The following is a 144,179-nucleotide window of genomic DNA, read 5'->3' on the forward strand; positions in this document are numbered from 1 at the left end:
CCTCTTCATGCCCGTCGAATAGTTGTTGGCAAGCACGTGCAAACTTCTATTCTCATGCTTAAGCAGTTTGATCTCCTGCTTAAGACTTTCCACCTCTGCCATCAATGATTCCACCTGACGGGAGTGGGCAAGCAGGCGTTGGCCCATGTTGGACACAGAACTCGCACACTGAACACTAAGTGCGAGGGACTCTTGAACGGCCAACTCATCGGACCGTCCTGACAGCAGCCTACTATCTTTTGGAGTGAGGAGGTTCCTAGCTACTATTGTAGCTGTTGTGGCGTCCTGCATCACGGAGTCTTCACCTGTGAGAGGACCGTTAGAAGATAAGAAAGAAGGGCGCCATACGTTACCTTGACGCGGCGCGGCCGTATCACTGCTGAGACTCAATTCTAAGCTAAGGTTCGATGGGTTTGCCATTTTTCAAAAGTGTTCAAAGAGATGGGGTGGATGGAGTTAATTCTCAAAGGGCCGGAGTCGATTTTCAAGAATGGGAATTCTTCAGAGTGTGTTTGTTGTGGTGATCGATAGCTCTATAAGAAGCCAAGGCGACGCGTCCACCAATTCGAAAAGCCGGAATTTCCGGCGTAATTTAGGCGACGCGTTCTCGGCTTTTCAGAAGACGCGTTCAACTTTGTCAAAAGCTTTCTGACAAAGCTAAAAACACGTGGAGGCCATCATCGCAACTACACATCTTTAGCCGACAAGCGCAAAGTTCGGCGACGCTTTCTCTGCTTTTCAGAAGACGTGTGCAGCTTTGTCAAAAGGAGCCGCATCTGCACTACCACGTGTCGTTCAGAAAGCGAAGGGGCGCCTGCTCAGAAATCGAAGAGGCGTATTCAAAGATCGAAGAGGCGCCACTATTTCAAAAAGCCGGATTTGCGGGATCAAAACGTTTGTCGACAAGGGTAAAAAGTACCACCACTTGATATTATCTCTATATATGTCGACCTTCGTCTTTTATGGCAGGGCAAACCTGAAGAAAATGCCCAACTCTCCCTCACCTCTGAGGGCGCACTCCCAGCAAAGCTTTTCGAAATACTCAATTCTTTCTTCTTCCCCAAAGATGATACCAGATGCCTGGAGTACATATGACCCAGGAGAAAACGGCGGATTGAAGCATGTGCTGATTCATTCACCGCTTCTTCAAAGCAAAGGTATCTCATATCATCAAGGTCAAAAGCAAAAATATCTCATATCATGCTCTTTCCCTGTCTTTTTCTTTGTTCTTGTTCTTACTTGCATGGCAAAGTAAAAGAAGCAATCAGCCGGCACTTGGAGTCAGTCTACCGATCTGGAGCCAACTGCCTTGAATCTATTCCTGATTGCTTACCTTGCGTTGCTCTCGAGTAGTCATCTTCAACGGTTGATACACTTCCAGAGAAGGGACCACTCCTGCAAAGATTGAACAAAGAAACAGATAGCAGGAGGAAGCTCAGACCTTCGGGGGAGACACTAAAGGGAATCCTGCTGCCCAGTTCAAGAGTAGCACAAAGGAAAATCAATGATGGGCGGAAACCAGTTCAAGAGTAAGCCTGTGGAATCACCAAGATCATGCCTCAATACAATCACCAAGGAGAAGAGGGAATTTACACTCCATAGCCAGATTTGCGTCCCTAAACTCTTCTCTTTGTTAATTACATTCTGCCATGTTTAGTATGTTTAGTTGCTTTTTGTGTGTTTACTTATGTTTTGTGTGAACCATATGCTTAAAACATTGAGGACAATGTTTGATTTAAGTATGGGGGGGGTAACTAAGTATATTTAATGCAAATTCGTGGGATTTTATCACCCATAACTTCAAATGTTGTTCCTTGCTGTTTTAAGGTGTTTTTAAGTTGTTTTAGAGTGTTTTAGTGTGTTTTGTTTTATAATTCGAAAATCCCATAAAAATTTGAAAAATTGTTTTGAAAAACCCAAAAAGAGTTGTTTTAAGAGTCGTTTTTGTGTGTTCGTGTCTTAGGGTACCTTCCAACACAATGATAAGGATTTGGTTTATAATTGCATGACGGTTAGAAAGAGTTATAAACATAGAGAAAAGTTTGATTTACTCTTGGTATATGCTTGGTTATGGTTATAATGTATGACTTCACATGCAATCATAAAAGAAAAAAATTCGTTTTTGTAACATGCTTGAAGGAAGGAACTCAAACAAACGCTACAACCCTGAGAGACTTAAGCCTATAACGTTCTTTGGAGAGTATAATCTGTGATTTCTTGTTTTCTAAAGTCGTTGCATGATCTCATTATTCTTTGCTTGGTTACTACTTAGAAGGCGTTTCATCATATAGTTCCAAATGCTAGAACTCATGCCCATTTCATTCAAAGCATGTTATTGATTTGCATAACACATATTCAAGAAGAAGTTGTGTAGTGACCACCACCATAGCCAAATAGCCTTACTTCCCATACTTCGTATATGTTGTAAGTTTTAACCCCGTTGAGCCTCGTTTTGCCTTTATTCCTTGTTTACCCACATCACCCCTTACCTAGCTTAGAGTAGGACTTTCCTATACCCTTGTTCTTAAAGTTTAGTAAGCATGACTTAAATGAATTCCTTTTGAGTTACATTATGCAAGAAAATGAGTGTGGGGGAGTAAAAGTTTGTTCTTACGTTTATATGTATGTTTTGAGATTCAAAAGAAAAAGAAGAAGAAAAGAAAAAAAAAAAAAAAAAAAAAAAAAAAAAAGGAGTGAAAATAAGTAAGAATGAACTCACGAGCGTTGATGGTTGAAGAAAGGGTCCAAAAAGTTGAATATGGCCCTAAATTTTGTGTGATTTTCCCTTGGGTGTTCAAAGTTGACTTCTGCGTTCTTAAGGGAATTCTAAGTGCCTAATTCAATACTTTGCTCACTATTGCTTTAAGAATGTTTGTTTATCCTTCACCTTTCATTGTTAGCCAATACCCTAGCCCCGTTACTACCCTTTGACTTCTATATTGAGTGTTATGTATTTCAATTGTGGAGTTTGAACTTGGTATGAGCTTATGGTGTCACTGGTTCTCGCGTCTAAGTAGTAGCATTCCATTCATGAGATCATATCTAAACATGCTTATTAACTCCAGAAAATGCTTTCCTTATTATAACATATGTGAGTGTTCGTCTACATGTTTACATCAATCTTCTCACATATACCTAGTGTAGGGTGTGTAGTCAGAAAATCTGTGTGAAAAACGAGAGTACATCTAGTAAGAAATTGAGGGAATTCTCTAAAGGCATGTTACTACATTTGAAATGTGTTTTAATTGCTTAATTGTGAACTAATATGTGGTGACTATGATTAAGAATGTACTTAAGTGTAAAGATGGCTCAAATCTGTGAGAATAATGATTTTTAACTTGTCATGTGCATTGGAAGTCCCTGATACGATTGTTGGAAGGTGTAGGTTGTGTTTTGTTCTTTTTGTTTTGTTTTTCTGTTTTGCTCGAGGACTAGCAAAAGCTAAGTGTGGGGGTATTTGATAGGAGCATATTTATGCGACTTAAATGGCTTGTTCTCGTACATTTACGTTATGTTTCTTTAGTTATTTTAGGACTTTAAGCTATTTTCGTGTGTTTGTAGGTCCAAAGGGCTAAAGGAGCAAAAAGATGCATTTTGGAGACTTTTGGAGCACTTTTGGGCTAAGGACGGATAGCTTATGCTTGAAGCCAAAATGTTGGACGAAATTGAAGACCTAATTGGAGCCAAAGTGTTGGAACCTTGTTCTCTTTAGTTTTAGGACATTTAAACCTTTCCTAATCCCAATCATGCCATGCATAACACACATCCATTCTAACACATTGTCATTGCACATGCATTTCCTTCATTAGTTAACCCACATGCACTTATCACTTATCATCACCACATATCATATCACTTAATCACTTATCACTTATCATCACCACTTAACCACTTATCATATCATAACCACATATCATATCACTTATCACTTATCACTTAACATATCATCCACCTACTTCACCTACAACATCCACCTACTTCACCTACAAATGACATAGCCATATGTTCCCTCCACTACTCCTATAAATACCCTTGCATTCATTCATTCATGGACATCTCATTTCATACACAACACACCACAAACACATTCTCCCTTCTCTTTGCCGTGAGTTCCCTTGTAATCCAAACACCATTTTTCCATTTCCCTATTAATCCAAACACCACTCCCCAAACCATTCACACCATCAAACTATCCTTAGACCTTGTGCTACAACAACGAGGAAGAGAAGAGTGCCTAAACGTTCATACAATTCAAGTTTGAGTTGTTGGAATGTTTAGGTGTTTCTTTGATTTCAATGTTTAAATTCAAGTCTCTTTGTTTGTACGTATGAGGAATGGAAGAGAAGAGTGCCTAAACGTTCATACAATTCAAGTTTGAGTTGTTGGAATGTTTAGGTATTTCTTTGATTTCAAAGTTATAATAAACTAAACCCCCTTTAGCTAGGGGGTGATTCGAAATATATGTTTATGCTTGCATTTTGATTTGATTAATTCTAATTGCGTTTCATAAGTTGTGGTTCAATTTGTTTAACCGTTTGATTGATAACTTATTTATGAATGTTTATTAAGAATGCGCGCTTAATTTTCATGCATCAATATGACGCTAGAATATAAGTGAGTTTCACCTAATAGTTACGAACTTATATTCACAAGTAGTGGAGGTTGCTTATAAACAATCGCGTTAAATAAATTCTTGGCATAAGTTTCATGCGTAGTCCATAGTAACGAATGCCTCGTCAACACTTAAAGTTTTCATGATGCTTAATGATCTTTGATTGTATCTTTATTGTGCTTTTCACGTAAAGGACTTTTGGAGAATGTTGTGAATTGCGTTGCGCTAACCCATCCAATTCATTAACTTAAGGAAAACTTGACGGTTAATTTAAGCGGACCTAATTGACCCGGGGCGTTGAGAATTAATGATTTGTTGAAATGCAATTGGAAATCGTTTTATTATGCAAGTATAACATATGTGGAGATGAACCCCGTAGCTAACTTTCCATCCATTTGTTCTTTCTTTTCTTGTTTCTGTTTTCATGTTTAATTTAACTTGTTATTCAATTATGTTAAACATGTGAAACTAATTTCTTTTTAGTTAGAGGCGAATTTGAAGCCATGGACATATGTTGGTTATGATTTGATTTACTCCAGTTATGAATTCATGAACTTTAGATGTGGGTTACTTTTCTGTTTTGATTAAGAACTTGTTTATGTATGTGGGTTGAGGGTCGACACTTAATTTGCATGCCTAAGACTTGATGCTAGGATATAAGGGAATTTCACCTAATCGTTATGAACTTATATTCATGAGTAGTAAAAATCGCTAGTCACGATTGTGTTTAGTAAACCCTAGGCTGGATTAACATGCGTATTCCATAGTTATGAATGCCTAGTCAATGTTTATGATTTCCGTTGAACTTAATGATCTTTGTTGAATGTCTCTATCATGCGTATTCCATGTGAGAGACTTTGATTAGGAATAATTTGGTTGTAATGCGTATCCCATTCAATCCAATGAATCTAGGGAAATCTGAAGGTTAATTTAAGCGGACCTAATTAACTTGGAGCATTGTCATTCATCGTTTGTTGAAGTCATAACTGGGAGTCAAATTTTATGCTTATGTTCATGTGTAGATAAGGAACCCTCTAACTAGTTTTTCTTCATTCTATTCCATCAATTTCGTTTGTACAATCTGTTTTGTTTCCAAGTTTCTATTTTAGTTTAATTTCGTCCAAAACCAATCCCCCATTTATTTTAAAGTGTTAGATTAGTTAGAAATACATTTATTTTGTGTTTTTACGTTTTTTTGAGTCAAATCCAAGTGATTAACAATCCCTCCTAATCCCCGGTCCAGAATGATCCCTACTTATACATATACTACAATTTGACGAAAAGAGGGTTTAATTTGTGTGCGTATAAATCACGCATCAATAAGTGATTTTCACCTAATCGTTATGAACTTATATTCACAAGTAGTGGAGGTTGCTTATAAACAATCGCGTTAAATGAATTCTTGGCACGAGTTTCATGCTCATCATAGTAACGAATGCCTCGTCAACACTTATAGTTTTCATAATGCTTAATGATCTTTGATTGTATCTTTATTGTGCTGTTCACGTAAAGGACTTTTGGAGAATGTTGTGAATTGCGTTGCGCTAACCCATCCAATTCATTAACTTAAGGAAAACTTGACGGTTAATTTAAGCGGACCTAATTAACCCGGGGTGATGAGTTTCATAATTTATTGAAATGTAATTGGAAATCTTTTTATTATGCAAGTGTAACATATGTGGAGATGACCCCCTTAGCTAGCATTCATCCATTCTATTTCATCAATTTCATATTTACATTCTGTTTTAATTTGTTCATTTAATTTAATTTTGTATAAACTTAAATCCCCCTTTACTATAATGTCAATTTAGTTAGAAATCATTTTAGTTTGTGTTTTTAAAAGCATTTTGAGTCTTTGGTTTGTCTTAGTGTTTTAAAGTTTAGTTTTACATTCTTTGAGTCTAGTTTAGTGTTTATTATTACGTTTTTACGTTTTTGAGTCAAATCCAAGTGATTAACAATCCCTCCTAATCCCCGGTCCAGAACGATCCCTACTTATACATATACTACAATTTGACGAAAAGAGGGTTTAATTTGTGTGCGTATAAATTCTCGCATCATTAAGTAAATTCCTAGCATGAGTATCATGATGTCATAGTTACAAGTGCTTTGTCAATGCTTATGATTTTCATAGAACGTAATGATCTTTGATTGTATCTCTATTATGATGTCATGTAGGGAACTTTTGAAGAATGCTTTGGGTTGTCGTATGATGTCATCCAATCCAATAACTAAAGGAAAATCTGAGGGTTAATTAGTGATGTCACGGTTAATCTGAGGTGTTAAGGTTCATGGTTTATCGAAAAGCAACTGGAAATCAATTTGTATGCAACTGTGTCATGTGTGGAGAAGGACCCTCTAGCTAGCTAATCACCCATCCATATACCCAAATTCGTTCATAACTTTGTCTAGTTTAGTTTCTGTTTTGTTTTAATTCAAATTCGTCAAAACCAAAACCCCCCTTTGTTTTAAGTGTCTATTAGGTTAGAATCTGAGCTATTGTGTGTTTTTGAGTATTTTGAGTCAAAACCAAACCTATTTTCGTCCAAAGTAAGTCCTAGAGTCTAGTTTGAGTCTTTTTCATTGTTTTGTGTTGTTTTGACTCTTTTGAGTTTGTTTTGAGTCATATAAGTTTAGTTAAGAGTCTTTGAGTTTATTTAAGTGTTTTTAAGCATATTTTTGTATCTTTGAGTCAGTTTTCATTAGATTAGCAATCCCTCCTAATCCCCGGCCTAGAACGATCGCTACTTATATCTATACTACAATTGTCAAAAAGAGGGTTTAATTTGTGTGCTATTATATATCACATCAAATTTTTGGCGCCGTTGCCGGGGATTAGCAACTTTGCTAATCCCCCGTTGTTTCCCTTTGTTTCTGTTTATGTATTTTAGTTTTAAGTTTCTGATTTGTGTTTTGTTTTCTTTTGTTGATTTTAGCTACTAGAGAAGCAAGACATGGCACTTACTAATATTCAAGCTCAAATAACGAATCTTACTTCTCTTTTGTCACAAATGCAAAGAGTTGGTACATTTGATCGTAATCAATCAAGGAACGACGTGTTTTCCAATACTTACAATTCGGATTGGAGTGATCATTCAAACTCTATGTGGTGGGAACCTCAAAATGTTCAACAAGAAGGATATTGGCAGCCATATGAGGAGTTCTATTCAAGCCCGATGCAGCCACCACAACCTGCCCAAACAAATTCAGGTACATCTTTTTATAATGATATGCTTATTAAGTTACTCACTGATGCGAAAATAGTTAAACACACAAATTAAACCCTATGGATGACAATTGTAGTAAATGAGCAAATAGGGATCGTTCTAGACCGGGGATTAACTAGGGATGCTAATCAATGTGAAATTGACTCAAAAACGTAAGAACACAATATAAAACACTTACTTGACTCAAAGAATGCAAAACTAAACTTTAAAACACTAAAACAAACCAAAAGACTCAAACATCACCCAAAACACTCAAAACTGCCTTAAAAACACTTTCTGGGCAGTTTTGGACACTTTGGTGAATTTGGACGAATTTGTGTAACAAATTGAATCAAAACACTTAAAAGCACAAACTAAGACACTTTCTAACTAAGTTGGACACTAAAGTAAAGGGGGATTAAGGTTTTGACGAAATTAAATTAAATAAAACAAGTTAACAAACTAGGCAGATTGTATAAACGGATTTGAGAAACAAGATGATGGATGGATTAGTTAGAGGTCCATTCTCCACACATGACACATTTATATATGAATCGATTCTCCAATTGCTTTTCATTATCTATGATGCTCAACACCCCAAGTTAACCGTGATGCACTAATTAACTCTCAAATTTTCCTTATGTTATTGAATTGGATGATGCATGCGACAATTCAAATCATTCTCCAATGGTTCTCAACATGAATGCATAGAAGAGATACAATGAGAGATCATTATGCTCTATGAGAATTATAAGTGTTGACGAGGCAATTGTAACTATGAATGCATGATACTCTTGCCAAGAATTCAATTAACGCGGTTGTGACTAACAACCTTCACTACTCATGTTTATAAACTTGTGACGATTAGGTGAAACTCGTTTATAAACTAGCATCGAGTTTATGCATGAAGACTAAGTATGCATCCCTAATCAACATACAAAAACAAGTTTTTAATAAACATGATAATTGAATTGCAATCATAACGTAACAAATCACAATTGGAAGAAATCAATTCATATTTCAAACATGTTCATGGCTTCAAATTTTCCCCTAACTAATTAGGGGTTTAGCCACTCATGATTACAACAAACTTAGATAGTAATAACAAGGTAAACATTGAAAACAAGAACGAAGAACACCTAAAAATCCCAACAACTCAATCTTGAATTGTATGAACGTTTAGGCCTCTTCTCCTTTAGTTGCTGCAGCACAAGGGGTTTTGGTGAGTTTTGGGGGTTATGGATGATGTAGAATGATGTGTTTAGGGTAGGGATGGATGTAGGGGAAGGCAAGGAGTGTTTTTGGGCAGAAAATATGAAGAATGGTGAAGTATGGCTGTGTTAGAGAGAGAGCATGAATTTCTGGCGTGAATGGATGTGTATATGAGATGGTTTTCTGAATATGGAAGAGTGAATGAGAATGAATGCAATGGATGCTTATTTATAGGTGAAATGGGGGGAACATGACAGCTAGGAACTTGGTGGAAATCTGAAATGGTGATGGGAGATGCATGTGGCTGATTTGTGCATGTGATTAAAGGGTGGGAGTGCATGTGCTTTGACAGAAATGAAAGGGTGCATGTGGGTGAATGTGTGGCTGATTTGTGGTGCAATGATGAAGTGAATGTGATTGTGGAAATGCATGTGGAGTGTGCTGAAATATGTTGATGTGCAATGATGAATTGGGATGGCTGAAAATCTGGAGTGGGAATTGCATGTGGCTGCAATGGATTAAAGAAAGGGGGAAGTGCATGTGCTGAAATGATGGTGTGGAATGGTGGAAAGCCACGGCAAGGGATGTATTTTCTGAATGAATGAAGGCAAGTTGTGTGGAAGGGTGATTAGGAATGCATGTGGGTGTTTTGGTGACTGAAATGATGAAGTGGGATGGATATGTGGCTGCAATGATGAATTGGGAGAGCATGTGGGTGGAAATGCATGTGGGTGAATGTGTGGCTGCATGGTTGAATGATTAAAGGTGCATGTGGGTTGGAAATGCATGTGGAGTGGCTGGAATGAAGTGTGTATAAAAGGCTAGAATCTGATTCAAAGAGAATGGCATTTGTTTTGAACTTTGTTTCCTCATTTTCCACCTCCAAATCAGGTTTTCATTACTTTAAAATATGGCTGAGAGGATGACAAACAAGGTAAGTATTTAAGGTAAGTTAAATGGCTCAAATCTGATGTAAATGGTATTTCCACATATGGCATGTGTTTTGAGCGTTTTTTTTCTTGTTTTCACAGCTTGCAAATCAGGTCACAAAGCCCTTCCTTTTGCTCCAAACATAAGCTATCCATTCCAAGTCCAATTTTGCTCCAAAATGCTCCAAAATGCATCTTTTTGCTTCCTTAGCCATATGAACCTAAAAACACACGAAAATGGCTTAAACAACTAAAACAACTATGAATTAACAATATAAATGCACGAAAACAAGCTAAGTAAGTCGCCTAAATATGCTCCTATCACTCACCAATTTGTCTCAGGAGCAAGAAAATCAAGACAAAAGGTTGGACCACTTGGAAAAGCAAATTGGGCAGATCGCGGAGTTCGTAGGACAGTTTCAAGACCAAGGCAAACTCCCTAGTTCAACCATTGCAAATCCGAATGTAAGATTTGAAACTGCCAAGGAAATCATCTTGAGAAGTGGCAAGGAGGTTGGAACGGACCTGCAACCATCAAAATCAAATCACAAGGAAGATGAAAGATTGCAAATTGAGGAAGAGGAATACACCCAACCCACGGCAAGGGTGGAAACACCTTTGCCGCAGGCACCTATTGCTCCTACGCCATCCAATTTAAGTAAGGTTGTTCCAAATTTGATTATTTCTAACCCCATTCCACCCAATGTCCCTATTTCTTGCAGGTTCATGAATTCCAAGGAAGAAGAAAGTGAAAAAGACATCTTGGAAGGCCTTCCAAAAGTGCAAAGTAGGGAATATCAAAAATTCATCAAGGAGGATGTTCTTGAGACAAACAACCCCAAAGAAGTTGAATTTTATGACACAGGACAAGGAACAATCCTCACACCAAATCTGTCCAAGTGCAAAGTTCCTGAAACGTTCAAAGAAGATGTGTTTATCCTTGAGTTTTTGTTGGAGGACATAGGTAAGCCACCTCCTCCAATTTCAATTTCGTTTTATACTAACAGGTTGTTGATGATTCAGGCACCCAATCTTGAATTTAAACCATTACCGGATCATTTCAAGTATCACCTTCCATTCAAAGATCAATTCCATGCCGTGGGTTCCAATTGAGCCTAAGAAGAGAGTTCGTCCGGCTACAAGACGTTAAAGCAAGCACTTCTTGGGAGGCAACCCATGCATTCAAATAAAGAAGACCTAGGAATCTCCGGCTCCATAACCAGATTTGCGTTCCTAAACCCTACTCTTTATTGCTTTTATTTCGTCATGTTAGTTAGTTTATGTTGTTTGTTTGAATGTGAGTCTTTGTTTGAAACATTGAGGACAATGTTTGATTTAAGTGTGGGGGGGTAAACAAGTTGTTTTTGCATGATTTTCGTGGGATTTTATCACCTATCACTTCTAATGTTGTTTCTCACTGTTTGTAAATGTTTTTAGTGTGTTTTGAAGTGTCTTTATGTGTTTGGATCAGAAAATCCGAAAATTTACAAAAAAAAAATTGTAAAACAGTTTTGAAAAACCCAAAAAGAGTTGTTTTAAAGTTGTTTTTGTGTGTTTGTTTGTGTCTTAGGTCACCTTCCAACACAATGATGAGGATTTGGTTTTAAATTGCATGACTATTAAAGAATGTTGTAAACATGGCTGGAAGTTGATTTATGCTTTGGTTTATGCTTGGTTATGGTTATAGCTTATGAATTCACATGTAATTACAAAGAGAAAATCAGTTTTTGTAACATGCTTGAAGGAAGGAACTCAAACTAAAGCTACATCCTTGAGAGACTTGAGCCTAAAACGTTCTTTGGAGAGTATAATCTGTGATTTCTTGTTTTCTAAAGTCGTTGCATGGTCTCATCATTCTTTGCTTGGTTGCTACTTAGAATGCATTTCATCATTAAAGTTCCAAATACTAGAACTCATGCCCATTTCATTCAAAGCATGGTATTGATTGCATAACATACAATAAGATGAAGTTGTTTAGTTAAGCCAAAGCCACAAAGCCTAACCCTTTTGCATATGTATTGTAGGAACAACCCTTTTGAGCCTATTTAGCCTATTTTCTTTGTTAGCCACATTATCCTTACCTAGCCTAGATTAGGACTTTCCATACCTTTGTTCTTAAAAGATAGTGAAGCATGACTTAGATTGAACTCCTATGGATTAAATTATGATTTTCACAGAACGTTATGATCTTTAATTGTATCTCTATTATGACGTCATGTAGGGAACTTTTGAAGAATGCTTTGGTTTGTCGAATGATGTCATCCAATCCAATAACTAAAGGAAAATCTGAGGGTTAATTAGTGATGTCACGGTTAATCTGGGGTGTTGAGGTTCATGGTTTATTGGAAAAGCAACTGGAAATCAATTTGTATGCAAGTGTGTCATGTGTGGAGAAGGACCCTCTAGCTAGCTTATCACCCATAATTTTCGCCAAATTCGTCCAAACTTTGTTTAAGTCTTTAAGTTACTTGTTTTACTTTAAATTCGTCCAAAAACCCAATGCCCTTTACTTTGTTGTGCCTAAATAGCTAGAAACTGTCCAATTTGTGTTTTTAAGTGCTTTGAGTCAAAACCAATTTTATTTTCGTCCAATTAAGTCCTAGGGTCTAGATTGAGTCTAGTTGATCGTTTTGTGTTGTTTTGAGTCTTTTGAGTTTGTTTTGAGTCATATAAGTTTAGTTAAGAGTCTTTGAGTCTATTTAAGTGTTTTCAAGCCTAGTTTTGTATTCTTGAGTCAGTTTTTATTAGATTAGCAAGCCCTCCTAATCCCCGGCCTAGAATGATCCCTCCTTACATCTTTACTACAATTGTCAATAAGAGGGTTTAATTTGAGTGCTATTATTTATCACATCAGCTTAAAATAGTACAAATACACCCCCAAATACAAAAATTGCTCACTTTTGACCCCAAAGAAGCATTCGGCTTTTTTGAGAACTCATTATTAATGTCTTAGTAACGTATTATATGTGTTTATTTGCTTAAGTTTCAAAGCGCGTCAAACGCATGCTCGTTTTTTCCCATGAATGCGTAAAAAATGCAAATACACTCCAAATACAAAAATAGTGCAATTTTGATCCAAAATAAGCATTTGCCCTTTTGACCACTCATTACTTATGTCTAAGTAGCATATTATGTGTGTTTATTTGCTTAAGTTTCAAAGCTCGTCAAACGCACGCTCATTTGTTCCCACGAATGCTTAAAACAGTGCAAATACACTCCAAATGCAAAACTAGTGCACTTTTGACACCCAATAAGCATTTGTCATTTTGAGAACTCATTATGAATGTCTTAGTAGCGTATTATGTGTTTATTTGCTTAAGTTTCAAAGCGCATCAAACGCGCGCTCGTTTGTTCCCACGAATGCTTAAAACAGTGCAAATACACTCCATAGGCAAAACTAGTGCACTTTTGACAGCAAATAGGCATTTGGCATTCTGAGTACTCATTATTAATGTCTTAGTAGCGGATTATATGGGTTTATTTGTTTAAGTTTTGATGCGAAAATAGTTAAGCACACAAATTAACCCTCTTGTTGTCAAATTGTAGTAAGGATGCAAGTAGGGATCGTTCTGGACTGGGGATTAGGAGGGCTTGCTAAAACCTCTAAACTGACTTAAAAACATAAAAACAAAGTTAAAAACGTTCACAAAGACTCAAAGGACTCGAAACAAGTTCAAAAGACTCAAAACTGCCTAAAAACACTAACTAGGCAGTTTCTGACCTTAAACACAATTTTGGACGAATTTAAGATTATGGTTTGATTCAAAACACTTTAAAAGACGAACCAAACAGATTCTAAACACTATAGAACAAGAAAGTAAAGGGGTTTTTGATTTCACGAAAATTGAAATAACAAAACAAGTTATAAAACTAGGCAGATTGTAAAACGAATTTTTGGAAACAAGATAATGGATGGATTAGTTAGAGGTCCATTCTCCACACATGACACATTTGTATATGAATCGATTTTCCAATTGCTTTTCACTAACTATGATGCTCAACACCCCAAGTTAACCGTGATGCACTAATTAACCCTCAGATTTCCTTATGTCATTGAATTGGATGATGCATGCGACAATTCAAATTATTCTCCAACGGTCCTCAACATGAATGCATAGAAGAGATACAGTGAGAGATCATTATGCTCTATGAGAACCATAAGTGTTGACGAGGCAATTGTAACTATGAATGCATGATACTCTTGCCAAGAATTCAATTAACGTGGTTGTGACTAGCTCACTACTCATGTTTATAAACTTGTGATGATTAGGTGAAACTCGTTTATAAACTAGCATCGAGTTCATGCATGAAAACTAAGTATGCATCCTTAATCAACATACAAGAACAAGTTTTGAATAAAACAGATAATTGAATTGCAATCACAACTTAACAAATCACAATTGGAAGAAATCAATTCATATCTCAAACATGTTCATGGCTTCAAACTTTCCCCTAACTAATTAGGGGTTTAGCCACTCATGATTACAGAAAACTCAGAAAGTAATAACAAAGTAAACATTGAAAACAAGAACGAAGTACACCTAAGAACGCCCCAATCTGCAAGCATGAAACGTTCAAAGGCCTCCTTCCTCTCCTAATTGCTGTGGCACAAGAGGTTATTGTGAGTTTAGGGGGTTATGGATGATGTAGATTGATGGATTTAGGGTTGGGATAGATGTAGGGGAAAGCAAAGAGTTGGTTTTGGGCAGAAAATATGGAGAATGGTGAAGTATTGATGTGTTAGAGGGATGGGATGATTTTCTCGCGTGAATGGTGAATGAATCAATAATTTGTGGCTGCAACAAGAATGTTTCTTTATAGGATTTCAGGAATTAAAACCCTAGGTTATTTAGGTAAACAGAAATTAAGTCAAAAGCTTCTAGAAATAGGAAATCAAATCAGAAAATTAAAGGAAAGTGGTTAATAGGTGCGGCAATGGCATAAAACACAATAGGAATGTGTTTTAATGCAAGGAAATAGGAAAGAACTATCTCCCTTGCACGGCAAGGCTTGCATAGGAAATAAGTAAGTGTTTAATTCCCCAAATCCATTCTAAGAATCAGGAATTAAGGAGAAGGGCTAAGTCTTGCGGCAAAGGGAGGAAAAGAAGGGGAAAGTGCAATTAAACTTGCAGATTTTGAGTGAAAGGGAATGTATAGGTGCGGCTAAGAATTTTAAGAAAGGGATTGTGACATAATGATAGGAGCATATTCATGCGACTTAAATGGCTTGTTCTCGTGCATTTACGTTATGTTTCTTTAGTTATTTTAGTCCTTTAAGCTATTTTCGTGTGTTTGTAGGTCCAAAGGGCTAAAGGAGCAAAAAGATGCATTTTGGAGACTTTTGGAGCACTTTTGGGCTAAGGATGGATAGCCTATGCTTGGAGTCAAAGTGTTGGACGAAATTGAAGACCTAATTGAAAACCAAAGTGTTGGAACCTTGTTCCCTTTAGTTTTAGGACATTTAAACCTTTCCTTTATCCTTAGCCGTGCATAACATCCCAACATTCCACTCATTCATTTCAGCCACACTCCCACTTATCATTATCACATATCACTTATCACACACCACATATCACTTATCACATATCATTCACCACTTCACATTCACCCACATGCACATTCAATCATTCACACATGCACCCTTTATTCTTTCATCATTCCATCCACTCATTCATCAAACCACTCCCATCCATTTCATCATTGCAAACATTCAAACATACACTCCCATCCACCACTCATTGCCGTGCATATTCCATCAGAAAATCCACTTCATTCACATGCATTCATCAACATATCTAGCTGTCATTCACATGCATTTCATTCATCATTTCCACCCCCACATGTCCCTTTAATCATTCAAACATGCACCAGTCAAACATACACCCAAACACCACCAGAAATCATCATTGCCGTGGGTACCTATCCCATTTCAGATTGTCATTCCACTTCATTGCACATGCATCTTCATAATTCAACACATGCATTCATTATTTATTTACTTTGCATCCTTTAATTTAATCACATGCACATTCAAACAAACACAATCATTTCAGCCAACACATGCACTTTAATCATCCACCACATATTCCCTTACACACTCCACCTAGCCGTGCACATTCATACACTTCCATTTTCCATATTTTCCCCCATCTTGGCAGATTTCACATGCACACACATGCAATCCCAACTTTCACATGCATCTTGGCAGATTTCACATGCACACACTTGCATTTTCAGCACCAACAACACTCATTGCCATGCACATTCACTCACCATCCCATTCCAGCATTAGCACATGCAACCTAGCTGTCATGTTCCCCCCATTTCACCTATAAATACTCATTCATTCACACTCATTCATACACAATTCATTTCACAACAGAAATTGGTCCCTTGGGGCCGTGCCCTTCACGAAGTCCATCCATTCCATTCAAACACTCATCCATTGCAAAAATGTAGACATCAAACCACCCTTGTGCCGTGCCTTCCCCTACAAATCCAAACACCATCCTTCCATCTCCACCACTACCCAAACCATTCACACCATCAAACTATCCTTAGACCTTGTGCTACAACGAAGAGGAAGATAAGAGTGCCTAAACGTTCATACAATTCAAGTTTGAGTTGTTGGAATGTTTAGGTGTTTCTTTGATTTCTATGTTTAATTTCAATACTCTATGTTTTGTACGAATGAGGCATGGAAGAGAAGAGTGCCTAAACGTTCATACAATTCAAGTTTGAGTTGTTGGAATGTTTAGGTGTTTCTTTGATTCTCTTTGTTTTGTATCATAAGGAACTAAACCCCCCTTGGTTAGGGGGTGATTCGAATATATGCTTATGCTTGCATTTTGATTTGAATACTTCTAATTGCGTTTCATAAGTTGTGGATTCAATTTGTTTAACCGTTTGATTGATAACTTATTTATGTATGTTTATTGAGAATGCGCGCTTAATTTTCATGCATGAATATGACGCTAGAATATAAGTAAGTTTCACCTAATCGTTATGAACTTATATTCACAAGTAGTGGAGGTTGCTTATAAACAATCGCGTTAAACAAATTCTTGGCATAAGTTTCATGCAATCCATAGTAACGAATGCCTCGTCAACACTTATAATTTTCATAGAGCGTAATGATTCTTGCTTGTATCTCTTCTATGCATTCATGTTGAGGACTTGTGGGGAATGTTTTGAATTGTTGTATGCGCTAACCCATCCAATTCAATAACGTTAGGAAGATTTGAAGGTTAATTAGTGCATCACGGTTAACCCGGGGTGTTGAGTTTCATGGTTTATTGAAATGCAATTGGAAATCATTTTATTATGCAAGTATAACATGTATGGAGATGAATCCCTTAGCCATTCTATCATCCATTCATTCCATTCCATCAAATTCGTTTTACAATCTGTTTAGTTTATTAACTTGTTTTGTTATTTCAATTCTCGTCAATTGAAAACCCCCCTTTACTTTCTTGTTCTTTAGTGTTTAGAATTTGTTTAGTTTATGTTTTAAAGTGTTTTGATTCATTTTATTTCCCAATTTCGTCCAAATTCACCAAAGTGCTCAAAACTGCCCAGAAAGTGATTTTAAGGCAGTTTTGAGTGTTTTGGGTGATGTTTGAGTCTTTTGGTTTGTTTTAATGTTTTAAGTGTTTAGTTTTACATTTTTTGAGTTAGTTTAGTCTTTTATATTGTGTTTTTACTTTCTTGAGTCAAGTTATTACTTAATTTCGTCCAAATTTGTGTTTGTGCTCAAATCTGCCCAGAAAGTGGTTTTTAGGCAGATTTGAGTGTGTTTGTGTTGTTTTGAGTCTTTTGGTTTGTCTTAGTGTTTTAAAGTTTAGTTTTGCATTCTTTGAGTCTAGTATAGTGTTTCATATTGTTATTTTACGTTTTTGAGTCAAATCCAAGTGGTTAACAATCCCTCCTAATCCCCGGTCCAGAACGATCCCTACTTGCACCTATACTACAAATGATAAAAAGAGGGTTAATTTGTGTGCGTATAAATTTCGCATCACATAATCCTGCAGATTTTGGGAGAGAATGATAGGAGCATATTCATGCGACTTAAATGGCTTGTTCTCGTGCATTTACGTTATGTTTCTTTAGTTATTTTAGTACTTTAAGCTATTTTCGTGTGTTTGTAGGTCCAAAGGGCTAAAGGAGCAAAAAGATGCATTTTGGAGACTTTTGGAGCACTTTTGGGCTAAGGATGGATAGCTTATGCTTGGAGCCAAAGTGTTGGACGAAATTGAAGACCTAATTGAAGACCAAAGTGTTGGAACCTTGTTCTCTTTAGTTCTAGGACATTTAAACCTTTTCTTTATCCATTGCACATGCATCTCCATAAACCATCAACACATTTTCACCAACAATCTGCCCAAAAGCCGTGCATCACACATGCATTTCCAGCTCCCCCCTCTTGCATTCCCATCACATTCCACATGCACTTCCACCTTTCCTCCACCATTCATACACTTTCCAGCCATCTTCCACACCCTTTAATCATTCAAACATACACCCATTCACCACCAGAAATCATCCTTGCCGTGCACATGCATACACACTTCATTTCAGCCACATGCAACCATTAAACATTCAATCGTTTCACTCCACTTAATGCCGTGAGTTCCCATCAGATTTCCAACCTAATTCACATGCATTCCATCCTTTAATTCACCCACATGCACTCATAATCATTCACACCTTGCATTCACATGCATTTCCAACCTAATCACTCACCCACACAATCTGCAATCATTCAAACAAACACCATCATTGCCGTGCATCCCATTCCATCTCCCATTTCAGATTGCATTCCATTCATTCCAGCCAAACCACATGCACTCCCTTTAATTAATTCATCCTAGCTGTCAAAGCACATGCACATTCACCCTAATCATTCACATACACAACCTGCACATTCTCCTTGCATTTCAGCCATTCCACATGCATTCATCATCATCACTCTAGCTTTAATTCACATGCACATTCAACATTCCAGAAATCCTCTCAAAACCGTGCATTATCCCTTTCATTTCTGTCAAAGCACATGCACTCCCACCCTTTAATCACATGCATAAATCAGCCACATGCATCTCCCCTCACCATTTCAGATTTCCACCCACCTCCTAGCTGTCATGTTCCCTCTTATTTACCTATAAATAAGCATGCATTTCAGCCACAATTCATTCACACTCTTCCATATTCGAAAACACCACAGAAATTGGTCCCTTGGGGCCGTGCCCATCACACCATAATTCCATCCATTCCATCCATATTTCAGCCATCAATCCATTGCATCCATAATCCCCAAAACTCACCTTAGACCTTGTACTACAACAACGAGGAAGAGAAGAGTGCCTAAACGTTCATACAATTGAAGTTTGAGTTGTTGGAATGTTTAGGTGTTTCTTTGATTTCAATGTTTAAATTCAATTCTCTTTGTTTTGTACGTATGAGGAATGGAAGAGAAGAGTGCCTAAACGTTCATACAATTCAAGTTTGAGTTGTTGGAATGTTTAGGTGTTTCTTTGATTTCAAAGTTATGAGGAACTAAACCCCCCCCTTGGCTAGGGGGGGATTCGAAATATATGTTTATGCTTGCATTTTGATTTGAATACTTCTAATTACGTTTCATAAGTTGTGGATTCAATTTGTTTAACCGTTTGATTGATAACTTATTTATGTATGTTTATTGAGAATGCGCGCTTAATTTTCATGCATGAATATGACGCTAGAATATAAGTGAGTTTCACCTAATAGTTACGAACTTATATTCGCAAGTAGTGGAGGTTGCTTATAAACAATCGCGTTAAACGAATTCTTGGCATAAGTTTCATGCGTATTCCATAGTAACGAATGCCTCGTCAACACTTATAATTTTCATAGAGCGTAATGATTCTTGCTTGTATCTCTATTATGCAATCATGTAGGGGACTTGTGGGGAATGTTTTGGGTTGTCGTATGCAATCATCCAATTCAATAACGTTAGGAAGATTTGAAAGTTAATTTAAGCGGACCTAATTAACTTGGAGCGTTGAGAATTAATGGTTTATTGAAATTCAATTGGAAATCATTTTATTATGCAAGTGTAACATGTATGGAGATGAACCCCTTAGCTATTCTATCATCCATTCATTCCATTTCATCAATTTCATATTTACATTCTGTTTTAATTGCAATTTGTTCATTTAATTTAATTTCGTGTAAACCTAAATCCCCCTTTACTTTAATGTCAAATTAGTTAGAAAGTGTCTTAGTTTATGTTTCTAAGTGTTTTGATTCAATTTATTACATAATTTCGTCCAAATTCACCAAGGTGCTCAAAACTGCCCAGAAAGTGTTTTTAAGGCAGTTTTGAGTGTTTTGGGTGATGTTTGAGTCTTTTGGTTTGTTTTAGTGTTTTAAAGTTTAGTTTTGCATTCTTTGAGTCTAGTATAAAACACGTTTTTGAGTCAAATCCAAGTGATTAACAATCCCTCCTAATCCCCGGTCCAGAACGATCCCTACTTATATACTTATACTACAATTGACAAAAAGAGGGTTTAATTTGTGTGCGTATAAATCTCGCATCAGAGAAAAGGAAGGTAAGGTGCCGCACAATTTATGACATGTCTAGGGCTTCTAGAACATGTGATTTAGGCAACCAACATTATTTGGAAACTTCAAAAATGGACACCTTCACAAATGGAAACTCCCAATAATGGAAACTGGTTTCCAATTCTTGATTCCTCCTTCTTCCTTCGATTCTAGGCTCACTTGGTCTTCAATTTCGTCCAACACTTTGGCTCCAAGCATAAGCTATCCATCTTTAGCCCAAAAGTGCTCCAAAAGACTCCAAAATGCACTTCTTTGCTGCTTTAGCCCTTAGAACCTGAAAACATACGAAAATGGCTTAAAAGACTTAAAGAACTAAGAAAACACAACGTAAATGCATGAGAACAAGCCAATTAAGTCGCATAAATATGCTCCTATTGATAGGAGCATATTCATGCGACTTAAATGGCTTGTTCTCGTGCATTTACGTTATGTTTCTTTAGTTATTTTAGTACTTTAAGCTATTTTCGTGTGTTTGTAGGTCCAAAGGGCTAAAGGAGCAAAAAGATGCATTTTGGAGACTTTTGGAGCACTTTTGGGCTAAGGATGGATAGCTTATGCTTGGAGCCAAAGTGTTGGACGAAATTGAAGACCAAAGTGTTGGAACCTTGTTCCCTTTAGTTTTAGGACATTTAAACCTTTCCTAATCTCATTCATCCACCACACATTCCAGCCCATTCCTACACATGTGCCATACATCTCCACAATCCCATTCATCAACACATGCATTTACATGCTTTCACATGCATTTTTCACATGCATTCCCTTGCACACTCCAACCATTGTCGTCCACATTCACATCAACACATGCACCACAGAAAACTCCTTTTGTGCCGTGCCTAATTCCATGCATTCCATCCATATTTCAGCCATGCACATTTAATCATTTCACTCCACTTAATGCCGTGAGTTTCCATCAGATTTTCAACCTAATTCACATGCATTCCATCCTTTAATTCACCCACATGCACTCATAATCATTCACACCTTGCATTCACATGCATTTCCAACCTAATCACTCACCCACACAATCTGAAATCATTCAAACAATCACCATCATTGCCGTGCATTCCATTACCTTTCTCCACTTCATCTTTGCAGAAATCCACATGCATCTCAATTAAATAAACCCCATGCTTGCACATTTCCCTTTTGCCATGCACCCATTATTCCAGAAAACCATTCATCGCATCATTCCATGTGATTCCAGCTCCTCTTTGTCTATGCCGTGCACTTTGATACCCTTTCCAGGTTGTCATTTCAGCCTTTGCAGCCAATACACATGCATGATTCAACCAAAATAGCCAAATGCATGCATACTTCCCTAGTGCCGTGAGTCCACTACCTCAGAAACCCATCAATTCCAGCTCATTTATGCACTTCCATCTCACATGTGCAGATCCAAGATCCAATCTGAATGTTGGCAGCCACATTCCTTCCTATAAAACTAGGCACACTTCACACATCAAGATACACAATTCATTTCACAACAGAAATTGGTCCCTTGGGGCCGTGCCCTTCACAAAGTCCATCCATTCCATTCATACACTTCATCCATTGCAGAAATGTAGACCATAAACCCTCCTTTGTGCCGTGACTCTCCCTTACAATCCAAACATCATCCTTCCATTTCCATAATTCCCCAATCCATTCAACACACCAACAACATCCCTTAGACCTTGTGTTACGACGAAGAGGAAGATAAGAGGGCCTAAACGTTCATACAATTCAAGTTTGAGTTGTTGGAATGTTTAGGTGTTTCTTTGATTCTACATCAGTTTTGCTTCAAGGGTTCTTTCTTCTTATTAATTCTATGTTCATTCATGTTTTATATTTTTATGTTAAATCCTTTGCAAACATGAATTGTAACTAATCCTCCTCTAGGGATTCGATGTAGCCTTGCAAAGTTTGCCATGTAGTTAATTCGGAATTCTCATTTAATCTATCTATTTCTTGCTTCATTCTCCGATTTAATTGTGACTTAGTGTGTTGATTTTAATGCTTGATCATCATTTGAATTAACCACAGGTTGTTTAGCCAAGATTAAAGCACACATCATGCATAATCTTGGTAGATATGTGAATGAATGAAGGGAATGTTTTGCAAACATCCTGCCGAGTGTTCCCTTTGGTTTTGTGAAAGTTTCTTGTGCACTACATAGTCTTGATTAGGAACCAAAGTTGCACATCACAATTAGGCTCATAACTAGAGACATTTGATCAAATCCACACATCATATGGCTGATCATATCTAAGTGAAACAAACCCAAGAAATAAGTAGAGGGATGAGTATAATCTGACTTAACAAGCATGGACTTGGCTTAGCAATGGTGAAATCGAATCTCTAGCTTCATCTTCATTGGTACTATCTTATTTTATTAGTTGTTGATTCATTCATCTTGTGTTTACTTCATTTCCTTATGCTTTAATTTACAATCTGTTTGTTTCCAAGTTTCTGTTTTTATTTCAAGTTTCATTCAAAACCAATCCCCCATTTCTTTTAAAGTGTTAGATTAGTTAGAAATACATTTAGTTTGTGTTTGTAAGTGTTTTGATTCATTTTGTTTCCCAAATTCGTCCAAAGTACTCAAGGTGCTCAAAACTGCCCAGAAAGTGATTTTAAGGCAGTTTTGAGTGTTTTGGTGCTGTTTTGAGTTTTTTTGGTTTGTTTTAGTGTTTTAAAGTTTAGTTTTGCATTCCTTGAGTCTAGTATAGTGTTTCATATTGTTATTTTACGTTTTTGAGTCAAATCCAAGTGGTTAACAATCCCTCCTAATCCCCGGTCTAGAACGATCCCTACTTATACATATACTACAATTTGACGAAAAGAGGGTTTAATTTGTGTGCGTATAAATCACGCATCACCTATCAAGTTTCAAAGTGCGGCAAACGCATGCTCGTTTGTTCTCACGATTGCTTAAAACAGTGCAAATGCACTCCAAATGCAAAACTAGTGCACTTTTGACACCAAATAAGCATTTGGCATTTTGACAACTCATTATTAATGTCTTAGTAGCCTATTATATGGGTTTATTTGCTTAAGTTTCAAAGCGTGTCAAACGCATGCTCGTTTGTTCCCACGAATGCTTAGAACAGTGCAAATGCACCCCCAAATACAAAACTTGTGCACTTTTCACCCCAAATAAGCATTTGGCATTTTGAGAACTCATTATTAATGTATTAGTAGCATATTATATGTGTTTATTTGCTTAAGTTTCAAAGTGCGTCAAACGCATGCTCGTTTTTTTCCCACGAATGCATAAAAAATCCAAATACACTCTGATAGAAGCATATTTATGCTACTTAGTTATGTTGTTTCCTTACATTTAGTTAGGTAAGTACTACTTATTATAGTGTTTGAAGCCATTTTCGTGTGTTTGTAGGTCCTAATGACAAAGTTGGCAAGAAAAGGCAATTTTGAGCCTTTTAGAGCAGTTTTGGGCTTATTATGGATAGCTTGTATATGGAGCAAGGTTGATGGACGAATTTGGAGTCAAAACAGGCTAGGAACATGCTACAAATCAGAAAAGGAAAGTTCAAGACAAAGAAGATAAGGAAAGAGCAAGAAATATGGCAACTTATCCTAACAACCTTATCTTATCCAAACCTTATCCTATCTTATCCTAGCCTAATCTTGTTCCACCTTAATCCTAGCTGCAAGTGGACCTAAAAACCTAATTTCTAGAAGCCTTATTTGACCATAAAAGGGTGCCGCACCCTTCCCCCTTTTATTTCTTCTAGAAAACCCAAAATCAGCCACAAAACACCTATTTTCTAGAAGGCCCAATTTTAGACGAATTTCTCTAACCTTTTTCCTATTGGATTCTAATTTAAGTTGGCCCTTTTCCACTTGGATTTGGATTGCATAAGTCCATATCAGAAATTAATTGGAAGGTGGCTGGAAGGGTGGAGATGGCTGCGGCAATGGTCGGAAAGGTGTGGAAGATGGCTGGAATGAAGGGGGAAGGCTGCGAATTGAATGGTTTTTGGGTGATGGTGGCTGCGGCAAAAGGGAAAAAAATGGGATGGTGGCTGAATGAGAGAATGAGAAGTGAATGGAGTTGCGGCTTAGGAATTAGGTTTTTGATGATGAGTGAATGGCTGAATGAATAAGGCTCTAGGGTGAATTAAATTGTACGGCTAAGATGGATTTTGTGGCTGCGGCTAAGGGAATGTGTGTGGCTGAAAAATGTGAAGAATGCATAGAATAGGGTGCGGCTAGGTTGTAAGACCTAGGGTTTTCTGAAATTTAAAACCTAATTTATTTTTATTAACTAAAATTCACCTAAAGGCTGCTAGAATTTAGGAAATAAAATCAAAAATTAAGGAGGGAATAATTAAAGGGTGTGGCTAGGGTTAGGTTAGGAGAGGGAAATAGGGTTTAATTGCACAACATTGGACAAAAGTGCCCCCCCTTGCACGGCAAGGGAAGGGAATTAGGGTTAAGGCACGGCAAGGTTGTGTAATTGGGCTAGGGCCTTGGTTTTGTGTCCTAAAGTGCCTACAAGGCCTTCAAGGCCTTCAAAGTGGCTAGAAAATACGGACGTTTAAGTTTAGGAAAGGTTACCAAAACGGGAAACCTAGGGTTAACTTTCCTACTTCAAGTAGGAAACCTTGTTTGAGTAGGAATCCTCATTTTGGTAGGAATTCATCGTTGGAGTAGGAATTCATCGTTTCTTCAAGTCTTCAACTCATTCATTCCTCTTTTGCTCCAAAAGGCTCCAATTTGCATCTTCTTGCACACTTTGGCCTTATAATCTGAAAATACACAAAAGTGGCCTTAAACACTAAAATAACTACGTAAACACAACATAAATGCACGAGAACAAGCTAATTAAGTCGCATGAATATGCTCCTATCAGATGCCATTAAGCAAGTGCCCAGGTATGCAAAGTTTTTAAAGGAGTTATGCACAACTAGGAAAAGAATTTCAAACAAAGAAGTTGTGAAAGTAAGTGAAAATGTATCCGCGGTTTTGCAACGAAAGTTACCTCCAAAATGTAAGGATCCAGGGAGCTTTACTATCCCATGCATAATTGGAAACACTAGATTTGAACAATGCATGTTAGATTTAGGTGCTTCTATTAATGTCATGCCATATTCCATTTATGCATCTATGAACCTTGGTGAGTTAAAGCAAGATGGCGTTATAATTCAATTGGCCGATCGTTCTAATGTTTATCCCAAGGGAGTCCTTGAGGATGTTTTAGTGCAGGTCAATCATCTCATCTTTCCTGCAGATTTTTATGTCTTAGAAATGGAGGATTCGAGTCATGCTCCATCATTGCCAATCTTGCTAGGCCATCCGTTCATGAAAACAGCCCAAACAAAGATTGATGTGGCCAAGGGAGCACTAACAATGGAGTTTGGTGGTGATATAATTAAATTCAATGTTTATGACTCTTTTAAGAATCCTAACGATAGTCATTCTTGTTTTGTCATAGATGTGCATAAGGACATAGGGCCGAAAGGATCCACACTTATCACGAAGGATGTATCAAGAACAACCATTGGAGAAGAACTTGGAGTGATTGCCCTACAACCACCCAATATGGCTGAAAGTAGCCATGGTGACATTGTTGATAGGGCTGCCGATCTTGAGCCTTCACTACAATATGTTTGTAAGTCGTCAAGCCCAATTTCAATTCCCATTTCAAATAATAGGTTGTTACCTTCTATGGTGCAGGTGACCAACCGATTTGAAGGTGGTGGGAGCATGTACATGGACTTTCGGAACCAAAACACCACCATCAGGGAGGATCACTATCCCCTCCCATTCATTGAGCCATATCATGAAAGTGTTGAAGGGCATGTTGTGGAGGAGATCCCATTACATGTCGTGGGCTCCAATGGGGAATGAGCATACCATTGATGCGAAAATAGTTAAACACACAAATTAAACCCTATGGATGACAATTGTAGTAAATGAGCAAATAGGGATCGTTCTAGACCGGGGATTAACTAGGGATGCTAATCAATGTGAAATTGACTCAAAAACGTAAGAACACAATATAAAACACTTACTAGACTCAAAGAATGCAAAACTAAACTTTAAAACACTAAAACAAACCAAAAGACTCAAACATCACCCAAAACACTCAAAACTGCCTTAAAAACACTTTCTGGGCAGTTTTGGACACTTTGGTGAATTTGGACGAATTTGTGTAACAAATTGAATCAAAACACTTAAAAACACAAACTAAGACACTTTCTAACTAAGTTGGACACTAAAGTAAGGGGGATTAAGGTTTTGACGAAATTAAATTAAATAAAACAAGTTTATAAACTAGGCAGATTGTATAAACGGATTTGAGAAACAAGATGATGGATGGATTAGTTAGAGGTCCATTCTCCACACATGACACATTTATATATGAATCGATTCTCCAATTGCTTTTCATTATCTATGATGCTCAACACCCCAAGTTAACCGTGATGCACTAATTAACTCTCAAATTTTCCTTATGTTATTGAATTGGATGATGCATGCGACAATTCAAATCATTCTCCAATGGTTCTCAACATGAATGCATAGAAGAGATACAATGAGAGATCATTATGCTCTATGAGAATTATAAGTGTTGACGAGGCAATTGTAACTATGAATGCATGATACTCTTGCCAAGAATTCAATTAACGCGGTTGTGACTAACAACCTTCACTACTCATGTTTATAAACTTGTGACGATTAGGTGAAACTCGTTTATAAACTAGCATCGAGTTTATGCATGAAGACTAAGTATGCATCCCTAATCAACATACAAAAACAAGTTTTTAATAAACATGATAATTGAATTGCAATCATAACGTAACAAATCACAATTGGAAGAAATCAATTCATATTTCAAACATGTTCATGGCTTCAAATTTTCCCCTAACTAATTAGGGGTTTAGCCACTCATGATTACAACAAACTTAGATAGTAATAACAAGGTAAACATTGAAAACAAGAACGAAGAACACCTAAAAATCCCAACAACTCAATCTTGAATTGTATGAACGTTTAGGCCTCTTCTCCTTTAGTTGCTGCAGCACAAGGGGTTTTGGTGAGTTTTGGGGGTTATGGATGATGTAGAATGATGTGTTTAGGGTAGGGATGGATGTAGGGGAAGGCAAGGAGTGTTTTTGGGCAGAAAATATGAAGAATGGTGAAGTATGGCTGTGTTAGAGAGAGAGCATGAATTTCTGGCGTGAATGGATGTGTATATGAGATGGTTTTCTGAATATGGAAGAGTGAATGAGAATGAATGCAATGGATGCTTATTTATAGGTGAAATGGGGGGAACATGACAGCTAGGAACTTGGTGGAAATCTGAAATGGTGATGGGAGATGCATGTGGCTGATTTGTGCATGTGATTAAAGGGTGGGAGTGCATGTGCTTTGACAGAAATGAAAGGGTGCATGTGGGTGAATGTGTGGCTGATTTGTGGTGCAATGATGAAGTGAATGTGATTGTGGAAATGCATGTGGAGTGTGCTGAAATATGTTGATGTGCAATGATGAATTGGGATGGCTGAAAATCTGGAGTGGGAATTGCATGTGGCTGCAATGGATTAAAGAAAGGGGGAAGTGCATGTGCTGAAATGATGGTGTGGAATGGTGGAAAGCCACGGCAAGGGATGTATTTTCTGAATGAATGAAGGCAAGTTGTGTGGAAGGGTGATTAGGAATGCATGTGGGTGTTTTGGTGACTGAAATGATTAAGTGGGATGGATATGTGGCTGCAATGATGAATTGGGAGAGCATGTGGGTGGAAATGCATGTGGGTGAATGTGTGGCTGCATGGTTGAATGATTAAAGGTGCATGTGGGTTGGAAATGCATGTGGAGTGGCTGGAATGAAGTGTGTATAAAAGGCTAGAATCTGATTCAAAGAGAATGGCATTTGTTTTGAACTTTGTTTCCTCATTTTCCACCTCCAAATCAGGTTTTCATTACTTTAAAATATGGCTGAGAGGATGACAAACAAGTAAGTATTTAAGGTAAGTTAAATGGCTCAAATCTGATGTAAATGGTATTTCCACATATGGCATGTGTTTTGAGCGTTTTTTTCTTGTTTTCACAGCTTGCAAATCAGGTCACAAAGCCCTTCCTTTTGCTCCAAACATAAGCTATCCATTCCAAGTCCAATTTTGCTCCAAAATGCATCTTTTTGCTTCCTTAGCCATATGAACCTAAAAACACACGAAAATGGCTTAAACAACTAAAACAACTATGAATTAACAATATAAATGCACGAAAACAAGCTAAGTAAGTCGCCTAAATATGCTCCTATCAACCATCACTAGGAATATGTGAATATGTAAATATGCACTCTAGTTTCACACAGATTTTCTAACTTCACACCCTACACTAGGAATATGTGAGAAGATTGATGTAAATATGAATTCTAACACTCACATATGTTATATCAAAGAAAGCATTTTCTGGATTTACGACAATGACATGAATATGATCTCATGAATGGAATGCTACTACTTAGAACGAGAACCAGTGATTACATATGCTCATACCAAATTCAAACTCCACATATTGAATACATAACATCAAGATAGAAGTTGAGGGTTGTAACGGGGCTAAGGGTAATGGCTAACAAGGAAAAGCAAAGGACAAACAAAGGTTCTTAAAGCAATAGGAAGCAAAGTAATGAGATTGACACTTAAACTCACTTTTAATGGCAGAAATCAACTTTTAAACACAAGGGAAGATTCATGCACAATTAGGGTCAAATTCACTCTTTTGGACCCTTCCTTCAATAACCAACACTTGTGAGATCATTCTTACTTCTTTTTCAATTCTTTTTCTTTCTTTTCACCATTTTTTTTTTCTTTTATTTTCTTCTTTGCCGTGCCCTATTATCTTCCCCCACACTCATTTTCTGCAATATATTGATCAAAAGGAGTTCATTCTAAGTCATGCTTCACTATCCTTTAAGAACAAGGGTATGGAAAGTCCTAATCTAAGCTAGGTGAGGATAATGTGGTTTAACAAAGAAAATAAGCTTGAAAAGGCTCAAAAGGGGTAATCCTACAATACATGTGAAAAGGGATAGGCTTTTTGGCTAACAACTTCATCTTATTGTATGTTATGCAATCAATATCCTGCTTTGAATGAATTGGGCATGAGTTCTAGTATTTGGAACTATAATGAAATGCATTCCAAGTAGCAACCAAGCAAAGAATGATGAGATCATGCAACGACTTTAGAAAACAAGAAATCACAGATTTATACTCTCCAAAGAACGTTATAGGCTCAAGTCTCACAAGGATGTAGCTTTAGTTTAAGTTCCTTCGTTCAAGCATGTTACAAAAAAAAAAAAAAACAGATTTTCTCTTTGTAATTACATGTGAATTCATAAGCTATAACCATAACCAAGCATAAACCAAAGCATAAATCATCTTCCAGCCATGTTTACAACATTCTATAATAGTCATGTAATTTAAAACCAAATCCTCATCATTGTGTTGGAAGGTACCCTAAAACACAAACACACAAAAATGACTCAAAACACTCTTTTTAGGCTTTTTAAAACATGTTTTTCAAATTTTTATGTGATTTTCGGAGTTATAAAAACAAAACATACTAAAACACTCTAAAACAACTTAAAAACACCTTAAAACAGCAAGGAACAACATTTTAAGTAATGGGTGATAAAATCCCACGAATTTGCATTAAATAAACTTAGTTACCTGATAGGAGCATATTCATGCGACTTAAATAGCTTGTTCTCGTACATTTACGTTATGTTTCTTTAGTTATTTTAGTACTTTAAGCTATTTTCGTGTGTTTGTAGGTCCAAAGGGCTAAAGGAGCAAAAAGATGCATTTTGGAGACTTTTGGAGCACTTTTGGGCTAAGGACGGATAGCTTATGCTTGAAGCCAAAGTGTTGGACGAAATTGAAGACCTAATTGGAGCCAAAGTGTTGGAACCTTGTTCTCTTTAGTTTTAGGACATTTAAACCTTTCCTAATCCCAATCATGCCATGCATAACACACATCCATTCTAACACATTGTCATTGAACATGCATTTCCTTCATTAGTTAACCCACATGCACTTATCACTTATCATCACCACATATCATATCACTTAATCACTTATCACTTATCATCACCACTTAACCACTTATCATATCATAACCACATATCATATCACTTATCACTTATCACTTAACATAACATCCACCTACTTCACCTACAACATCCACTTCACCTACAACATCCACCTACTTCACCTACAACATCCACCCACTTCACCTACAACATCCACCCACTTCACCTACAACATCCACCTACTTCACCTACAACATCCACCTACTTCACCTACAACATCCACCTACTTCACCTACAAATGACATAGCCATATGTTCCCTCCACTACTCCTATAAATACCCTTGCATTCATTCATTCATGGACATCTCATTTTCATACACAACACACCACAAACACATCCATTCTTCCTTTGTGCCGTGAGCTCCCATTCCCTTATAATCCAAACACCACTCCTCATCCATTTCCATAATCCCCCAAACCTCACCTTAGACCTTGTGCTACAACAACGAGGAAGATAAGAGGGCCTAAACGTTCATACAATTCAAGTGTGAGTTGTTGGAATGTTTAGGTGTTTCTTTGATTTCAAAGTTTAAATTCAATTCTCTTTGTTTTGTATGAGGAACTAAACCCCCCTTTAGCTAGGGGGTGATTCGAAATATATGTTTATGCTTGCATTTTGATTTGATTACTTCTAATTACGTTTCATAAGTTGTGAATTCAATTTGTTTAACTGTTTTATTGATAACCTATTTATGTATGTTTATTGAGAGTGCACACTTAATTTTCATGCATGAATTTGACGCTAGAATATAAGTGAATTTCACCTAATCGTTATGAACTTATATTCACAAGTAGTGGAGGTTGCTTATAAACAATCGCGTTAAACGAATTCTTGGCATAAGTTTCATGCAATCATAGTAACGAATGCCTCGTCAACACTTATAGTTTTCAAAGAACTTAATGATTCTTGCTTGTATATCTATTATGCAATTCATGTAGGGAACTTGTGAGGAATGTTTTGGGTTGTCGTATGCAATCATCCAATTCATTAACTTAAGGAAAACTTGACGGTTAATTTAAGCGGACCTAATTAACTTGGAGTGTTGAGAATTAATGATTTATTGAAATGCAATTGGAAATCGTTTTATTATGCAAGTATAACATGTATGGAGATGAACCCCTTAGCTAGCATTCATCCATAAATTTCATATTTACATTCTGTCTAGTTTATTAACTTGTTTCGTTATTTCAATTTTCGTAAAACCTCAATCCCCCTTTTGCTTTAATGTTCATTTTAGTTAGAATTCAATTTAGTTTGTGTTTTTAAAGCATTTTGAGTTTTTGGTTTGTCTTAGTGTTTTAAACTTTAATTTTGCATTCTTTGAGTCTAGTTTAGTGTTTTAAACTTTATTTTACGTTTTTGAGTCAGTTTCCAAGAGATTTGCAATCCCTCCTAATCCCCGGTCCAGAACGATCCCTACTTATACATATACTACAATTTGACGAAAAGAGGGTTTAATTTGTGTGCGTATAAATCTTGCATCAAATTTTGGCGCCGTTGCCGGGGATTAGAAAATTTGCTAATCCCTTGGATTGTTTGTTTCTGTATTGTCTTTTAGATTTAGTTTTTATTTGTGTTTTGTTTGTTAAGAACAACATGGCACTTGATAACGCTTCTCTTTTGTCACAGCTCATGGAAAGGTCCCAAATGCAAAGAGTTGATATATCTAATCTTCAATCAAGGAATAACGTGTTTTCCAATACTTACAATTCGGATTGGAGTGATCATTCAAACTCTATGTGGTGGGAACCTCAAAATGCTCAACAAGGAGGATATTGGCAGCCACCACAACCTCATATTCAATATGCCCAACCAAATTTAAGTTCGTCAATAGATTATAATCAAAAGCTTAACGAATTAATTTGTTTGGTGCAGGGCTCACAAAATCAAGACAATGAGGCTCGACAAGAAGACAAAAGGTTGGATCACTTGGAAAAGCAAATTGGGCAGATAGCGGAGTTCGTAGGACAATTTTGCGACCAAGGCAAACTCCCTAGTTCAACCATTGTAAATCCGAAGGGAGGATTTGAAGCACCTTTGCCGGAAGCACTTATTGCTCCTACGCCATCTAATTCAAGTAAGGTTGTTCCAATTAGTTCTAACCCCATTCCACCTAATATCCCTATTCCTTGCAGGTTCATGAATTCCAAGGAAGAAGAAAGTGAAAAAGACATCTTGGAAGACCTTCCAAAGGTGCAAAGTAGGGAATTTCATGAATTCATCAAAGGGGATATACTTGAGACAACAATGCCCAAAGAAGTTGAATTTGATGACATTGGACAAGTCATAACCATCACATGCAATCTGGCCAAGTCCAATATCCCTGAAACTTTCAAAGGAGTGGTGTTTGTCATTGAGTTCTTGTCAGACAAAACAAGTAAGTCATTTTTTTCAAATTCCATTACATTTTATACTAACTTGTTGTTTTTTATGAATCAGGCACCTACATTAGAATTCAAACCAATGCCGGTTCACTTCAAGTATCACCTTCCATTCAAGGACCAATTCCATGCCGTTTGATTTTATTTATGTTAAAAAAAAAAAATAAAAAAAAAAATAATAATAATAATAAAAGTGGCGAGGCTTCACAAAGGTTGTTTACTTAAAGACCCACTACGTGGCAAAACTCTTGAAGCGGAAGGCATCGAGACGGAAGGCATCGGGGCAGAAGACATAGGAGCGGAAGGCATCGGAGATAGAGGCATCGAAGATAGAGCATTCGAGGCCTCAATACTTGGCCAAACGCTGGATGATCCAGGAAAAAGGTGCCTCTGGAGGAAAGACGAAAACCTTTGACGGTCACTTTGAATCCGACCTTCAGACTCTTGCAGTTCATCAAGCTTCCTCTTCATGCCCGTCGAATAGTTGTTGGCAAGCACGTGCAAACTTCTATTCTCATGCTTAAGCAGTTTGATCTCCTGTTTAAGACTTTCCACCTCTGCCATCAATGATTCCACCTGACGGGAGCGGGCAAGCAGGCGTTGGCCCATGTTGGACACAGAACTCGCACACTGAACACTAAGTGCGAGGGACTCTTGAACGGCCAACTCATCGGACCGTCCTGACAGCAGCCTACTATCTTTTGGAGTGAGGAGGTTCCTAGCTACTATTGTAGCTGTTGTGGCGTCCTGCATCACGGAGTCTTCACCTGTGAGAGGACCGTTAGAAGATAAGAAAGAAGGGCGCCATACGTTACCTTGACGCGGCGCGGCCGTATCACTGCTGAGACTCAATTCTAAGCTAAGGTTCGATGGGTTTGCCATTTTTCAAAAGTGTTCAAAGAGATAGGGTGGATGGAGTTAATTCTCAAAGGGCCGGAGTCGATTTTCAAGAATGGGAATTCTTCAGAGTGTGTTTGTTGTGGTGATCGATAGCTCTATAAGAAGCCAAGGCGACGCGTCCACCAATTCGAAAAGCCGGAATTTCCGGCGTAATTTAGGCGACGCGTTCTCTGCTTTTCAGAAGACGCGTTCAACTTTGTCAAAAGATTTCTGACAAAGCTGAAAACACGTGGAGGCCATCATCGCAACTACACATCTTTAGCCGACAAAGCGCAAAGTTCGGCGACGCTTTCTCTGCTTTTCAGAAGACGTGTGCAGCTTTGTCAAAAGGAGCCGCATCTGCACTACCACGTGTCGTTTAGAAAGCGAAGGGGCGTCGTTCAGAAATCGAAGGGGCGCCTGCTCAGAAATCGAAGAGGCGTATTCAAAGATCGAAGAGGCGCCACTATTTCAAAAAGCCGGATTTGCGGGATCAAAACGTTTGTCGACAAGGGTAAAAGGTACCACCACTTGATATTATCTCTATATATGTCGACCTTCGTCTTTTATGGCAGGGCAAACCTGAAGAAAATGCCCAACTCTCTCTCACCTCTGAGGGCGCACTCCCAGCAAAGCCTTTCGAAATACTCAATTCTTTCTTCTTCCCCAAAGATGATACCAGATGCCTGGAGTACATATGACCCAGGAGGAAACGGCGGATTGAAGCATGTGCTGATTCATTCACCGCTTCTTCAAAGCAAAGGTATCTCATATCATCAAGGTCAAAAGCAAAAATATCTCATATCATGCTCTTTCCCTGTCTTTTTCTTTGTCCTTGTTCTTACTTGCATGGCAAAGTAAAAGAAGCAATCACCCGGCACTTGGAGTCAGTCTACCGATCTGGAGCCAACTGCCTGGAATCTATTCCTGATTGCTTACCTAGCGTTGCTCTCGAGTAGTCATCTACAACGGTTGTTACACTTCCAGAGAAGGGACCACTCCTGCAAAGATTGAACAAAGAAACAGATAACAGGAGGAAGCTCAGACCTTCGGGGGAAACCAAAAGAACCATCCTGCTGCCCAGTTCAAGAAGTAGCACAAAGGAAAATCAACGATGGGCAGAAACCAGTTCAAGAGTAAGCCTGTGGAATCACAAAGATCAAAGCCTCAATGCAATCACCAAGGAGAAGAGGGAATTTACACTCCATAACCAGATTTGCGTCCCTAAACTCTTCTCTTTGTTAATTACATTATGCCATGTTTAGTATGTTTAGTTGCTTTTTGTGTGTTTACTTATGTTTTGTGTGAATCTATGCTTAAAACATTGAGGACAATGTTTGATTTAAGTGTGGGGGGGTAACTAAAGTGTTTTGATGCAAATTCGTAGGGTTTTATCCACCATAACTTCTAATGTTGTTCCTTGCTATTTTAAGGTGTTTTTAAGTTGTTTTAGAGTGTTTTAGTGTGTTTTGTTTTATAATTCGAAAATCCCATAAAAATTTGAAAAATTGTTTTGAAAAACCCAAAAAGAGTTGTTTTAAAGTTGTTTTTGTGTGTGTGTTTGTGTCTTAGGGTACCTTCCAACACAACGATAAGGATTTGGTTTATAATTGCATGACGGTTAGAAAGAGTTATAAACATAGAGAAAAGTTTGATTTACTCTTGGTATATGCTTGGTTATGGTTATAATGTATGACTTCACATGCAATCATAAAAGAAAAAAAAATTCGTTTTTGTAACATGCTTGAAGGAAGAAACTCAAACAAACGCTACATCCATGTGAGACTCGAGCCATTACTTTCTTTGGAGAGTTATTTTCTGTGATTCTTTATTTTCTAAAGTTGTTGCATGATCTCATTATTCCTTGCTTGGTTGCTACTTAGAATGCAATTGTATCATGATAGAACTAAATGCTAGAACTCATGCCCATTTCATTCAAAGCATGTTATTGATTTGCATAACACATATTCAAGAAGAAGTTGTGTAGTGACCACCACCATAGCCAAATAGCCTTACTTCCCATACTTCATATATGTTGTAAGTTTTAACCCCGTTGAGCCTTGTTTAGCCTTTATTCTTTGTTTACCCACATTTTCCTCACCTAGCCTAGTTTGGGACAATCCCCACCCTTGTTCTTAAAAGATAGTGAGCATGACTTAATTGAATTCCTTTTGAGTTACATTATGAAAGAAAATAAGTGTGGGGGAGAGAATGTTTAAGTGTTGATGTTTTGAGATTCAAAAGAAAAGAAAAAAAAAAAGAGAAAAGAAAGAAAGAAAGAAAAAAAAAAAAAGAGCTTGAAAAAAAAAAAAAAAAAAAAAAAAAAAAAAAATGAAAGAATAAGTGATTGAAGAAAGGTTCCAAAACACCAATTCTGGGCGTAAATTGTCTAAATTCTCCCTTTTTGTTCAAAAGTTGAGTTTTCATTCAAAAGTGAATTCTAAGTTGATTCAAATGCTTTGCTCACTATTTCTTTAAAAACCTTTGTTTTCCATATCCCTTCTTTGTTATCCACATACCCCAAGCCCCGTTACAACCCTTGACTTCTATCTTCAGTGTTGTGTATTTCAATTTGTGGAGTTTGAACTTGGTATGAGCATATGGTATCACTGGTTCTCGCGTCTAAGTAGTAGCATTCCATTCATGAGATCATATCTAAACATGCTTATTAACTCCAGAAATTGCTTCCTTTGAAATACATATATGTGAGTGTTCGTTTTTATGATTACATCAATCTTCTCACATATAACTAGTTTAGGGTGTGTAGTCAGAAAATCTGTGTGAAAAACGAGAGCATATCTTGTAAGGAATTGAGCAAATTCTCTAAGGCATGTTACTACATTCAAAATATAGTTTTAAATGCTTAATTGTGAATTAGTATGTGGTGACTATGATTAAGAATGTACTTAAGTGTCAAGATGGCTAAAATCTGTGGGAATAATGATTTTTAACTTGTCTTGTGCATTGGAAATCCGTGAGACGATTGTTGGAAGGTGTAGGTTGTGTTTTGTTCGTTTTGTCTAGTTTCGTGTTCTTTTGTTTTGTTTTGCTCGAGGACTAGCAAAAGATAAGTGTGGGGGTATTTGATAGGAGCATATTCATGCGACTTAAATAGCTTGTTCTCGTACATTTACGTTATGTTTCTTTAGTTATTTTAGTACTTTAAGCTATTTTCGTGTGTTTGTAGGTCCAAAGGGCTAAAGGAGCAAAAAGATGCATTTTGGAGACTTTTGGAGCACTTTTGGGCTAAGGACGGATAGCTTATGCTTGAAGCCAAAGTGTTGGACGAAATTGAAGACCTAATTGGAGCCAAAGTGTTGGAACCTTGTTCTCTTTAGTTTTAGGACATTTAAACCTTTCCTAATCCCAATCATGCCATGCATAACACACATCCATTCTAACACATTGTCATTGAACATGCATTTCCTTCATTAGTTAACCCACATGCACTTATCACTTATCATCACCACATATCATATCACTTAATCACTTATCACTTATCATCACCACTTAACCACTTATCATATCATAACCACATATCATATCACTTATCACTTATCACTTAACATAACATCCACCTACTTCACCTACAACATCCACTTCACCTACAACATCCACCTACTTCACCTACAACATCCACCCACTTCACCTACAACATCCACCTACTTCACCTACAACATCCACCCACTTCACCTACAACATCCACCTACTTCACCTACAACATCCACCTACTTCACCTACAAATGACATAGCCATATGTTCCCTCCACTACTCCTATAAATACCCTTGCATTCATTCATTCATGGACATCTCATTTTCATACACAACACACCACAAACACATCCATTCTTCCTTTGTGCCGTGAGCTCCCATTCCCTTATAATCCAAACACCACTCCTCATCCATTTCCACTTCACCTACAACATCCACCCACTTCACCTACAACATCCACCTACTTCACCTACAACATCCACCTACTTCACCTACAAATGACATAGCCATATGTTCCCTCCACTACTCCTATAAATACCCTTGCATTCATTCATTCATGGACATCTCATTTTCATACACAACACACCACAAACACATCCATTCTTCCTTTGTGCCGTGAGCTCCCATTCCCTTATAATCCAAACACCACTCCTCATCCATTTCCATAATCCCCCAAACCTCACCTTAGACCTTGTGCTACAACAACGAGGAAGATAAGAGGGCCTAAACGTTCATACAATTCAAGTGTGAGTTGTTGGAATGTTTAGGTGTTTCTTTGATTTCAAAGTTTAAATTCAATTCTCTTTGTTTTGTATGAGGAACTAAACCCCCCTTTAGCTAGGGGGTGATTCGAAATATATGTTTATGCTTGCATTTTGATTTGATTACTTCTAATTACGTTTCATAAGTTGTGAATTCAATTTGTTTAACTGTTTTATTGATAACCTATTTATGTATGTTTATTGAGAGTGCACACTTAATTTTCATGCATGAATTTGACGCTAGAATATAAGTGAATTTCACCTAATCGTTATGAACTTATATTCACAAGTAGTGGAGGTTGCTTATAAACAATCGCGTTAAACGAATTCTTGGCATAAGTTTCATGCAATCATAGTAACGAATGCCTCGTCAACACTTATAGTTTTCAAAGAACTTAATGATTCTTGCTTGTATATCTATTATGCAATTCATGTAGGGAACTTGTGAGGAATGTTTTGGGTTGTCGTATGCAATCATCCAATTCATTAACTTAAGGAAAACTTGACGGTTAATTTAAGCGGACCTAATTAACTTGGAGTGTTGAGAATTAATGATTTATTGAAATGCAATTGGAAATCGTTTTATTATGCAAGTATAACATGTATGGAGATGAACCCCTTAGCTAGCATTCATCCATAAATTTCATATTTACATTCTGTCTAGTTTATTAACTTGTTTCGTTATTTCAATTTTCGTAAAACCTCAATCCCCCTTTTGCTTTAATGTTCATTTTAGTTAGAATTCAATTTAGTTTGTGTTTTTAAAGCATTTTGAGTTTTTGGTTTGTCTTAGTGTTTTAAACTTTAATTTTGCATTCTTTGAGTCTAGTTTAGTGTTTTAAACTTTATTTTACGTTTTTGAGTCAGTTTCCAAGAGATTTGCAATCCCTCCTAATCCCCGGTCCAGAACGATCCCTACTTATACATATACTACAATTTGACGAAAAGAGGGTTTAATTTGTGTGCGTATAAATCTTGCATCATTACCCCCCCACACTTAAATCAAACATTGTCCTCAATGTTTTAAGCTTAGATTCACACAAATCATAAGTAAACACACAAAAAGCAACTAAACAACCTAACATGGCAGAAACGAAATAGCAATAAAGAGAAGAGTTTAGGAACGCAAATCTGGAATTGGAGTGCATTCTAGGTCTTCTTTTGTTAAATGCATGGGTTGCCTCCCAAGTAGCGCTTGCTTTAACGTCGTACAGCCGGACGAAGAACCCAAATTACTCTAGATTGGAGCCCACGGCACCCAAGGGAAGTTCTTCCACAACATGCTCCACAAAGTTCTCATAGTATGGCTTCAATCTATGTCCGTTCACCTTGAACTCGTGGCCACTTTTTAAGCTTTGGACTTGGACTGCACCATGAGGAAAAACATTAGTAACAACAAGAGGTCCAATCCATTTGGAACGTAACTTACCAGGGAATAACCGAAGTCTTGAATCAAAAAGCAACACTTTCTGCCCCTTGGAGAACGTTTTGGTACAAAGCATCTTATCATGATAAGCCTTCGTTTTGTCCTTGTAGATGCGAGCATTCTCGTAAGCCTCGTTCCTAATCTCCTCAAGTTCATCTAATTGGAGCTTCCTATGAACTCCAGCAGCGTCTATGTCCAAATTGAAGGTTTTCACAGCCCAATGTGCCTTGTGCTCTAACTCAACGGGCAAATGACATGGCTTACCATATATAAGCCGAAAAGGTGACATGCCAAGGGGAGTTTTGTAAGCCGTACGATAGGCCCACAATGCATCGTCCAAGCGCAAACTCCAATCTCTTCTTGAGGGTCCCACGGTTTTCTCTAGGACTTGTTTGATCTCCCTATTTGAAACCTCCGCTTGCCCATTAGTTTGAGGGTGATAAGGTGTGGAAACCTTATGAGTAACGTTGTACTTCTTGAGCAAAGCTTCAATGGTGCGGTTACGAAAGTGAGAACCCCCATCACTTATTAAAACTCGTGGCATCCCAAACCTAGCAAAAATATTAGATTTCACAAAATCTGCAACAACCTTAGAATCGTTAGTACGGGTGGCTTTGGCTTCCACCCATTTGGAAACATAATCGACAGCTAGCAAGATATAAGTGAAACCAAAAGATGGAGGGAAGGGGCCCATGAAATCAATACCCCAAACATCAAAAATTTCCACAAAGGAGAGAGATTGTTGCGGCATTTGGTCCTTAGGCCCTATGTTACCTGTTCTTTGACACTTATCGCATGTTAAACAAAACATTTTAGCGTCTTTAAAGAGATTAGGCCAATAAAATCCAGATTGTAACACCTTTAGGGCTGTCCTTTGGGTGCCAAAATGTCCCCCACATGCATAAGTATGGCAGAATGTAAGAATGGAATTAAATTCAGATTCGGGCACACATCTACGCACAATCTGATCTGGGCAGAATTTCCATAAATATGGATCATCCCAAACATAAAAACGTGCATCATGAACAAGTTTATCACGTTGGAACTTGTTTAGGGTACTAGGAACTTGCTTAGACACCAAGAAATTTACCAAATCGGCATACCAAGGGGTTCTTACCTCAATGGACAAAAGTTGCTCATCCGGGAACGTTTCTAAAATGGGGGTGGACTCTTCCTCACGCACCATTCTACTTAGGTGGTCAGCCACCACGTTTTCACACCCTTTCTTGTCTCGGATTTCAAGATCGAACTCTTGAAGTAGGAGCATCCAACGAATGAGTCTTGGCTTAGCCTCCTTTTTGGTGAGAAGATACTTCAAGGCTGCATGGTCAGTGAAAACAATTACTTTAGTACCAAGAAGATATGATCTAAACTTATCTAATGCAAATACAATAGCCAAGAGTTCTTTTTCGATTGTGGAATAATTAAGTTGAGCATCATTCAACGTCCGTGAGGCGTAGTAGATGACATGCGGCCTCTTGTCCTTTCTTTGTCCTACAACTGCTCCTAAAGCATAGTCGGACGCATCACACATAAGCTCGAACGGGAGGCTCCAATCCGGGGGAACAATAATGGGTGCCGTGGTCAACAACTCCTTGAGTTGGTTGAATGATGCCGTGCACTCCTTAGTGAATTCAAACGCCACTTCTTTTTGTAGGAGACGGCATAGTGGTTGTGCAATCTTAGAAAAATCCTTGATAAATCGCCTATAGAATCCTGCATGACCAAGAAAAGAACGGACCTCTCTAACCAAAGTAGGAGAGGGTAAGTGACGTACAAGATCTATTTTAGACTTATCAACTTCAATTCCTTTTTCAGAGATGATATGACCCAAAACTATACCTTGTTTAACCATAAAATGACATTTTTCCCAATTCAAAACAAGGTTAGTTTCCATGCATCTTTTCAAGATTAAAGTGAGATTATGCAAACAAGCATCAAATGAGTCTCCAAACACACTAAAATCGTCCATAAATACTTCAATTATCTTTTCAACATAATCAGAGAAGATACTTACCATGCATCGTTGGAAAGTGGCCGGTGCATTGCATAAACCAAATGGCATACGACGATATGCAAAAGTACCAAATGGACAAGTAAAGGTGGTCTTTTCTTGATCATCCGGCGCTATGACAATTTGATTATATCCCGAATAACCATCAAGAAAGCAATAAAAAGAATGACCGGCTAACCTTTCAAGCATTTGATCGATGAATGGCAAAGGGAAGTGATCTTTCCTTGTTGCCGCATTTAGCTTCCTATAGTCAATGCACACCCTCCAACCGGTTTGAATGCGTGTAGGCACAAGTTCATTTTCTTCATTTTTCACCACCGTGACTCCGGACTTCTTGGGAACCACTTGGACCGGTGAAACCCAACAACTATCCGAGATGGGATAGATGACGCCACAATCAAGCAATTTGATGATTTCCTTCTTCACTACTTCCATCATTCGTGGGTTGAGTCGACGTTGGGCTTCCCTTGATGGTTTGGCGCCTTCTTCCATGAGAATTCGATGCATGCACGTGGTAGGACTTATACCCTTGATGTCGGCCAAAGTCCACCCTATTGCCGTCTTGTGCTCTTTGAGAACCCTCACCAACTTCTCCTCCTCTTGTGCCGTGAGTGATGAAGCTATAATGACGGGCAATGTGTCTTGCTCGCCCAAAAACACATACTTCAAGTGATTTGGCAACGGTTTGAGCTCGAGTGTAGGTGGTTGGTCTATAGAAGGAAGCAACTTATCAGTCGAAATTGGGATTGAAATTGAACTAGGGAACTTACCTTGGAGCCGTGGCAATGACTCTAGGGCTGCCACGGTCTCAATTACATCTTCATCAAAGGCCACGGCATGGGTGTTCAATTGTGTGTCGTGGTTTGTTATGGTGACATCCATGTGATCCTTCATTTCGATGCCATTTGTAATGACTGTTTCAAGTGCATCGCCATGTAATTGATCAAGGTGTGCCTGCGCCAAAAAATCAAGAATATCAATAGAGAAACATGAGTGATCATCATTAGGAAATCTCATAGTTTTAGAAATATTAAAATCAATCACTTCCCCATCGAATTCCATTGTTAAAGTGCCTTTAAACACGTCTATCTTAGTTCGGGCCGTCTTCATGAATGGCCTCCCAAGAAGAATTGGCAAGGATGGAGCATGGGTGGTTTCCTCCATTTCAAGGACATAGAAATCCGCCGGGAAGATCAAATCATTCACCTGCACTAAGACATCTTCCAATACGCCCTTTGGATAATGATGCGGGATTTATACGCGCACAAATTAAACCCTCTTTTTGACAATTGTAGTATAAGTATAAGTAGGGATCGTTCTGGACCGGGGATTAGGAGGGATTGTTAATCACTTGGATTTGACTCAAAAACGTAAAAATGCAATATAAAACACTAAATTAGACTCAAAGAATGTAAAACTAAACTTTAAAACTCTAAAACAAACCAAAAACTCAAAATGCTTTTAAAAACACAAACTAAAATGATTTCTAACTAAATTGACATTAAAGTAAAGGGGGATTTAAGTTTATACGAAATTAAATTAAATGAACAAATTAAAACAGAATGTAAATATGAAATTGATGAAATGGAATGAATGGATGATAGAATAGCTAAGGGGGTCATCTCCACATATGTTACACTTGCATAATAAAAAGATTTCCAATTACATTTCAATAAATTATTAAACTCATCACCCCGGGTTAATTAGGTCCGCTTAAATTAACCGTCAAGTTTTCCTTAAGTTAATGAATTGGATGGGTTAGCGCAACGCAATTCACAACATTCTCCAAAAGTCCTTTACGTGAACAGCACAATAAAGATACAATCAAAGATCATTAAGCATTATGAAAACTATAAGTGTTGACGAGGCATTCGTTACTATGATTGCATGAAACTTATGCCAAGAATTCGTTTAACGCGATTGTTTATAAGCAACCTCCACTACTTGTGAATATAAGTTCATAACGATTAGGTGAAATTCACTTATATTCTAGCGTCAAATTCATGCATGAAAATTAAGTGTGCACTCTCAATAAACATACATAAATAGGTTATCAATAAAACAATTAAACAAATTGAATTCACAACTTATGAAACGTAATTAGAAGTAATCAAATCAAAATGCAAGCATAAACATATATTTCGAATCACCCCCTAGCTAAAGGGGGGTTTAGTTCCTCATACAAAACAAAGAGAATTGAAATTAAACATTGAAATCAAAGAAACGCCTAAACATTCCAACAACTCAAACTTGAATTGTATGAACGTTTAGGCTCTCTTCTCTTCCTCTTTATTGTAGCATAAGGTCTAGGGATAATTGGTTTGGGGGATGGAAGTGTGGAATGGAAAAGGAGTGATGGAAATGGAAAGATGGTTTGGATTCTAAGGGGAAGATGGGAAGCTCACGGCTAGGGAATAATGGAAGTGTTTGAGGGGTGTTGTGTTGTGAATGAGATGTCCTTGAATGAATGAATGCAAGGGTATTTATAGGAGTAGTGGAGGGAACATATGGCTATGTCATTTGTAGGTGAAGTAAGTGTGTGAGGTTGGTGAAGTAAGTGGAGGTTGTAGGTGAAGTAGGTGGATGTTGTAGGTGAAGTGGATGTTGTAGGTGAAGTAGGTGGATGATATGTTAAGTGATAAGTGATAAGTGATATGATATGTGGTTATGATATGATAAGTGGTTAAGTGGTGATGATAAGTGATAAGTGATTAAGTGATATGATATGTGGTGATGATAAGTGATAAGTGCATGTGGGTTAACTAATGAAGGAAATGCATGTGCAATGACAATGTGTTAGAATGGATGTGTGTTATGCATGGCATGATTGGGATTAGGAAAGGTTTAAATGTCCTAAAACTAAAGAGAACAAGGTTCCAACACTTTGGCTCCAATTAGGTCTTCAATTTCGTCCAACACTTTGGCTTCAAGCATAAGCTATCCGTCCTTAGCCCAAAAGTGCTCCAAAAGTCTCCAAAATGCATCTTTTTGCTCCTTTAGCCCTTTGGACCTACAAACACACGAAAATAGCTTAAAGTACTAAAATAACTAAAGAAACATAACGTAAATGTACGAGAACAAGCCATTTAAGTCGCATAAATATGCTCCTATCAAATACCCCCACACTTAGCTTTTGCTAGTCCTCGAGCAAAACAGAAAAACAAAACAAAAAGAACAAAACACAACCTACACCTTCCAACAATCGTATCAGGGACTTCCAATGCACATGACAAGTTAAAAATCATTATTCTCACAGATTTGAGCCATCTTTACACTTAAGTACATTCTTAATCATAGTCACCACATACTAGTTCACAATTAAGCATTTAAAACCATGTTTTGAATGTAGTAACATGCCTTAGAGAATTCCCTCAATTTCTTACTAGATGTACTCTCGTTTTTCACACAGATTTTCTGACTACACACCCTACACTAGGTATATGTGAGAAGATTGATGTAAACATGTAGACGAACACTCACATATGTTATAATAAGGAAAGCATTTTCTGGAGTTAATAAGCATGTTTAGATATGATCTCATGAATGGAATGCTACTACTTAGACGCGAGAACCAGTGACACCATAAGCTCATACCAAGTTCAAACTCCACAATTGAAATACATAACACTCAATATAGAAGTCAAGGGTTGTAACGGGGCTTGGGGTAATTGGCTAAAAATGAAAGGTAAGGATAACAAACGTTCTTCAAGCAATAGTGAGCAAAGTATTGAATTAGGCACTTAGAATTTCCTTTAGAATGCAGAAGTCAACTTTGATCACTCAAGGGGGAATTACACAGAACTTAGGGCCATATTCATCTTTTTTTGGACCCTTTCTTCAACCATCAACGCTCGTGAGTTCATTTTCACTTATTTTCATTTTTTTTTTAAGCTCTTTTTTCTTTCTTTCTTTCTTTTTTCTTTTCTATTTTTTTTTTCTTTTCTTTTTCTTTTCTTTTGAATCTCAAAACATAAACACTTAAACATTCTCTCCCCCACACTTATTTTCTTTCATAATGTAACTCAAAAGGAATTCAATTAAGTCATGCTCACTATCTTTTAAGAACAAGGGTGGGGATTGTCCTAAACTAGGCTAGGTGAGGAAAATGTGGGTAAACAAAGAATAAAGGCTAAACAAGGCTCAACGGGGTTAAAACTTACAACATATACGAAGTATGGGAAGTAAGGCTATTTGGCTATGGTGGTGGTCACTACACAACTTCTTCTTGAATATGTGTTATGCAAATCAATAACATGCTTTGAATGAAATGGGCATGAGTTCTAGCATTTAGTTCTATCATGATACAATTGCATTCTAAGTAGCAACCAAGCAAGGAATAATGAGATCATGCAACAACTTTAGAAAATAAAGAATCACAGAAAATAACTCTCCAAAGAAAGTAATGGCTCGAGTCTCACAGGGATGTAGCGTTTGTTTGAGTTTCTTCCTTCAAGCATGTTACAAAAACGAATTTTTCTTTTATGATTGCATGCGAAGTCATACATTATAACCATAACCAAGCATATACCAAGAGTAAATCAAACTTTTCTCTATGTTTATAACTCTTTCTAACCGTCATGCAATTATAAACCAAATCCTTATCATTGTGTTGGAAGGTACCCTAAGACACAAACACACAAAAACGACTTTTAAAACAACTCTTTTTGGGTTTTTCAAAACAATTTTTCAAATTTTTATGGGATTTTCGAATTATAAAACAAAACACACTAAAACACTCTAAAACAACTTAAAAACACCTTAAAACAGCAAGGAACAACATTAGAAGTTATGGTGGATAAAACCCTACGAATTTGCATCAAAACACTTTAGTTACCCCCCCACACTTAAATCAAACATTGTCCTCAATGTTTTAAGCATAGATTCACACAAAACATAAGTAAACACACAAAAAGCAACTAAACATTTTAAACATGGCATAATGTAATTAACAAAAAGAAGAGTTTAGGGACGCAAATCTGGTTATGGAGTGTAAATTCCCTCTTCTCCTTGGTGATTGCAGGCTTTGATCTTTGTGATTCCACAGGCTTACTCTTGAACTGGTTTCTGCCCATCGTTGATTTTCCTTTGTGCTACTTCTTGAACTGGGCAGCAGGATGGTTCTTTTGGTTTCCCCCGAAGGTCTGAGCTTCCTCCTGTTATCTGTTTCTTTGTTCAATCTTTGCAGGAGTGGTCCCTTCTCTGGAAGTGTATCAACCGTTGAAGATGACTACTCGAGAGCAACGCTAGGTAAGCAATCAGGAATAGATTCCAGGCAGTTGGCTCCAGATCGGAAGACTGACTCCAAGTGCCGGCTGATTGCTTCTTTTACTTTGCCATGCAAGTAAGAACAAGGACAAAGAAAAAGACAGGGAAAGAGCATGATATGAGATACTTTTGCTTTTGACCTTGATGATATGAGATACCTTTGCTTTGAAGAAGCGGTGAATGAATCAACACATGCTTCAATCCGCCGTTTCCTCCTGGGTCATATGTACTCCAGGCATCTGGTATCATCTTTGGGGAAGAAGAAAGAATTGAGTATTTTGAAAGGCTTTGCTGGGAGTGCGCCCTCAGAGGTGAGGGAGAGTTGGGCATTTTCTTCAGGTTTGCCCTGCCATAAAAGACGAAGGTCGACATATATAGAGATAATATCAAGTGGTGGTACTTTTTACCCTTGTCGACAAACGTTTTGATCCCGCAAATCCGGTTCTTTGAAATAGTGGCGCCTCTTCGATCTTTGAATACGCCTCTTCGATTTCTGAGCAGGCGCCCCTTCGATTTCTGAACGACGCCCCTTCGCTTTCTGAACGACACGTGGTAGTGCAGATGCGGCTCCTTTTGACAAAGCTGCATGCGTCTTCTGAAAAGCAGAGAAAGCGTCGCCGAACTTTGCGCTTGTCGGCTAAAGATGTGTAGATGCGATGATGGCCTCCACGTGTTTTCAGCTTTGTCAGAAATCTTTTGACAAAGTTGAACGCGTTTTCTGAAAAGCCGAGGGAGCGTCGCCTAAATTACGCCGGAAAATCCGGCTCTTTGAATCGGTGGACGCGTCGTCTTGGCTTTTTATAGAGCTATCAATCACCCCAACACACACACTCTGAAGATTTCCCATTCCTGAAACTCGACTCCGGCCCTTTGTGAAATTTTAACTCCATCCACCCCTTCTCTTTGAACACTTTTGAAAAAAATGGCAAACTCATCGAACCTTAGCTTAGATTTGAGTCTCAGCAGCGATCCGGTTGCGCCCCGTCAAGGTAATGTATGGCGCCCTTCTTTTTTATCTTCTAACGGTCCTCTTTCAGGTGAAGACTCTGTGATGCAGGACGCCACAACAGCTACAATAGTAGCTAAAAACCTCCTCACTCCAAAAGATAGTAGGCTGCTGTCAGGACGGTCCGATGAGTTGGCCGTTCAAGAGTCCCTCGCACTTAGTGTTCAGTGTGCGAGTTCTGTGTCCAACATGGGCCAACGCCTGCTTGCTCGGTCCCGCCAAGTGGAATCGTTGATGGCAGAGGTGGAAAGACTTAAGCAAGAGATCCAGCAGCTTAAGTACGAGAATAGAAGTTTGCATGTGCTTGCAAATAACTATTCGTCGGGGATGAAGAGGAAGCTTGATGAGCTGCAAGAATCTGAGGGTCGAATTCACAGTGACCGTCAAAGGCTTGCGTCTTATCTCCAGAGGCACCTTTTTCCTGGGTCATCCAGCGCTTGGCCAAGTATTGAGGCCTGGAATGCTCTAGCTCCGATGCCTCCCGCTCCGATGGCTTCTGCTCCGATGCCTCCCGCTTCTATGCCTCCCGCTTCTATGCCTTCCGCTTCTGCGCCTCGTAGTGGGGCTTCACGCAAACAACCTTTGTGAAGCTCCACCTTTCTCCATGTTTAGTATCTTTCTTTTTTTCTTTTTTTTTCTTTTTTTTTTTTTTTTTTATTTTATTTTTTTTTATTAACATAAATAAAATCAAACGGCATGGAATTGGTCCTTGAATGGAAGGTGATACTTGAAGTGAACCGGCAATGGTTTGAATTCTAGTGTAGGTGCCTGATTCATAAAAAACAGCAAGTTAGTATAAAATGTAAAGGAATTTGAAAAAAACTTACTTGTTTTGTCCGACAAGAACTCAATGACAAACACCACTCCTTTGAAAGTTTCAGGGATATTGGACTTGGCCAGATTGCAAGTGATGGTTATGACTTGTCCAATGTCATCAAATTTAACTTCTTTGGATTTTGTGGTTTCAAGAACGTCCTCTTTGATGAATTCATGACATTCCCTACTTGTCACCTTTGAAAGGGCTTCCAAGATGTCTTTTTCACCTTCTTCTTCCTTGGAAGTCATGAATCTGCAAGGAATAGGGATACTTGTTGGAACGGGGTTAAAAATAATGAAATTTGGAACAACCATACCTGTATTAGATGGCATAGGAGCAATAGGTGCCTCCGGTAAAGGTGTTTCCACCCTTTCCGTGGGTTGGGTGTATTCCTCTTCCTTGTGATTTGATTTTGATGGTTGAGGGTCCGTTCCAACCTCCTTGTCATTTCTCAACATGATAGCATTGGTGGTTTCAAATTCTCCCTTCTGATTTGCAATGGTTGAACTAGGGAGTTCGCCTTGGTCGCAAAATTGTCCTTCGAACTCCGCTATCTGCCCAATTTGCTTTTCCAGAGTAGTAAGTAATTGAAAAATCGTATCATTATCATTTGAATTACCTACATTACTTTGGGCAGGTTGTGGAGGCTGCATAGGCGTTGAATAGAACTCCTCATACGGCTGCCAATATCCTTCTTGTTGAACCTCATTGTCTTGATTTTGTGAGCCCTGCACCAAACAAATTAATTCATTAAGCTTTTGATTATAATCTATTGACGAACTTAAATTTGGTTGGGCATATTGAATATGAGGTTGTGGTGGCTGCCAATATCCTTCTTGTTGAACATGTTGAGGTTCCCACCACATAGAGTTTGAATGATCACTCCAATCCGAATTGTAAGTATTGGAAAACACGTTATTCCTTGATTGAAGATCAAATATATCAATGCTTTGCATTTGGGACCTTTCCATGAGCTGTGACAAAAGAGAAGCATTATCAAGTGCCATGTTGTTCTTCTCTAGTACTTGAATTCAACAAACAAAACAAAATTCAAAAACTAAAACTAAAATACATAATAGAAACAAACAATCCAAGAGATTAGCAAATTTGCTAATCCCCGGCAACGGCGCCAAAATTTGATGCGGGATTTATACGCGCACAAATTAAACCCTCTTTTTGACAATTGTAGTATAAGTATAAGTAGGGATCGTTCTGGACCGGGGATTAGGAGGGATTGTTAATCACTTGGATTTGACTCAAAAACGTAAAAATGCAATATAAAACACTAAATTAGACTCAAAGAATGTAAAACTAAACTTTAAAACTCTAAAACAAACCAAAAACTCAAAATGCTTTTAAAAACACAAACTAAAATGATTTCTAACTAAATTGACATTAAAGTAAAGGGGGATTTAAGTTTATACGAAATTAAATTAAATGAACAAATTAAAACAGAATGTAAATATGAAATTGATGAAATGGAATGAATGGATGATAGAATAGCTAAGGGGGTCATCTCCACATATGTTACACTTGCATAATAAAAAGATTTCCAATTACATTTCAATAAATTATTAAACTCATCACCCCGGGTTAATTAGGTCCGCTTAAATTAACCGTCAAGTTTTCCTTAAGTTAATGAATTGGATGGGTTAGCGCAACGCAATTCACAACATTCTCCAAAAGTCCTTTACGTGAACAGCACAATAAAGATACAATCAAAGATCATTAAGCATTATGAAAACTATAAGTGTTGACGAGGCATTCGTTACTATGATTGCATGAAACTTATGCCAAGAATTCGTTTAACGCGATTGTTTATAAGCAACCTCCACTACTTGTGAATATAAGTTCATAACGATTAGGTGAAATTCACTTATATTCTAGCGTCAAATTCATGCATGAAAATTAAGTGTGCACTCTCAATAAACATACATAAATAGGTTATCAATAAAACAATTAAACAAATTGAATTCACAACTTATGAAACGTAATTAGAAGTAATCAAATCAAAATGCAAGCATAAACATATATTTCGAATCACCCCCTAGCTAAAGGGGGGTTTAGTTCCTCATACAAAACAAAGAGAATTGAAATTAAACATTGAAATCAAAGAAACGCCTAAACATTCCAACAACTCAAACTTGAATTGTATGAACGTTTAGGCTCTCTTCTCTTCCTCTTTATTGTAGCATAAGGTCTAGGGATAATTGGTTTGGGGGATGGAAGTGTGGAATGGAAAAGGAGTGATGGAAATGGAAAGATGGTTTGGATTCTAAGGGGAAGATGGGAAGCTCACGGCTAGGGAATAATGGAAGTGTTTGAGGGGTGTTGTGTTGTGAATGAGATGTCCTTGAATGAATGAATGCAAGGGTATTTATAGGAGTAGTGGAGGGAACATATGGCTATGTCATTTGTAGGTGAAGTAAGTGTGTGAGGTTGGTGAAGTAAGTGGAGGTTGTAGGTGAAGTAGGTGGATGTTGTAGGTGAAGTGGATGTTGTAGGTGAAGTAGGTGGATGATATGTTAAGTGATAAGTGATAAGTGATATGATATGTGGTTATGATATGATAAGTGGTTAAGTGGTGATGATAAGTGATAAGTGATTAAGTGATATGATATGTGGTGATGATAAGTGATAAGTGCATGTGGGTTAACTAATGAAGGAAATGCATGTGCAATGACAATGTGTTAGAATGGATGTGTGTTATGCATGGCATGATTGGGATTAGGAAAGGTTTAAATGTCCTAAAACTAAAGAGAACAAGGTTCCAACACTTTGGCTCCAATTAGGTCTTCAATTTCGTCCAACACTTTGGCTTCAAGCATAAGCTATCCGTCCTTAGCCCAAAAGTGCTCCAAAAGTCTCCAAAATGCATCTTTTTGCTCCTTTAGCCCTTTGGACCTACAAACACACGAAAATAGCTTAAAGTACTAAAATAACTAAAGAAACATAACGTAAATGTATGAGAACAAGCCATTTAAGTCGCATAAATATGCTCCTATCAGATAAGCATTAGATCTATCGGCCAACTGAATCAAAATTTGATGCGAGAATTATACGCACACAAATTAAACCCTCTTTTTATCAATTGTAGTGAAGAATGTAAGTAGGGATCTTCATTCTTCTAGGAATCCTAATTCAACTAGGAAACCCATTTTAACTAGGAATCCTAATTCAACTAGGAAACCCATTTTAACTAGGAATCCTAATTCAACTAGGAAACCCATCTTCCATTTAGGGACTTTCCTACTTCAACTAGGAAACCTTGCTCAAGTAGGAATCATCATCTTCAAGTCTTCAATTTCGTCCATCCTCTTGGCTCCAAGCATATGATGTTGATTCCAAGCTCTAATTTGCTCCAAAAGGCTCCAAAATGCATCCTTTTGCATACTTTGCCCTTAAAACCTGAAAACACATAGAACTAGCTTAAAAGACTACTTTACTAAGGAAAAACACTATAAATGCACAAAAACAAGCTAAACTAAGGTGCGTAAATATGCTCCTATCAAATTCCCCCACACTTAGCTTTTGCTAGTCCTCGAGCAAAACAAAATGAAACAAAGTAAATAAACGAAGTAAACCGAGTAAAACACAACCTACTGATAGGAGCATATTTATGCGACTTAAATGGCTTGTTCTCGTACATTTACGTTATGTTTCTTTAGTTATTTTAGTACTTTAAGCTATTTTCGTGTGTTTGTAGGTCCAAAGGGCTAAAGGAGCAAAAAGATGCATTTTGGAGACTTTTGGAGCACTTTTGGGCTAAGGACGGATAGCTTATGCTTGAAGCCAAAGTGTTGGACGAAATTGAAGACCTAATTGGAGCCAAAGTGTTGGAACCTTGTTCTCTTTAGTTTTAGGACATTTAAACCTTTCCTAATCCCAATCATGCCATGCATAACACACATCCATTCTAACACATTGTCATTGCACATGCATTTCCTTCATTAGTTAACCCACATGCACTTATCACTTATCATCACCACATATCATATCACTTAATCACTTATCACTTATCATCACCACTTAACCACTTATCATATCATAACCACATATCATATCACTTATCACTTAACATATCATCCACCTACTTCACCTACAACATCCACCTACTTCACCTACAACATCCACTTCACCTACAACATCCACCTACTTCACCTACAACATCCACCTACTTCACCTACAACCTCCACTTACTTCACCAACCTCACACACTTACTTCACCTACAAATGACATAGCCATATGTTCCCTCCACTACTCCTATAAATACCCTTGCATTCATTCATTCATGGACATCTCATTTCATACACAACACACCACAAACACATTCTCCCTTCCCTAGCCGTGAGCTTCCCATCTCTCCCCTTATAATCCAAACACCATTTTTCCATTCCCCTTCCACTTCTCCACCACTCCTCTTCCATTCCACACTTCCATCCCCCAAACCAATTATCCCTAGACCTTATGCTACAATAAAGAGGAAGAGAAGAGAGCCTAAACGTTCATACAATTCAAGTTTGAGTTGTTGGAATGTTTAGGCGTTTCTTTGATTTCAATGTTTAATTTCAATTCTCTTTGTTTTGTATGAGGAACTAAACCCCCCTTTAGCTAGGGGGTGATTCGAAATATATGTTTATGCTTGCATTTTGATTTGATTACTTCTAATTACGTTTCATAAGTTGTGAATTCAATTTGTTTAACTGTTTTATTGATAACCTATTTATGTATGTTTATTGAGAGTGCACACTTAATTTTCATGCATGAATTTGACGCTAGAATATAAGTGAATTTCACCTAATCGTTATGAACTTATATTCACAAGTAGTGGAGGTTGCTTATAAACAATCGCGTTAAACGAATTCTTGGCATAAGTTTCATGCAATCATAGTAACGAATGCCTCGTCAACACTTATAGTTTTCAAAGAACTTAATGATTCTTGCTTGTATCTCTATTATGCAATTCATGTAGGGAACTTGTGAGGAATGCTTTGGGTTGTCGTATGCAATCATCCAATTCATTAACTTAAGGAAAACTTGACGGTTAATTTAAGCGGACCTAATTAACTTGGAGTGTTGAGAATTAATGATTTATTGAAATGCAATTGGAAATCGTTTTATTATGCAAGTATAACATGTATGGAGATGAACCCCTTAGCTAGCATTCATCCATTCAATTCCATCACATTCATATTTACATTCTGTCTAGTTTATTAACTTGTTTCGTTATTTCAATTTTCGTAAAACCTAAACCCCCCTTTACTTTCTTGTTCTTTAATGCTTAGAATCTGTTTAGTTTATGTTTTAAAGTATTTTTGAATTCTTTGAGTCTAGTTTAGTGTTTTATATTGTGTTTTTATGTTTTTGAGTCAAATCCAAGTGATTAACAATCCCTCCTAATCCCCAGTCCAGAACGATCCCTACTTGCACATATACTACAATTTGACGAAAAGAGGGTTTAATTTGTGTGCATATTAGGAGGGATTGTTAATCACTTGGATTTGACTCAAAAACATAAAAACACAATATAAAACACTAAACTAGACTCAAAGAATTCAAAAATACTTTAAAACATAAACTAAACAGATTCTAAGCATTAAAGAACAAGAAAGTAAAGGGGGGTTTAGGTTTTACGAAAATTGAAATAACGAAACAAGTTAATAAACTAGACAGAATGTAAATATGAATGTGATGGAATTGAATGGATGAATGCTAGCTAAGGGGGTCATCTCCACATATGTTACACTTGCATAATAAAAAGATTTCCAATTACATTTCAATAAATTATGAAACTCATCACCCCGGGTTAATTAGGTCCGCTTAAATTAACCGTCAAGTTTTCCTTAAGTTAATGAATTGGATGGGTTAGCGCAACGCAATTCACAACATTCTCCAAAAGTCCTTTACGTGAACAGCACAATAAAGATACAATCAAAGATCATTAAGCATTATGAAAACTATAAGTGTTGACGAGGCATTCGTTACTATGATGAGCATGAAACTCGTGCCAAGAATTCATTTAACGCGATTGTTTATAAGCAACCTCCACTACTTGTGAATATAAGTTCATAACGATTAGGTGAAAATCACTTATATTCTAGCGTCATATTCATGCATGAAAATTAAGCGCGCATTCTTAATAAACATACATAAATAAGTTATCAATCAAATGGTTAAACAAATTGAATCAACAACTTATGAAATGCAATTAGAAGTAATCAAATCAAAATGCAAGCATAAACATATATTTCGAATCACCCCCTAGCTAAGGGGGGTTTAGTTCCTCATACAAAACAAAGAGAATTAAAATTAAACATTGAAATCAAAGAAACACCTAAACATTCCAACAACTCAAACTTGAATTGTATGAACGTTTAGGCCCTCTTCTCTTCCTCTTTATTGTAGCATAAGGTCTAAGGATAGTTGGTTTGGGGAATGGAAGTGTGGAATGGAGTGAGGAGTGATGGAAATGGAAAGATGGTTTTTGGATTCTAAGGGAGACTCACGGCTAAGAGAGAAAGGGATGTGTTTGTGGTGTGTTGTGTATGAAATGAGATGTCCATGAATGAATGAATGCAAGGGTATTTATAGGAGTAGTGGAGGGAACATATGGCTATGTCATTTGTAGGTGAAGTAAGTGTGTGAGGTTGGTGAAGTAAGTGGAGGTTGTAGGTGAAGTAGGTGGATGTTGTAGGTGAAGTAGGTGGATGTTGTAGGTGAAGTGGATGTTGTAGGTGAAGTAGGTGGATGTTGTAGGTGAAGTAGGTGGATGATATGTTAAGTGATAAGTGATAAGTGATATGATATGTGGTTATGATATGATAAGTGGTTAAGTGGTGATGATAAGTGATAAGTGATTAAGTGATATGATATGTGGTGATGATAAGTGATAAGTGCATGTGGGTTAACTAATGAAGGAAATGCATGTGCAATGACAATGTGTTAGAATGGATGTGTGTTATGCATGGCATGATTGGGATTAGGAAAGGTTTAAATGTCCTAAAACTAAAGAGAACAAGGTTCCAACACTTTGGCTCCAATTAGGTCTTCAATTTCGTCCAACACTTTGGCTTCAAGCATAAGCTATCCGTCCTTAGCCCAAAAGTGCTCCAAAAGTCTCCAAAATGCATCTTTTTGCTCCTTTAGCCCTTTGGACCTACAAACACACGAAAATAGCTTAAAGTACTAAAATAACTAAAGAAACATAACGTAAATGTACGAGAACAAGCCATTTAAGTCGCATAAATATGCTCCTATCACCTACACCTTCCAACAATCGCCTCAGGGATTTCCAATGCACATGACATGTTAAAAATCATCATTCCCACAGATTTTAGCCATCTTTACACTTAAGCCTTTACTTAATCATAGTCACTACTCATTAGTTCACAAATAACCACATAAAACATGATTTTGAATGTAGTAACATGCCTTAGAGAATTTCCTCAATTCCTTACTAGATATGCACTCAATTTTCACACAGATTTTCTAACTCCACACCCTACACTAATTATATGTGAGAAGATTGATGTAAATATAAAAACGAATGCTCACATATATGTATAACAAAGAACGCAATTTCCGAAGTTAATAACATGTTTAGATATGATCTCATGAATGGAACGTTACTACTTAGATGCGAGAACCAGTGACACCATATTCTCGTACCAATTTTAGACTCCACAAATTGAGACACATAACACTCAAGATTAAAGTCAAGGGTTGTAACGGGGCTAGGGGTATTGGCTAACAAAGAAAGGTAAAGGATAAAACAAACGTTCTTAAAACAATAGTAAGCAAAGCAATGAACTTGATACTTAGAATTCACTTTAGAGTGCAGAAAATAACTTTAAACACAAAGGGGAATACACGTGCATACATAGGGTCAAATGCAACGTTTTGGACCCTTTCTTCAATAACCAACACTTAGAGCTCATTTTATGCTCTTTCAACTCCTTTTCATACTTTTCACAACTTTTTCTTTTTTTCTTTTTATTTTGCACGAATTTTCTTTTTCTTTTCTTTCTCTCTCTTTTCCTTGCCGTGCCTCATTCAAGACTTTGGCACACCCATATATCAAGAATCCTTCCCCCACACTTGTTTTCTGCAATGCAATGATCAAAAGGAATTCATCTTTGAGTTATGCTTCAAGAACAAAGGTATGGGTGGTCCTACTCTAGGCTAGGTGAGGATAATTGTGGGTTAACAAAGAAAGTAGGCTACACAAGGCTCAATGGGGTTAAATCCTACAAACAAATGAAATAGGGAAATATGGCAATTTGGCTATGGTGGTCACTACTAACTTCATCTTGAATATGTGTTATGCAATTCAATAACATGTTTTGAATGAAATTGGCATGAGTTCTAGTATTTGGAACTAAATGATGAAACGCCTTCTAAGTAGTAACCAAGCAAAGAATAATGAGATCATGCAACGACTTTAGAAAACAAGAATGCACAGATTTTAACTCTCCAAATAAACGTTTAGGCTCAAGTCTCACAAGGTTGTAGCATTTGTTTGAGTTCCTTCCTTCAAGCATGTTACAAAAACTGATTTTTTTCTTTCTTTTTGATTACATGTGAAGTCATAAGTTATAACCACAACCAAGCATAAATAAAGAGTAAATCAAACTTTCATCCACGTTAATCATTCTCTTTAACAGTCATGCAATTACAAACCGAATCCTCATCATTGTGTTGGAAGGTACCCTAAGACACAAACAAACACACAAAAACAACTTAAAAACAACTCTTTTTGGGTTTTCAAAACAATTTTTTTTTCAATTTTTTCTAGGATTTTCGGATTTTTAGAACAACAAACTCTAAAACACTCTAAAACGGCTTAAAAACACTTAAAAACAGCAAGAAACAACATTTGAAATTATGGGTGACAAAACCCTACGAATTTGCATCAAAACACTTTGGTTACCCCCCCCCCCCCCACACTTAAATCAAACATTGTCCTCAATGTTTCAAGCATAGACTCACACAAATAACAAACAAATAAACAAAACAACATCTAACAACCTAACATGGCAGAAACAAAATCAACAACAAAGAGAAGAGTTTAGGAATGCAAATCTGGAATTGGAGTGCTTTCTCGGTCTTCCTTTGTTGAATGCATGGGTTGCCTCCCAAGTAGCGCTTGCTTTAACGTCGTACAGCCGGACGAGCATGCTTCTTATCCTCTCTTGGAGCCCACGGCATGGAGTGGGATGTCCTCCACAACTTGCCCTTCAACACTTTCGTAATATGGCTCTATGAATGGGAGGGGATAGTGATCCTCCCTAATGGTGGTATTTGGGTTCCTATAGTCCATGTAGACGCTCCCACCACCTTGAAATTGATTTGGAACCTGCATCAAAGAAGGTAACAACCTATTAGTTGAAATGGGAATTGGAATTGGGATTGGAGACTTACTCGGATGTTGTGGCAATGCCCCTAGGGCAGCCACCATCTCGCCAATTTTATCCTTAGGTACGGCCAGATTGGGTGTTTTTAGGGTAGTGGCGTGCTCCTTGTGCTTTCTTCCAATTCCTTCCTCGATGGTGGTTCTAGACGCATCCTTCTTGATTGGTGTTGAACATTCCTGCCCTATATTTTTAGTTGTACCAATGGCAAAACAAGAACGAACATCATTTGTATTCTCAATGGATTCAGAAACTTTAAAGTTAATCGTATCACCACCAAACTCCATTGTTAAGGCTCCCCTGGCCACGTCAATCTTGGTGTGGGCTGTTTTCATGAAAGGTCGTCCAAGTAAGAGTGGCGATAGTGGAAAGTGGGTTGAATCCTCCATGTCAAGCACATAGAAATCTGCAGGAAAAATCAAGTGGTCTACCTGCACCAAAACATCTTCCAAAACTCCTCTCGGGTATGCATTAGATCGATCAGCTAATTGAATAATAACACCATCATTTTTAAGCTCTCCTAGATTCATAGATGCATAAACAGAGTATGGCATGACATTAATTGATGAACCTAAATCTAGCATAGCATGTTCGAACCTTGTATTTCCAATTACACAAGGGATAGTGAAACTACCTGGATCTTTGCATTTAGGTGGCAGCTTTCTTTGCAACATTGCAGAGACATTCTCACTTACATGTACCACCTCTTTCTCCCGAATCCGTTTCCTTGTTGTACAAATCTTCCTCAAAAACTTAGCGTACTTCGGAATTTGCTTTATTGCATCAAGGAGCGGGATATTGACATGCACCTTCCTAAACGTCTCCAGGATGTCTTTTTCATCCTCCTCTGTCTTAGATTGCATAAACCTGCTAGGAAAGGGCACATTCAAAGGAAAAGCATTAGTAGGAACTGAACTTGACACGTTTCTACCTTTATTGGGTGAATTGGACGACTTGGGATCACTTGGAACTTGCGGCACACTTGGTTCCACCTTGGCCGTGAGTGGCCTTTGCTCCTCCTCTTCAATTCTCAACTCGTCCTCCTCGTTGGAACGTGATTTGGATGGGTTGAGGTCAGATCCAACTTGCTTTCCACTTCTTAAATGCATAGCTTTTGCAGATTCGAATCCACCTTTTGGATTGACCACCGTTGATAGAAGCATATTTATGCTACTTAGTTGTGTTGTTTCCTTACACTTAGTGAGTTAATTACTATGTATTTCAGTCTTTTAAAGTATTTTCGTGTGTTTTTAGGTCCTAATGGCAAAAGGAGCAAGAAAGTGCATTTTGAGGCTATTTGGAGCATTTTTGGGAATGGATTGGATAGCTTACTCATGTAGCAATGAGGATGGACGAAATTGAAGACTAGAAGAGCTAGGAAAGGCTACAAATCTGGTGGAAGAAGTTCTATTCCAATGAAGATAAGGAAGAAGCAAGAAACAAGGGATCTTATCCAAACCTTATCTTATCCAAACCTTATCCTATCCTAGAAACCCTATCCTATCCTATCTCTAACATTATCCTATTCTATCCTATCCAAATCAGATTGGGACCTAAACCTAGCTACTTAGGGAGAATCAATTACACATTTAAACACCTATTTCAGTTTCTAGAAGACTCATCCATACCATTGCCGCAAATCACCATTCCTTGTAGGTTTAGGAATCACAATCCTTTTCCTACTCCTATATCACATGTCCTAGGCCCTTTAGGATTAGGAAATCTGCCTTAAACACAGTTTCTAGAACACCTAATCCTATCCCTACATGTGTGCCGCACCTAGCCTTCTAGAACTCCCTAATTCCTAGCCGAAATTCCTATTCCCATTCCCACTTGATTTCTGCCTTGAGTTAACCTTTTTACAATGGGATTAGGCAATCCTTTTCCTTCACTAAGTGTGCCAAAATAGCCTATATAAACAGCCTTGCCGTGCCATTTAATCACCACCATCCCTTCACACAACATTCATACATCCCTTCAGAAATCAACCCTTGCCGTGACCTTGCAACCACCCATCCATCATTCCCCTACTTCCATACATCCATCCCAACCTCCATACACCACCATAACCCCTTGCCGCACCACCATATATACCTAAAACCATCCAAAATCCAGAAAATTGTCCACAAACTCACCATAGACCCTTGTGCCGTGACCTAGCAAGGAGGAGGAGAAGGAAGACCAAGCCTTGGGCGTTTGTACATTCAAGTTGGAGTGTTGGACGTGTCTAGGTGTAATCTATCTTTTATTTTCAATGTTTAAATCTATATTGCTTTGTTTTGTCATGAACATGAGAGGCTAAACTCGTTTTTGCCTAGGGATGCTTTGAAACCATGATTACAATTATAATATGATTTGATAAATTCCAGTTGTGATTTCATAAATTGTGAATGCAATTTACTTAACCGTTTGATGGATAACTTATTCTTGTATGTTTATTAGGGAGGCCTACTTAATTTGCATGCTTGAATTTGGGGCTAGAATATAAGGGTGTTTCACATAATCGTCACAAACTTATATTCACAAGTAGTTAAGGTTGTTTTCACAATCATGTTAAGTAAATTCCTAGCATGCGTATCATGATGTCATAGTTACAAGTGCTTTGTCAATACTTATGGTTTCCATTGAACGTAATGATCTTTAACCGTATCTCTATTATGATGTCATGTAGGGGACTTTTTGAAGAATGCTTTGGGTTGTCGTATGATGTCATCCAATCCACTAACTTAAGGGAAATCTGAGGGTTAATTAGTGATGTCACGGTTAATCTGGGGTGTTGAGGTTCATGGTTTATCGGAAAAGCAACTGGAAATCAATTTATGTTAGAAAGTATCATGTGTGGAGAAGTATCCCTTGGCTATCCCATCATCCATTAGTTTTTCTTATTTTCGTCCAAAATCTGTTTTAAAGTTTTAAGTCACTTGTTTTCTTTTAAATTCGTCCAAAATCAAAACCCCCTTTCTTATTTGTTCCAAATCTGTCCAAAAGAGTCTTTTTGAGTCTTTAGAGTCAAAACCAAGTGTATTTTCGTCCAAATTAAGTCATAGAGTCTAAATTGAGTCTTTTTGGTTGTTTTTGGTTGTTTTGAGTCTTTAAAGTTTGTTTTGAGTCATATAAGTTAGTAAGAGTCTTGTGAGTCTATTTAAAGTGTTTTAAAACATATTTTCACATCTTTGAGTCAATTTTCATTAGATTAGCAATCCCTCCTAATCCCCGGCCTAGAACGATCCCTACTTATATCTATACTACAATTGTCGAAAAGAGGGTTTAATTTGTGTGCTTATATATTTCGCATCAAATTTTTGGCGCCGTTGCCGGGGATTAGCAATTTTGCTAATCCCCGTTGTTTCTTTTTGTTTCTTTGTATTTTCTTTTTGTTTTAGCTAACTGACCTAATTTCTTTTCTTGTTTATAGGTACTAGTATATGACTCGTAGTTCTCAACCCCTTAGTGCAAACATCTTGGATTTCGACGACGATTTTGAGCGCACTTTGAGGAAGAAGAAGAAGAACCCAGAATCTAGTACGGCTCCCAACCTTGAGGAGGAGGAAGAGCCAACGCCAAGAGAGGAAGAAGAACCCACGGTACAAGAGGAAGAAACCATGGCAGTGGACAACCGTACAATCAAGGAGCTTTCGGCTTCGGGAATGGCCAATGCTGCACCCTTGTGCATCCAATACCCAAGGGCGGCTCAAGACAAGACCGACGAATTTGAATTGAAGTCAAGCTTGTTGCACCACATTCCAAAATTCCATGGATTATCCATGGAAGATCCCAACAAGCATTTGAAGGAGTTCGAGGTAGTGTGTTCAAGCATGACTCCAGTTAACGTTGATGGTAGCATTTTGAAGATGAAGGCTTTCCCGTTCTCACTTTTGGAGAAGGCCAAAGATTGGTTATACGAGCTAGCACCCGGAACGATCACCTCTTGGGAGAGCATGAAGAGGGCGTTTCTTGAAAAGTTCTTTCCTACTTCAAGAGTCATTCTCTTGAGAAAGAAGATTAGTGGAATTCAACAAAGTCAAGGGGAGTCTTTTCCAACATACTATGAGCGTTTTAAAACCCTTGTTGCATCATGTCCTCAACATCAAATGAAAGAGGAGCTTCTACTTCAATACTTCTATGAAGGTCTTCTTCCCATCGAAAGACAAATGCTTGATGCTTCGGCGGGAGGAGCGTTGGTGGATAAAACCCCTATGGCAGCCAAGAACCTTATTGCAAACCGGGCTCTCAATGCACAACAATACGAAGGAATTGGGCAAAGGGACCCCTCACGGCAACAAGTGAATGAGGTAAGTTCTCAATCCGACATTCAAACTCAATTAGCTAATCTTACTTCTCTTGTGTCTCAGATGGCCGAAGGAATGAAGATCCAAAGTCCAATTGTATGTGGCGTATGTTCTATTCAAGGTCATCCTTCGGAAAAGTGCCCTCAATTGATTGAGAATGGGGGATGGGAGAGTGCAAACGCCATTGGATTTCCAAGCCAAAATCAGCCAAGGAATGATCCATATTCCAATACATACAATCCGGGTTGGAGAGACCATCCAAATTTCAAGTGGAGGGAGCCTCAACAACCTTACCAACAAGGAGGCTTTAGGCAGCAACCCCCGGGGTTTTACACCAAACCCCACGGCCAAGACCAAAACCAACCCCAATCCGCCCAAAACCATCAAGGTACGTCTTTAGATAATGCTACAATTCTTAAGTTACTTACTAGTTTGTCTCAGGGGCAAGAAAATCAAAACAAGGCAATGCAAAACCAAGACAAAAGGGTGGACCACTTAGAAAAGCAAATAGGGCAGATTGCGGAGTTTGTGGGACAATTCCGAGACCAAGGCAAGCTTCCAAGTTCAACCATTGTCAATCCAAAGGGAGGGTTCGAATCTGCCAAAGCAATTACTTTGAGGAGTGGAAAAGAAGTTGGCACTACATCCACACCACCCAAAACAAGTCCTAATGAAGATGAGACGTTGCAACATGAAGAGAAGGCTCCAAACATGCCCACGGCAAGGACACAACATCTATTGCCGCAAGCATCTAAGGACACTACTTCATCCAATACATCCCATTCGGCCACCAAAGGTAAGTTAGGTTCAAATTTGATTAATTCTAACCCCGTTCCACCCAATGTTCCTTTTCCTCACAGATTTTTGCAAACAAATGATGCGAAAATTAACTTAACACACAAATTAACCCTCTTTTGACAATTGTAGCATATAAATAAGTAGGGATCGTTCTTACACCGGGGATTAGGAGGGCTTGCTAAACACTCTAAACTGACTCAAATAAATAAAACTAACCTTTAAAACACTTAAACTCACTTAAAAAGACTCAAACATGTTCACAAAACTCAAAATAGGCTAAAAACACTCAAAACTGCCTTAAAAACACAATCTGGGCAGTTTTGAGCCTAAACACAATTTTGGACGAAAATTGGTTCTAACTTGACTCAAAACTCTTAAAAACACAATCTAAAACATATTCTAACTAATTAGACACTCTAAGACACTTGGGGATTTGGTTTTTTGACGAAAATCAAACAAACAAAACAAATATGTAAAATAGGCAGATTCTGACGAAATTGGTGGAATTAAATGGATGGTGAGATGGCTAGGAGGTTTTCTCCACACATGGCATACTTGCATACAAAATAATCTCCAGTTGCTTATTCGATGAATTTATGAACCTCAACACCCCAAGTTAATTAGGTACGCTTAAATTAACTCTCAGATTTCCCTTAGGTCATTGAATTGAATGGAATTAGCGCATTGCAATCAAATTATTCCTTAAAAGTTTTCTATATGAAAGCGCATAATAGAAAGACAATCAAAGATCATTAGGTTCTATGGAAATCATAGGTGTTGACGAGGCATTCGTAACTATGAAAGCGCATGATACTTATGCCAAGAATTTACTTAACATAATTGCGACCAACAATCTTAACTCCTCACGGATGTGAGTTCCCAACGATTAGGTGAAGTTCCCTCATATCCTAGCATCATGTTTATGCATGCAAATCAAGCGTGCACTCTCAATTCATATACATAAGCAAGTTTTAATTAAAATAGATAAGTAAATTGAATTCATCATTCATGAAATCACAACTGAAAGTAATCAAATCATCATGCAAATATAACCATGGTTTCGAAATTCCCCCCTAGCCAAAGGGGGGATTAGTTCCTCATGCTTGCACAACAAAAAGTATTGAATTTAAACATTGAAATCATAAGAAAGAATACACCTAAATGCTCAGCAATCCAAGATGAATTCGATGCACAGATTGGCTCCTCTTCCTCCTCCTTGTTGCGGCACAAAGTGTGGGTGATGGAATTGGTGGTTTTGGATGGTGTTTCCTTGTTTAGAGGGATGGAGGATGGTTGATTATGGTGGGGAAAGGTGCAGCAAAGATGTATGGATGTGGAGGGAGGTCTATGGAGGCTTAGAATGGAGAATGGAGGTGCGGCACAAGGGTTTCTGAATAGCATAAGGGGGTGGTACGAATTTGTGGCTGAAAATATGTTTATATAGTCCTAGGGTTTATTAGATTAGGGTTTACTTAGCAGATTTGGTGGATTAGGGCCCTAGAATTCGGCCATGGGTTGTCAAATCCACCTAGGAAGAGGTTTTTGGCCCACATAGTTTTATAAAACGAATTGTATACCCAAATCCACAAGGATTAGGCCTTGGAAATCAAAATCCTAAAGGGATTGGGCCTAGGGAGGTGCGGCTAACTTAGGGGAGAGGGTTGCTTGGCTTGCAAGGCAAGCCAAAGCCTTCTAGAATGGATTGGGGCGCCACTTTTCTAGGGCTTATAGAAAGAATAGGTTTTGTGGCAGATTTGGGCCTTCTAGAATAGGATGCTTCTAGAAATAGGTTCTAGAATTATCCATTTAGGTCCCCATGCAATTAGGATTAAGACATGATAAGGTTTGGATAAGATAAGATGAGATAAGGTTTGGATAATGTTTTGGATAATTGGATAATGTTGGATAAGGTTGGATAATGTTTAGATAATGTTTTGGATAAGGTTTCCTCTTTTGAGCTCCTTCCTTATCCACTTTGTCCTTAGCTTAGTTCCTTCCTCTTCTTATCACATTTCCAACTTCTTGAAGTCCAAATTCGTCCATCCATGTTAGCCCACATGCAAGCTCACCACCTAGTGTCCAAAATAGCTCCAAAATGCACCAAAATGCACTTTCTTGATACTTTAACCCATAGGACCTACAAACACACGAAATTGAGTTGTAATACGACATTAACTAAGAAATAATAGCACAAATGCACAAGAATAAGCTAGTTAAGTCGCCTAAATATGCTCCTATCAAATTCCCCCACACTTATCTTTTGCTAGTCCTCGAGCAAAACAAATAAACAAAAGAAACAAAACATAACTCTAAACCTTCCAACGTTGCCTCAGGGATTTCCAATGAAACATAACATGTTAAAGATCACTACCCACATAGATTTAAGCAATCCTTACCCTCGAGCATACTTAATCATAGTCACCATTCACTAGCTCGCATTTAATCAATTAAAACAACATTTTGAATGTAGTAACATGCCTTAGAGAATTCCCTCAATTCCTTACTGGATATACTCTCTGTTTTCACTCAGATTTTCTGACTACACTCCCTACAGTAGGTATATGTGAGAAGATTGATGTAAACATGTAGACGAACACTCACATATGTTAGAACAAGAAAAGCATTTTCTGGAATTATTAACATGTATGTATATGATCTCATGAATGGAATGCTACTACCTAGACACGAGAACCAGGGATACCATATGCTCAAACCAATTCTAAACTCCACATATTGAAATACATAACAATTCTAAACTCCACATATGCTCTAAGGGTTGTAACGGGGCTAAGGTATTGGTTAACAAGGAAAGGTAGAGGAAACAAACATTCTTAAAGCAATAGTGAGCAAAGTAATGAATTAGGCACTTAGAATTCCCTTTAGAATGCAGAGGTCAACTTTGAATACCCAAGGGGAAGTCACACAAAATTTAGGGCCATATTCAAACTTTTTGGACCCTTTCTTCAACAATCAACACTTGTGAGTTCTTTCTCACTTCTTTTCTTTATTTTCTTCTTTTTCACGATTTCTTTCTTTCTTTTTCTTTCGTTCTTTTTTTTTTCTTTTTTCTTTCTTTTTCCCGTGCCCCTTTTAAGACTTTGGCACACACACACTCACAAAATCCTTTCCCCCACACTTGTTTTCTGCAAGAATGTCACTCAAAAGGAATTCCTTCTAAGTTATGCTCCACTATACTTCAAGAACAAGGGTATGGAAAGTCCTATTCTAGGCTAGGTAAGGGTGATGTGGTTAACAAGAAAATAGGCTAACTAAGGCTCAAAGGGGTTTAGACCTACAATACAAATGACAAGGGTGGATTCGGCTATTTGGCTATGGTGGTGACTACTACACAACTTCATCTTGTTATTTGTTATGCTAATCAATTTCATGCTTTGAATAAAATGGGTATGAGTTCTAGTATTTGGAACTATAGTGATGAAACGCATTCTAAGTAGCAACCAAGCAAAGAATAATGAGATCATGCAACGACTTTTAGAAAACAAGAATGCACAGATTAATAACTCTCCAAATAAACGTTTAGGCTCAAATCTCTCAGGGATGTAGCGTTTGTTTGAATTCCTTCCTTCAAGCATGTTACAAAAACTGATTTTATCCTTTGTGATTACATGTGAATTCGTAAACTATAACTACAACCAAGCATAAACCAAAGAGCAAATCAAACTTCCATCATTGTTTGTAACTCTCTTTAACAGTCATGCATTAAAAACCAAATCCTCATCATTGTGTTGGAAGCTACCCTAAGACACAAACAAACACACAAAAACAACTCTTTTTGGCTTTTTCAAAACACTTTTTTCGATTTTTTTTCAAATTTTCGGATTTTTACTTCAACACACACCAAAACAGCTTAAAATGCACTAAAAACACTCAAAAACAGTGAGAAACAACATTAGAAGTGATAGGTGATAGAATCCCACGAATTTTGCCTAAAAACACTTGTTTACCCCCCCACACTTAAATCAAACATTGTCCTCAATGTTTCACACAAAGACTCACATAAAAGCAAACAAATAATAAACAACTAAGCACGATAAAATAAACAGAAAGGAGAAGGGTTTAGAAACGCAAATCTGGGTTTGGAGTGGAAGTTCCATCTTCTCCTTGTTGAATGCATGGGTTGCCTCCCAAGAAGCGCTTGCTTTAACGTCTTCCAGCCGGACGAATACGCCATGCTAAGCTTCACTAGTAGTACCCACGGCATGGAATTGATCCTTGAATGGAAGGTGATACTTGAAGTGAACCGGCATTGGTTTGAATTCTAGTGTAGGTGCCTGATTCATCAAAATCAGCAAGTTAGTATAAAATGTAATGGAATTTGGAGAAGATGACTTACTTGTTTTGTCCGACAAGAACTCAATGACCAACACCACTCCTTTGAAAGTTTCAGAGATATTGGACTTGGCCAGATTGCATGTGATGGTTATGACTTGTCCAATGTCATCAAATTCAACTTCTTTGGGTTTTGTGGTTTCAAATATGTCCTTTTTGATGCCTTCTACATCTTCTCCAGCCACTACCTTCTCTTGAATCATTCTTCTTGGTGTACAAAGTCCTTTGAAGAATTCAACACCATCTAAAACTTGCTGTGTTGCACCACGAATTGGAATAGCATTTTGCATCTTTGGGAAGGCTTCCATGATGTCTTTTTTACTCTCTTCTTGGTTGGGAATCAAAAACCTGCTAGGAAAAGGGACATTGGGTGGAATAACATCAGAATAACATGGAATTGGGACGTCCTTACTTGTGGTGGGTGGTTTAGAGGGCTTAGGTGGCTGCGGCAAGGGTTGTTCTACCCTTGCCGTGTGCATGTCTTCTTCCTCCTCCTCAATTAGCAGCTCCTCATCCACTTCTAGGCTATGTTTGGACATTTTTAGGTCAGCTCCAACCTCCATAGCACTTCCCAAAGTGATAGCATTATGGATTTCAAAATCTTCCTTCGAGTTTTCAATAGTTGAGTTGGAGAGTTCACTTTGCTCTTGAATTTGTTTCATGAACTCCATAATCTGCCCAAATTGCTCGTCCAATTTACCCAACTTCTTGTCTTGATTTTGTTCGTCCTGCGTCAAAGAGGTTAGTAATTGAAAATTTTTATCATTATCCATGGACATACTTGAACTTGATTGGAATTGTCGTGGGGGAGGTTGTGGTGGCTGCATAGGTGTTGTATAGAACTCCTCATATGGTTGCCAATATGCTTCTTGTTGAGCCTCCTTGACTTGATTTTGTGACCCCTGCACCAAAGAATTTAATTCATTAAGAATTTGATTATAATCTATTGACGAACTTGAATTTAATTGAGCATATTGCATATGAAGTTGTGGTGGCTGCATAGGTCTTGAATAGAACTCCTCATATGGCTGCCAATATGCTTCACGTTGAACTTGTTGAGCTTCCCACCACATAGAGTTTGAATGATCCCTCCAATCTCTTTGTGGAAATTGATTGGCTTGAAATCCTTGCCTATATGAAGCACCAAATGTAGGGACACTCTGCATTGTGGTCCTTTCGGCATACGGTGACAATTGAGAAGTAAGATTTGCCAATTGAGCTTGAATGCTAGCAAAATCCATATCTTACTTCTCTAGTACCTAAAATCAAAGAAAGAGAACTCAATCAAATATCAAAAGTAACAACAAACAAAGAAAACAACACTAAGTTAGAAACTAAAACGAAAACAACTAAACCAAAAAGAAAAGAACCAAGGGATTAGCAAAGTTGCTAATCCCCGGCAACGGCGCCAAAATTCGATGCACAGATTGGCTCCTCTTCCTCCTCCTTGTTGCGGCACAAAGTGTGGGTGATGGAATTGGTGGTTTTGGATGGTGTTTCCTTGTTTAGAGGGATGGAGGATGGTTGATTATGGTGGGGAAAGGTGCGGTAGAGATGTATGGATGTGGAGGGAGGTCTATGGAGGCTTAGAATGGAGAATGGAGGTGCGGCACAAGGGTTTCTGAATAGCATAAGGGGGTGGTACGAATTTGTGGCTGAAAATATGTTTATATAGTCCTAGGGTTTATTAGATTAGGGTTTACTTAGCAGATTTGGTGGATTAGGGCCCTAGAATTCGGCCATGGGTTGTCAAATCCACCTAGGAAGAGGTTTTTGGCCCACATAGTTTTATAAAACGAATTGTATACCCAAATCCACAAGGATTAGGCCTTGGAAATCAGAATCCTAAAGGGATTGGGCCTAGGGAGGTGCGGCTAACTTAGGGGAGAGGGTTGCTTGGCTTGCAAGGCAAGCCAAAGCCTTCTAGAATGGATTGGGGCGCCACTTTTCTAGGGCTTATAGAAAGAATAGGTTTTGTGGCAGATTTGGGCCTTCTAGAATAGGATGCTTCTAGAAATAGGTTCTAGAATTATCCATTTAGGTCCCCATGCAATTAGGATTAAGACATGATAAGGTTTGGATAAGATAAGATGAGATAAGGTTTGGATAATGTTTTGGATAATTGGATAATGTTGGATAAGGTTGGATAATGTTTAGATAATGTTTTGGATAAGGTTTCCTCTTTTGAGCTCCTTCCTTATCCACTTTGTCCTTAGCTTAGTTCCTTCCTCTTCTTATCACATTTCCAACTTCTTGAAGTCCAAATTCGTCCATCCATGTTAGCCCACATGCAAGCTCACCACCTAGTGTCCAAAATAGCTCCAAAATGCACCAAAATGCACTTTCTTGATACTTTAACCCATAGGACCTACAAACACACGAAATTGAGTTGTAATACGACATTAACTAAGAAATAATAGCACAAATGCACAAGAATAAGCTAGTTAAGTCGCCTAAATATGCTCCTATCAACAAAGAAGGAGCAGCATGAGAAGGACATTCTTGAGACATTTAGGAAAGTTCAAGTCAATATCCCACTCCTAGATGCCATAAAGCAAGTGCCCAAATACGCTAAGTTCTTGAAAGAATTGTGCACTACAAGGAAGAGGCCATCACATAAAGAGGTAGTAAGGGTAAGTGAGAATGTTTCCGCTGTTTTACAAAGAAAATTACCACCAAAGTGCAAAGATCCAGGTAGCTTTACAATCCCTTGTATTATTGGTCAAACTAAGTTCGAACATGCTATGTTAGACTTAGGAGCTTCAATTAACGTCATGCCATACTCTATTTATGCTTCAATGAACCTTGGTGAATTGAAAAATGATGGTGTGATTATTCAATTAGCCGATAGATCTAATGCCTATCCAAAGGGAGTATTGGAAGATGTCTTAGTGCAGGTGAATAATTTGATCTTCCCGGCGGATTTCTATGTCCTTGAAATGGAGGAAACTACCCATGCTCCATCCTTGCCGATTCTTCTTGGGAGGCCATTCATGAAGACAACACGAACTAAGATAGACGTGTTTAAAGGCACTTTAACAATGGAATTCGATGGGGAAGTGATTGATTTTAATATTTCTGAAACTATGAGATTTCCTAATGATGATCACTCATGTTTCTCTATTGATATTCTTGATTCATTGGCGCAGGCACACCTTGATCAATTACATGGCGATGCACTTGAAACGGTCATTACAAATGGCATAGAATTGAAGGATCACATGGCTGCCACCATAGCAACCCACGACACACAATCGAACACCCATGCCGTGGCCTTTGAGGAAGATGTAATTGAGACCGTGGCAGCCCTAGAGTCATTGCCACGGCTCCAAGGTAAGCCCCCTAGTCCAATTTCAATTCCAATTACGACTAATAAGTTGCTTCCTTCTATAGAACAACCACCTACACTTGAGCTCAAACCGTTGCCAAATCACTTGAAGTATGTGTTTTTGGGCGAGCAAGACACATTGCCCGTCATTATAGCTTCATCACTCACGGCACAAGAGGAGAAGAAATTGGTGAGGGTTCTCAAAGAGCACAAGACGGCCATTGGGTGGACTTTGGCCGATATCAAGGGTATAAGTCCTACCACATGCATGCATCGAATTCTCATGGAAGAAGGCGCCAAACCATCAAGGGAAGCCCAACGTCGACTCAACCCACCAATGATGGAAGTAGTGAAGAAGGAAATCATCAAATTGCTTGATTGTGGCGTCATCTATCCCATCTCGGATAGTTGTTGGGTTTCACCGGTCCAAGTGGTTCCCAAGAAGTCCGGAGTCACGGTGGTGAAGAATGAAGAAGATGAACTTGTGCCTACACGTATTCAAACCGGTTGGAGGGTGTGCATTGACTATAGGAAGCTAAATGCCGCAACAAGGAAAGATCACTTCCCTTTACCATTCATTGATCAAATGCTTGAAAGGTTAGCGGGTCATTCTTTTTATTGCTTTCTTGATGGTTACTCGGGATATAATCAAATTGTCATAGCACCGGATGATCAAGAAAAGACCACCTTTACTTGTCCATTTGGTACTTTTGCATATCGTCGTATGCCATTTGGTTTATGCAATGCACCCGCCACTTTCCAACGATGCATGGTAAGTATCTTCTCCGATTATGTTGAAAAGATAATTGAAGTATTTATGGACGATTTTAGTGTCTTTGGGGACTCATTTGATGATTGCTTGCATAATCTTACTTTAATCTTGCAAAGATGTACGGAAACTAACCTTGTTTTGAATTGGGAAAAATGTCATTTTATGGTTAAACAAGGCATAGTTTTGGGCCATATCATCTCTGAAAAAGGAATTGAAGTCGATAAGTCTAAAATAGATCTTGTACGCTACTTACCCTCTCCTACTACGGTTAGAGAGGTTCGTTCTTTTCTTGGCCATGCAGGATTCTATAGGCGATTTATCAAGGATTTCTCCAAGATTGCACAACCCCTATGCCGTCTCCTACAAAAAGAAGTGGCGTTCGAGTTCAACGAGGACAAGCTTACCACGGCACCTATCATCCTTCCACCTGATTGGACGTTGCCTTTTGAGCTCATATGTGATGCATCCGATTATGCAATAGGGGCTGTTTTGGGTCAAAGGAAGAACAAGCATTCCCACGCCATCTACTATGCTTCTAGGACCTTGAACGATGCTCAATTAAACTATTCTACCACTGAAAAAGAACTTCTTGCCGTTGTATTTGCTTTAGATAAGTTTCGTTCATATTTACTTGGCACTAAAGTGATTGTATTTTCTGACCATGCAGCTCTTAGGTACTTATTCACTAAAAAGGAGGCTAAACCACGGCTCATTAGATGGATGCTTCTTCTCCAAGAGTTTGATATTGAAATTCGAGACAAGAAAGGGAGTGAGAACGTAGTTGCTGACCATTTAAGTCGTTTGGTGTGCAATGAGGACTCCTTACCCATCCAAGAGACTTTCCCCGATGAACAATTGCTGTCCATTAAGGTATGTGAACCTTGGTATGCCGATTTGGTCAATTTTTTGGTGTCAAAACGTGTTCCAAGTACCCTAGCAAGGCACCAACGTGATAAGTTAAAGAAAGAGGCACGGTTTTATGTATGGGATGACCCATATTTGTGGAAGTTTTGTGCAGATCAGATTGTGCGTCGTTGTGTGCATGATTGTGAGTTTAATTCGATTCTAACATTTTGTCATACTTATGCTTGTGGTGGACACTTTGGCACACAACGCACTGCCCTTAAAGTATTAGAATGTGGTTTTTATTGGCCAACAATCTTTAAAGATGCTAGAACATTTTGTTTAACTTGTGATCGTTGCCAACGAATGGGAAATATTGGTGCAAGCGACCAAATGCCGCAAACACCTATCTTTAACGTTGAAATTTTTGATGTTTGGGGCATTGATTTCATGGGTCCTTTCCCATCTTCGTTTGGCTTTACTTATATTTTGCTTGCGGTGGATTATGTCTCAAAATGGGTGGAAGCCAAAGCCACCCGTACTAATGATTCTAGAGTTGTTGCAGATTTTATAAAGACTAACATTTTTGCTAGATTTGGGATGCCTCGAGTGCTTATTAGTGATGGAGGCTCTCACTTTTGTAATCGTACCATTGAAGCACTACTCAAGAAGTATCAAGTCACACATAAGGTTTCAACACCTTACCATCCCCAAACCAATGGCCAAGCCGAGGTGTCCAATAGAGAAATCAAGCAAATCTTGGAGAAGACCGTTGGACCAACAAGAAAAGATTGGAGTGTGCGTTTGGAGGATGCTTTATGGGCCTATAGGACGGCATACAAGACACCAATAGGCATGTCCCCTTTTCGGCTAGTGTATGGCAAGCCATGTCATCTCCCCGTGGAATTAGAGCACAAGGCTCATTGGGCGATCAAGACATTCAATATGGACATTGATGCGGCTGGAATGCATAGGAAGTTGCAATTGAATGAACTTGAGGAACTTAGGCGTGAAGCATATGAGAATGCGTGCATTTACAAGAAAAAGACCAAAGCTTTTCATGACAAGATGATCCGAAGCAAAACATTCTCCATAGGGCAAAAAGTTTTACTTTTTAATTCCCGCCTTCGTTTATTCCCTGGTAAGTTACGTTCTAAATGGATTGGACCTTTTGTTGTTACTAATGTTTTTTCACATGGCGCAGTTCAAATCCAAAGCTTGAGGAATGGCCAAGAATTCAAGGTGAACGGGCATCGTTTGAAGCCATATTATGCAAATGTTGAAGGGCAAGTTGTGGAGGATATCACACTCCATGCCGTGGGCTCCAAATGAGGATAAGAAGAAGGTTCGTCCGGCTGCATGACGTTAAAGCAAGCGCTTCTTGGGAGGCAACCCATGCATTCAACGAGAGAGGATGTGGGCAATTAACCAATTCAAGCTACAAAATCAGATTTGCGTTCCTCAATCCCTATCTCTTTATTATTTTTATTTTGTCATGTTAGTTCGTTTATATTGTTTGTTTGGATGTGAGTCTTTGTGTGAAACATTGAGGACAATGTTTGATTTAAGTGTGGGGGGGTAAACAAAGTGTTTTTCATGCAAATTCGTGGGATTTTATCACCCATCATTTCTAAAGTTGTTTCACACTGTTTTTAAGTGTTTTTAGAGTGTTTTGAAGTGCTTTTATGTCTTTTGGTCAGAAAATCCGAAAATTTACAAAAAAATTACAAAATAGTTTTGAAAAACCCAAAAAGAGTTGTTTTTAAGTTGTTTTTTGTGTGTTTGTTTGTGTCTTAGGTCACCTTCCAACACAATGATGAGGATTTTGGTTTTTAATTGCATGACTATTAAAGAATGTTGTAAACATGGCTGGAAGTTGATTTATGCTTTGGTTTATGCTTGGTTATGGTTATAATTCATGAATTCACATGTAATTACAAAGATAAAATCAGTTTTTGTAACATGCTTGAAGGAAGAAACTCAAACTAACGCTACATCCTTGAGAGACTTGAGCCTATAACGTTCTTTGGAGAGTATAATCTATGATTTCTTGTTTTCTAAAGTCGTTGCATGATCTCATCATTCTTTGCTTGGTTGCTATTTAGAATGCATTTCATTATAGTTTCAAATACTAGAACTCATGCCCATTTCATTCAAAGCATGATATTGATTGCATAACATACAATAAGATGAAGTTGTTAGTCAAGCCAGAGCCAAAAAGCCTATCCCTTTTCATATGTATTGTAGGATTAACCCTCTTGAGCCTTTTCAAAACCTATTTTCGTTGTTAGCCACATTATCCTCACCTAGCCTAGAATAGGACTTTCCATACCTTGGTTCTTAAAGGATAGTGAAGCACGACTTAGAGTGAACTCCTTTGGTCAATATATGGTGGAAAACGAGTGTGGGGGAAGATGATAGGGCACGAAAAAAAAAAAAAAAAAAAAAAAAAAAGAAAGAAAAAAAAAGAGAAGGAAAAAAGAGAAATTCGTAGAAAAATCAAAAGAAAATAGAAAAGTGTTCAAAAGAAAGAAAAGGAGTTGAAAAATAAGTGAGAATGAACTCACAAGTGTTGGTTGTTGAAGGAAGGGTCCAAAAGAGTGAATTTGACCCTAAATGTTGCATGAATCTTCCCTTGTGTTTAAAAGTTAGTTTTTTGGCCATTAGAAGTGAAGTTTAAGTGTCAATTTCATTACTTTGCTTACTATTGCTTTAAGAACGTTTGTTTATCCTTACCTTTCTTTGTTAGCCAATACCTTAGCCTCGTTACAACCCTCAACTTCTATCTTGATGTTTGATGCGAGATTTATACGCACACAAATTAACCCTCTTTTTATCATTTGTAGTATAGGTGCAAGTAGGGATCGTTCTGGACCGGGGATTAGGAGGGATTGTTAATCACTTGGATTTGACTCAAAAACATAAAAACAAAGTTAAAAACGTTCACAAAGACTCAAAGGACTCAAAACAAGTTCAAAAGACTCAAAACTGCCTAAAAACACTAACTAGGCAGTTTCTGACCTTAAACCCAATGTTGGACGAATTTAAGTAATAACTTGACTCAAGAACGTAAAAACACAATATAAAACACTAAACTAACTCAAAGAATGTAAAACTAAATGCTTGAAACACTAAAACAAACCAAAAGACTCAAACATCACCCAAAACACTCAAAACTGCCTTAAAATCACTTTCTGGGCAGTTTAGAGAACTTTGGTGAATTTGGACGAAATTGGGTAATAAATTGATTCAAAATACTTAGAAACACAAAATAAGATACTTTCTAACTAAAATGGACAATAAAGTAAAGGGGGATTTGGTTTTTGATGAAATTAAATAAAATGTACAGATTCTAAGTTAAAACAGATAGTAAAGATGAATTTGATGAAAATGAATGGATGGGAACCTAGCTAAGGGGTTCATCTCCTTGCATGTTATACTTGCATAATAAAATGATTTCCAATTGCGTTTCAATAAATCATGATACTCAACACCCCAAGTTAACCGTGATGCACTAATTAACCTTCAAATCTTCCTAACGTTATTGAATTGGATGATGCATGCGACAATTCAAAACATTCCCCACAAGTCCTCAGCATGAATGCATAGAAGAGGTACAAGCAAGAATCATTACGCTCTATAAAAATTATAAGTGTTGACGAGGCATTCGTTACTATGATTGCATGAAACTTATGCCAAGAATTTGTTTAACACGATTGTTTATAAGCAACCTCCACTACTTGCGAATATAAGTTCGTAACTATTAGGTGAAACTCACTTATATTCTAGCGTCATATTCATGCATGAAAATTAAGCGCGCATTCTCAATAAACATACATAAATAAGTTATCAATCAAACGGTTAAACAAATTGAATCCACAACTTATGAAACGCAATTAGAAGTAATCAAATCAAAATGCAAGCATAAACATATATTTCGAATCCCCCCCTAGCCAAGGGGGGTTTAGTTGAATTTAAACATTGGAATCAAAGAAACACCTAAACATTCCAACAACTCAAACTTGAATTGTATGAACGTTTAGGCCCTCTTCTCTTCCATTCCTCATTCGTACAAAACAAAGAGTATTGAAATTAAACATTGAAATCAAAGAAACACCTAAACATTCCAACAACTCAAACTTGAATTGTATGAACGTTTAGGCCCTCTTATCTTCCTCTTCGTTGTAGCACAAGGTCTAAGGATAGTTTGATGGTGTGAATGGTTTGGGGAGTGGTTGGAGTGGCTGCAATGGAGGAGAAAAGTGTTTTGGTGGCTGCTGCAAGGGTGTGGAGAGGTGATGCGGGATTTATACGCACACAAATTAAACCCTCTTTTCGTCAAATTGTAGTATATGTATAAGTAGGGATCGTTCTGGACCGGGGATTAGGAGGGATTGTTAATCACTTGGATTTGACTCAAAAACGTAAAAACACAATATAAAACACTAAACTAGACTCAAAGAATGTAAAACTAAACTTTAAAACACTAAGACAAACCAAAGACTCAAAATGCTTTTAAAAACACAAACTAAAATGATTTCTAACTAAATTGACATTAAAGTAAAGGGGGATTTAAGTTTATACGAAAATTGAAATAACGAAACAAGTTAAATAAACTAGACAGAATGTAAATATGAAATTGATGAAATGGAATGAATGGATGATAGAATAGCTAAGGGGGTCATCTCCACATATGTTACACTTGCATAATAAAAAGATTTCCAATTACATTTCAATAAATTATGAATTCTCATCACCCCAAGTTAATTAGGTCCGCTTAAATTAACCGTCAAGTTTTCCTTAAGTTAATGAATTGGATGGGTTAGCGCAACGCAATTCACCACATTCTCCAAAAGTCCTTTACGTGAAAAGCACAATAAAGATACAATCAAAGATCATTAAGCATTATGAAAACTATAAGTGTTGACGAGGCATTCGTTACTATGATGAGCATGAAACTCGTGCCAAGAATTCATTTAACGCGATTGTTTATAAGCAACCTCCACTACTTGTGAATATAAGTTCATAACGATTAGGTGAAATTCACTTATATTCTAGTGTCATATTCATGCATGAAAATTAAGCGCGCATTCTTAATAAACATTCATAAATAAGTTATCAATCAAACGGTTAAACAAATTGAATCCACAACTTATGACATTCCAACGAAAGTTAATCAATTCATATTGCAAATATAAACATAGTTTCGAATCACCCCCTAGCTAAAGGGGGTTTAGTTCCTCATAACTTTGAAATCAAAGAAACACCTAAACATTCCAACAACTCAAACTTGAATTGTATGAACGTTTAGGCACTCTTCTCTTCCATTCCTCATACGTACAAAACAAAGAGAATTAAATTTAAACTTTGAAATCAAAGAAACACCTAAACATTCCAACAACTCACACTTGAATTGTATGAACGTTTAGGCCCTCTTATCTTCCTCGTTGTTGTAGCACAAGGTCTAAGGTGAGGTTTGGGGGATTATGGAAATGGATGAGGAGTGGTGGAAATGGAAAGATGGTTTTTGGATTATAAGGGGAGAGATGGGAAGCTCACGGCTAGGGAAGGGAGAATGTGTTTGTGGTGTGTTGTGTATGAAAATGAGATGTGAATTGAATGAATGAATGCAAAGGTATTTATAGGAGTAGTGGAGGGAACATATGGCTATGTCATTTGTAGGTGAAGTAGGTGGATGTTGTAGGTGAAGTAGGTGGATGTTGTAGGTGAAGTGGATGTTGTAGGTGAAGTAGGTGGATGTTGTAGGTGAAGTAGGTGGATGTTGTAGGTGAAGTGGGTGGATGTTGTAGGTGAAGTAGGTGGATGTTGTAGGTGAAGTGGATGTTATGTTAAGTGATAAGTGATAAGTGATATGATATGTGGTTATGATATGATAAGTGGTTAAGTGGTGATGATAAGTGATAAGTGATTAAGTGATATGATATGTGGTGATGATAAGTGATAAGTGCATGTGGGTTAACTAATGAAGGAAATGCATGTGCAATGACAATGTGTTAGAATGGATGTGTGTTATGCATGGCATGATTGGGATTAGGAAAGGTTTAAATGTCCTAAAACTAAAGAGAACAAGGTTCCAACACTTTGGCTCCAATTAGGTCTTCAATTTCGTCCAACACTTTGGCTTCAAGCATAAGCTATCCGTCCTTAGCCCAAAAGTGCTCCAAAAGTCTCCAAAATGCATCTTTTTGCTCCTTTAGCCCTTTGGACCTACAAACACACGAAAATAGCTTAAAGTACTAAAATAACTAAAGAAACATAACGTAAATGTACAAGAACAAGCCATTTAAGTCGCATAAATATGCTCCTATCAAGAGGTTTTGACGAATTTCTGGAATATGGAAGAGTGAATGAGAATGAATGCAATGGATGCTTATTTATAGGTGAAATGGGGGGAACATGACAGCTAGGAGGGAATGTGGCTGCATGTTTGAATGATTAAAGGATGCATGTGGGTTGGAATTGCATGTGCAATGAATATGTGGCTGCATGTGCAAGGGGACAATCTGAAAATGCATGTGAAAGCATGTGTTGGCTGCAATGATGAAATGGATGGGAGTGCATGTGGCTTAATTAATTAAAGGGAGTGCATGTGCAATGTTTTAAAGGATGGAATGCATGTGAATATGATGGAAATCTGATATGGTGATGGGAGATGCATGTGGCTGAAATGTGGAAGGTGTGTGGCTACTTCAAGTAGGAATCTGATAGGAGCATATTTATGCGACTTAAATGGCTTGTTCTCGTACATTTACGTTATGTTTCTTTAGTTATTTTAGTACTTTAAGCTATTTTCGTGTGTTTGTAGGTCCAAAGGGCTAAAGGAGCAAAAAGATGCATTTTGGAGACTTTTGGAGCACTTTTGGGCTAAGGACGGATAGCTTATGCTTGAAGCCAAAGTGTTGGACGAAATTGAAGACCTAATTGGAGCCAAAGTGTTGGAACCTTGTTCTCTTTAGTTTTAGGACATTTAAACCTTTCCTAATCCCAATCATGCCATGCATAACACACATCCATTCTAACACATTGTCATTGCACATGCATTTCCTTCATTAGTTAACCCACATGCACTTATCACTTATCATCACCACATATCATATCACTTAATCACTTATCACTTATCATCACCACTTAACCACTTATCATATCATAACCACATATCATATCACTTATCACTTATCACTTAACATATCATCCACCTACTTCACCTACAACATCCACCTACTTCACCTACAACATCCACTTCACCTACAACATCCACCTACTTCACCTACAACATCCACCTACTTCACCTACAAATGACATAGCCATATGTTCCCTCCACTACTCCTATAAATACCCTTGCATTCATTCATTCATGGACATCTCATTTTCATACACAACACATTACAAACACATTCTCCCTTCCCTAGCCGTGAGCTTCCCATCTCTCCCCTTATAATCCAAACACCATTTTTCCATTCCCCTTCCACTTCTACACCACTCCTCATCCATTTCCATAATCCCCCAAACCTCACCTTAGACCTTGTGCTACAACGAAGAGGAAGAGAAGAGGGCCTAAACGTTCATACAATTCAAGTTTGAGTTGTTGGAATGTTTAGGTGATTCTTTGATTTCAATGTTTCATTTTAATTCTCTTTGTTTTGTGCGTATGAGGAATGGAAGAGAAGAGTGCCTAAACGTTCATACAATTCAAGTTTGAGTTGTTGGAATGTTTAGGCGTTTCTTTGATTTCAAAGATATGAGGAAATAAAACCCCCTTTAGCTAGGGGGTGATTCGAAACTATGTTTATATTTGCAATATGAATTGATTAACTTTCGTTGGAATTTCATAAGTTGTTGATTCAATTTGTTTAACCGTTTGATTGATAACTTATTTATGTATGTTTATTAAGAATGCGCGCTTAATTTTCATGCATGAATATGACGCTAGAATATAAGTGAATTTCACCTAATCGTTATGAACTTATATTCACAAGTAGTGGAGGTTGCTTATAAACAATCGCGTTAAACGAATTCTTGGCATAAGTTTCATGCGTATTCCATAGTAACGAATGCCTCGTCAACACTTATAGTTTTCATGATGCTTAATGATTTTTGACTGTATCTTTATTGTGTTGTTCACGTAAAGGACTTTTGGAGAATGTTGTGAATTGCGTTGCGCTAACCCATCCAATTCATTAACTTAAGGAAAACTTGACGGTTAATTTAAGCGGACCTAATTAACCCGAGGCGTTGAGTTTCATAATTTATCGAAAGACCAACTGAGAATCAATCTTGTATGCAAGTGTAACATGTGTGGAGAAGAACCCCTTGGCTATTCCATCATCCATATTTTCATCACATTTATATTTACGTTTTGCCTTTAATTACAATTTGTGCAATTTAGCTAATTTCGTCAAATCAAACCCCCCATTTACTTTCCTGTTCTTTAGTGCTTAGAATCTGTTTAGTTTATGTTTTAAAGTATTTTTTTGTTTTTTTGGTTTGTCTTAGTGTTTTAAACTTTAATTTTGCATTCTTTGAGTCTAGTTTAGTGTTTTAAACTTTATTTTACGTTTTTGAGTCAGTTTCCAAGAGATTTGCAATCCCTCCTAATCCCCGGTCCAGAACGATCCCTACTTACACTTATACTACAAATCGACAAAAAGAGGGTTTAATTTGTGTGCGTATAAATCTCGCATCAAATTTTGGCGCCGTTGCCGGGGATTAGAAAATTTGCTAATCCCTTGGATTGTTTGTTTCTGTATTGTCTTTTAGATTTAGTTTTTATTTGTGTTTTGTTTGTTAAGAACAACATGGCACTTGATAACGCTTCTCTTTTGTCACAGCTCATGGAAAGGTCCCAAATGCAAAGAGTTGATATATCTAATCTTCAATCAAGGAATAACGTGTTTTCCAATACTTACAATTCGGATTGGAGTGATCATTCAAACTCTATGTGGTGGGAACCTCAAAATGCTCAACAAGGAGGATATTGGCAGCCACCACAACCTCATATTCAATATGCCCAACCAAATTTAAGTTCGTCAATAGATTATAATCAAAAGCTTAACGAATTAATTTGTTTGGTGCAGGGCTCACAAAATCAAGACAATGAGGCTCGACAAGAAGACAAAAGGTTGGATCACTTGGAAAAGCAAATTGGGCAGATAGCGGAGTTCGTAGGACAATTTTGCGACCAAGGCAAACTCCCTAGTTCAACCATTGTAAATCCGAAGGGAGGATTTGAAGCACCTTTGCCGGAAGCACTTATTGCTCCTACGCCATCTAATTCAAGTAAGGTTGTTCCAATTAGTTCTAACCCCATTCCACCTAATATCCCTATTCCTTGCAGGTTCATGAATTCCAAGGAAGAAGAAAGTGAAAAAGACATCTTGGAAGACCTTCCAAAGGTGCAAAGTAGGGAATTTCATGAATTCATCAAAGGGGATATACTTGAGACAACAATGCCCAAAGAAGTTGAATTTGATGACATTGGACAAGTCATAACCATCACATGCAATCTGGCCAAGTCCAATATCCCTGAAACTTTCAAAGGAGTGGTGTTTGTCATTGAGTTCTTGTCAGACAAAACAAGTAAGTTTTTTTCAAATTCCTTTACATTTTATACTAACTTGCTGTTTTTTATGAATCAAGCACCTACACTAGAATTCAAACCATTGCCGGTTCACTTCAAGTATCACCTTCCATTCAAGGACCAATTCCATGCCGTTTGATTTTATTTATGTTAATAAAAAAAAAAAAAAAAAAAAAAAAAAAAAAAAAAAAAAAAAAAAGAGAGAAAGAAAGATACTAAACATGGAGAAAGGTAGAGCTTCACAAAGGTTGTTTGCGTGAAGCCCCACTACGAGGCGCAGAAGCGGAAGGCATAGAAGCGGGAGGCATAGAAGCGGGAGGCATCGGAGCGGAAGCCATCGGAGCGGGAGGCATCGGAGCTAGAGCATTCCAGGCCTCAATACTTGGCCAAGCGCTGGATGACCCAGGAAAAAGGTGCCTCTGGAGATAAGACGCAAGCCTTTGACGGTCACTGTGAATTCGACCCTCAGATTCTTGCAGCTCATCAAGCTTCCTCTTTATCCCCGACGAATAGTTATTTGCAAGCACATGCAAACTTCTATTCTCGTACTTAAGCTGCTGGATCTCTTGCTTAAGTCTTTCCACCTCTGCCATCAACGATTCCACTTGGCGGGACCGAGCAAGCAGGCGTTGGCCCATGTTGGACACAGAACTCGCACACTGAACACTAAGTGCGAGGGACTCTTGAACGGCCAACTCATCGGACCGTCCTGACAGCAGCCTACTATCTTTTGGAGTGAGGAGGTTTTTAGCTACTATTGTAGCTGTTTTGGCGTCCTGCATCACAGAGTCTTCACCTGAAAGAGGACCGTTAGAAGATAAAAAAGAAGGGCGCCATACATTACCTTGACGGGGCGCAACCGGATCGCTGCTGAGACTCAAATCTAAGCTAAGGTTCGATGAGTTTGCCATTTTTTTCAAAAGTGTTCAAAGAGAAGGGGTGGATGGAGTTAAAATTTCACAAAGGGCTGGAGTCGAGTTTCAGGAATGGGAAATCTTCAGAGTGTGTGTGTTGGGGTGATTGATAGCTCTATAAAAAGCCAAGACGACGCGTTAACCGATTCAAAGAGCCGGATTTTCCGGCGTAATTTAGGCGACGCTCCCTCGGCTTTTCAGAAAACGCGTTCAACTTTGTCAAAAGATTTCTGACAAAGCTGAAAACACGTGGAGGCCATCATCGCATCTACACATCTTTAGCCGACAAGCGCAAAGTTCGGCGACGCTTTCTCTGCTTTTCAGAAGACGCGTGCAGCTTTGTTAAAATGAGCCGCATCTGCACTACCACGTGTCGTTCAGAAAGCGAAGGGGCGTCGTTCAGAAATCGAAGGGGCGCCTGCTCAGAAATCGAAGAGGCGTATTCAAAGATCGAAGAGGCGCCACTATTTCAAAGAGCCGGATTTGCGGGATCAAAACGTTTGTCGACAAGGGTAAAAAGTACCACCACTTGATATTATCTCTATATATGTCGACCTTCGTCTTTTATGGCAGGGCAAACCTGAAGAAAATGCCCAACTCTCCCTCACCTCTGAGGGCGCACTCCCAGCAAAGCCTTTCAAAATACTCAATTCTTTCTTCTTCCCCAAAGATGATACCAGATGCTTGGAGTACATATGACCCAGGAGGAAACGGCGGATTGAAGCATGTGCTGATTCATTCACCGCTTCTTCAAAGCAAAGGTATCTCATATCATCAAGGTCAAAAGCAAATGTATCTCATATCATGCTCTTTCCCTGTCTTTTTCTTTGTCCTTGTTCTTACTTGCATGGCAAAGTAAAAGAAGCAATCAGCCGGCACTTGGAGTCAGTCTTCCGATCTGGAGCCAACTGCCTGGAATCTATTCCTGATTGCTTACCTAGCGTTGCTCTCGAGTAGTCATCTTCAACGGTTGTTACACTTCCAGAGAAGGGACCACTCCTGCAAAGATTGAACAAAGAAACAGATAACAGGAGGAAGCTCAGACCTTCGGGGGAAACCAAAAGAACCATCCTGCTGCCCAGATCAAGAGTAGCACAAAGGAAAATCAATGATGGGCGGAAACCAGTTCAAGAGTAAGCCTGTGGAGTCACTATGATCAAAGCCTCAATGCAATTACCAAGGAGAAGATGGAATTTACACTCCATAACCAGATTTGCGTCCCTAAACTCTTCTCTTTGTTAATTACATTCTGCCATGTTTAGTATGTTTAAATTGCTTTTTGTGTGTTTACTTATGTTTTGTGTGAATCTATGCTTAAAACATTGAAGACAATGTTTGATTTAAGTGTGGGGGGGGGGGGGGGGGGGTAACTAATGTTGTTAATTTAAATTCGTGGGATTTTATCACCCATAACTTCAAATGTTGTTCCTTGCTGTTTTAAGGTGTTTTTAAGTTGTTTTAGAGTGTTTTAGTGTGTTTTGTTTTATAATTCGAAAATCCCATAAAAATTTGAAAAATTGTTTTGAAAAACCCAAAAAGAGTTGTTTTAAAGTCGTTTTTGTGTGTTTGTGTCTTAGGGTACCTTCCAACACAATGATAAGGATTTGGTTTATAATTGCATGACGGTTAGAAAGAGTTATAAACATAGAGAAAAGTTTGATTTACTCTTGGTATATGCTTGGTTATGGTTATAATGTATGACTTCACATGCAATCATAAAAGAAAAAAATTCGTTTTTGTAACATGCTTGAAGGAAGGAACTCAAACAAACGCTACAACCCTGAGAGACTTGAGCCTATAACGTTCTTTGGAGAGTATAATCTGTGATTTCTTGTTTTCTAAAGTCGTTGCATGATCTCATTATTCTTTGCTTGGTTACTACTTAGAAGGCGTTTCATCATATAGTTCCAAATGCTAGAACTCATGCCCATTTCATTCAAAGCATGTTATTGATTTGCATAACACATATTCAAGAAGAAGTTGTGTAGTGACCACCACCATAGCCAAATAGCCTTACTTCCCATACTTCGTATATGTTGTAAGTTTTAACCCCGTTGAGCCTCGTTTTGCCTTTATTCCTTGTTTACCCACATCACCCCTTACCTAGCTTAGAGTAGGACTTTCCTATACCCTTGTTCTTAAAGTTTAGTGAGCATGACTTAAATGAATTCCTTTTGAGTTACATTATGCAAGAAAATGAGTGTGGGGGAGTAAAAGTTTGTTCTTACGTTTATATGTATGTTTTGAGATTCAAAAGAAAAAGAAGAAAAGAAAAAAAAAAAAAAAAAAAAAAAAAAAAAAAAAAGGAGTGAAAATAAGTAAGAATGAACTCACGAGCGTTGATGGTTGAAGAAAGGGTCCAAAAAGTTGAATATGGCCCTAAGTTTTGTGTGATTTTCCCTTGGGTGTTCAAAGTTGACTTCTGCGTTCTTAAGGGAATTCTAAGTGCCTAATTCAATACTTTGCTCACTATTGCTTTAAGAATGTTTGTTTATCCTTCACCTTTCATTGTTAGCCAAAACCCTAGCCCCGTTACTACCCTTTGACTTCTATATTGAGTGTTATGTATTTCAATTGTGGAGTTTGAACTTGGTATGAGCTTATGGTGTCACTGGTTCTCGCGTCTAAGTAGTACCATTCCATTCATGAGATCATATCTAAACATGCTTATTAACTCCAGAAAATGCTTTCCTTATTATAACATATGTGAGTGTTCGTCTACATGTTTACATCAATTTTCTCACATATACCTAGTGTAGGGTGTGTAGTCAGAAAATCTGTGTGAAAAACGAGAGTACATCTAGTAAGAAATTGAGGGAATTCTCTAAAGGCATGTTACTACATTTGAAATGTGTTTTAATTGCTTAATTGTGAACTAGTATGTGGTGACTATGATTAAGAATGTACTTAAGTGTAAAGATGGCTCAAATCTGTGAGAATAATGATTTTTAACTTGTCATGTGCATTGGAAGTCCCTGATACGATTGTTGGAAGGTGTAGGTTGTGTTTTGTTCTTTTTGTTTTGTTTTTCTGTTTTGCTCGAGGACTAGCAAAAGCTAAGTGTGGGGGTATTTGATAGGAGCATATTTATGCGACTTAAATGGCTTGTTCTCGTACATTTACGTTATGTTTCTTTAGTTATTTTAGTACTTTAAGCTATTTTCGTGTGTTTGTAGGTCCAAAGGGCTAAAGGAGCAAAAAGATGCATTTTGGAGACTTTTGGAGCACTTTTGGGCTAAGGACGGATAGCTTATGCTTGAAGCCAAAGTGTTGGACGAAATTGAAGACCTAATTGGAGCCAAAGTGTTGGAACCTTGTTCTCTTTAGTTTTAGGACATTTAAACCTTTCCTAATCCCAATCATGCCATGCATAACACACATCCATTCTAACACATTGTCATTGCACATGCATTTCCTTCATTAGTTAACCCACATGCACTTATCACTTATCATCACCACATATTATATCACTTAATCACTTATCACTTATCATCACCACTTAACCACTTATCATATCATAACCACATATCATATCACTTATCACTTATCACTTAACATATCATCCACCTACTTCACCTACAACATCCACCTACTTCACCTACAACATCCACTTCACCTACAACATCCACCTACTTCACCTACAACATCCACCTACTTCACCTACAAATGACATAGCCATATGTTCCCTCCACTACTCCTATAAATACCCTTGCATTCATTCATTCATGGACATCTCATTTTCATACACAACACATTACAAACACATTCTCCCTTCCCTAGCCGTGAGCTTCCCATCTCTCCCCTTATAATCCAAACACCATTTTTCCATTCCCCTTCCACTTCTACACCACTCCTCATCCATTTCCATAATCCCCCAAACCTCACCTTAGACCTTGTGCTACAACGAAGAGGAAGAGAAGAGGGCCTAAACGTTCATACAATTCAAGTTTGAGTTGTTGGAATGTTTAGGTGATTCTTTGATTTCAATGTTTCATTTTAATTCTCTTTGTTTTGTGCGTATGAGGAATGGAAGAGAAGAGTGCCTAAACGTTCATACAATTCAAGTTTGAGTTGTTGGAATGTTTAGGCGTTTCTTTGATTTCAAAGATATGAGGAAATAAAACCCCCTTTAGCTAGGGGGTGATTCGAAACTATGTTTATATTTGCAATATGAATTGATTAACTTTCGTTGGAATTTCATAAGTTGTTGATTCAATTTGTTTAACCGTTTGATTGATAACTTATTTATGTATGTTTATTAAGAATGCGCGCTTAATTTTCATGCATGAATATGACGCTAGAATATAAGTGAATTTCACCTAATCGTTATGAACTTATATTCACAAGTAGTGGAGGTTGCTTATAAACAATCGCGTTAAACGAATTCTTGGCATAAGTTTCATGCGTATTCCATAGTAACGAATGCCTCGTCAACACTTATAGTTTTCATGATGCTTAATGATTTTTGACTGTATCTTTATTGTGTTGTTCACGTAAAGGACTTTTGGAGAATGTTGTGAATTGCGTTGCGCTAACCCATCCAATTCATTAACTTAAGGAAAACTTGACGGTTAATTTAAGCGGACCTAATTAACCCGGGGCGTTGAGTTTCATAATTTATCGAAAGACCAACTGAGAATCAATCTTGTATGCAAGTGTAACATGTGTGGAGAAGAACCCCTTGGCTATTCCATCATCCATATTTTCATCACATTTATATTTACATTTTGCCTTTAATTACAATTTGTGCAATTTAGCTAATTTCGTCAAATCAAACCCCCCATTTACTTTCCTGTTCTTTAGTGCTTAGAATCTGTTTAGTTTATGTTTTAAAGTATTTTTTTGTTTTTTTGGTTTGTCTTAGTGTTTTAAACTTTAATTTTGCATTCTTTGAGTCTAGTTTAGTGTTTTAAACTTTATTTTACGTTTTTGAGTCAGTTTCCAAGAGATTTGCAATCCCTCCTAATCCCCGGTCCAGAACGATCCCTACTTACACTTATACTACAAATCGACAAAAAGAGGGTTTAATTTGTGTGCGTATAAATCTCGCATCAGAATCCTTGTGACATCAACTCTTCAATTTCGTCCATTCCTTTTGCTCCAAGTATAAGTTATCCCTTCCAAGTCCAATTTTGCTCCAAAATGCTCCAAAATGCATCTTTTTGCTTCCTTAGCCACATGAACCTAAAAACACACGAAAATGGCTTAAACGCCAAAAACAACTATGAATTAACAATATAAATGCACGAAAACAAGCTAAGTAAGTCGCCTAAATATGCTCCTATCAAATTCCCCCACACTTAGCTTTTGCTAGTCCTCGAGCAAAACAAAACAAAAGAAACCAAAAACAAAACAAAACGAACAAAACACAACCTACACCTTCCAACAATCGTCTCAGGGATTTCCAATGCACATGACATGTTAAAAATCATTATTCCCACAGATTTTGGTTATCTTTACACTTAAGTACATACTTAATCATAGTCACCGCATACTAATTCACAATTAAGCATTTAAAACTATATTTTGAATGTAGTAACATGCCTTAGAGAATTTGCTCAATTCCTTACAATATATGCACTCAATTTTCACTCAGATTTTCTGACTACACACCCTAAACTAGTTATATGTGAGAAGATTGATGTAAACATAAAAACGAACACTCACATATATGTATTTCAAAGGAAGCAATTTCTGGAGTTAATAAGCATGTTTAGATATGATCTCATGAATGGAATGCTACTACTTAGAATTGAGAACCAGTGACACCATAAGCTCATACCAAGTTCAAACTCCACAAATTGAAACACATAACACTCAAGATAGAAGTCAAAGGGGTGTAACGGGGCTTGGGGTGTGTGGCTAACAAAGAAGGGTGAAGGATAAACAAACATTCTTAAAGCAATAGTGAGCAAAGTATTGAATTAGGCACTTAGAATTCCCTTAAGAACGCAGAAGTCAACTTTGAACACCCAAGGGAAAGTCGCACAAAACTTAGGGCCATACTCAACTTTTTGGACCCTTTCTTCAACCATCAACGCTCGTGAGTTCATTCTTACTTATTTTCACTCCTTTTTTTTTTTTTTTCTTTTCTTCTTCTTTTTCTTTTGAATCTCAAAACATACATATAAACGTAAGAACAAACTTTTACTCCCCCACACTCATTTTCTTGCATAATGTAACTCAAAAGGAATTCATTTAAGTCATGCTCACTATACTTTAAGAACAAGGGTATAGGAAAGTCCTACTCTAGGCTAGGTAAGGGGTGATGTGGTTAGCAAAGAAAATAGGCTAAACGAGGCTCAACGGGGTTAAAACTAATATATACGAAATATGGGAAGTAAGGCTATTTGGCTATGGTGGCAACTACACAACTTCATCTTGATATATGTTATGCAATTCAATGTCATGCTTTGAATGAAACGGATATAAGTTCTAGCATTTAGTTCTATCATGATACAATTGCATTCTAAGTAGCAACCAAGCAAGGAATAATGAGATCATGCAACAACTTTAGAAAACAAAGAATCACAGAAAATAACTCTCCAAAGAAGGTAATGGCTCGAGTCTCACAGGGTTGTAGCGTTTGTTTGAGTTCCTTCCTTCAAGCATGTTACAAAAACGAATTTTTCTTTTATGATTGCATGTGAAGTCATACATTATAACCATAACCAAGCGTATACCAAGAGTAAATCAAACTTTTCTCTATGTTTATAACTCTTTTTAACAGTCATGGAATTACAAACCAAATCCTTATCATTGTGTTGGAAGGTACCCTAAGACACAAACACACAAAAACGACTCAAAACACTCTTTTTAGGCTTTTTAAAACATGTTTTTCAAATTTTTATGTGATTTTCGGAGTTATAAAAACAAAACACACTAAAACACTCTAAAACAACTTAAAAACACCTTAAAACAGCAAAGAACAACATTAGAAGTTATGGTGGATAAAACCCTACGAATTTGCATCAAAACACTTTAGTTACCCCCCCACACTTAAATCAAACATTGTCCTCAATGTTTTAAGCATAGATTCACACAAAACATAAGTAAACACACAAAAAGCATTTAAACATACTAAGCATGGCAGAATGTAATTAACAAAGAGAAGAGTTTAGGGACGCAAATCTGGTTATGGAGTGTAAATTCCCTCTTCTCCTTGGTGATTGCATTGAGGCATTGATCTTGGTGATTCCACAGGCATACTCTTGAACTGAGCTGCATGATTCTTTTGGTCTCCTCCACTTGTTGATTTTCCTTTGTGCTACTGGGCTGGAGGATTCTTTTGGTCTTCCCCGAAGGTCTGAGCTTACCCCTTTGGTCTGTTTCTTTGTTCAATCTTTCCAATTCGTATTGAAAAGGGTTGGAGGATAACTCAGCCTATGTTTGTCTCCACATGCTTCAATGTATCATTTTCACTTGCCTTACTCGCTCCCCTTTGCAGAAGTGGTCCCTTATCCGGAAGTGTATCAACCGTTGAAGATGACTACTCGAGAGCAACGCTAGGTAAGCAATCAGGAATAGATTCCAGGCAGTTGGCTCCAGATCGGAAGATTGACTCCAAGTGCCGGCTGATTGCTTCTTTTACTTTGCCATGCGAGTAAGAACAAGGACAAAGAAAAAGACAGGGAAAGAGCATGATATGAGATACTTTTGCTTTTGACCTTGATGATATGAGATACCTTTGCTTTTGAAGAAGCGGTGAATGAATCAGCACATGTATTTGTTGTGCTGTTTCCTCCTGTGTCATATGTACTCCAGGCATCTGGTATCATCTTTGGGGAAGAAGAAAGAATTGAGTCTTTCGAAAGGCTTTGCTGGGAGTGCGCCCTCAGAGGTGAGGGAGAGTTGGGGATTTTTCTTCAGGTTTGCCTTGCCATAAAAGACGAAGGTCGACATATATAGAGATAATATCAAGTGGTGGTACTGTTCTTTTACCCTTGTCGACAAATGTCTCTTCGATATCAGAACGACGCCTCTTCGATTTCTGAGCAGGCGCCCCTTTGATTTCTGAACGACGCCCCTTTGCTTTCTGAACGACACGAAGTAGTGCGGATGTGGCTCCTTTTGACAAAGCTGCACGAGTTTTCTAAAAAGCAGAGAAAGCATCGCCGAACTTTGCGCTTGTCGGCTAAAGACGTGTAGTTGCGATGATGGCCTCCACGTGTTTTCAGCTTTGTCAGAAATCTTTTGACAAAGTTGAACGCGTTTTCTGAAAAGCCGAGAAAGCGTCGCCGAACTTACGCCAGAAATTTCGGCTTTTTGAATCGGTGGATGCGCCTTGGCTTCTTATAGAGGTATCGATCACCGCCAACAAACACACTCTGAAGATTTCCCATTCTTGAAAATCGACTCCGGCCCTTTGAAATTTAACTCCATCCCTTCTTTTTGAACACTTTTGAAAAATGGCAAACCCATCGAACCTTAGCTTGGAATTGAGACTTAGTAGTGATACGGGCGCGCCGCGTCAAGGTAACGTATGGCGCCCTTCTTTCTTATCTTCTAACGGTCTTCTTACAGGTGAAGACTCCGTGATGCAGGACGCCACAACAGCTACAATAGTAGCTAGGAACCTCCTCACTCCAAAAGATAGTAGGCTGCTGTCAGGACGGTCCGATGAGTTGGCCGTTCAAGAGTCCCTCGCACTTAGTGTTCAGTGTGCGAGCTCTGTGTCCAACATGGGCCAACGCCTGCTTGCCCGCTCCCGTCAGGTGGAATCATTGATGGCAGAGGTGGAAAGTCTTAAGCAAGAGATCCAGCAGCTTAAGTACGAGAATAGAAGTTTGCATGTGCTTGCAAATAACTATTCATCAGGCATGAAGAGGAAGCTTGATGAGCTGCAAGAATCTGAGGGTCGAATTCAAAGTGACCGTCAAAGGCTTGCGGCTTGTCTCCAGAGGCACCTTTTTCCTGGGTCATCCAGCGTTTGGCCAAGTATTGAGGCCTGGAATGCTCTAGCTCCGATGCCTCCCGCTTCTATGCCTTCCGCTTCGATGCCTTCCGCTCCTATGCCTCCCGCTTCTATGCCTTCCGCTTCGACGCCTCGTAGTGGGGCTTCACGTAAACAACCTTTGTGAAGTTCCATCATTCTGCCATGTTTTTTTTTTTTTTTTTTTTTTTTTTTTTTTTTTTTTTTTTTTTACATAAATAAAATCAAACGGCATGGAATTGGTCCTTGAATGGAAGGTGATACTTGAAGTGAACCGGCATTGGTTTGAATTCTAATGTAGGTGCCTGATTCAAAAAAAACAACAAGTTAGTATAAAATGTAATGGAATTTGAAAAAAATGACTTACTTGTTTTGTCTGACAAGAACTCAATGACAAACACCACTCCTTTGAAAGTTTCAGGGATATTGGACTTGGCCAGATTGCATGTGATGGTTATGACTTGTCCAATGTCATCAAATTCAACTTCTTTGGGCATTGTTGTCTCAAGTATATCCTCTTTGATGAATTCATGAAATTCCCTACTTTGCACCTTTGGAAGGTCTTCCAAGATATCTTTTTCACTTTCTTCTTCCTTGGAATTCATGAACCTGCAAGGAATAGGGATATTAGGTGGAATGGGGTTAGAACTAATTGGAACAACCTTACTTGAATTAGATGGCGTAGGAGCAATATGTGCTTCCGGCAAAGGTGCTTCAAATCCTCCCTTCGGATTTACAATGGTTGAACTAGGGAGTTTGCCTTGGTCGCAAAATTGTCCTACGAACTCCGCTATCTGCCCAATTTGCTTTTCCAAGTGGTCCAACCTTTTGTCTTCTTGTCGAGCCTCATTGTCTTGATTTTGTGAGCCCTGCACCAAACAAATTAATTCGTTAAGCTTTTGATTATAATCTATTGACGAACTTAAATTTGGTTGGGCATATTGAATATGAGGTTGTGGTGGGTGCATAGGTCTTGAATAGAACTCCTCATATGGCTGCCAATATCCTTCTTCTTGAACATGTTGAGGTTCCCACCACATAGAGTTTGAATGATCACTCCAATCTGAACTGTAAGTATTGGAAAACACGTTATTCCTTGATTGAAGATCAAATATATCAACACTTTGCATTTGAGACCTTTCCATGAGCTGTGACAAAAGAGAAGCATTATCAAGTGCCATGTTATGCTTCTCTAGTACTTGAATTCAATAAACAAAGCACAAATCACAAACTAAAACTAAAATATATAACAGAAACGAAAACTAAAACTATTAAGAAAACGAAAATAACAATCCAAAGGATTAGCAAAGTTGCTAATCCCCGGCAACGGCGCCAAAATTTGATGCGAGATTTATACGCACACAAATTAACCCTCTTTTTATCATTTGTAGTATAGGTGCAAGTAGGGATCGTTCTGGACCGGGGATTAGGAGGGATTGTTAATCACTTGGATTTGACTCAAAAACATAAAAACAAAGTTAAAAACGTTCACAAAGACTCAAAGGACTCAAAACAAGTTCAAAAGACTCAAAACTGCCTAAAAACACTAACTAGGCAGTTTCTGACCTTAAACCCAATGTTGGACGAATTTAAGTAATAACTTGACTCAAGAACGTAAAAACACAATATAAAACACTAAACTAACTCAAAGAATGTAAAACTAAATGCTTGAAACACTAAAACAAACCAAAAGACTCAAACATCACCCAAAACACTCAAAACTGCCTTAAAATCACTTTCTGGGCAGTTTAGAGAACTTTGGTGAATTTGGACGAAATTGGGTAATAAATTGATTCAAAATACTTAGAAACACAAAATAAGATACTTTCTAACTAAAATGGACAATAAAATAAAGGGGGATTTGGTTTTTGATGAAATTAAATAAAATGTACAGATTCTAAGTTAAAACAGATAGTAAAGATGAATTTGATGAAAATGAATGGATGGGAACCTAGCTAAGGGGTTCATCTCCTTGCATGTTATACTTGCATAATAAAATGATTTCCAATTGCGTTTCAATAAATCATGATACTCAACACCCCAAGTTAACCGTGATGCACTAATTAACCTTCAAATCTTCCTAACGTTATTGAATTGGATGATGCATGCGACAATTCAAAACATTCCCCACAAGTCCTCAGCATGAATGCATAGAAGAGGTACAAGCAAGAATCATTACGCTCTATGAAAATTATAAGTGTTGACGAGGCATTCGTTACTATGATTGCATGAAACTTATGCCAAGAATTTGTTTAACACGATTGTTTATAAGCAACCTCCACTACTTGCGAATATAAGTTCGTAACTATTAGGTGAAACTCACTTATATTCTAGCGTCATATTCATGCATGAAAATTAAGCGCGCATTCTCAATAAACATACATAAATAAGTTATCAATCAAACGGTTAAACAAATTGAATCCACAACTTATGAAACGCAATTAGAAGTAATCAAATCAAAATGCAAGCATAAACATATATTTCGAATCCCCCCCTAGCCAAGGGGGGTTTAGTTGAATTTAAACATTGGAATCAAAGAAACACCTAAACATTCCAACAACTCAAACTTGAATTGTATGAACGTTTAGGCCCTCTTCTCTTCCATTCCTCATTCGTACAAAACAAAGAGTATTGAAATTAAACATTGAAATCAAAGAAACACCTAAACATTCCAACAACTCAAACTTGAATTGTATGAACGTTTAGGCCCTCTTATCTTCCTCTTCGTTGTAGCACAAGGTCTAAGGATAGTTTGATGGTGTGAATGGTTTGGGGAGTGGTTGGAGTGGCTGCAATGGAGGAGAAAAGTGTTTTGGTGGCTGCTGCAAGGGTGTGGAGAGGTTTTGACGAATTTCTGGAATATGGAAGAGTGAATGAGAATGAATGCAATGGATGCTTATTTATAGGTGAAATGGGGGGAACATGACAGCTAGGAGGGAATGTGGCTGCATGTTTGAATGATTAAAGGATGCATGTGGGTTGGAATTGCATGTGCAATGAATATGTGGCTGCATGTGCAAGGGGACAATCTGAAAATGCATGTGAAAGCATGTGTTGGCTGCAATGATGAAATGGATGGGAGTGCATGTGGCTTAATTAATTAAAGGGAGTGCATGTGCAATGTTTTAAAGGATGGAATGCATGTGAATATGATGGAAATCTGATATGGTGATGGGAGATGCATGTGGCTGAAATGTGGAAGGTGTGTGGCTACTTCAAGTAGGAATCCTTGTGACATCAACTCTTCAATTTCGTCCATTCCTTTTGCTCCAAGTATAAGTTATCCCTTCCAAGTCCAATTTTGCTCCAAAATGCTCCAAAATGCATCTTTTTGCTTCCTTAGCCACATGAACCTAAAAACACACGAAAATGGCTTAAACGCCAAAAACAACTATGAATTAACAATATAAATGCACGAAAACAAGCTAAGTAAGTCGCCTAAATATGCTCCTATCAATGTTATGTGTTCAATATGTGGAGTTTGAATTTGGTATGAGCATATGGAATCACTGGTTCTCGTTCTAAGTAGTAGCATTCCATTCATGAGATCATATTCATGTCATTGTCGTAAATCCAGAAAATGCTTTCTTTGATATAACATATGTGAGTATTAGTCTTCATATTTACATCAATCTTCTCACATATAACTAGTGTAGGGTGTGAAGTTAGAAAATCTGTGTGAAAATAGAGTGCATTCTAGTGAGGAATTGAGGGAATTCTCTAAGGCATGTTACTACATTCGAAACATTGTTTTAATTGATTATATGTGAACTAATAGGTAGTAACTATGATTAAGTGTTTGTTGAAGTATAAAGAAAGCTAAAAACCGTGGGGATGATGTTCTCTAATGTGTCATGTTCGTTGGGAATCCCTGAGATACATGTTGGAAGGTTTAGAATGTGTTTTGTTTTGTTTTTTATTTATTTCGTTTTGCTTGAGGACTAAGCAAAAGCTAAGTGTGGGGGAATTTGATAGGAGCATATTTATGCTACTTAGTTGTGTTGTTTCCTTACACTTAGTGAGTTAATTACTATGTATTTCAGTCTTTTAAAGTATTTTCGTGTGTTTTTAGGTCCTAATGGCAAAAGGAGCAAGAAAGTGCATTTTGAGGCTATTTGGAGCATTTTTGGGCATGGATTGGATAGCTTACTCATGTAGCAATGAGGATGGACGAAATTGAAGACTAGAAGAGCTAGGAAAGGCTACAAATCTGGTGGAAGAAGTTCTATTCCAATGAAGATAAGGAAGAAGCAAGAAACAAGGGATCTTATCCAAACCTTATCTTATCCAAACCTTATCCTATCCTAGAAACCCTATCCTATCCTATCTCTAACATTATCCTATTCTATCCTATCCAAATCAGATTGGGACCTAAACCTAGCTACTTAGGGAGAATCAATTACACATTTAAACACCTATTTCAGTTTCTAGAAGACTCATCCATACCATTGCCGCAAATCACCATTCCTTGTAGGTTTAGGAATCACAATCCTTTTCCTACTCCTATATCACATGTCCTAGGCCCTTTAGGATTAGGAAATCTGCCTTAAACACAGTTTCTAGAACACCTAATCCTATCCCTACATGTGTGCCGCACCTAGCCTTCTAGAACTCCCTAATTCCTAGCCGAAATTCCTATTCCCATTCCCACTTGATTTCTGCCTTGAGTTAACCTTTTTACAATGGGATTAGGCAATCCTTTTCCTTCACTAAGTGTGCCAAAATAGCCTATATAAACAGCCTTGCCGTGCCATTTAATCACCACCATCCCTTCACACAACATTCATACATCCCTTCAGAAATCAACCCTTGTCGTGACCTTGCAACCACCCATCCATCATTCCCCTACTTCCATACATCTATCCCAACCTCCATACACCACCATAACCCCTTGCCGCACCACCATATATACCTAAAACCATCCAAAATCCAGAAAATCGTCCACAAACTCACCATAGACCCTTGTGCCGTGACCTAGCAAGGAGGAGGAGAAGGAAGACCAAGCCTTGGGCGTTTGTACATTCAAGTTGGAGTGTTGGACGTGTCTAGGTGTAATCTATCTTTTATTTTCAATGTTTAAATCTATATTGCTTTGTTTTGTCATGAACATGAGAGGCTAAACTCGTTTTAGCCTAGGGATGCTTTGAAACCATGATTACAATTATAATATGATTTGATTAATTCCAGTTGTGATTTCATAAATTGTGAATGCAATTTACTTAACCGTTTGATGGATAACTTATTCTTGTATGTTTATTAGGGAGGCCTACTTAATTTGCATGCTTGAATTTGGGGCTAGAATATAAGGGTGTTTCACATAATCGTCACAAACTTATATTCACAAGTAGTTAAGGTTGTTTTCACAATCATGTTAAGTAAATTCCTAGCATGCGTATCATGATGTCATAGTTACAAGTGCTTTGTCAATACTTATGGTTTCCATTGAACATAATGATCTTTAACCGTATCTCTATTATGATGTCATGTAGGGGACTTTTTGAAGAATGCTTTGGGTTGTCGTATGATGTCATCCAATCCACTAACTTAAGGGAAATCTGAGGGTTAATTAGTGATGTCACGGTTAATCTGGGGTGTTGAGGTTCATGGTTTATCGGAAAAGCAACTGGAAATCAATTTATGTTAGAAAGTATCATGTGTGGAGAAGTATCCCTTGGCTATCCCATCATCCATTAGTTTTTCTTATTTTCGTCCAAAATCTGTTTTAAAGTTTTAAGTCACTTGTTTTCTTTTAAATTCGTCCAAAATCAAAACCCCCTTTCTTATTTGTTCCAAATCTGTCCAAAAGAGTCTTTTTGAGTCTTTAGAGTCAAAACCAAGTGTATTTTCGTCCAAATTAAGTCATAGAGTCTAAATTGAGTCTTTTTGGTTGTTTTTGGTTGTTTTGAGTCTTTAAAGTTTGTTTTGAGTCATATAAGTTAGTAAGAGTCTTGTGAGTCTATTTAAAGTGTTTTAAAACATATTTTCACATCTTTGAGTCAATTTTCATTAGATTAGCAATCCCTCCTAATCCCCGGCCTAGAACGATCCCTACCTATATCTATACTACAATTGTCGAAAAGAGGGTTTAATTTGTGTGCTTATATATTTCGCATCACCACACCATCATTTTTCAATTCGCCAAGGTTCATTGAAGCATAAATAGAGTATGGCATGACGTTAATTGAAGCTCCTAAGTCTAACATAGCATGTTCGAACTTAGTTTGACCAATAATACAAGGGATTGTAAAGCTACCTGGATCTTTGCACTTTGGTGGTAACTTTCTTTGTAGAACAGCGGAAACGTTCTCACTTACCCTTACTACCTCTTTATGTGACGCCCTCTTCCTTGTAGTGCACAATTCCTTCAAGAACTTAGCGTATTTGGGCACTTGCTTTATGGCATATAGGAGCGGGATATTGACTTGAACTTTCCTAAACGTCTCAAGAATGTCCTTCTCATGCTCCTCCTTCTTTGTTTGCCTAAACCTGCCAGGAAAGGGCACGTTTAGTGGAATAGAACTTGACAAAGTCGAATTTGGACTTACCTTAGGCGTGTTGGACGGTTTTGGCACAATAGGAGGCTGCGGCAACATGTCCTCTTCTTGACTTGTTTTGGATGGCCTTGAGGTGGTTCTGACCTCCTTACCACTTCTCAACATGATTGCCTTGGCAGATTCGCACCCTCCCCTTGGATTGACAATGGTTGAGCTAGGGAGCTTGCCTTTGTCTCGAAATTGTCCTACAAATTTCGCAATCTGCCCAATTTGTTTCTCCAAGTGATCCACCCTTTTGTCTTGGTTTTGCATGGCTTTGGTTTGATCCTCTTGCCCCTGAGACAAATTGGTAAGTAATTTAAGAAGTGTTTCATTGCCCAACGACGTACCTTGATTGTTTTGGGCAGGTTGTGCTTGGTTTGGATTGGGGCCGAATGGCTTGGTGTAGAACCCCGGGGGTTGTTGTCTAAAGCCTCCTTGTTGTTGAGGTTGTTGAGGTTCCCTCCACTTGAAGTTTGGATGGTCTCTCCAACCCGGATTGAATGTATTGGAATATGGATCATTCCTTGGTTGATTGTGGCTCGGAAATCCAATGGCATTTGCACTCTCCCATCCCCCATTCTCAATCAATTGAGGGCATTTTTCCGAAGGGTGTCCTTGGATAGAACATACACCACATACAATCGGTCCTTGTATCTTCATTCCTTCGGCCATCTGAGACACAATAGAAGTAAGATTAGCTATCTGAGATTGAATATCGGATTGAGAACTTACCTCATTCAAGTGTTGCCGTGGGGGGTCCCTTTGCCCAAGTCCTTCATATTGTTGTGCATTTAGAGCACGGTTTGCAATTAGGGTCTTGGCCGACATAGGAGTTTTGTCCACTAATGCACCTCCCGCCGAAGCATCGAGCATTTGCCTTTCAATGGGAAGAAGGCCCTCATAGAAATATTGAAGGAGAAGTTCCTCCTTCATTTGATGTTGAGGACACGATGCAACAAGGGCTTTAAAACGCTCGTAGTATGCCGGAAAAGATTCTCCTTGACTTTGTTGGATTCCGCTAATTTTCTTCCTCAAGAGAATGACTCTTGAAGTAGGGAAGAACTTCTCCAAGAATGCTCTCTTCATGCTCTCCCAAGAAGTAACGGTCCCGGGTGCCAATTCATAAAGCCAATCCTTAGCCTTTTCCACAAGAGAGAATGGAAAAGCTTTCATCATTAGAATGTTCCCATCGACATTTATGGGTGTCATGCTCGAACAAACAACCTCGAACTCCTTGAGATGCTTGTTGGGATCTTCCATGGAAAGCCCATGGTATTTCGGAATGTGGTGCAACAAGCTTGACTTCAACTCGAATTCATCGGTCTTGCCTTGGGCAGCCGCGGGGTATTGAATGCATAATGGTGCGGCATTGGTCAACCCCGAGGCCGAAAGCTCTTTAATGGTCCGATTGTCCGCTGCCATAACTTCTTCTTCCACACTTTCAAACTCAGATTCGGCCTCTGAACTTGAACTAGGTTCACTAGGTTCGGGATGCCTCCTCTTTCTTCTCAAATCACGTTCAAAATCGTCGTTAAAGTCCAAGATATGTGCATGCACAGTTTGAGAACTCCGCGTCATGCACTAGTACCTAAACCAAGAAAACAAAACAAAATAAGAAAACTAGGTAAATTACACTAAAAACATACGGCAAAAACACAAGGGATTAGCAATTTTGCTAATCCCCGGCAACGGCGCCAAAATTTGATGCGAAAATAGTTAAACACACAAATTAAACCCTATGGATGACAATTGTAGTAAATGAGCAAATAGGGATCGTTCTAGACCGGGGATTAACTAGGGATGCTAATCAATGTGAAATTGACTCAAAAACGTAAGAACACAATATAAAACACTTACTAGACTCAAAGAATGCAAAACTAAACTTTAAAACACTAAAACAAACCAAAAGACTCAAACATCACCCAAAACACTCAAAACTGCCTTAAAAACACTTTCTGGGCAGTTTTGGACACTTTGGTGAATTTGGACGAATTTGTGTAACAAATTGAATCAAAACACTTAAAAACACAAACTAAGACACTTTCTAACTAAGTTGGACACTAAAGTAAAGGGGGATTAAGGTTTTGACGAAATTAAATTAAATAAAACAAGTTTATAAACTAGGCAGATTGTATAAACGGATTTGAGAAACAAGATGATGGATGGATTAGTTAGAGGTCCATTCTCCACACATGACACATTTATATATGAATCGATTCTCCAATTGCTTTTCATTATCTATGATGCTCAACACCCCAAGTTAACCGTGATGCACTAATTAACTCTCAAATTTTCCTTATGTTATTGAATTGGATGATGCATGCGACAATTCAAATCATTCTCCAATGGTTCTCAACATGAATGCATAGAAGAGATACAATGAGAGATCATTATGCTCTATGAGAATTATAAGTGTTGACGAGGCAATTGTAACTATGAATGCATGATACTCTTGCCAAGAATTCAATTAACGCGGTTGTGACTAACAACCTTCACTACTCATGTTTATAAACTTGTGACGATTAGGTGAAACTCGTTTATAAACTAGCATCGAGTTTATGCATGAAGACTAAGTATGCATCCCTAATCAACATACAAAAACAAGTTTTTAATAAACATGATAATTGAATTGCAATCATAACGTAACAAATCACAATTGGAAGAAATCAATTCATATTTCAAACATGTTCATGGCTTCAAATTTTCCCCTAACTAATTAGGGGTTTAGCCACTCATGATTACAACAAACTTAGATAGTAATAACAAGGTAAACATTGAAAACAAGAACGAAGAACACCTAAAAATCCCAACAACTCAATCTTGAATTGTATGAACGTTTAGGCCTCTTCTCCTTTAGTTGCTGCAACACAAGGGGTTTTGGTGAGTTTTGGGGGTTATGGATGATGTAGAATGATGTGTTTAGGGTAGGGATGGATATAGGGGAAGGCAAGGAGTGTTTTTGGGCAGAAAATATGAAGAATGGTGAAGTATGGCTGTGTTAGAGAGAGAGCATGAATTTCTGGCGTGAATGGATGTGTATATGAGGTGGTTTTCTGAATATGGAAGAGTGAATGAGAATGAATGCAATGGATGCTTATTTATAGGTGAAATGGGGGGAACATGACAGCTAGGAACTTGGTGGAAATCTGAAATGGTGATGGGAGATGCATGTGGCTGATTTGTGCATGTGATTAAAGGGTGGGAGTGCATGTGCTTTGACAGAAATGAAAGGGTGCATGTGGGTGAATGTGTGGCTGATTTGTGGTGCAATGATGAAGTGAATGTGATTGTGGAAATGCATGTGGAGTGTGCTGAAATATGTTGATGTGCAATGATGAATTGGGATGGTTGAAAATCTGGAGTGGGAATTGCATGTGGCTGCAATGGATTAAAGAAAGGGGGAAGTGCATGTGCTGAAATGATGGTGTGGAATGGTGGAAAGCCACGGCAAGGGATGTATTTTCTGAATGAATGAAGGCAAGTTGTGTAGAAGGGTGATTAGGAATGCATGTGGGTGTTTTGGTGACTGAAATGATTAAGTGGGATGGATATGTGGCTGCAATGATGAATTGGGAGAGCATGTGGGTGGAAATGCATGTGGGTGAATGTGTGGCTGCATGGTTGAATGATTAAAGGTGCATGTGGGTTGGAAATGCATGTGGAGTGGCTGGAATGAAGTGTGTATAAAAGGCTAGAATCTGATTCAAAGAGAATGGCATTTGTTTTGAACTTTGTTTCCTCATTTTCCACCTCCAAATCAGGTTTTCATTACTTTAAAATATGGCTGAGAGGATGACAAACAAGGTAAGTATTTAAGGTAAGTTAAATGGCTCAAATCTGATGTAAATGGTATTTCCACATATGGCATGTGTTTTGAGCGTTTTTTTCTTGTTTTCACAGCTTGCAAATCAGGTCACAAAGCCCTTCCTTTTGCTCCAAACATAAGCTATCCATTCCAAGTCCAATTTTGCTCCAAAATGCTCCAAAATGCATCTTTTTGCTTCCTTAGCCATATGAACCTAAAAACACACGAAAATGGCTTAAACAACTAAAACAACTATGAATTAACAATATAAATGCACGAAAACAAGCTAAGTAAGTCGCCTAAATATGCTCCTATCAACCATCGTCCGGCCGCATGACGTTAAAGCAAGCGCTTCGTGGGTGGCAACCCATGCAATCACCAAGGAGAGGATGGCATTTACACTCCATAACCAGATTTGCGTCCCTAACCTCTTCTCTTTGTTATTTACATTCTGCCATGTTTAGTGTGTTTAGTTGCTGTTTGTGTGTTTGCTTTTGTTTGATGTGATTTTAGGCTTGAAACATTGAGGACAATGTTTGATTTAAGTGTGGGGGTAACTAATGTTGTTGATGCAAATTCGTGGGATTTTATCACCCATAACTTCCAATGTTGTTCCTTGCTGTTTTTAAGTGTTTTTAAGCTATTTTAGAGTGTTTTAGTGTGTGTTGACTAATGTTGTTGATGCAAATTTGTGGGATTTTATCACCCATAACTTCCAATGTTGTTCCTTGCTGTTTTTAAGTGTTTTAAGCTATTTTAGAGTGTTTTAGTGTGTGTTGACTTAAAAATCCGAAAAACCCATAAAAATTTGAAAAATTGTTTTGAAAAACCCAAAAATAGTTGTTTTTGTGTGTTTGTTTGTGTCGTAGGGTACCTTCCAACATGATGATGAGGATTTGGTTTTTAATTGCATGATTGTTAAAGAAGTTACAAACATGGATGGACGTTTGATATACTCTTTGGTTTATGCTTGGTTGTAGTTATAGTTTACGAATTCACATGAAATCACAAAGGAAAATTAGTTTTTGTAACATGCTTGAAGGAATGAACTCAAACTAACGCTACATCCCTGTGAGACTTGAGCCTAAACGTTTATTTGGAGAGTAATAATCTGTGCATCATTGTTTTCTAAAGTCGTTGCATGATCTCATTATTCATTGCTTGGTTACTACTTAGAAGGTGTTTCATCACTTAGTTCCAAATGCTAGAACTCATGCCCATTTCATTCAAAGCATGTTATTGATTTGCATAACACGTATTCAAGATGAAGTTGTGTAGTGACCACCATCAAAGCCAAATAAGCCGTGTGCCCTTCACTCATTTTGTGTTTAAGTTTAACCCCATTGAGCCGTGTTAGCCCATGTTCTTTGTTAACCCATATTATCCTCACCTAGCCTAGATTAGGACCATCCATACCCTTGTTCTTGGAGCATAGTAAGCATGACTAAAGAATGAATTCCTTTTTGATTAAGGTGTTGCAGAAACTAAGTGTGGGGGAAGGATTATTGATGTGAGTTGTTGTGCCATAGGCACGGCTAGAAAAAAGAAAAAAAAAACAAAAGAAAGAAAAAGAAATGTGAAAAAGAAGAAAAAAAAGAAAAAGAGTTGAAAATAAGTGAGAATGAACTCACAAGTGTTGGTTGTTGAAGAAAGGGTCCAAAAAGTTGAATATGGCCCTAAATTTTGCGTGACTTCCCCTTGGGTGTTTAAAGTTGATTTCTGCATTCCAAGTGAATTCTAAGTCTCAATTTCATTACTTTGCTTGCTATTGCTTAAAGAACTTTTGTTTATCCCTATCTTTCCTTGTTAGCCAATACCCCAAGCCCCGTTACAACCCTTGACTTCTATCTTGAGTGTTGTGTATTTCAATTTGTGGAGTTTGAATTTGGTATGAGCATATGGTGTCACTGGTTCTCGCATCTAAGTAGTAGCATTCCATTCATGAGATCATATCTAAACATGTTTAATTACTCCAGAAATTGCGTTCTTTGTTATAACATATGTGAGTACTAGTTTTTCATGTTTACATCAATCTTCTCACATATAACTAGCGTAGAGTGTGTAATCAGAAAATCTGAGTGAAAATTGAGTGCATAACTAGTGAGGAATTGAGGGAATTCTCTAAGGCATGTTACTACATTCAAAATGTGTTTTAATTGATTAAATGCGAACTAGTGAATGGTGACTATGATTAAGTATGTGCTCGAGGGGAAGGAAGACTAAAAGCTATGTGAGTAATGATCTTTGACATGTCATGTTTCATTGGGAATCCCTGAGGCAAACGTTGGAAGGTTTAGGTTATGTTTCGATTGTTTTGTTTCGTTTTGTTTTCTTTAGTTGTTTTGTTTTGCTCGAGGACTAGCAAAAGCTAAGTGTGGGGGAATTTGATAGGAGCATATTCATGCGACTTAATTAGCTTGTTCTCGTGCATTTATGTTGTGTTTCCTTAGTTATTTTAGTGTTTAAAGTCAGTTTTGTGTATTTTCAGATTATAAGGCCAAAGTGTGCAAGAAGATGCAAATTGGAGCCTTTTGGAACAAAAGAGGAATGAATAAGTTGAAGACTTGAAGAAACGATGAATTCCTACTCCAACGAGGATTCCTACTCCAACGAGGATTCCTACTCCAACAAGGATTCCTACTTGAAGTAGGAAAGTTAACCCTAGGTTTCCCGTTTTGGTAACCTTTCCTAATCTTAAACGTCCGTATTTTCTAGCCACTTTGAAGGCCTTGTAGGCACTTTAGGACACAAAACAAAGGCCCTAGGCCCTTTAAACCCCTCTGCCGTGGCCTCTCCCTTTCTTTCCTTCCCTTGCCGTGCAAGGGGGGGTAGTTTTGTCCTAGGTTATGCAATTAAACACATGCTCCTCTCCTAATTTAAAACCCTAGCCGCACCTTGCAGCCAATCCCTCTTTAATTTCTGATTTTATTTCCTAATTCTAGAAGCCTTTGACTTTACTTTAGTTAATAAAAACAAGCTAGGGTTTTATTTTCTGAAACCCTATATAAACTAAACCCTAAGCCGCACCCTAGCTCCTCTTGAATCATTCTATTATTATCATTCAACCACCATCACCCTAATTCTCTCCCTTTGCCGCAGCCACCATCCCCCTTCATCTTCAATCCGCAGCCACTCCACTAGTCCAGCCACCATTCCTAACCTTCGTCCACCACTCACACCCCTTGCCGCACCACCAGAAAATCATCCCAAAAATGCTTAGTTTTCATGCATGAATATGATGCTAGAATATAAGTGAGTTTCACCTAATAGTTACAAACTTATATTCACAAGTAGTGGAGGTTGCTTATAAACAATCGCGTTAAATGAATTCTTGGCACTAGTTTCATGCTCATCATAGTAACGAATGCCTCGTCAACACTTATAGTTTTCATGTTGCTTAATGATCTTTGATTGTATCTTTATTGTGCTTTTCACGTAAAGGACTTTTGGAGAATGTTTTGAATTGTGTATGCGCTGTCCCATCCAATTCATTAACTTAAGGAGAACTTGAAGGTTAATTTAAGCTAACCTAATTAACTCGAGGTGTTGAGTTTCATGATTCATCGAAAGACCAACTGAAAATCATCTTGTATGCAAGTGTGACATGTGTGGAGAAGAACCTTCTAGCTAGCATTCCATCCATATTTTCATCAAATTCATCTTTACAATCTGTTTTAATTACAATCTGTGCACTTTGTTTAATTTCGTCAAAAACTAAATCCCCTTTACTTTAGTGTCCAATTTAGTTAGAAAGTGTCTTAGTTTGTGTTTCTAAGTGTTTTGATTCAAGTTATTACCCAAATTCGTCCAAATTAGTGTAAGTGCTCAAAACTGCCCAGATTGTGTTTTTAAGGCAGTTTTGAGTGTTTTGGTGCTGTTTTGAGTCTTTTGGTTTGTTTTAGTGTTTTATTGTTTAGTTTTGCATTCTTTGAGTCTAGTTTAGTGTTTTAACTTTTGTTTTACGTTTTTGAGTCAGTTTTCAAGTGATTTAGCAATCCCTCCTAATCCCCGGTCTAGAACGATCCCTACTTATTCATATACTACAATTGTCAAAAGAGGGTTTTAATTTGTGTGCTTATATATTTCGCATCAAGAATGTTGCTAGAAATAGGTTCTAGAAATATCTATTTAGGTCCCCTTGCAACTAGGATTAAGGCATGATAAGGTTAGGATAGGATAAGATGAGATAAGGTTTTGGATAATGTTTTGGATAATGTTGGATAAGGTTGGATAAGGTTTCCTCCTTTGAGCTAGTTCCTTATCCACATTGTCTTGAGTTTAGTTCCTTCATCTTCTCATCATATTTCTAGCCTCTTGAACTCCAAATTCGTCCATCCATGTTGGCCCATATACAACCTATCCACTTAGTGACCAAAACTGCTCCAATGTGCACCAAAATGCACTTTCTTGGTACTTTAACCCTTTGGACCTACAAACACACGAAAATGAGTTGAAATACGACATTAACTAAGAAATAATAGCACAAATGCACAAGAATAAGTTAGCTCAGTCGCCTAAATATGCTCCTATCAAATTTCCCCACACTTAGCTTTTGCTAGTCCTCGAGCAAAACAAACAAACAAAAGAAACAAAACATATAATCTAAACCTTCCAACGTCTACCTCAGGGATTTCCAATGAGACATAACATGTCAAAGACCACCACTCGCATAGATTTAAGCAATCCTTACCCTCGAGCATACTTTATCATAGTCACCATTCACTAGCTCACATTTAATCAATTAAAACAACATTTTGAATGTAGTAACATGCCTTAGAGAATTCCGTCAATTCCTTACTAGATGTACTCTCAATTTTCACACAGATTTTCTGACTACACTTCCTACACTAGGTATATGTGAGAAGATTGATGTAAACATGTAGACGAACACTCACATATGTTATAACAAGGAATGCATTTTCTAGAATTATGACAATGACATGTATATGATCTCATGAATTGAATGCTACTACTTAAACACGAGAACCAGGGATACCATATGCTCAAACCAATTTTAAACTCCACATATTGAAACACATAACAATCAAGATAGAAGTCTAAGGGTTGTAACGGCGCTAAGGTATTGGCTAACAACGAAAGGTAAAGGATAAACAAACGTTCTTAAAGCAATAGTGAGCAAAGTAATGAAGTAGGCACTTAGAATTCACTTTAGAATGCAAAAATCAACTTTGAACACCCAGGGGGAATTCACACAAAACTTAGGGCCATATTCAAACTTTTTGGACCCTTTCTTCAGCAACCAACACTTAGTTTCATTTATTTTCAACTTCTTTTCTTTCTTTTCTTTTTTTTCTTTTTTCTTTTTTTTTTCCGCATTTTTTTTCCTTCTTTTTCCCCGTGCCTCCTTTAAGACTTTGGCACACACATACACACAAAAATCCCTTCCCCCACACTTGTTTTTTGCAAGAATGTCACTCAAAAAGAATTCCTTGTAAGTAAAGCTCCAATATACTTCAAGAACAAGGGTATGGAAAGTCCTATTCTAGGCTAGGTAAGGGTGATGTGGTTAACAAAGAAAATAGGCTAAACAAGGTTCAACGGGGTTTAAACCTACTATACAAATGACAAGGGTGGATTCGGCTATTTGGCTATGGTGGTGACTACTACACAACTTCATCTTGTTATTTGTTATGCTAATCAATTTCATTCTTTGAATGAAACGGGTATGAGTTCTAGTATTTGGAACTATAGTGATGAAACGCATTCTAAGTAGCAACCAAGCAAAGAATAATCAGATCATGCAACGACTTTAGAAAACAAGAATGCACAGATTAATAACTCTCCAAATAAACGTTTAGGCTCAAGTCTCCCAGGGATGTAGCGTTTGTTTGAGTTCTTTCCTTCAAGCATGTTACAAAAACTGATTTTATCCTTTGTGATTACATGTGAATTCGGAAACTATAACTACAACCAAGCATAAACCAAAGAGCAAATCAAACCTCCATCCATGTTTGTAACTTTGTTTAACAGTCATGCATTAAAAATCAAATCCTCATCATTGTGTTGTAAGGTACCCTAAGACACAAACAAACACACAAAAACAACTCTTTTTGGCTTTTTCAAAACACTTTTTTCAATTTTTTTTTCAAATTTTCGGATTTGTACTTCAAAACACACTAAAACAGCTCAAAATGCACTAAAAACACTTATAAACAATGAGAAACAACATTAGAAGTGATAGGTGAAAGAATCCCACGAATTTACTTAAAAACATTTGTTTACCCCCCCACACTTAAATCAAACATTGTCCTCAATGTTTCACACAATGACTCACTGATAGGAGCATATTTAGGCGACTTACTTGACTTGTTTTCGTGCATTTATATTGTTAATTCATAGTTGGTTTAGTAGTTTAAGCCATTTTCGTGTGTTTTTAGGTTCATATGACTAAGGAAGCAAAAAGATGCATTTTGGAGCAAAATTGGACTTGGAATGGATAGCTTATGTTTGGAGCAAAAGGAATGGACGAAATTGAAGACCTAATGAAGTTAGGATTTCTAATCACAAGAGGATTCCTAATCAAATGAGGAATCCTAGTCAAAGAAGGTTTCCTACTTGAAGTAGGAAAGTTAAGCCAAGGTTTCCTATTTTGGTTTTCCTAATCCTTAAAGACTCCATATTTCAGCAAGATCAAAGGCTCCTATCTATTCTAGGTCACAAAAACAACATTCCTTGCAACCTTAGGACAATGCCGTGTGTTTCCTTGTGTCTCCCTTCCTTGCCGTGCAAGGAAGGGCTTTGTTCCCTATTTTAAACACTTAAACACCTTCCTTTTTCATACCAATCTCAGCCATAACTCACATACCCTTTTATATTCCTAAATCCTTGCCTAAATTCAGAAATAAAAGACATTCCCTTTCTCTCTAACCTTTGCCGCAAGTCACATTCCTATTTCTTTCAATCTCTGATTTTGTGTTTCCTATTCTTCAAAGATTTAGAATTAATTCCTTTCCTAAACCAAGTAATAAAGCCTTTAGGTCTTTTCTTCCTTATAAATACCCTTGTGCCGCACCCTTAGAAAGCTAATTCCCCCTTCCATACAACCAGCCTTCACTCACAAATACATCCAGCCTTGCCGCAGCTTTCCATCCTAATTTCCACCATCTTTCAACCTTCAAACCTTCGTCCAAACCACCCTACACCACCACTAAGCCTTGCCGCACCACCATACCTCCATAAACCCACCTTAAACCCAGAAACTCATCCATAAAACCCACCTTAGCACTTGTGCCGTGACCTAGCAAAGAAGAGGAGAAAGAAGACGAAGCCTTGGACGTTTATGCATTCGAGTTGAAGTGTTGGAACACTTCTAGGTGTAATCTATCTTTTGTTTTCAATGTTTAATTCTAATTTCCTTTGTTTAATTAGTGATGTCACGGTTAATCTGGGGTGTTGAGGTTCATGGTTTATCGAAAAAGCAACTGGAAATCAACTTATGTTTGAATGTATCATGTGTGGAGAAGTATCCCTTGGCTAGTTCATCATCCATTGGTTTTACTCAAATTCGTCCAAAAATCTGTTTTAAGTTTTAAGTTACTTGTTTTCTTTTAAATTCGTCCAAAAACAAATCCCCCTTTCTTACTTATTCCAAATCTTTCCAAAAGTGTGTTTTAGAGTCTTTTGAGTCAAAACAAATTGTATTTTCGTCCAAATTAGTGTTAAGTGTTCAAAACTGCCCAGATTGTGTTTTTAAGGCAGTTTTGAGTGTTTTATTGCTGTTTTGAGTCTTTTGGTTTGTTTGAGTGTTCTAGTGTTTAGTTTTACATTCTTTGAGTCTAGTTTAGTGTTTTAACCTTTGTTTTACGTTTTTGAGTCAGTTTTCAAGTGTTTTAGCAACCCCTCCTAATCCCCGGTTTAGAATGATCCCTACTTATACATATACTACAATTGTCAAAAGAGGGTTTAATTTGTGTGCTATTATATATCACATCAAATTTTTGGCACCGTTGCCGGGGATTAGCAAGTTTGCTAATCCCCCGTTGTTTCTTTTTGTTCTTTTTGTTTTCTTTTTGTTTTAGCTACTGACCTTATTTCTTTTCTTGTTTGTAGGTATTAGTTTATGAATCGTAGTTCTCAAACCATTAGTGCAAACATCTTGGATTTCGACGAGGATTTTGAGCGCACTTTGAGGAAGAAGAAGAAGAACCCAGAACTTCACCCAACAAGTTCTAGTTCGGCTTCCAATTTTGAAGAGGAAGGAGAACCCACGGCAAGGGAAGAAGAAGAGGTCCACACTATGGCAGCGGACAACCGTACAATCAAGGAGCTTTCCGCTTCGGGAATGGACAATGCCGCACCCTTGTGCATCCAATACCCAAGGGCAGCTCAAGACAAGACCGACGAATTTGAATTGAAGTCAAGTTTGTTGTACCACATTCCAAAGTTCCATGGACTGTTCATGGAGGATCCCAACAAGCATTTGAAGGAGTTCGAGGTGGTGTGTTCGAGCATGACTCCAATTAACGTTGATAGTAGTATTTTGAAGATGAAGGCTTTCCCGTTCTCACTTTTGGAGAAGGCCAAGGATTGGTTATACGAGTTAGCACCCGGAACGGTTACTTCTTGGGAGAGCATGAAGAGGGCGTTTCTTGAAAAGTTCTTTCCTACTTCAAGAGTCATTCTCTTGAGAAAGAAGATTAGCGGAATCCAACAAAGTCAAGGGGAGTCTTTTCCAACATACTACGAGCGTTTTAAAGCCCTTGTTGCATCATGTCCTCAACATCAAATGAAGGAGGAGCTTCTACTTCAATAGTTCTATGAAGGTCTTCTTCCTATTGAAAGGCAAATGCTTGATGCTTCGGCGAGAGGTGCGTTGGTGGATAAAACTCCCATGGCAGCCAAGAATCTCATTGCAAATCGGGCTCTCAATGCACAACAATACGAAGGAATTGGGCAAAGGGACCCCCCACGGCAACAAGTACATGAGGTAAGTTCTCAATCCGACATTCAAACTCAATTAGCTAATCTTACTTCTCTTGTGTCTCAGATGGCCGAAGGAATGAAAATCCAAGGTCCAATTGTATGTGGCGTATGTTCTATTCAAGGTCATCCTTCGGAAAAGTGCCCTCAATTGATTGAGAATGGGGGATGGGAGAGTGCAAACGCCAGTGGATTTCCAAGCCAAAATCAGTCAAGGAATGATCCATATTCCAATAAATACAATCCAAGTTGGAGAGACCATCCTAACTTCAAGTGGAGGGAGCCTCAACAACCTTACCAACAAGGCGGCTTTAGGCAGCAACCCCCGGGGTTTTACACCAAAACCCACGGCCAAGAAGCATCACCATCCCAATCCACCCAAAACCATCAAGGTACATCTTTAGATAATGTTACAATTCTTAAGTTACTTACTAGTTTGTCTCAGGGGCAAGAAAATCAAAACAAAGCAATGCAAAACCAAGACAAAAGGGTGAATCACTTAGAGAAGCAAATAGGGCAGATTGCGGAGTTTGTGGGACAATTCCGAGACCAAGGCAAGCTTCCAAGCTCAACCATTGTTAATCCAAAGGGAGGGTTCGAATCTGCCAAAGCAATCACTTTGAGGAGTGGAAAAGAAGTTGGCACCACATCCACACCACCTAAAACAAGTCCTAACGAAGAAGAAACATTGCAACATGAAGAGGAGGATGAAGGAAAGCCCACGGCAAGGACACAACTTCCATTGCGGCAAGCCCAAAGGGACCAAAACTCATCCATGCCATCCAATTCGACCACCCAAGGTAAGTTGGGTTCAAATTCGATTAATTCTAACCCCGTTCCACCCGATGTTCCTTTTCCTCACAGATTTTTGCAAACAAAGAAGGAGGAGCATGAGAAGGACATTCTTGAAACGTTTAGGAAAGTTCAAGTCAATATCCCGCTCCTAGATGCCATAAAGCAAGTGCCCAAATACGCTAAGTTCTTGAAGGAATTGTGCACTACAAGGAAGAGGGCGTCACATAAAGAGGTAGTACGGGTAAGTGAAAACGTTTCCACTGTTTTACAAAGGAAGTTACCACCAAAATGCAAAGATCCAGGTAGCTTTACAATTCCTTGTATTATTGGCCAAACTAAGTTCGAACATGCTATGTTAGACTTTGGAGCTTCAATTAACGTCATGCCATACTCTATTTATGCTTCAATGAACCTTGGTGAATTGAAAAATGATGGTGTGATTATTCAGTTGGCCGATAGATCTAATGCCTATCCTAAGGGCGTATTGGAAGATGTCTTAGTGCAGGTGAATAATTTGATCTTTTCGGCGGATTTCTACGTTCTTGATAGGAGCATATTTAGGCGACTTAACTAGCTTATTCTTGTGCATTTGTGCTATTATTTCTTAGTTAATGTCGTATTACAACTCAATTTCGTGTGTTTGTAGGTCCTATGGGTTAAAGTATCAAGAAAGTGCATTTTGGTGCATTTTGGAGCTATTTTGGACACTATGTGGATAGCTTACATATGGGCCAATGATAGGAGCATATTTAGGCGACTTACTTAGCTTGTTTTCATGCATTTATGTTATTAATTCATAGTTGTTTTAGTATTTTAAGCCATTTTCGTATGTTTCTAGGTCCTAGTGGCAAAGGGAGCAAGAAAGTGCATTTTGAGGCTATTTGGAGCATTTTTGGGCATGGATTGGATAGCTTAACCATGGAGCAAAGAGGATGGACGAAATTGAAGACAAGAAGAGCTAGGAAAGGCTACAAATCTGGTGGAAGAAGTTCTATTCCAATGAAGATAAGGAAGAAGCAAGAAACAAGGAACCTTATCCAACCTTATCTTATCCTATCCTATAAACCTTATCCTATCCTAACTTTAACATTATCCTATTCTATCCTATCCAAATCAGATTGGGACTTAAACCTAGCTAATTAGGTGGAATCAATTACACATCTAAACACCTATTTCAGTTTCTAGAAGACTTATCCATACCAATGCCGCAAGACACCATTCCTTGTAGGTTTAGGAATCACAATCCTTGTCCTACTCTTATATCACATGTCCTAGGCCCTTTAGGATTAGGAATCTGCCTTAAACACAGTTTCTAGAACACCTTATCCTATCCCTACATGTGTGCCGCACCTAGCCTTCTAGAACTCCCTAATTCCTAGCCGCACTACCTATTCCAAATCCCACTTGATTTCTGCCTTGAGTTAACCCTCTTTCAATGGGATTATGCAATCCTTTTCCTTTACTAAGTGTGCCAAACTAGCCTATATAAACAGCCCTTGCCGCACCTTGAGTCACTTGTTTTCTTTAAAGTTTTAAGTCACTTGTTTTCTTTTAAATTCGTCCAAAATCAAAACCCCTTTTCTTATTTGTTCCAAATCTGTCCAAAAGAGTCTTTTTGAGTCTTTAGAGTCAAAACCAAGTGTATTTTCGTCCAAATTAAGTCTTAGAGTCTAAATTGAGTCTTTTTGGTTGTTTTGAGTTGTTTTGAGTCTTTAAAGTTTGTTTTTGGTCATACAAGTTAGTAAGAGTCTTGTGAGTTTATTTAAAGTGTTTTAAAGCATATTTTCACATCTTTGAGTCAATTTTTATTAGATTAGCAATCCCTCCTAATCCCCGGCCTAGAAGGATCCCTACTTATATCTATACTACAATTGTCAAAAAGAGGGTTTAATTTGAGTGTTAGAATATTTCACATCAGCCAACATGGACGGACGAATTTGGACTTCAAGAAGTTGGAAATGTGATAAGAAGAGGAAGGAACTAAGCTAAGGACAAAGGGGATAAGGAAGGAGATCAAAAGAGGAAACATTATCCAAACCCTTATCTAACCTTATCCAACATGATCCAAAACATTATCCAAACCTTATCTCATCTTATCCTATCCAACCCTTATCATGTCTTAATCCTAATTGCAACGGGACCTAAATGGATAATTCTAGAACCTATTTCTAGAAGCATACTATTCTAGAAGGCCTAAATCTGCCACAAAACCTATTCTTTCTAGAAACCCTAGAAAAGTGGCGCCCCAAACCTTTCTAGAAGGCTTTGCCTTGCCTTGCAAGCCAAGCAACCCTCTCCCCTAAATCTGCCGCACCTTCCTAGGCCCAATTCCTTTGGGATTCTGATTTTCAAGGCCTAATCTTTGTGGATTTGGGTATACAAATCCTTTTATAAAGCTATGTGGGCCTAATCCTTGATGCTTCGGCGGGAGGAGCGTTGGTGGATAAAACCCCTATGGCAGCCAAGAACCTTATTGCGAACCGGGCTCTCAATGCACAACAATACGAAGGAATTGGGCAAAGGGACCCCCCACGGCAACAAGTGAATGAGGTAAGTTCTCAATCCGACATTCAAACTCAATTAGCTAATCTTACTTCTCTTGTGTCTCAAATGGCCGAAGGAATGAAGATCCAAAGTCCAATTGTATGCGGCGTATGTTCTATTCAAGGTCATCCTTCGGAAAAGTACCCTCAATTGATTGAGAATGGGGGATGGGAGAGTGCAAACGCTATTGGATTTCCAAGCCAAAATCAGCCAAGGAATGATCCATATTCCAATACATACAATCCGGGTTGGAGAGACCATCCAAATTTCAAGTGGAGGGAGCCTCAACAACCTTACCAACAAGGAGGCTTTAGGCAGCAACCCCCGGGGTTTTACACCAAAACCCACGGCCAAGACCAAAACCAACCCCAATCCGCCCAAAACCATCAAGGTACGTCTTTAGATAATGCTACAATTCTTAAGTTACTTACTAGTTTGTCTCAGGGGCAAGAAAATCAAAACAAAGTATTGGAAAACCAAGAAAAGGCATTGCAAAACCAAGACAAAAGGGTGGACCACTTAGAGAAGCAAATAGGGCAGATTGCGGAGTTTGTGGGACAATTCCGAGACCAAGGCAAGCTTCCAAGTTCAACCATTATCAATCCAAAGGGAGGGTTTGAATCTGCCAAAGCAATCACTTTGAGGAGTGGAAAAGAAGTTGGCACCATATCCACACCACCCAAAACAAGTCCTAACGAAGAAGAAACATTGCAACATGAAGAGGAGGATGAAGGGAAGCCCACGGCAAGGACACAACCTCCATTGCCGCAAGCCCAAAGGGACCAAACCTCATCCATGCCATCCCATTCGGCCACCAAAGGTAAGTTGGGTTCAAATTTGATTAATTCTAACCCCGTTCCACCCAATGTTCCTTTTCCTCACAGATTTTTGCAAACAAAGAAGGAGGAGCATGAAAAGGACATTCTTGAGACGTTTAGGAAAGTTCAAGTCAATATCCCGCTCCTAGATGCCATAAAGCAAGTGCCCAAATACGCTAAGTTCTTGAAGGAATTGTGCACTACAAGGAATAGGGCGTCACATAAAGAGGTAGTAAGGATAAGTGAGAATGTTTCCGCTGTTTTACAAAGAAAGTTACCACCAAAGTGCAAAGATCCAGGTAGCTTTACAATCCCTTGTATTATTGGTCAAACTAAATTCGAACATGCTATGTTAGACTTAGGAGCTTCAATTAACGTCATGCCATACTCTATTTATGCTTCAATGAACCTTGGTGAATTGAAACATGATGATGTGATTATTCAATTAGCCGATAGATCTAATGCCTATCCAAAGGGCGTATTGGAAGATGTCTTAGTGCAGGTGAATAATTTGATCTTCCCGGCGGATTTCTATGTCCTTGAAATAGAGGAAACCACCCATGCTCCATCCTTGCCGATTCTTCTTGGGAGGCTATTCATGAAGACGGCCCGAACTAAGATAGACGTGTTTAAAGGCACTCTAACAAAGGAATTCGATAGGGAAGTGATTGATTTTAATATTTCTGAAACTATGAGATTTCCTAATGATGATCACTCATGTTTCTCTATTGATATTCTTGATTCTTTGGCGTAGGCACACCTTGATCAATTACATGGCGATGCACTTGAAACAGTCATTACAAATGGCATAGAAATGAAAGATCACATGGATGACACCATAACACACCATGGCACACAATTGAACACCCATGCCGTGGCCTTTGATGAAGATGTAATTGAGACCGTGGCAGCCCTAGAGTCATTGCCACGGCTCCAAGGTAAGTCCCCTAGTCCAATTTCAATTCCAATTTCGACTAATAAGTTGCTTCCTTCTATAGAACAACCACCTACACTTGAGCTCAAACCGTTGCCAAATCACTTGAAGTATGTGTTTTTGGGCAAGCATGACACATTGCCCGTCATTATAGCTTCATCACTCACGGCACAAGAGGAGGAGAAATTGGTGAGGGTTCTCAAAGAGCACAAGACGGCCATTGGGTGGACTTTGGCCGATATCAAGGGTATAAGTCCTACTACGTGCATGCATCGAATTCTCATGGAAGAAGGTGCCAAACCATCAAGGGAAGTCCAACGTCGACTCAACCCACCAATGATAGAAGTAGTGAAGAAGGAAATCATCAAATTGCTTGATTGTGGCGTCATCTATCCCATCTCGGATAGTTGTTGGGTTTCACCGGTCCAAGTGGTTCCCAAGAAGTCCGGAGTCACAGTGGTGAAGAATGAAGAAGATGAACTTGTGCCTACACGCATTCAAACCAGTTGGAGGGTGTGCATTGACTATAGGAAGCTAAATGCCGCAACAAGGAAAGATCACTTCCCTTTGCCATTCATCGATCAAATGCTTGAAAGGTTAGCCGGTCATTCTTTTTATTGCTTTCTTGATGGTTATTCGGGATATAATCAAATTGTCATCGCCCCGGATGATCAAGAAAAGACCACCTTTACTTGTCCATTTGGTACTTTTGCATATCGTCGTATGCCATTTGGTTTATGCAATGCACCGGCCACTTTCCAACGATGCATGGTCAGTATATTCTCCGATTATGTTGAAAAGATAATTGAAGTATTTATGGACGATTTTAGTGTTTTTGGGGACTCATTTGATGATTGCTTGCATAATCTTACTTTAATCTTGAAAAGATGCATGGAAACTAACCTTGTTTTGAATTGGGAAAAATGTCATTTTATGGTTAAACAAGGCATAGTTTTGGGTCATATCATCTCTGAAAAAGGAATTGAAGTTGATAAGTCTAAAATAGATCTTGTACGCTACTTACCCTCTCCTACTTCGGTTAGAGAGGTTCGTTCTTTTCTTGGCCATGCAGTATTCTATAGGCGATTTATCAAGGATTTCTCCAAGATTGCACAACCCCTATGCCGTCTCCTACAAAAAGAAGTGGCGTTTGAGTTCAACGAGGAGTGTGAGAAGGCATTCAAGCTTCTCAAGGACAAGCTTACCACGGCACCTATCATCCTTCCACCTAATTGGACGTTGCCTTTTGAGCTCATGTGTGATGCATCCGATTATGCAATAAGGGCTGTTTTGGGTCAAAGGAAGAATAAGCAATCCCACGCCATCTACTATGCTTCTAGGACCTTGAATGATGCTCAATTAAACTACTCTACCACGAAAAAAGAACTTCTTGCCGTTGTGTTTGCTTTAGATAAGTTTCGTTCATATTTACTTGGCACTAAAGTGATTGTATTTTCTGACCATGCAGCTCTTAGGTACTTATTCACTAAAAAGGAGGCTAAACCACGGCTCATTAGATGGATGCTTCTTCTCCAAGAGTTTGATATTGAAATTCGAGACAAGAAAGGGAGTGAGAACGTAGTGGCTGACCATTTAAGTCGTTTGGTGTGCAATGAGGACCCCTTACCCATCCAAGACTTTCCCTGATGAACAATTGCTGTCCATTAAGGTATGTGAACCTTGGTATGCCGATTTGGTCAATTTTTTGTTGTCAAAACGTGTTCCAAGTACCCTAGCAAGGCACCAACGTGATAAGTTAAAGAAAGAGGCACGGTTTTATGTATGGGATGACCCATATTTGTGGAAGTTTTGTGCAGATCAGATTGTGCGTCGTTGTGTGCATGATTGTGAGTTTAATTTGATTCTAACATTTTGTCATACCTATGCTTGTGGGGGACATTTTGGCACACAACGCACTGCCCTTAAAGTGTTAGAATGTGGTTTTTATTGGCCAACAATCTTTAAAGATGCTAGAACATTTTGTTTAACTTGTGATCGTTGCCAACGAATGGGAAATATAGGTGCAAGGGACCAAATGCCGCAAACACCTATCTTTAATGTTGAAATTTTTGATGTTTGGGGCATTGATTTCATGGGCCCTTTCCCATCTTCATTTGGTTTTACTTATATTTTGCTTGCGGTGGATTATGTCTCAAAATGGGTGGAAGCCAAGGCCACCCGTACTAATGATGCTAGAGTTGTTGCAGATTTTATAAAGACTAACATTTTTGCTAGATTTGGGATGCCTCGAGTGCTTATTAGTGATGGAGGCTTTCACTTTTGTACTCGTACCATTGAAGCACTACTCAAGAAGTATCAAGTCACACATAAGGTTTCAACACCTTACCATCCCCAAACCAATGGCCAAGCCGAGGTGTCCAATAGAGAAATCAAGCAAATCTTGGAGAAGACCGTTGGACCAACAAGAAAAGATTGGAGTGTGCGTTTGGAGGATGCATTATGGGCCTATAGGACAGCATACAAGACACCAATAGGCATGTCCCCTTTTCGGCTAGTGTATGGCAAGCCATGTCATCTCCCAGTGGAGTTGGAGCACAAGGCTCATTGGCGATCAAGACATTCAATGATGCGAGATTTATACGCACACAAATTAAACCCTCTTTTTGTCAATTGTAGTATAAGTATAAGTAGGGATCGTTCTGGACCGGGGATTAGGAGGGATTGTTAACCACTTGGATTTGACTCAAAAACGTAAAATAACAATATGAAACACTATACTAGACTCAAAGAATGCAAAACTAAACTTTAAAACACTAAGACAAACCAAAAGACTCAAAACAACACAAACACACTCAAATCTGCCTAAAAACCACTTTCTGGGCAGATTTGAGCACAAACACAAATTTGGACGAAATTAAGTAATAACTTGACTCAAGAACGTAAAAACACAATATAAAACACTAAACTAACTCAAAGAATGTAAAACTAAACACTTAAAACATTAAAACAAACCAAAAGACTCAAACATCACCCAAAACACTCAAAACTGCCTTAAAATCACTTTCTGGGCAGTTTTGAGCACTTTGGTGAATTTGGACGAAATTGGGAAATAAAATGAATCAAAACACTCATAAACACAAACTAAGACACTTTCTAACTAAATTAGACAATAAAGTAAAGGGGGATTGAGTTTTGGACGAAATTAAATTAAATGTACAGATTCAAATTAAAACAGATAGTAAAGATGAATTTGATGGAATAGAATGAATGGATGATAGAATGGTTAAGGGGTTCATCTCCATACATGTTATACTTGCATAATAAAATGATTTCCAATTGCATTTCAATAAACCATGAAACTCAACACCCCGGGTTAACCGTGATGCACTAATTAACCTTCAAATCTTCCTAACGTTATTGAATTGGATGGGTTAGCGCATACAACAATTCAAAACATTCCCCACAAGTCCTCAACATGAATGCATAGAAGAGATACAAGCAAGAATCATTACGCTCTATGAAAATTATAAGTGTTGACGAGGCATTCGTTACTATGGATTGCATGAAACTTATGCCAAGAATTTGTTTAACGCGATTGTTTATAAGCAACCTCCACTACTTGTGAATATAAGTTCATAACGATTAGGTGAAACTTACTTATATTCTAGCGTCATATTCATGCATGAAAATTAAGCGCGCATTCTCAATAAACATACATAAATAAGTTATCAATCAAACGGTTAAACAAATTGAATCCACAACTTATGAAACGCAATTAGAAGTATTCAAATCAAAATGCAAGCATAAACATATATTCGAATCACCCCCTAACCAAGGGGGGTTTAGTTCCTCATGGTACAAAACAAAGAGAATCAAAGAAACACCTAAACATTCCAACAACTCAAACTTGAATTGTATGAACGTTTAGGCCCTCTTATCTTCCATTCCTCATTCGTACAAAACAAAGAGCATTGAAATTAAACATTGAAATCAAAGAAACACCTAAACATTCCAACAACTCAAACTTGAATTGTATGAACGTTTAGGCACTCTTCTCTTCCTCTTCGTTGTAGCACAAGGTCTAGGGATAGTTTGATGGTGTGAATGGTTTGGGGAGTGGTGGAATATGGAAGGATGGTGTTTGGATTGTAAGGGAGTGGTGCCTCAAGGCCACGGCACCAAGGGCAGTTTGTGATGGTCTACATTCTGAAAATGGAAGGGTTTGTGTTGTGGTATGTACAATGGATGAATTTCTGAAATGGAGGAGTGAATTGTGTATGAATGAGAATGAATGAATGAGTATTTATAGGTGAAATGGGGGGAACATGACAGCTAGGAACTTGGTGGAAATCTGAAATGGTGATGGGAGATGCATGTGCTGTTTGTGCATGTGATTAAAGGGTGGAAATGCATGTGCTTTGACAGAAATGAAAGGGAATGCACGGTTTTGGTTGATTTCTGGTGGTTGTGAGGTGGAAATCTAGGTGGAAATGCATGTGGATTAAAGCTATGTGAATGATTAAGGTGAATGTGCATGAGTGCATGTGAAATCTGCCAAGATGCATGTGTTATGAAGTGGATTTTCTGCAAAGCAAGGTGAATGTGCATGTGATTAAATTAAAAGATGGAATGCATGTGAATATGATGGAAATCTGATTTATTTGAAGATGCATGTGCAATGAAGTTGAATGACAGCTAGGTTATGATGATGAATGCATGTGGCTGATTTAATTGAATAGGAAAGCATGTGAAATGTTTGTGGTGAGTGAATGTGCATGTGAATTAAAGCTAAAGTGATGATGATAAGTGATATGATATGTGGTTATGATGTGATAAGTGGTTATGATAAGTGATAAGTGATAAGTGATATGATAAAGTGATGATGATAAGTGATAAGTGATAAGTGATATGATATGTGGTTATGATAAGTAATGGGAGCATGTGGGTTAATTAATGAAGGAAATGCATGTGCAATGACAATGTGTTAGAATGGATGTGTGTTATGCATGGCATGATTGGGATTAGGAAAGGTTTAAATGTCCTAAAACTAAAGAGAACAAGGTTCCAACACTTTGGCTCCAATTAGGTCTTCAATTTCGTCCAACACTTTGGCTCCAAGCATAAGCCATCCATCCTTAGCCCAAAAGTGCTCCAAAAATCTCCAAAATGCATCTTTTCGCTCCTTTAGCCCTTTGGACCTACAAACACACGAAAATAGCTTAAAGTACTAAAATAACTAAAGAAACATAACGTAAATGCACGAGAACAAGCCATTTAAGTCGCATGAATATGCTCCTATCATTCAACATGGACATAGATGCGGCTGGAATGCATAGAAAGTTGCAATTGAATGAACTTGAGGAACTTAGGCGTGAAGCATATGAGAATGCTTGCATTTACAAGGAAAAGACCAAAGCTTTCCATGACAAGATGATCCGAAGCAAAACATTCTCCATAGGGCAAAAAGTTTTACTTTTTAATTCCCGCCTTCGTTTATTCCCTGGTAAGTTACGTTCTAAGTGGATTGGACCTTTTGTTGTTGCTAATGTTTTTTCACATGGCGCAGTTCAAATCCAAAGTTTGAGGAATGGCCAAGAATTCAAGGTGAATGGGCATCGTTTGAAGCCCTATTATGCAAATGTTGAAGGGCAAGTTGTGGAGGATATAACACTCCATGCCGTGGGCTCCAAGTGAGGATAAGAAGAATGCTCGTCCGGCTGCACGACGTTAAAGAAAGCGCTTATTGGGAGGCAACCCATGCATTCAACGAGAGAGGATGTGGGCAATTCACCAATTCAAGCTACAAAATCAGATTTGCGTTCCTCAATCTTATCTCTTTATTATTTTTATTTTGTCATGTTAGTTCATTTATATTGTTTGTTTGGATGTGAATCTTTGTGTGAAACATTGAGGACAATGTTTGATTTAAGTGTGGGGGGGTAAACAAAGTGTTTTTCATGCAAATTCGTGGGATTTTATCACCCATCATTTCTAAAGTTGTTTCACACTGTTTTTAAGTGTTTTTAGAGTGTTTTGAAGTGTTTTTATGTCTTTTGATAAGAAAATCCGAAAATTTACAAAATAGTTTTGAAAAACCCAAAAAGAGTTGTTTTTGTGTGTTTGTTTGTGTCTTAGGTCACCTTCCAACACAATGATGAGGATTTGGTTTTTAAATGCATGACTATTAAAAGAACGTTGTAAACATGGCTGGAAGTTGATTTATGCTTTGGTTTATGCTTGGTTATGGTTATAATTTATGAATTCACATGTAATTACAAAGATAAAATCAGTTTTTGTAACATGCTTGAAGGAAGAAACTCAAACTAACGCTACATCCTTGAGAGACTTGAGCCTATAACGTTCTTTGGAGAGTATAATCTGTGATTTCTTGTTTTCTAAAGTCGTTGCATGATCTCATCATTCTTTGCTTGGTTGCTATTTAGAATGCATTTCATTATAGTTCCAAATACTAGAACTCATGCCCATTTCATTCAAAGCATGGTATTGATTGCATAACATACAATAAGATGAAGTTGTTAGTAAAGCCAGAGCCAAAAAGCCTATCCCTTTTCATATGTATTGTAGGATTAACCCTCTTGAGCCTTTTCAAAGCCTATTTTCGTTGTTAGCCACATTATCCTCACCTAGCCTAGAATAGGACTTTCCATACCTTGGTTCTTAAAGGATAGTGAAGCACGACTTAGAGTGAACTCCTTTGGTCAATATATGGCGGAAAACGAGTGTGGGGGAAGATGATAGGGCACGAAAAAGAAAAAAAAAAGAGAAAGAAAAAAGAGAAAAAAAGAAGAAAAGAAGAGAAATTCGTAGAAAAATCAAAAGAAAATAGAAAAGTGTTCAAAAGAAAGAAAAGGAGTTGAAAAATAAGTGAGAATGAACTCACAAGTGTTGGTTGTTGAAGGAAGGGTCCAAAAGAGTGAATTTGACCCTGAATGTTGCATGAATCTTCCCTTGTGTTTAAAAGTTGGTTTTTGCCATTAGAAGTGAGTTTAAGTGCCAAATTCATTACTTTGCTTACTATTGCTTTAAGAACGTTTGTTTATCCTTACCTTTCTTTGTTAAGCCAAGACCTTAGCCTCGTTACAACCCTCAACTTCTATCTTGATGTTATGTGTTCAATATGTGGAGTTTGAATTTGGTATGAGCATATGGAATCACTGGTTCTCGTTCTAAGTAGTAGTATTCCATTCATGAGATCATATTCATGTCATTGTCGTAAATCCAGAAAATGCTTTCTTTGATATCACATATGTGAGTGTTAGTCTTCATATTTACATCAATCTTCTCACATATACCTAGTGTAGGGTGTGAAGTTAGAAAATCTGTCTGAAAATAGAGTGCATTCTAGTGAGGAATTGAGGGAATTCTCTAAGGCATGTTACTACATTCAAAACATTGTTTTAATTGATTATATGTGAGCTAATAAGTAGTAACTATGATTAAGTGTTTGTTGAAGTGTAAAGAAAGCTAAAAACCGTGGGAATGATGTTCTTTAATGTGTCATGTTCGTTGGAAATCCCTGAGGTACATGTTGGAAGGTCTAGAATGTGTTTTGTTTTGGTTCATTTCGTTTTGCTTGAGGACTAGCAAAAGCTAAGCGTGGGGGAATTTGATAGGAGCATATTTAGGCGACTTACTTAGCTTGTTTTCATGCATTTATGTTATTAATTCATAGTTGTTTTAGTATTTTAAGCCATTTTCGTATGTTTCTAGGTCCTAGTGGCAAAGGGAGCAAGAAAGTGCATTTTGAGGCTATTTGGAGCATTTTTGGGCATGGATTGAATAGCTTAACCATGGAGCAAAGAGGATGGACGAAATTGAAGACAAGAAAAGCTAGGAAAGGCTACAAATCTGGTGGAAGAAGTTCTATTCCAATGAAGATAAGGAAGAAGCAAGAAACAAAGAACCTTATCCAACCTTATCCAACCTTATCTTATCCTATCCTAGAAACCTTATCCTATCCTAACTCTAACATTATCCTATTCTATCCTATCCAAATCAGATTGGGACTTAAACCTAGCTAATTAGGGGGAATCAATTACACATCTAAACACCTATTTTAGTTTCTAGAAGACTTATCCATACCAATGCCGCAAGACACCATTCCTTGTAGGTTTAGGAATCACAATCCTTGTCCTACTCTTATATCACATGTCCTAGGCCCTTTAGGATTAGGAATCTGCCTTAAACACAGTTTCTAGAACACCTTATCCTATCCCTACATGTGTGCCGCACCTAGCCTTCTAGAACTCCCTAATTCCTAGCCGCACTACCTATTCCAAATCCCACTTGATTTCTGCCTTGAGTTAACCCTCTTTCAATGGGATTATGCAATCCTGTTCCTTTACTAAGTGTGCCAAACTAGCCTATATAAACAGCCCTTGCCCCACCACCTCACCTGCCTAAATCCATCCAAAACCCAGAAAATCATCCACAAAACCACCCTAGACCTTGTGCCGTGACTTAGCAAGGAAGAGGAGAAGGAAGACCAAGCCTTGGGCGTTTGTGCATTCGAGTTGGAGTGTTGGACATTTTTAGGTGTAATCTATCTTTTATTTTAATGTTTAATTCTATGTTGCTTTGTTTTGTCATGAACATGAGAAGCTAAACTCGTTTTAGCCTAGGGATGCTTTGAAACCATGATTACGTTTATAATATGAGTTGATTAAGTCCAGTTGTGATTTCATAAATTGTGAACGCAATTTACTTAACCGTTTGATGGATAACTTATTCTTGTATGTTTATTAGGGACGCCTACTTAATTTGCATGCTTGAATTTGGGGATAGAATATAAGGGTGTTTCACATAATCGTTACAAACTTATGTTCACAAGTAGTTAAGGTTGTTTTCACAATCATGTTAAGTAAATTCCTAGCATGCGTATCATGATGTCATAGTTACAAGTGCTTTGTCAATACTTATGATTTCCATTGAACGTAATGATCTTTGACCGTATCTCTATTATGATGTCATGTAGGGGACTTTTGAAGAATGCTTTGGGTTGTCGTATGATGTCATCCAATCCACTAACTTAAGGGAAATCTGAGGGTTAATTAGTGATGTCACGGTTAATCTGGGGTGTTGAGGTTCATGGTTTATCGGAAAAGCAACTGGAAATCAACTTATGTTAGAAAGTATCATGTGTGGAGAAGTATCCCTTGGCTATCCCATCATCCATTAGTTTTTCTTAAATTCGTCCAAAATCTGTTTTAAAGTTTTAAGTCACTTGTTTTCTTTTAAATTCGTCCAAAATCAAAACCCTTTTTCTTATTTATTCCAAATCTGTCCAAAAGAGTCTTTTTGAGTCTTTAGAGTCAAAACCAAGTGTATTTTCGTCCAAATTAAGTCTTAGAGTCTAAATTGAGTCTTTTTGGTTGTTTTGAGTTGTTTTGAGTCTTTAAAGTTTGTTTTTGGTCATACAAGTTAGTAAGAGTCTTGTGAGTTTATTTAAAGTGTTTTAAAGCATATTTTCACATCTTTGAGTCAATTTTTATTAGATTTGCAATCCCTCCTAATCCCCGGCCTAGAACGATCCCTACTTATATCTATACTACAATTGTCAAAAAGAGGGTTTAATTTGAGTGTTAGAATATTTCACATCAGCCAACATGGACGGACGAATTTGGACTTCAAGAAGTTGGAAATGTGATAAGAAGAGGAAGGAACTAAGCTAAGGACAAAGGGGATAAGGAAGGAGATCAAAAGAGGAAACATTATCCAAAACCTTATCTAACCTTATCCAACATGATCCAAAACATTATCCAAACCTTATCTCATCTTATCCTATCCAAACCTTATCATGTCTTAATCCTAATTGCAACGGGACCTAAATGGATAATTCTAGAACCTATTTCTAGAAGCATCCTATTCTAGAAGGCCTAAATCTGCCACAAAACCTATTCCTTCTAGAAACCCTAGAAAAGTGGTGCCCCAAACCTTTCTAGAAAGCTTTGCCTTGCCTTGCAAGCCAAGCAACCCTCTCCCCTAAATCTGCCGCACCTTCCTAGGCCCAATTCCTTTGGGATTCTGATTTCCAAGGCCTAATCCTTGTGGATTTGGGTATACAAATCCTTGTGGATTTGGGTATACAAATCCTTTTATAAAGCTATGTGGGCCAAAACCTTCTCCTAAGTGGATTTGATTAACCATAGCCGAACCCTAGGGCCCTAGTCCACTAAATCTGTTAAGCCTAACCCTAATCTACTTAACCCTAGGACTATATAAACTTAATTGCAGCCAAAAATTCGTACAACCCCCTTATGCTATTCAGAAACCCTTGTGCCGCACCTCCATTCTCCATTCTTGACCTCCATACACCTCCCTACACATCCATACACATCTGCCGCACCCTTCCCACCATAATCAACCATCCTCCATCCCTCTAAACAAGAAAACACAATCCAAACCCCCCAATTCCACCACACACATCTTGTGCCGCAGCAAGGAGGAGGAGGAGGAGCCAAACCGTGCATCAAATCCATCTTGGAATTGCTGAGCGTTTAGGTGTAATCTTTCTTATGATTTCTATGTCTAAATTCAATACTTTTTGTTGTGCAATCATGAGGAACTAGTCCCCTTTTTGGCTAGGGGGAATTTCGAAACCATGGTTATATTTGCATGATGATTTGATTACTTTCAGTTGTGATTTCATGAATGATGAATTCAATTTACTTATCTGTTTTAATTAAAACTTGTTTATGTATATGAATTGAGAGTGCACACTTAATTTGCATGCATAAATATGATGCTAGGGTATAAGGAAACTTCACCTAATCGTTGGGAACTTATATTCATGAGTAGTTAAGATTGTTGGTCACAATTATGTTAAGTAAATTCTTGGCATAAGTATCATGCGCTTTCATAGTTACGAATGCCTCGTCAACACCTATGATTTCCATAGAATCTAATGATCTTTGATTGTCTTTCTATTATGCGCTTTCATATAGAAAACTTTTAAGGAATAATTTGATTGCAATGCGCTAATTCCATTCAATTCAATGACCTAAGGGAAATCTGAGAGTTAATTTAAGCGTACCTAATTAACTTGGGGTGTTGAGGTTCATAATTCATCGAATAAGCAACTGAAGATTGTGTTGTATGCAAGTATGCCATGTGTGGAGAAAAACCTCCTAGCCATCTCACCATCCACTTAATTTTATCAATTTCGTCCAAATCTGCCTATTTTACATATTTGTTTTGTTTGTTTCATTTTCGTCAAAAACCAAATCCCCCATTGTCTTAGAGTGTCTAATTGGTCCAAATATGTTTTAGATTGTGTTTTTAAGAGTTTTGAGTCAAGTTAGAACCAATTTTCGTCCAAGTTTGTGTTTAGGCTTAAAACTGCCCAGATTGTGTTTTTAAGGCAGTTTTGAGTGTTTTTAGCCTATTTTGAGTCTTGTGAACGTGTGTGAGTCTTTTTTAAGTGAGTTTAAGTGTTTTAAAGGTTAGTTTTATTTATTTGAGTCAGTTTAGAGTGTTTAGCAAGCCCTCCTAATCCCCAGTGTAAGAACAATCCGTACTTATTTATATGCTACAATTGTCAAAACAGGGTTAATTTGTGTGTTAAGTTAATTTTCGCATCAAATTTTGGCGCCGTTGCCGGGGATTAGCAACTTTGCTAATCCCTTGTTATTTCTTTTTAGTTATTTTCGTGTGTTATTGGTTTGTTAATTGTTTTAGTTTCTAACTTGTTTGTTTTCTTGTTTTAGGCACTAGTTTATGACTCGGAGTTCTCAACCGGTTCATGCGTATATCTTAGACTTTGACGATGATTTTGAGCGAGCCTTGAGAAGAAAGAAGAATCAACAAGAGCCTCAACCTGCACCTGAGCTTGAAGAGGACGAAATACAAGTGGAGAAGGAGGCCACGGCAAGGGTTGTTGAGGAAGAACAAGTTATGGCAGCTGACAACCGAACAATCAAGGAGCTTTCCGCTTCGGGATTGGATAATGCCATGCCTCTATGCATTCAATATCCAAGGGCAGCCCCCGACAAGACTGACGAGTTCGAACTTAAGTCCAGTTTATTGCACCATATTCCTAAGTTCCATAGGCTGTCCATGGAAGATCCTAACAAACACTTGAAGGAGTTCGAGGTTGTTTGTTCAAGTATGACCCCGGTGAATGTTGATGGGAGCATTTTGAAGATGAAGGCTTTTCCCTTTTCTATCTTGGAAAAGGCCAAAGATTGGTTGTATGAATTAGCTCCCGGAACGGTCACATCATGGGAGAGTATGAAAAGGGCGTTTTTGGAGAAGTTTTTCCCAACTTCTCGAGTCATTCTTTTACGTAAAAGAATTAGTGGCATTCAGCAAAATCAAGGTGAATCATTTCCAACTTATTATGAACGTTTTAAAACCCTTGTTGCTTCATGTCCACAGCACCAAATGAAGGAGGAGCTTCTTCTTCAATATTTCTACGAAGGGTGATAGGAGCATATTCATGTGACTTAATTAGCTTGTTCTCGTGCATTTATGTTGTGTTTCCTTAGTTATTTTAGTGTTTAAAGTCACTTTTGTGTATTTTCAGATTATAAGGCCAAAGTGTGCAAAGAGATGCAAATTGGAGTCTTTTGGAGCAAAAGAGGAATGAATGAGTTGAAGACTTGAAGAAACGATGAATTCCTACTCAAACGAGGAATCCTACTCCAACAAGGATTCCTACTTGAAATAGGAAAGTTAACCCTAGGTTTCCCGTTTTGGTAACCTTACCTAATCTTAAACGTCCGTATTTTCTAGCCACTTTGAAGGCCTTGTAGGCACTTTAGGACACAAAATGAAGGCCCTAGGCCCCTTAAACACCCTTGCCGTGCCCTTTTCTCTTCTCCCCTTCCCTTGCCGTGCAAGGGGGGCATTTTTGTCCAATGTTGTGCACTTAAACCCTATTTCCCTCTCCTAACCTAAACCCTAGCCGCACCTTGCAGCCATCCCCTTTAATTTCTGATTTAATTCCCTAATTCTAGCAGCCACCATCACCCAAATTCCATATTGCCGCAGCCTTCCCACCATTGCAGCCACCATCCACACCTCCATACACCTTCCCATCACCTTGCCGCAACCCTTCACCTCCCTAAATCCATTCCCAACCCAAAATAACATCCAAAAACCCCCTAAACCATCTCTGCCGCAACAAGGAGAATAAGAAAGAGGAGCTTAAACGTGCAGAAATTCAAGTGGATTCGTTGGGCGTTCTAGGTGTAATCAATCTTTTGTTCTTTATGTTTAATTTCAATTTTGTTTCTCTTTTTGTGAACATGAGAGGCTAAATCCCTAGTTAGCTAGGGGGTGATTCGAAACCATGTTTATGCTTGCAATATGAATTGATTACCTTTGGTTGGAATTTCATGAGTTGTGGATTCAATTCGTTTAACTGTTTGATTGATAACTTATTTGTGTATGTTTATTGAGAGTGCACGCTTAATTTTCATACATGAATATGATGTTAGAATATAAATGAGTTTCACCTAATAGTTACAAATTTATATTCACAAGTAGTGGAGGTTGCTTATAAACAATCGCGTTAAATGAATTCTTTGCACTAGTTTCATGCTCATCATAGTAACGAATGCCTCGTCAACACTTATAGTTTTCATGTTGCTTAATGATCTTTGATTGTATCTTTATTGTGCTTTTCACGTAAAGGACTTTTGGAGAATGTTTTGAATTGTGTATGCTCTGTCCCATCCAATTCATTAACTTAAGGAAAACTTGAAGGTTAATTTAAGTGGACCTAATTAACCCGGGGTGTTAAGTTTCATAATTTATCGAAAGACCAACTGAAAATCATCTTGTATGCAAGTGTGACATGTGTGGAGAAGTGATGCTAACTAATTAAGCACACAAATTAAAACCCTCTTGTGACAATTGTAGTAAAGATGCAAGTAGGGATCGTTCTAGACCGGGGATTAGGAGGGATTACTAAATCACTTGGAAACTGACTCAAAAACGTAAAACAAACATTAAAAACACTAAACTAGACTCAAAGAATGCAAAAATAAACAATAAAACACTAAAACAAATCAAAAGACTCAAAGAATACAAAGCACTTATAAACACAAACTAAGACACTATCTAACTAAATTAGACACGAAGGTAAAGGGGGATTGAGGTTTTGACGAAATTAAACTAAATACACAGATTGTAATTTAAAGGCAGAATGTAAATATGAATGTGATGAAAATATGGATGAATGCTAGCTAGAAGGTTCTTCTCCACACATGTCACAGTTGCATACAAGATGATTTTCGGTTGGTCTTTCGATAAATTATGAAACTCAACACCCCGGGTTAATTAGGTCCGCTTAAATTAACCGTCAAGTTTTCCTTAAGTTAATGAATTGGATGATTGCATGCGACAACCCAAAGCATTCCCCACAAGTTCCCTACATGAATTGCATAATAGAGATACAAGCAAGAATCATTAAGCATCATGAAAACTATAAGTGTTGACGAGGCATTCGTTACTATGATTGCATGAAACTTATGCCAAGAATTTATTTAAAGCGATTGTTTATAAGCAACCTCCACTACTTGTGAATATAAGTTCATAACGATTAGGTGAAACTCACTTATATTCTAGCGTCATATTCATGCATGAAAATTAAGCGTGCACTCTCAATAAACATACACAAATAAGTTATCGATCAAGCAGTTAAACAAATTGAATTCACCATTCATGAAATTCCAATCAAACGTAATCAAATCATATTGCAAGCATAAACATGGTTGATGCGAGATTTATACGCGCACAAATTAAACCCTCTTTTTGACAATTGTAGTATAAGTATAAGTAGGGATCGTTCTGGACCGGGGATTAGGAGGGATTGCAAATCTCTTGGAAACTGACTCAAAAACGTAAAATAAAGTTTAAAACACTAAACTAGACTCAAAGAATGCAAAATTAAAGTTTAAAACACTAAGACAAACCAAAAACTCAAAATGCTTTAAAAACACAAACTAAATTGAATTCTAACTAAAATGAACATTAAAGCAAAAGGGGGATTGAGGTTTTTACGAAAATTGAAATAACGAAAACTAGACAGAATTTAAATATGAAATTTATGGATGAATGCTAGCTAAGGGGTTCATCTCCATACATGTTACACTTGCATACAAGATTGATTCTCAGTTGGTCTTTCGATAAATTATGAAACTCAACACTCCGGGTTAATTAGGTCCGCTTAAATTAACCGTCAAGTTTTCCTTAAGTTAATGAATTGGATGGGTTAGCGCAACGCAATTCACAACATTCTCCAAAAGTCCTTTACGTGAACAGCACAATAAAGATACAATCAAAGATCATTAAGCATTATAAAAACTATAAGTGTTGACGCGGCATTCGTTACTATGATGAGCATGAAACTCGTGCCAAGAATTCATTTAACGCGATTGTTTATAAGCAACCTCCACTACTTGTGAATATAAGTTCATAACGATTAGGTGAAACTCACTTATATTCTAGCATCATATTCATGCATGAAAATTAAGCGCGCATTCTTAATAAACATACATAAATAAGTTATCAATCAAACGGTTAAACAAATTGAATCAACAACTTATGAAATTCCAACGAAAGTTAATCAATTCATATTGCAAATATAAACATAGTTTCGAATCACCCCCTAGCTAAAGGGGGATTAGTTCCTCATAACTTTGAAATCAAAGAAACACCTAAACATTCCAACAACTCAAACTTGAATTGTATGAACGTTTAGGCACTCTTCTCTTCCATTCCTCATACGTACAAAACAAAGAGAATTGAATTTAAACTTTGAAATCAAAGAGACACCTAAACATTCCAACAACTCAAACTTGAATTGTATGAACGTTTAGGCCCTCTTATCTTCCTCGTTGTTGTAGCACAAGGTCTAAGGTGAGGTTTGGGGGATTATGGAAATGGATGAGGAGTGGCGTAGAAGTGGAAGGGGAATGGAAAAATGGTGTTTGGATTATAAGGGGAGAGATGGGAAGCTCACGGCTAGGGAAGGGAGAATGTGTTTGTAATGTGTTGTGTATGAAATGAGATGTCCATGAATGAATGAATGCAAGGGTATTTATAGGAGTAGTGGAGGGAACATATGGCTATGTCATTTGTAGGTGAAGTAGGTGGATGTTGTAGGTGAAGTAGGTGGATGTTGTAGGTGAAGTGGATGTTGTAGGTGAAGTAGGTGGATGTTGTAGGTGAAGTAGGTGGATGATATGTTAAGTGATAAGTGATAAGTGATATGATATGTGGTTATGATATGATAAGTGGTTAAGTGGTGATGATAAGTGATAAGTGATTAAGTGATATGATATGTGGTGATGATAAGTGATAAGTGCATGTGGGTTAACTAATGAAGGAAATGCATGTGCAATGACAATGTGTTAGAATGGATGTGTGTTATGCATGGCATGATTGGGATTAGGAAAGGTTTAAATGTCCTAAAACTAAAGAGAACAAGGTTCCAACACTTTGGCTCCAATTAGGTCTTCAATTTCGTCCAACACTTTGGCTTCAAGCATAAGCTATCCGTCCTTAGCCCAAAAGTGCTCCAAAAGTCTCCAAAATGCATCTTTTTGCTCCTTTAGCCCTTTGGACCTACAAACACACGAAAATAGCTTAAAGTACTAAAATAACTAAAGAAACATAACGTAAATGTACGAGAACAAGCCATTTAAGTCGCATAAATATGCTCCTATCAATGGTTTCGAATCACCCCCTAGCTAAATAGGGGTTTAGCCTCTCATGTTCACAACAAGAAAAATAAAATTGAATTTAAACATAAAGAACAAAGGATGGATTACACCTAGAATGCCCAACGAATCCACTTGAATTTCTGTGCGTCTAAGTCCTCTTTCCTCTTCTCCTTGTTGCGGTAGTGAGGTTAAATGGATGATTTGGATGTTATTTTGGGTTGGGGATGGATTTAGGGAAGTGTGGTTGTGTAGGAAGGTGGTGGAGTGATGGAGGAAGATTGGTATAATGGCTGGAAGGGTGGAGAAGGGTTGCGGCTGTTCAGTTTTTGGGTGGTGGGATGCGGCAGTTTTTTGTTTTGTGTGTGAATTTGTGATGGTTGGCTGCGGATTGGTGTGGTGGCAGCACGACAATAATGGGAGGCTCCTGGAATGGAAGGGGAATGCGGCTGTGATGGAGAAAAGGTCAATGGGAGTTTGCGGCTCAAAGAGGAATAAGTAAATATGGAATTTTTGCGGCTGATTTGGAATGGTCTTATGAAAGCTACAGCTTAGGTCAGAAAATGGTTATGGGATGCACGGCCAAAGTGGATGGATTTGGATGGTTGCGGCCTTGGGGAAAAGAAAATAGGGTTAATGGCTGAATAATTTATTATATTGAATGGCTAATGGGGGTCCACGGCTTATGGTGTTTTTTTGGGTGAATTGGCTAATGGGATGCACGGTTGATGGGGAAAAAATATGGAAGGGTGGCTGCTTGGTTTTTGTTGCTGAAAAATATGAAAAGAAAAATAATAATAGGTCCCTAAGGTGCGGCTAAATGGTGGAAGCCCTAGGGTTTAGAAATTCAAAACCTAATTTATTTTTATTAACTAAAATTCATCTAAATGCTACTAGAATTTAGGAAATAAAATCAGAAATTAAAGAAGGAATAATTAAAGGGTGCGGCTAGGGTTAGGTTAGGAGAGGGAAGTAGGGTTTAATAGCACAACATTGGACAAAAGTGCCCCCTTCTTGCACGGCAAGGGAAGGGAATTAGGGTTAAGGCACGGCAAGGTTGTGTAATTGGGCTAGGGCCTTGGTTTTGTGTCCTAAAATGCATACAAGACCGTCAAAGTGGCTAGAAAATACGGACGTTTAAGTTTAGGAAAGGTTACCAAAACGGGAAACTTAGGGTTAACTTTCCTATATCAAATAGGAAACCTTGTTTGAGTAGGATTCCTCGTTTTGGTAAGAATTCATCGTTGGAGTAGGAATTCGTCGTTTCTTCAAGTCTTCAACTCATTCATTCCTCTTTCGCTCCAAAAGACTCCAATTTGCATCTTCTTGCACACTTTGGCCTTATAATCTGAAAATACACAAAAGTAGCCTTAAACACTAAAATAGCTAAGTAAACACAACATAAATGCACGAGAACAAGCTAATTAAGTCGCATGAATATGCTCCTATCAAGAAGAACCTTCTAGCTAGCATTCCATCCATATTTTCATCAAATTCATATTTATAATCTGTTTTAATTACAATTTGTGCATTTTATTTAATTTCGTCAAAAACTAAATCCCCCTTTACTTTAGTGTTCATTTTAGTTAGAAAGTGTCTTAGTTTGTGTTTCTAAGTGTTTTGATTCAAGTTATTACTCAAATTCGTCCAAATTAGTCAAAGTGCTCAAAACTGCCCAGAAAGTGTTTTTAAGGCAGTTTTGAGTGTTTTGGGGCTATTTTGAGTCTTTTGGTTTGTTTTAGTGTTTTATTGTTTAGTTTTGCATTCCTTGAGTCTAGTTTATTGTTTTAACCTTTGTTTTACACGTTTTTGAGTCAGTTTCCAAGTGATTTAGCAATCCCTCCTAATCCCCGGTCTAGAACGATCCCTACTTATTCATATACTACAATTGTCAAAAGAGGGTTTTAATTTGTGTGCTTATATATTTCGCATCAAATTTTTGGCGCCGTTGCCGGGGATTAGCAACTTTGCTAATCCCTTGGATTGTTTACTTTCTGTTTATTTAGTTATTTTGTTAAAGTTTCTGACCTTGTTTTGTTTTCCTTGTTTTAGGTACTAGTGTATGACTCGGAGTTCTCAACCGATTCGTGAGCATATCTTAGACTTTGACAGCGATTTTGAGAGGACTTTGAGACGATGGAGGAAGCAACACGAATCAAATCCACAAAGCCCGGAACCTGACCTCGAAGAACAAGTTCTAGAAGAGGAGGAACCGATTGTGGAGTCATCTATCCAATCTCGGATAGTAAGTGGGTGTCACCTATCCAATGTGTTCCGAAGAAATCTGGAGTGACGGTGGTGGAAAATGCGGAGCATGAGCTTGTGCCCACCCGAATCCAAACCGGTTGGCGTGTATGCACTGATTATAGGAAGATAAACGCCACCACGAGGAAGGACCACTTCCCATTGCCGTTTCTAGATCAAATGCTTGAAAGGTTAGCGGGACATTCATTTTATTGTTTTCTTGATGGATATTCTGGTTATAATCAAATTGTTATTGCCCCGGATGATCAAGAAAAGACTACTTTTACATGCCCCTTTGGTACATTTGTTTATCGTCACATGCCATTTGGTTTATGTAATGCACCTGCCACATTTCAAAGATGCATGATGAGCATATTTTCAGATTATGTTGAGAAAATTATTGAGGTTTTTATGGATGATTTCAGTGTTTTTGGTAATTCATTTGATGGTTGCTTGAATAATCTTAGTTTAATTTTGAACCGTTGTGTTGAAACAAATCTTGTGTTAAATTGGGAGAAATGTCACTTCATGGTTAAGCAAGGTATTGTTCTAGGACATATTATTTCTGAGAAAGGCATTGAAGTAGATAAATCTAAGGTAGACCTTGTACGTCACTTACCCTCTCCAACTTCGGTTAGAGAGGTTCGTTCGTTTCTTGGTCATGCAGGTTTTTATAGGCGGTTCATAAAGGATTTCTCCAAGATTGCACAGCCACTATGCCGATTGCTTCAAAAAGAGGTGGTTTTCGAGTTCAACGAGGCATGTGAGAAAGCATTCAACCACCTCAAGGACCTCCTCACCACGGCACCAATCATCACTCCACTAGATTGGTCCATTCCATTTGAGTTGATGTGTGATGCATCGGATTACGCCCTTGGAGCTGTTTTGGGCCAAAGGAAAAACAAACAGCCACATGTTATTTATTATGCTTCACGCACTTTAAATGATGCACAATTGAATTATTCTACAACCGAAAAAGAACTTTTGGCGGTTGTATTTGCATTAGATAAGTTTAGATCATATTTAATTGGTACTAAAGTAATTGTTTTCACTGACCACGCAGCCTTGAAGTATCTTCTCACCAAAAAGGAGGCCAAACCAAGGCTCATTCGTTGGATGCTCCTACTTCAAGAATTCCACATTGAAATTAGGGACAAGAAGGGATGTGAAAACGTGGTGGCTGACCACCTAAGTCGAATGGTGCGTGAAGAAGAGGACCTTCCCATTTTAGAAACGTTTCCGGATGAACAACTTCTGTCCGTTGAGGTAAGTACCCCCTTGGTATGCCGATTTGGTTAATTTTTTGGTGTCTAAGCAAGTTCCTAACACCTTAAGCAAGGCTCAACGTGATAAATTAAAAAAGGATGCACGTTTTTATGTTTGGGACGACCCTTATTTGTGGAAAATATGCCCGGATCAAATTGTGCGTCGTTGTGTTCATGAATCTGAATTTAATTCCATTTTGAGTTTTTGCCATACATATGCATGTGGTGGACACTTTGGCACACAACGCACAGCGTTCAAGGTTCTTGAAAGTGGTTTCTATTGGCCTACATTGTTTAGAGATGCTAGGGCTTTTTGTTTAACATGTGATAGATGTCAAAAGACCGGAAGTATAGGCCAAAGAGACCAAATGCCGCAAACCCCAATCCTTGTTGTTGAAATCTTTGATGTTTGGGGTATTGATTTTATGGGTCCGTTCCCTATGTCTTTTGGTTTTATGTACATTTTACTTGCCGTTGATTATGTGTCAAAGTGGATGGAAGCTAAAGCCACCCGAACTAACGATTCTAGAGTTGTTGCAGATTTTGTAAAATCTAACATTTTCTCTAGATTTGGGATGCCTCGAGTGCTCATAAGCAATGGTGGGTCACATTTTTGCAACCGCACCATTGCGGCATTGCTCAAGAAGTACAACGTGTTGCATAAGGTTTCCACACCTTATCACCCCCAAACCAGTGGCCAAGCCGAAGTTTCAAATCGAGAAATCAAGCAAATCCTGGAAAAGACCGTTGGGCCGAATAGAAAAGATTGGAGCTTGCGTTTGGAGGATGCACTGTGGGCCTATCGAACGGCTTACAAAACGCCCATTGGTATGTCCCCATTTCGGCTAGTCTATGGCAAGCCGTGCCATCTACCCGTAGAGCTTGAGCATAAGGCACATTGGGCGGTCAAGACCTTCAATATGGATGTGGACGCGACTGGAAACCATAGGAAGCTACAATTGAACGAGCTTGAAGAGATTCGGCATGAGGCGTATGAGAATGCCCGGATTTACAAGGACAAGACTAAGGCGGTTCATGACAAGATGATTAGAGGCAAAACCTTCTCAATCGGGCAGAAAGTGATTTAATTCAATTCCCGTCTTCGGTTATTCCCCGGTAAGTTACGTTTTAAGTGGGTTGGTCCATTTGTTATCACTAATGTTTTTGTGCATGGTGCAGTTCAAATACAGAGCTTGAAAACTGGACAAGAATTCAAGGTGAATGGCCATAGGTTGAAACCCTACTACGAGAACTTTGTTGAGCATGTTGTGGAGGAGATCCCATTGTATGCCGTGGGCTCCAATGGGGCATAAGCATACCATCGTCCGGCTGCAAGACGTAAAAGAAAGCGCTTCGTGGGAGGCAACCCATGCAATCACCAAGGAGAAGATGGAATCTACACACCATACCCAGATTTGCGTCCCTAAACTCTTCTCTTTGTTATTTACATTCTGTCATGTTTAGTGTGTTTAGTTGCTGTTTTTATGTTTACTTTTGTTTGGTGTGATTTTAAGCTTAAAACATTGAGGACAATGTTTGATTTAAGTGTGTGGGGGGGGGGGGGGGGGGGGGGGGCGCGCGCGGGTAACTAATGTTGTTGATGCAAATTCGTGGGATTTTATCACCCATAACTTCCAATGTTGTTCCTTGCTGTTTTTAAGTGTTTTTAAGCCATTTTAGAGTGTTTTAGTGTGTGTTGACTTAAAAATCCGAAAATCCCCTAAAAATTTGAAAAATTGTTTTGAAAAACCCAAAAAGAGTTGTTTTGTGTGTTTGTTTGTGTCGTAGGTCACCTTCCAACACAATGATGAGGATTTGGTTTTTAAATGCATGATTGTTAAAGAAAGTTACAAACATGGATGGACGTTTGATATACTCTTTGGTTTATGCTTGTTTGTAGTTATAGTTTACGAATTCACATGTAATCACAAAGAAAAAAATTAGTTTTTGTAAGATGCTTGAAGGAAGGAACTTAACAAACGCTACATCCCTGTGAGACTTGAGCCTACACGTTATTTGGAGAGTTAAAATCAGTGAATTAAGGGTCCAAAATAATGAATTAGGCCCTAAGAGTTGTTTGAATCTTCCCTATTTGTTTAAAAGTTGATTTCTGCACTCGAAGTGAATTCTAAGTCTCAATTTCATTACTTTGCTTGCTATGGCTTAAAGAACTTTTGTTTATCCCTATCTTTCCTTGTTAGCCAATACCCCAAGCCCCGTTACAACCCTTGACTTCTATCTTGAGTGTTGTGCATTTCAATTGTGGAGTTTGAATTTGGTATGAGCATATGGTGTCACTGGTGAGAAACCTAAGTAGTAGCATTCTATTCATGAGATCATATCTAAACATGTTTAATTACTCCAGAAATTGCTTTCTTTGTTATAACGTATGTGAGTACTAGTTTTTCATGTTTACATCAATCTTCTCACATATAACTAGTGTAGGGTGTGTGATGCGAGATATATACGCACACAAATTAAACCCTCTTTTTGTCAAATTGTAGTAAGGATGCAAGTAGGGATCGTTCTAGACCGGGGATTAGGAGGGCTTGCTAAAACCTCTAAATTGACTCAAAAACATAAAAACAAATAAAAAAACGTTCACAAAGACTCAAAGGACTCAAAACAAGTTCAAAAGACTCAAAACTGCCTAAAAACACTAACTAGGCAGTTTCTGACCTTAAACCCAATGTTGGACGAATTTAAGATTATGGCTTGATTCAAAACACTTTAAAACATAAACTAAACAGATTTTAAGCACCAAGGAACAAGAAAGTAAAGGGGGGTTTTGATTTGACGAAAATTGAATTAACAAAACAAGTTAATAAACTAGGCAGGTTGTATAAACGGATTTGAGAAACAAGATGATGGATGGATTAGTTAGAGGTCCATTCTCCACACATGATACATTTATATATGAATCGATTCTCCAATTGTTTTTCATTAACTATGATGCTCAACACCCCAAGTTAACCGTGATGCACTAATTAACTCTCAAATTTTCCTTATGTTATTGAATTGGATGATGCATGCTACAATTCAAATCATTCTCCAATGGTTCTCAACATGAATGCATAGAAGAGATACAATGAGAGATCATTATGCTCTATGAAAATTATAAGTGTTGACGAGGCAATTGTAACTATGAATGCATGATACTTTTGCCAAGAATTCAATTAACGCGGTTGTGACTAGCAACCTTCACTACTCATGTTTATAAACTTGTGACGATTAGGTGAAACTCGTTTATAAACTAGCATCGAGTTTATGCATGAAGACTAAGTATGCATCCCTAATCAACATACAAAAACAAGTTTTTAATAAACATGATAATTGAATTGCAATCACAACTTAACAAATCACAATTGGAAGAAATCAATTCATATTTCAAACATGTTCATGGCTTCAAACTTTCCCCTAACTAATTAGGGGTTTAGCCACTCATGATTACAACAAACTTAGAGAGTAATAACAAAGTAAACATTGAAAACAAGAATCGAAGTACACCTAAAAATTCCAACAACTCAATCTTGAATTGTATGAACGTTTAGGCCTCTTCTCATCTAGTTGCTGCGGCACAAGGGGTTTTGGTGAGTTTTGGGGGTTATGGATGATGTAGAATGATGTGTTTAGGGTAGGGATGGATGTAGGGGAAGGCAAGGAGTGTTTTTGGGCAGAAAATATGAAGAATGGTGGAGTATGGCTGTGTTAGAGAGAGGGAATGAATTTCTGGCGTGAATGAATGTGAATATGAGATGGTTTTCTGAATATGGAAGAGTTTATGAATGTTTGTGTGAAGTGTGTATGGTTTTTATAGGGAAATGGATGGATGGGAGAGGGAACATGACAGCTAGGTTGCATGTGCAAATGCTGGAATTCTGAAATGGTGATGGGAGATGCATGTGGCTGATTTATGCATGTGATTAAAGGGTGGGAGTGCATGTGCAATGAGTGGTGTTGTTGGTGTGTGAAAGTGGCTGAACTGGTGGTGCATGTGATTAAAGAGTGAATGCATGTGTTGAATGATTTCTTGGTGAGGGAATGCATGTGCAAATGCATGTGGAATTATTTATGAAGGGAATGCATGTGCAATGAAGTGGAATGACAGCTAGGTTGAATATATTTAAAGGGAGTGCATGTGGCTTGGTTGGAATGAATGAAATGCAATCTGAAATGGGAGATGGAATGGGATGCATGGCAATGATGGTGTTTGTTTGAATGATTGCAGATTGTGTGGGTGTGTGATTAGGTTGCATGTGGGTGAATGATTAAAGGGTGTGGAAGATGGCTGAAATGATGAAAGAATAAAGGGTGCATGTGGGTTAATTAATGAAGGAAATGCATGTGCAATGACAATGTGTTAGAATGGATGTGTGTTATGCATGTTAAGTGATAAGTGATAAGTGATGATGATAAGTGATAAGTGATAAGTGATTATGATAAGTGATATGATAAGTGGTGATGATAAGTAATGATATGTAGGAGTGTGGCTGAAATGAAGGAGTGGAATGTTGGAATGTTATGCACGGCTAAGGAAATTGGAAAGGTTTAAATGTCCTAAAACTAAAGGGAACAAGGTTCCAACACTTTGGTCTTCAATTAGGTCTTCAATTTCGTCCAACACTTTGGGGCCAAGCATAAGCTATCCATCCTTAGCCCAAAAGTGCTCCAAAAGTCTCCAAAATGCATCTTTTTGCTCCTTTAGCCCTTTAGACCTACAAACACACGAAAATAGCTTAAAGTACTAAAATAACTAAAGAAACATAACGTAAATGCACGAGAACAAGCCATTTAAGTCGCATGAATATGCTCTTATCAGAGGATGACAAACAAGGTAAGTGTTTAAGGTAAGTTAAAGGGCTCAAATCTGATGTAAATGGTATTTCCACATATGGCATGTGTTTTGAGCATTTTTTTCCTTGTTTTCACAACTTGCAAATCAGGTTTACACCTTCTTGCCTTGTGTAGAACCACCCAATATGGCCGAATTGCACCACTTCCCTTCCACATCTTTTCCTGAAATTCCAGCAGCCAAATTAGTCCTAGATTCCTCATTTGGACTCCAAATTAACTCCCCAGAATCCTCTCCACGTTTGGAATAATGCTCAGCTACCAAAAGAAGTGTTTTTACTTCATTTGCCTTCCAATTGATCCTATTACACACTTGGGTGATAAGTGAATGGTTTGGTCTTCAATTTCGTCCATCTACTTGGCTTTAAGCATATGATATCCATTCCAATCTCTAATTTGCTCCAAAATGCTCCAAAATGCATCTTTTTGCTTCCTTAGCCATATGAACCTAAAAACACACGAAAATGGCTTAAACGACTAAAACAACTATGAATTAACAATATAAATGCACGAAAACAAGCTAAGTAAGTCGCCTAAATATGCTCCTATCAGTGTGTAGTCAGAAAATCTGAGTGAAAATTGAGTGCATAACTAGTGAGGAATTGAGGGAATTCTCTAACGCATGTTACTACATTCAAAATGTGTTTTAATTGATTAAATGCGAACTAGTGAATGGTGACTATGATTAATTATATGCTTGAGGGGAAGGAAGACTAAAAGCTATGTGAGTAATGATCTTCGACATGTCATGTTTCATTGAAAATCCCTGAGGCAAACGTTGGAAGGTTTAAGTTTCATTTTGTTTGTTTTGTTTCGTCTTATTTTCTTTAGTTGTTTTGTTTTGCTCGAGGACTAGCAAAAGTTAAGTGTGGGGGAATTTGATAGGAGCATATTCATGCGACTTAATTAGCTTGTTCTCGTGCATTTATGTTGTGTTTACTTAGTTATTTTAGTGTTTAAGGCCACTTTTGTGTATTTTCAGATTATAAGGCCAAAGTGTGCAAGAAGATGCAAATTGGAATCTTTTGGAACGAAAGAGGAATGAATGAGTTGAAGACTTGAAGAAACGATGAATTCCTACTCCAACGATGAAATCCTACCAAAACGAGGATTCCCACTCAAACAAGGTTTCCTACTTGAAGTAGGAAAGTTAACCCTAGGTTTCCCGTTTTGGTAACCTTTCCTAATCTAAACGTCCATATTTTCTAGCCACTTTTTAGGCCTCGTATGCACTTTAGGACACAAAACGAAGGCCCTAGGACCCTTAAAACCCTTTTCCGTGCCCAATCCCTTTCTTTCCTTCCCTTGCCGTGCAAGGGGGGGTATTTAAGTCCAATGTCATTCACTTAAACCCTAATTCCCTCTCCTAACCTAACCCTAGCCGCACTGTGCAGCCATCCCCTTTAATTTTTGATTTAATTCCCTAATTCTAGCAGCCTTTAACTTAATTTTAGTTAATAAAAATAAACTAGGGTTTGAATTTCTGAAACCCTAGGTTTTCCACCACTTAGCCGCACCTTATATTCATTTTAATCATTCAGCCACCTTAACCTTAGTTCTAATCTGAGCCGTACCACCTATTCTAACCCTAGCTCTCTCTCATTCATTCTAAGTAATCCTTCAGCCACAAAAACCTAATTCTCCCACCTAAGCTGTGGCCTCCATCACCCTTTTCTCCATTCAATCCGCAACTTTTCATTCCATTCATTCTATTCAGCCTTCACACACACAAAACCTAGCAGCCGCAAGAAATCATCCCATTCACTCCCTTGCCGCAGCCACCATACACTTTTTCTCCATTCAGCCGTAGCTCCCATTCATTCATCAGCCGTCACTACCATTCTCTCCTATATTCTCCCATAAGCCGCAGCCACCATTACCCAAAAAACCATCCAACCCGTGCATTCCCCCTCCATTCCAGCCACTTTCCACCATTGCCGCAGCCACCACATCAATTCCAGCCACCTTCCACACCTCCATACACCTTCCACCACCCTTGCCGCACCACCAAACTTCCCTAAATCCATCCCCAACCCAAAATAACATCCAGAAATTCCCTAAAACATCTCTGCCGTAGCAAGGAAAGGAGAAAGAGGAGCTTGGACGTGCAGAAATTCAAGTGGATTCGTTGTGCGTTATAGGTGTAATCAATCTTTTGTTCGTTATGTTTAAACTCAATTTTATTTCTCTTTCTGTGAACATGAGAGGCTAAATCCCTAATTAGCTAGGGGGTGATTCGAAACTATGTTTATGCTTGTAATATGATTCGATTACCTTTGGTTGGAATTTCATGTATTGTGGATTCAATTTGTTTAACTGTTTGATTGATAACTTATTTGTGTATGTTTATTGAGAGTGCACGCTTAATTTTCATGCATGAATATGACGCTAGAATATAAGTGAGTTTCACCTAATAGTTATGAACTTATATTCACAAGTAGTGGAGGTTGCTTATAAACAATCGCGTTAAATGAATTCTTGGCACTAGTTTCATGCTCATCATAGTAACGAATGCCTCGTCAACACTTATAGTTTTCATGATGCTTAATGATCTTTGATTGTATCTTTATTGTGTTTTTCACGTAAAGGATTTTTGGAGAATGTTTTGAATTGCGTATGCGCTGTCCCATCCAATTCATTAACTTAAGGAAAACTTGAAGGTTAATTTAAGCGGACCTAATTAACCCGGGGTGTTGAGTTTCATAATTCATCGAAAGACCAACTGAAAATCAAATTGTATGCAAGTGGGACATATGTGGAGAAGAACCTTCTAGCTAGCATTCATCCATATTTTCATCACATTCATATTTACAATCTGTTTTAAATTAGAATCTGTGCATTTAAGTTAATT

This window comes from Pyrus communis, chromosome 9 (assembly GCF_963583255.1).
Source record: "Pyrus communis chromosome 9, drPyrComm1.1, whole genome shotgun sequence".
Lineage (NCBI taxonomy): Eukaryota > Viridiplantae > Streptophyta > Magnoliopsida > Rosales > Rosaceae > Pyrus > Pyrus communis.